Here is a 144,179-nt window from a genome sequence, read left to right on the forward strand (position 1 = left end):
ATGAAACATCACTCTTACAGGGCTGGAGAGAAGAAACCACTTTGGATCCTGATTTGAAGAGCTTGAAGCATTGGACAGGTGGCGGAGCATCCTGGGTGGCAGCCTGGAGCCCCCAGCTGGGAGCGCTGCCTGTGAAACTCCTCCACGGGAATGATTTATCATTGCAGTGCATTTCCCTCTGATTAAACAGCAGGCAACAATCATCTTCTGCTGCAGACACATTTGTAATGATGAATGTGTCATGAGGAATATACTGCCTTCTCGGAGCACTGAAAGAAAGCATAACTTTTTTCTAGGCTACTGCTGTAGTTATTCTGTTGGGTTTGAATGGCTCCCAATATATGTCATGGATAGGAATGGTCCTTCTGGGATGTGTTCAGATGCAGACCTTCAAAACGTCCATCTACTTCATCAATAAACTCAGAGCCACATAAAGAGCTGGGCACTGCAATGCCGGACATTTTGGTACGCTTTCCTTCAATGACAGGGCCCTGAAAACCTTCCTTTGTAAGGAGCTGGGTGCCTTGCAGAGGAAGGCCTGAAAGCTGGCTTGCTGGAAAGGAGATGATTTTTTTGGTTAACTGGAGGCAGTGAGGAAAAAAAGAGGGCTTAATAAATTTTAACACTTTCTTCTACTTTGTATTCCTAGATGCAACTTTTTCCCAGCTTGCTGCCTGTTTCTCAGACTTGAAGCAATACTTTCGTGGCCCAGGAATGCTTGCCTAGCTCTAGAAAACCTTGGTTCACATCCCTGTCTCTCATGTCCAAGAAGATTCAAGCATCCATCTTCCATTTGAATCTGTAAGAGCAACTGATGCAGCTAAAACTCTTCTGCTTATCAGGCTAAACAGAATAACCACCTAACCTTGTGGTTGGAGCACTGACAAAAAAAAGGCAAAACTCAGTGCTGGTAGTTGGCCCAGCTAATATCCAAGCATCCAGAGGTATCTGTTGCCTCAGTGGAGTATCCTAACACCAGGTGCCCAGTGGGTAAGGAGTCATTCTTTTGCTCCAGACTAATTTAAGTAGTTCTTGAAAAGTAGGAAAATTTCAGCCAGGAGGTATGAGGAGACACTGCTGACAGCCCGGTCTCACTGCTGGTGTGGAGCATGGCTGGGAGGCACGGCCCTGCATCACTCCAGGGGCATGGGGGACCAGGAATGCCTTGGGCAGTGCCCTTGGCCATGGGGGAGGACTGCTAAAGGTGGGTTGCGCTGCCCTGTTGGCAGTGTGGGCAGCAGAGCCCAGCTGGCAGGTTTGCTCCAAGAATGCGTATTGCCTCAGGCCAGGCAGGCAGAGGAATACTTGTTTATGAGTTTTTGAATCCCAGCAGAGCTTGGGGATGAGCCGAGAGCCTCCCTGGTCAGCACTCAGCAGGCAGAGGCAGCTCTAGCAATGCAGCTGCAAGTATTTAGGCACTAGGGATGTTTTTCCAGTCCTCTACTTAGTCCTCTACCTGCGGTCCTATTACTGCACAGGGTGCCTGTGCCCAATACTTGCATACTCAAAGTCCTTGCTCAGCTACCGTGTAAGCTCTTCTTAGCTCCTTTAAGTAGAATATTTTTCTTTGTCATCTTGTATGCGTGCTTCTCTGTCCTTATGGCAGAAAGTATGGGTATGTTGAGTATGTTTTGTTGTTCCTGTATTATAATTCTTGCTGAAAATTCTGGACTATTTGTTTCGTATGTTGGAAGTGTGAGCACAGGGGAAATGAGACCTATTTGGTATGTTTAACTTCTGCTGAAGATACTTCCTCAGTTTTTCCCCTTGCTGTGGACTAGTGACCTGAAGGCAATCACCTTTCTGTTCTGCTTTGCCCATTATGGTCTCAATATGAGAAATGTTACAAAGCCAGGATGGAAGTTGCTTTACACTACAGAATGTAGCTGGGACTACTTAAAATAACTTGTTTATTACTAAGAAAAACAACCAGGAAAAGAAACCTTATCTTGCTTTTTCCTGAACATAAATGTTATATCTATCTAGCTCTTTTTTGCACTGACCTTAAAATCAGGTGAATTTGCTCTCTGTTTTTGTACCCTTGCCTTTTTCATATACACCAACAGTAAGCTGTGAAATGAAGCAGTGAAAATGGGATATGGCATGTTTCCTCATACCTCCCTTGGAAGGTGCACAACGTTTTGGACCTTTTTGGCCAGCAAACAGGGTCCGCTCCTTACTGGAAGCCAGCTGTAGGTCACTTTTTTTTGTGCTTTGTTCTCCATGCTCCTTTCAGGCTGTTCTAGTTTTCTCTCTCGCTCTTGAAGACCACACAGTAGTCAATTGAGGTTGCTAAACAAGGAGGGACCTGGGGAGCCAATGGCTCCACACAGGACTGCTGCTCGGCACCAGACAGTGCCTGCGAGGGGCTCTGTGACACTGCTGAAGACTCCTGATTAAGACACAGCAGCAGCTGACATCTAATCGCTTTGCGTGGGAGTTTTCATTGAAACATCCTGAGAGTGTAATAGCTTTTGCAATTGATGGCACTTCTTATAGTCCTTCTTGTTATTTAATTGATTCCCGGCTGGTGCTAGCTAAGAAAAATGCTGTTTGTGAGTGCTTGAGCTGCTTATTATCCATTAATAATCACGTGGGTGGACAGTTGTATTGTGTTGATCAATACACAGAGCTGTGCCCCTGAAACAGGTCGGTGCGGGGATTTGGCACCCAGGCTGTGCAGAGAGGAGAGCTCCCTTCTTGGCTTACAAGGGTCCTTCCTGCCTTTGCTCAGCTGGCATAAACCCTTACAGGGGTCCATCACTGCCAGGTGTCTGGAGAGGCATGTCTGCACCAGGCATAAAGGATAGACTGTGTGTCAGTGCTGAGCCACCTCCTCCCAGTTGAGGAACAGAACAAAAATGGGACAGCAAACATCTGTGCTCTAGACTGGGAAAAAGTATTGCTTTTCAGTGTTTTCCTAAGGTTTAAAACAGCAGATTTCTTTTTTGGTCTGCTTAAACCATAGTCACTGCACAATTATGTTGAATACAAATTATAATATATCTCTTGAAATAAATATTTGTACTAAGGAGGTGGTACTTATTTATACTTCAGCTTCTGTGCCTGCTTTTGTATAATGTTGAGCATGTCAACATCCTGGTCTTCAGCTTTTTCAATGAGACTGAAAAATATATTCGGTTATACAAACATCTGTGTATATGCTTATGAAGACGACATGCAAATATTAGAGACATTGAAATATAGTTTTCCAATTCATGGAAAACTAGGAAATTATTATTGTGTTAAATGAAATTTTAATTTTCACTGAATTTTTCATTTCTAGTTTTGAATTGCTTTTCTGATGCTTGTGTCACTACATGTATGATACTGCAAAAAAAATCAGTTTCACTCTAATATAATTTCCTGACAAATATATGGGTGAGGTGTATTCATAAATTGTTACTGAGCTCATACTTGCTCTGAGTTGAAGTTTAGTTCTGAATTTCTCTCAGACGAGCTGCTGACCTGATGAAAACCAGCAGAAACTAAAGATAAAAATTATAGCCCTCCCTACCTAAGTTCTACATTTTCATCTAGGTTCTTCCTTTAAGTGCTTTGCTTTGGGGCAGCAGTAGCCACCACTATTAACATATTTCATCATCAACAGATTATGATCACTTTTAGCCACTGAGGAGCTACAGATGATTTCAAGGCAGTGACCTATAGATGGAGAGGTACTTTATCTCATTAGAAGATAATCAGCACTGTCTGGGCCCCTGAGGAATTACTTTCATGATTAGGCCCATAACCTGAGGGAAAATAAGCCCCTTGAAGGAGGTAACTTTGAACAGTAGGCAAAAAGTAATACAGCAGGAGATAGGCTGTGCAACTGAAATTACTTTAAAACAGAATCTCAGGGCTTCTTCTGGCAAATGAACAAAAAAGGGTGGATTTTTTATATTTATTCAGTATATTCATTCCTTATCCATCACAGTCACAACCTAAGTGTCCAGCAAAACAGGAAGAGCAGTGGCTTGTATAGAATTGAATCCAAATCTGTTATTTTTTTTGCCCCTTCTGCACAAAATGCAAAGTAGGAGAGGGAGTGGAGGCTGGAAATGGAAAAAGTGCATGGGAACTACTGCCTGTCCCTTCCTTGCCCTTTGGGGCTTTGTCACGTTAGGCCATTGCAGTCAGATTAGCAGTTTCCTTTGTAAGGCTCCTCTCATTTCAGGTTAGTATTCCTATTCAGTAATGTTATTGCAAAGGGACTTTCCTAGCACATTCGGTAAGATGCATGCTAATAGGGAGTGATGGAGAGGAGCTAACGTGATGGGGATGTCAGACAGTGTTAGCAGAGCCATGCTGCTCTGCCCTTTCCAGCTTGCATTGCACCAAGCCTGAGCACCAAGGACCGGAGCATATTTCTTTGTTCACTTCGCATGAAGAGCCTTTGTGGGGGATGAGGAGGGCAGCTCCATGCCAGCCGTGACCACTGCAATCAGAGCAGGGCAAGAAGAATGTTCTCCTACGCCCTTGAGAAACTTATGTCAAAGGTGGCTCTGCCGCGTTCAAGGTCATACAAAACTGGTCATCACAGCATCAGCAGTAGCTGTTATAAGAACCAAATGTTCTCCCAGAGGGATGTAGACTAAATACACTCCTGGATGCAGAGCAAAGGCATAAGAACCAATTAATTTTGTTTTCTTCCTCCATGCAATTTGCAACTTTGCATGATGGATTTCTCTCCTCCCATCTCTACCTTTTATCTCATCTCTTGCACAACCCATGTCAGAAGGAGTACATTTGAGATTGTGACTCTGACTGTGAGCACAAGCAACCAATTAATCATCAAGCAGTAATTTTTTTCCCAGCATAATACTGGTTACTATAATTATTGTCAGTACAGCTGCACGTATAAAACCTAACAAAGACTGAAACCCTGGGGCTGTGCGCACCGGGGCTAAGAAGAATTCATTTAACTGTAGCTGTTCAAAAGATCTGAGCTAGATCCCCCTGGCTCTCCCTATCATCAGTATAGGCAGAAACAACTGTATCCAAAGAGGCCTTCAACCCATTTGAATAAGATTCCTGTTCTAGAGAAAATTATGTTTCTAAATTACCCCTAGGAGGGTGCCCTACTTTTGACAGATGAAGCGTGACATGCCCCATCTTCATTTCTTGCTGTGCCTTCATAGTTCTTTGCAAACACCATTGACTTTCACTTTTCAACCCTTTCCACTCTGAACTGTATCTGCCCAGGGATTAAGACATATTTTAGCATTTATCTTTTAAAATATATATTCCTCCCTTTTATAAATAGTTCCCATTTGCAGGGTCCAAAGTATTAGAGTAGCACTTACCTAAGTGTTCATAAAAACATAATCATGCTGACTCTCTGCTTTGGAGTATGACACAAGCATGCCCAGAACGAAAAACATGGTCATTTCTGTCCTCTGTGAAGTGCTACAGAAATCTGCTTATGCTTGTTTTAGTATGGTGCATCTCTTTCTTTGATGTCCTCTGCTCAAGGCTGTGCATAGGTCCTACAGCCTCTCCCTGCAAATTTACAAGGAGGTGTTTGAGTAGCAGTGCTCAGCTGGCGTTGTCACCAGTATCTATTTGCAGCTCTGTTATATGCAGTTTCTCCAGGGGTTGCCTAAGCAGGACCAATTCCAGTGCACTGCCCTAACATGTAGCCCTCCCCGACACCCTGTGCTTGGCCACCCACAACATCCCATCACACAAGCTAGCAATGTGGGAAGACAAGGGAAGAGAGGACTTTAGATCAATGTGGAGACAGATCTGTTGCAAGCACATGCCTGAGAGGTACTTTCACTAGTAAATGGCTCCCAGACTGCTGTGTACAGGCACTGTTGTACGCCTAGTGATGGCAGATCAGGGCTCTTGTGTTCACTGCACAAGTGAAACTGGTCATGGGCAGTTGAATGAGAGATAATTTTTCCTGTCCCCTCCAAAATCTTGATGGACAGTCACTCTCTAAACTTTAGAGTTTTATGCCCTCTTTTCTTCCACCCAGGTAAGACTGGATAAACGAATGTACATTTTTTAAAAAGTCTTTTCATTTTTCATATTGATTTTTTGGTATTTAAGCTTTCTGAATGAAAGGTATTTGAACCAAAAAATGAACTTTTTAAAAAAAGTGTTACGATAGTCTCTTAAGACAAGTTTGATTTTTTCCTAGAACATTTCAAAACCAGGCAATCAAACCATTGAAATTGACTCCTCTCCACCAAAAAAAAAAAAAAAAAAGAATTTAACAAATCACCATTTTATAGTGGAAAAAAGTTTCACTTGAAAGTTCCCAACCAACTCCATTATTTTGTAATTGTCTAGCTCATGTCTTCTCAGCATAATGTGAAATCTACCAAACAGAAGACATTCCCCTTCCCTTCTATAAAATCATGGGTTTTTTGTCCATACATGCAATGGAAAATATACCAGTTAAGCCATTGAAAACTTTTGGTTTCTTTATTTTTCATTTTAGGAAGACAGCATAACAAAATCTGGGATTTGATGTCCATATTTGAAATCTCTTTTATATTTTCTATACAATGTCCACTATTTTAATACCTAAGGCTGTATACACTGAATTCTGCTCTCATCCTTATCTGTTGGCTCCTGGCAGGAAAGTTGAAGTCTAACTCTCCTGTTGTAACACAAGCAATCACTGGCAGTAGCTTAGCCCTTGTTACCCAAAATGACAGCCTGGCTAGACAACCCAGGAGTGTCTTAATTTGTGTCAAAGAATGTCACTTTTACAGAGGGAAGCTCTTGCTCCTTTGGGCTACTGGCACTTGTTAGTTTTCCTATCTGTAAGGTGAGCTGAATTATATCTTCTGTGCTGGAGGGGTTTAACTGCTTTAACTTTACTCCCTATTCTTTTTTAGGCTGGAGTTTAGCAGGAAGAATTTTACGATGCCACAGATCCATTGTGCCCATACTCCCAGAAAATGATTTGATGCAGCAGCCACCAGTAATGCTTCCATTTGGGAATATTGCTTCTGTGCCATATGGATCCGATCACCCCTGCTCAGCCCTGCTCCTGAGTGTTTTTCAACTGCAGGCAAAATCATAGTAGTGATTATGGTGGGAGTCAAGGAAAGCCTTTGGTCTCTAAACTTAAATGAATTAACTCAAGAGCTTTTAGAGGCGTTCCTCCTTGCCTCCTTCCTTCCTACATTGCTTCACATTTTTAAGCCAAAGGCATTGCTTTCATAGTGATTTATTCAACACCTTTAGCAAGCTGTTAATGAGAGAGTGAAACCTGGAGAGCTATGTTAGACACTTCAGAGACATGAGAGGCAGAAAGGGACAGGGGGAGTGAGGAAGGAGCAAGGGAGGGAAGGTGGGAGAGGGGGAAAGATGGAGCAATGGTTGAGGGCAGAAGGAAAGGGGTATTTTTGTCTCTCCATTTCTTTGATATCATTGTTTCTGGTTTTATTATTCTCCCTGGTTCTGTGTGTTGGTAGAAATGAAGTTGGCAAGCTCTGTTGAGAAGGCAGCGGCAAAATCAATTTCCTAGCACTGCCAAGTAGGTTCCCATGTCTAGACAGTGCATACAATGGTTGACAAAAGGCCAGAAATTGAGTTAATGGATTTACAAAACAGCAGCATTTCTCTGTATTGATTTTCTCAGGTGTTTCCAGAACTCAGGGAGAAGTAGATAGTTGCACTTTACAATTTTTTCTGCTAATAAAAGCCCTCAGAGGGAAGCACTTAATAAAGACACTTCTGGTCTGGGCAACACTGTCTAAAGATGTCTCTCCAGAGGGGAGAGGATGAGTATCATTAGATATTACATTAACTGTAAATATTACTGGCTGTACATGGAGGTTGAGGTGGCAATTTTTATTGTGCTTGAGTGTGATTCTACTCTTTTAAAGAAAAAGGTAGTCTTGTTCACAGCCCGGTGGCGAAACTATGAGTCCGAGTGAATGGCTTAGGCAGGGAGATGAGTAGTTTGGCACCAGCCATGTCCCTTTTCCCCTGTGTGTGATCAACTCTGGCAACAAAGTTTTCAAAATACATGTGGTCAGTGAAACGTGCCCAAACCTCTTCCGGGAAGACAAACAAAAGTTTAGCTTCAGTGCTCTGAATTTACTAGTACCCTTAGTTGTAGGCTTTCTGTAATGTTAAGCGAACTTAAATACACATACAAATAAAAATATGTGCATGCTGGAAAAAGGGTTTTTTTGGACTCTGCTTTCCAAAACACATAGAGCAGGGGATTAAGTCTTGGCCTGCTGTACTATGTTTCAAATAGCATTGGCAACACCACCCATTTGGAAGTTAACACTTGAAACCTCTTCCATCTGTTAAAACTCTCACCATTGGTATCTTGAGGCCCCCCTGAAGCCATATGTTGGCAATTATAGGGTGGTATAGTGTGTGTGTGAGAGAATTATTTGGACTGTAGCAGTATACCAACAATTTGAGTTATGCATATGGTCTGTGATGTGATGGTTAGCATAAGCGGGGTCTGAAACCGGTAATCTGTTCTTTGAAGGGAAGAGATGAATCAGAAATAAGTAGACTGTAGCTCGGGAAAACAGAGTTCAGGTACCTATTTGTGTCTCTATTGTGATCTTGACAAGTGTCTTTTGACCGTCAGGATCTTCCTGTAAAAGAGACATAGTAGTATTTTCCCATCTTACAGCTTATCAGCAGAGTATATGTTTTGCAGAGTGCAAGGGACTTAAATATAGGGCAAGAAAAGGAACATATTCAAATGCATAAATTAATCTCTTTGTTTTGAGAAAAACACAGGTGAAAAAGCGACTTTTCTGCTTTCACTGTGGAAAGCTTATGGACAGCAAGGTGGTGAAATGGCTGAAGGTGAGCTTGGACTGAAGAAACAACAGAGAAAATGGCAGTGGTGGGAAGTCTTAGACAGAGAGGACAAAGATAGGTGTAAAGTCCTGAAAAGGTGGAAACAGTAAAAATCCTCAAATATTAACAAAGGAAAAATTTAGAAAGAAGTCAATATAGAGCACCTTATTAAAATGACTTCTTTCTATTCTGGAGTGGCTGGGCTGAAGTATCCTGATCCTGACAGAGCTGATGCACCCACTATGCCCAAGAGACCCACTCTTCAATCACTTGTCAAATTGCTAGACTGACTGTGCACCAAAAAGCCGTATTTACCTGGGCCAGGGATGGTCCCCAGTCACTACCACTGGCTTCCTCTGCTGCACCTGAGCCCTGTCTGCTCCTGAAGTGGAGGTGAGACAGTATCCTGAGACCCTAAGGAGCTGAAGATATGCAACGTATGTTCTTTATTCCTACTGCCAGATGCTTTCTAGGTATGCCATGCAGCTTTGCATTCATAAGGCAAAGGCAGCTCAAAATACATTTGGTTGTTAGCGGTGCCATCTCCCCCCATAATTAACTAAAATTTTCTTTTGCTTTGATATAACAGGATGGCTACAAAAGAGTCTTACCTATTCCCTTTTAACACTTGGATGACAGAAATCTATGGAGGAATGTCTTACTGGAGGCCCTCATCAGATTGCTGAAGGGACCTTGCAGTTAAAGGCAAAATCTTCTGAAGGAAACAGAGTCACCAGAGGAGGTGAACTGGGGGAGGAACAGAGACATGGACAAGACAGGGACTCCAGAGCTCTCTTGAATGTCACACTTGCCAAGAAGGCTGGGGAAAAGAAAGTTCAAATTTTTCTCTTAACTACTACAGACAGTCTCACAGTCCCATGGCTACTGTAGGGAAACTATTTTTCTCCATTTATTAACCCAGTTTCATATTTCACAGGGTAGTTCACTCAGTAAAAAGAAAAAATAAACAGAGATACCACATACAAAAACATTTTTATTATTGTTATAATTTGCTGTTTAATGCAGTGCTTTAACTAGGAATACGACTCAGCAGAAGTACACACACATATATTGCATGTAAATTTAGTTGTGTCTTCAAGATATTGCAAACCCTCATCATCCCAGTCCTTCATGAATTACTCTTTTGAAGCACCTTCTTCCTTTGTCCTGCATAACATATTTGAATGTTGCTGAATAACACAGATGTTTTTCTTCCAAACGGAGCACAACATTACATCCAAATTCCCAGTTAATATGACTTTGTCAAACTTTGCTTTCACTGTATGAATGTTATGTATAATATGTATATATCTATACAGCATATATAAATATATATCTATAATGTGTATATAATCAAGTGGGTCAGCTTTACACAGCTAACCATAAACTTGTGCTTATCTTATTTATATGAGATCAAATGTATGGCATCAAGAATTTGACCAGTCCTCGACCTGAAAGATCCTCAATTCCCAGTCTTACTATATGATTTTAGATATCACATACATGTAATGCATTTCCTTCTTCCTTGCAGTAGTATTTTCTTTTGAAGAAAAGAATGCAGTTGTTTTTTTATATAAATGAATAACAGGTTTTCCATACCCTTAAGTTAAAAAAATTCTCAGGAAGAGATGAGGTTCTTCCTCGTACATAGAGCTTGAAGAGTAATTGGACATTCATTGTAGATATATTTACATTATAACCTTATCTGGATAATATTACACATAATGTATTATTTTTTTACACAGTCAAGATATGGTGTTGGTCATGTTGAAACACACTATCTAAAGGTATTTACAAACTGCTAGTCTCTAACTTACCAACTACCTCTGCAAAGTGGCACCAGAATTAAGGGGTAAGATAAAAGAAGGTTTGTTTATTAGCAACCATGGCACTCTCACCGGTGGTTTTATTACTATTATTACCACTACTACCATTATGTGCTTCAGAGAAGGGCTGTCTTTGTGGTAGAGATGTAGACACGGACCCCCAGTGGGGGCAGAAATCTCCCTCCCCCTTCCCACAGCCTACATGAGTTGGGGGAGCAGAAAAGCAATCCAGCCGCGACCTGTCTGTCCCTTCACAAGTTAGGGCATGCCAAGCTTGTCACCCTGTGCTTTCTTCAGTGCTGTTAGGTAAGACAGTCCAAACATTAAACACCCAGTGAAATCCTTCCTTTCAAATGCTGCTGTAACACAGACTGTGATCATACTGCCTCATGTACCACCCACAGCTGCTTCTCCTAGAGAGTCAGAGCACTTTGGGCATCTCAAAGAAAACAGTTTCTATGTGTTTCTTGGCAAGTATGGTCAAAAAAAAAAAAAAAAAAAAAAAAGAAAAAAGAAACTCACTATAAAAGATGAAAAAGAGTGGCTACCCAATGGCACTTTTCCCGTTATGCAGAGCTTTGGAAGATGAAAAGACACCAGAATTTGTTTCCGTTTATTTGGTTAATATCGGAATGACATATGTATAACAAATCTACCCAGTACCCTGAAATATCAGGCCTGGGAGGACCGATGAACTCCTGTAACCCACTAGTCTCACAATGTAACAAAAGAGGCCATAGCAAGGGGAGGGAAGTAAAAATATAGGAGAAATAATTGTATTGGTTGTGGTAAATGATTCATGTCAAACTCAGCCTTGCTATAATTACATTTTTAGGCTTGGTTTCTCAGTGACTACTCTGCTAGTAAACAAGGGAATAAAAGAGGATTCAAGGGAAGGGAAGGCTGCCTTACCATTGCACAGGGCATAAAATTAATCCATGCATGTTGCTGCGTGATATACCACTGCAAGAACATTCACTTTGTGTCATTATCCACTGTAGTTTCTAATACGCAGATGACAAAACTGGGGTCAAAGACAATTGATTTTGCTTTGTTTCATGTGAGGATTTTTTTTACTTCCAATTAAAACCCATGCAGAAAGGATTTATGGAACTTCTCACTCCACACAGTAGTTTGGGCTTCAGTGGAGCGGGATTTGCATGCTGGGGAAGGCAGTATTTTTGGTGGGGTTAAACAGTTTGAATGCCAGCATTCACAGTGTCTGAAAGGCAAGAGAAACTGCACCTCTGTAGCTAAAACACAGGTGACAGATACTTCTTAAAGTGAGGAAGGAGGAAAGCTTTTCGTCAAGACTGACAAAAGAGGAAAGACAGGCAGAGAAACGAGAAAAGAAGCCACAGCAAATTAAGGACCACCTGTCAGCTTCCTTCAGGAAAAGGTTTTCTATAAATTAAAAAAAAAAAAAAAAGGTTCCTTAGAAGTCTAGAGCTTTTCATGATGTACAGGAGCAATAAAAGCAATACTGTATAGAGATCATGTCTCTAGCAAGAGTTTCTAGACATGTTATATAAAACATCTGTAGACCCAGGGGTGAAAAAAAGCTTGCCTCTTTTTAGCTTCTCAACTTCTACCACTTGCACTGCTGTCAGCTGAGAGTACAGAGCCATCTAGGAGGAGATCTTTAAAAATATCATAGGCTATTAGACTCCAAACCCACTACCTGTCAGCAGGCACCCCCTACCCACAGGGCCAGAGTTTGTTTTCCTGCTGTTTCTTTCCTAAAAGTTTAGCTGCTCACGAGAAGCAACCTGGTTTGTCAAAAAATAAATATCTTTAGGAATTATTGTAAGGGGAGGGAGGGAAAACAAATATCAGCAGCACTCTTCCTGCCCCCTGCAGCTGCATCATGCAAGCTTTGCAGCATGAGGATGCTTTACCTATTTGGTCCTGCAAGGCTGGTACCAGGAACAGTTCTGGGTAACAGAAGTGGCAAGGAGAGGTGCTGACAGTCAAGGTGAAAAATTCAGTGTGCCACCTCAGCACCACAGGAGAAACCAGGAGCTGTATCCCCAGGCAGCACTGGGGCAGCCGTCGCATCCATAGGAATGAAGAACAGGGATCAAAATTAATCAAAACTGGGGAAGGGGCCAGTGAGTTTACTAGCAAGCCCCACTGCAAAGCAGACAAATGGACACATTTGAATCTGTCAGGAGATGAAACAAACAAAAAACCTGACCATCCCATCCTGCCCATGTCCCAGCTTGGATGGCCAGGAGCATGGCTGTTCTCACCACAGCCACACTTAGTAAAGACGCCTCCTCTTGTCAATATGCTTTCCTCCACCAGAAAAAATATAAACCAGAGGGGTGATAGATTTAGCACTTGCTTTTGTCCTCTTCATGCTTTGTGGATGCCAAACAACTGATCCCTGGGGTCCATTTCAACACTCCCATCCCCATGAGCATTTGTGAGGCAAAAAAGAAAGAAAGAAAGAAAGAAAGAAAATCTGACCTATATAGGTGTGTCTGTTGGCTCTGGACTATATTTCATGCGGCAATATTTAAACACTTTGCTATCTCTGAACGGATCCTCATGATTCCTACCTAGTAAATCAAATGAAAATCCCAGACAGAAGGCTGACAGAAATTTTTCTTAGTTTTTGTCCCCACTGGAAAACAGATTTCTCAACTTCATCTTTTTTTCTTTCTTTCATTCTTTCTTTTTTCTTTTTTTTTTTTTTTTTGCCTTTTTTTAACCACAGATGTCCTTAATGCTCAGAAAAGGTGCCAGTCGGATTGACATGTCTTCAGGCTGTTCTCTCCCTGGAGAGTGAAGGTAGGGCTGGCCTTTGACAGTACAAGTCACTCCCCACGGGCTGCCGACGTGACATATCCTGCTGTGGGAGGGCTACTGTCAAGGGCTGGTTGGGCCTTTTCAGTTTTAGCCTGTTTCTGGAAATAACTAAGAGGAAGAAAAAGAGAGAGAAAGAAGTGCTCACTGCAGTTTCTTGTTGTTGGGTGGTTTTTTTTCCCGTCCTGAGTCACCTGCACAGTTTGCTCAATTTCTATGTGAAATGAAAGTGGCCAGCACAGCACATGGTGTGGAGGTGCCGCTGGGATCCTCTGGCCAAGCCCAAGGTGAAGACGTGGTAGCACCAGCAGCAGGGCCACCTGGGGCCTTGGGGGCGACGGGGCGCAGGTGACAGGCGGGGAAGCCGGAGGAGGTACCCAGAGAGCGCTGCTCTTCAAGACCGACATCTACATCTCGAAGAACTATCACTCAGAAGGGAAGTGAAACCTGGTGAACGTGGTTTGGGACACAAAGGAAAGACATGAGAGCTCAAAAGATGTTCAAAAGAACAAATTATTTTGTGCCTCTGAAAGATTATCCCACTTTTTGTCTCACTGAGCCACAACCAGCTGAAGACCCGAGACGTTCCCAGTATCTCAGGGCAGGCTCTGCCTCTGGGAGGGGGTAGACAGTGTTACGAGTAAGTGTTGGCTCTGCACCTGCCACCAGCTGCCAGTGAGCACAACACAGACACAATCCCATGCAATATCTTGAATGTTAGATGATTGTTTTCCATGTATATAAATCGTGTTGGGGGGTGTGTTTGCATGCTTGTGTGTGCATGCATAGGTGCATTATGTCATCTATTTTTACATTGTTTAATTGGTTGTGAATGTGGATGTACCATGGAAATATTTTTTCATTGAACTGATACAAGGTGGAAACACACAGGATTGTGTGTCTTGCAAGCCTTTTAAATACACTATGACACAAACCAAAGCATCTTGTCCTTTAGTATCAAAAGGGGTGGTGATGCTGGGGAAAAGTGCTAGAAAGCTTCAAACTGAAGATTTTTCTTTTTTTTTTTTTTTTGTTTGTTTATGAAAGCTGGCCCCAAAATATTTTTTTCTGCATAGTATTTTGAGTTTCATCCCATCACTTGATGAAGAAGTATAATTGTAGTCTATAGCTTGCACTTCTTAACCTCTAGAAGTGTCCTTAGCTGTTAGAGGAATTCATAACTTACGAACAAGTGACAGCTTCAAAGGTCAGAATAAAGGATTTGCACACCTGCTGGAAAACTGGAGTTAAAAGATTAAATAAGAATATACAAACCATTATTTCCCAATTTGAGTACTTGTACTATTGATACCCACAGCACTTGCTGAAAGAAAGAAGCAGGTGTGTTTCTTTTATGAAACTTTTCTAAAGAAGTAGGATTTAGAAAATGAACAGATTTCATTTTATTTTTGGGATTTATCTGGATTTTTTAACACTGCAACAGAATGAATGATCTAGAACTGATCATGTAAGTATTTCCCTTGACCTGTCAAGATAAGCCTAGTGAATGTAGTTTTGAAAGACAAGCAGTACTCAGTTTTGCAAGCTTTATCATTGAGTAATTCTTCCTTACAAGTAGGAAGATGAAAATAGTGATAGTAAATATGACTCAAGGCAAGTGAGGGCTGCTAAATTAGATCCTTGGCTGCATGGAGACACTTAGATATATTAGGATGAAATCACTAGGGGTATAAAATCAATGAATGCATATTAAGACACATTAATCCTGAGTTTAATGTGACCTTAATTTACTGCAGTTTAATCCTCCTCATTTTCACTTTCTGCTAGGAACTTGTACTTTGAAACATCAAAATTGTCATATTGCCAAAGTGCTTTGACACTGTGTTCCAATAAGCTTGTCAAATGTAAAACTTTAGTCTGCAAGATTAATTTCCCTGTAATCTTGAAGGCTGCTATTTTGAAGTACATTTTGTAAGACTCTAATGGGGTAGCATAAAATAACAGAATGATTTGGTGTCCTATTTGGTAGGTGGCTTTCACTCCAGAAGACAGTCCCTCAGGACACTGTCTATGCAGCAAACTACTTTTTTGGGTAACGAAATATTTAGGTGTACCTTTACTAGTGCCTCAAAGTTAGAGTTACTAAGAAGGAGGTAACTAGAATATGCCTAACTCACAGTCAATTGCTGTTTTCAGTAATCTGATACACTTTGTCCTATCCACACAGTGCTCAGTTGTGCTACAATAAATATCATATATCATAGTAAATTCTTTGCTGGGCAGAAAGAATCTGAATTTGAGCTGGTGTGGAGTAGCAGATAATATTTGAACTTTATCCCTGCCAGCCCCCCATCCAGACTATTTCAGTATCTGGTTTTGTGTAATCACTGTTTTCTTCTCTGCCTTTTTATTGGTGTTATCCCTTGGCTTACAGTGAAAATATTGCTCCCAGTTGGTACAAAAGGCAATGTAGCCAATATCTTTTCCACAAAGTAAATGTCTTGTCCAGGATACACTTAAGAAGTACCCTGGTTTCACACTGAGGTCTTAGGCAGAGCTTGATCCATGTGGGCATCACAGTCCATCTTATTTTTTTCCTCAATAAATAAGTGTGAATCATCTTTTGACTGGTCAAGAGCATAGTCATCTAATAGTAACTATTCATTCTGTGGAGCCTCAGCATACCTCTTCATCCATACATCCAACTTTAAAAGGATGTAACCTCCATTTTCCTAGTAATAACCTTGTTTCTGTTCTTCAGCTGAGGTCCTTTGTTTGGCCACCATGGTGGCTGACTGGATGAGACCTTTGAATTTACAACTTCTTTAGACATTCAATCTTCATGCCTTGGACAAGTAAGGTACAAAAAGGAAGAAAAGGCTGATGGAGGTAAAAGACAAATCCATGGGTGGATGTTATATGACAAACAAAGTGAAGAAAATTGTCTCAAAAGCTTTGGTTTACATGGATGTTGAAATACTCTCGGGATGTAGCAATCTGGAAAAGACTGCCTTTTTTCACTTCTGTCTTGACGTGATGAAAGAATCATGAACAAAATCCCCTAGAAGGGGGCAAGTAGCAGAGTTTGAATGATACACAGGTTAGGCAATGGTTACATGTTAAGCATAAGTACACTTTCAGAACTGATGCAGTTTTGGAAATGGTAGTGTCATAAACAACATAAAATAACTTTCATCATGAGTTACCTAATATTAAGGTTCTTACATGACAGTGACAAAAAAACTTGAGACAACTCTGAGCTTTAGAAACCTTCTACCATGATTCATTTGGATTATGTAAGGATCTTCCAAACTCCTATGCCTCTTCCACACAGTTATTGTTAAAATTTAATTTTTTTTCCCTAGATGAAGACATATTAAACAGACACAGAAAAAAAAGAAAAAAGAACAAGAATTTTACACAGAATGACAAAAGATCATAGACTCTAAAGCCCTTCTGCAGAATAATCTCAGAAAGCAAGGAACTGTGCCTCCAGTCCACATACTTGAATAATTCCTCATACATCCCCATGTCCTCAAGATTTATTTTCAATAATTAAAAAAATGTTTTTAAGTGTAGTTCTGAGGGGTGGAGCTGATGCTCCATGTCAGTATTTCCACTAATATCCTGGATTGCACATTCCATAGAAGAGCATAAAGTGCTATGGCATTAGGGTTTTTTTAATTTAATTTGGAACTTCTTCACCCTTTCCATTATTATTTTTATTATTATTATTATTTTTACCTTGTAGCTCCTATATTCTTGTAATGACACATAAGAAGGTGCTTAAAGGTCTTCTTGAAAGTAGCATTGCAGAGCGCATAACAAGCAGGGTTGATGGTGCTGTTGATATAACAGAGCCAATAACCTATGGTCCATACAGTGCTGGGGATGCAGGATGTGCAGAAGCTGTTGATGAGCACCATCACGTTGTATGGTGTCCAGGTGATGATGAAGGCCAGGAGGATGGCTAAAATAGTCCTTGTCACTTTTTTCTCTCTAGAAGGAGGTGGTTTCTTTTTGGCTGGCTGCTTTGTCATCTTGACAATTTTCCGGGCTACACTATTCTGCTTCTCCTCCCTGTTGGTACCTACAATCTCCACAGTAGTGTTGGTGGGGGCACAGCAGTCACCCTTTTGGGACTTTGTGACTATCCTGATGCATGTCAGCTTGGAGTTCTCCACTTTGAGATGGTCTTGGGAGGCAGAAGCCTGACTGGCATCTTTGGCAGCTTCATCCTCTTTCATGTTGGAAGCGACTACGCTGACAGAAGTGGAGTCGTTGGAGCTCTCCTTCTCCTCCCCTTGAACACAGTTCTCCGTCACAGTCTCTCCAGTGGTTTTTCCATTCTGAATTCTGCTGTGCTCCAACCCATCCCCACTGGTTGGGATGTTGTTATTGTTTGGTTTCACTATTTTACCTTGGACAAGGCTGGGGGAAACTGTATCTTGGTTTTGGGCAGCTTCCTTTTTCCCTTTCTTTATCCGACTCTTACTGGCTCGAGAGATTTGCCAGTAAAGGACAGTCATGATGATAACAGGCAAATAGAAGGCTGCAATGGCAGTGCCAAAAGTGACGGCAGCATTGGAAAAAAACTGGATGTAGCAATCTCCATCTGGGACAGTCCTTCCTCCCACAATGAACTGCCAGAAGAGAATTGCAGGGGCCCACAGGATGAAGGACAGCACCCACGCCGCTGCGATCATCATGCCTGCCATCTTAGTGGTCCGCTTTACAGGATACGTCAGAGGCTTGGTGACACAAAAGTATCTGTCAAAGCTGATAATGAGGAGGTTCATTACAGAGGCATTGCTGACTACATAGTCAAGAGCCAGCCAGAGGTCGCACACCACAGGCCCTAAGGGCCAGTAGCCTATCACAGTGTAGAGGGTGTATAGGTTCATTGAAAAGATGCCGATGATCAAGTCAGCGCAGGCCAAGCTGAACAGGAAGTAGTTGTTGACAGTCTGTAGGTGCCTGTTGACTTTGATTGACACCATGACCAGGATGTTCCCAATTATGGTGACTAGACTGAGAGACCCTGCTACAAGGACAATGAAGACTACCTCAACAGTTTTATAGGGGCTTTCCAAAGCCATCACATTTTCAGTGGAAGAGTTTATGTACGTTGAGTTATTCATTTCTGTTCCGCTAACAAGATATCCAGTTATCACTTAAGCCTGCAGAGGAAAGAAAACAAAACAGACACCATCATGAAATGAGTCCCTTAGCCTTTAGGAAATGGATCCCAGAAAAACTACTTGGAAAGAATTTAAAGGTAGAAGATATGTGCAGAAGGACCAGTCAGCTTTGAATAATGAAAACACCTTACAACATATAATTTCCCCTTAGGAATAACGTACCAATAGGATATCTCTAAATGTGTGACAAAGACACAACAAGGAATCCAGATCTAGATTTTCAAGTTCTCAGATGCATTTTTCTCTCTGTCCTGTTATAAAAATAATATTGACTTGAAAATTTTGGAACTGGATCTGCATATTGATTCCTTTCTTACTGACAAAATAGTTCACTTTGCTCATTTCAAACCCTATTGCAAATAAAAGAATGCGGTCCTTAGAGTATGCCATTCTTATAACCTGAGGTGAAGATGTGGTTTACCAGGAGCCAGATCACACAAAGGTGACTTACGTTTCCATCTTTCCTTCATGTTCCACCTGGGTATGCTTCTGAGAGGTTTATGGAACAAGTTTTTGTGATGTGTCCCTCTAATTTTCTTACACTGCAGCTACTTTTTTTGTCAACACTTGCAAAGATTTTGGCAGATTTTGGCACTGAACCAAACTAAAGTTATTAGTTGGCCAATAAACAAAAAAAGGGTAGGTCTGTTGAAGTCAATAGAATTAGTAAACTCACCTCAGTTGAGCATCTGGCTATCTAGTTAGATGTGTACAATTTTTATTTTTATTTTTTCCACTTCAGTGAGATTAAAGGTATTTTTTACATCCTTTTCATTATTTGTACCTGGAAAAATGTTTGTTGTTTGGTTGTTTTTTTTAACATGATGAGGTTATCTCTTGATGCTTGCTTGCTTGTACTTTTCTCATTTCTTTCAAATCACAATATTTTTAATCTGTATCACATACAGCTACAGAGGTCTGAAATGGATAGCAGGGTAATAAAAAAAGAAACAGATAAAAATAAGTTCTGTTTATACACAGCAATTCTTTTTGTGCCCTGTGTAGCCTAGCAGCAGTACTCAATAAATAGTAATTAAACTACTAGCAATATACATTTGATAGAAGACCAAGAAAACAGCACATGCTTTTGCCTTCAGGTTATATACTATCCTTTTGTGCATCCCCTGGAATTCAATAGCATGCAGTGGAATTGTACAACCAGTCTCCGAGTGCTCATTATTTATGAGCTGTGCTCAAGAGATTATTGAGGCGTGAAGGCCAGATGTGACAAAGAAGTTAGGTTGTTTCTAATTGGAATAGTCTCCTTTTTTCCCCATGCATAAGGCATCACTTCTTTAAGACAGAGCTTCTAAAAGTCATGGCGCAATCAAAGGAAGACAGAAAATTCCATTATGTTTGGCTCCTCTATACGTAAGAGACTAAGGAATCCTCCTCTGGCCTCTGTGACTAACCTGCTGATGCACAGACATATACAATCCACGTCACTTAAATGGAGCAATGCACTTTCACTGTCATTTCAGCACTGCATATTTTCTTTCAGATGCAAAAGGAAGAAGATGATGCAAAATGTCAGCACAACAGCAAAACCCCTCTGACCTCTAAGAAAAATAAGCAAGTCTGTCTCTGTGGAAAAGTCAAAATGCTATACACCAGGGTAAAGCTTTTCTGTCTAAGGCAACTTTGTAATCTTGTAATTTATACATAAAGAAATACAACTGGCAGAAGGTGGGGCTCATGTATTTGCCTTTGCTTTTAAAAACAGCTAAGATTTTTTTGCCGATTCCATGTTGAAGAGAACACATGGTTAAATAGAGGAACATAAGGTTAGGCAGACATTTTTTTCCTAATATCTATTCACAGGTACATGCCTAAAATCCTTGGGATCTGGTTCAAGACAACAAAACTGTGAGGAGGAATGCTTTAATTAAGTATGTGCTTTGTACAGTAGGAATAGGCTGAGTGGAATATAACCGTATTTATACTCTGGGCAAAAAATAGACAGGAGAATAGCCCAGACATCTTTAATGTATAGGACTGTCATTTCAGCAATTCACTGTGTGCTTTTCACCCAAAGCCTCACAGCTGAGCAGCTGGCTATCCAGTTAGATGTGTAAGGTATCAGTTTTTTGGGACAAGCTAAGAACTTCTCCCAAGCAGAGTTGTTTATGAACATTTTTGACAGAATGCATTTTTGATGAAAAGACAAAGTAACTCACAGAGATCTATTGATTTCAAAAAAACTTCAGCTGAAAGGAGTTTGTGATCCAGGGCTCTGCAGCTACCTCTGGTGACAGAGAGTGAGAGGGGGAGCAAGAAAGGAAGAGAATGAGAGAGGATCAGCGCTGAAAAAAATGTGGTTTATGATAAGAAAACAAGTGTTTCTCTACAATTTAATGATGACAAAATGTTCAGAGGTTTTGTTTTCATTACACTGAAGAACTAGAATTCATTTAAAAGCCTTAAAACTTGTTGTGATTCAAAATGCCATCTCCCAGCTAACTTTGTTCCTAAGTCTTTTCCTAAGGTTTTTTTTTTATGCAATTCCAGTGGAAATATTGGTAATTGAGTATAGATTTCCTTGATTTTATTATCTCCAGTGCAAGGAGCTGGATGAGAGCTAAAAGCTGATTTTACTTGTTTGGAAGAGGATTTCACTGTGTTCTTTTGAATGGAAGAAAAGCAGAGGAGTCCCTTTCCCAGTGATCTGTCTTTGCACAAAACTTTCCTGCCAGGAGAAGGCTGGTAGTTCTGGACTGCAAATTGCATTGGCCGTTACGGCTTCCTTAAGTGTGGAGAAACATACCTGCTATCACTACTCAGGTAAAATCTTCCTTTGCTTGCATCAATCTGATTGTAAAGAGAACCAGGTTTTGCTGTATGTGTTTTCAAGAAGGTACAGGGCTGGAGAAACATTTGATTTCAAATGACATATATCATAGCTGCTGATAGTACTACCATTTTATCAGCAGAGACAGGGGTATGCATGCTTCCTAATCCAGGACTCCCTGAAATCTGCTGGACTCTTCCCTGTTGGCTCCAGCAGGGTTTAAATCAGTCCCGTAGTGAGGTTTCTGTTTCTTATTGTGGCCACTTGCTCCCTTGGCACAGGACTGCCTGTAGACTGCTTTTGTTTTTGTCATGCCACTGAGCCCATCTCTCCTCCTGGAGAGGTAGTCGTTACAGGAACAGATGTTTTTCATCAGGCAGACCTACGGGGCAGAGGCATTTTAAGGTAATATGACCTCCTGTTATGAGAAGTACCAGATCTTATTCTTGAACAAACAGATCTCTCCTCCGCAAGCCCATGGGTGTTTGTGTAAGTTGCACAATATGGCACTGACTCCCGTGGGCTACCATAATTTATCCTTGTATGCTAAGTGCATTCTTGCTAAACAGAGAATACCCAGAAAAGGCAAGAAATTTCTCTTGTGACCTGAAAACCAACCAAGTTAATTTTCTGGAATATATTTTAAAATATATGTGACTTTGTGGAATGTAAACACCATAATCACTGCATGGAGAATGTCCAAAGCTAAGAAATCCACATAAAAAATAATTCATTGCTGGATATTTGATATGTAGTCGGGAAACATTTTCAGTGCAGTAGTTTCTCCCCTCTAAAGAATTATTTCATAGTGCTGAAAATCATTCCCTTCCCTTCTTTTCACTAGACAAGGGTTTGGGGCACAACTGGGGGATTTGGTGGGCCACATGGTACTTGCACTTTTGGCCTGGTGTGATTCCAGGTCTTTCTGCAGTGAGTAGTAGACAGGCAGAAGCAGGGCACGGGTGGGTTGCCCTGGACCCCCATTGCCACTTGCAAGGAGAAACATTGTCCAGGCTGTCACAGGATGGAGTAAACCTTCACAGAGCATGCTGGCAGCCACAGTCTGCTTCGCTTTCCTTCATTTACCTCCCTGGCAGTCACTGGGAACAGCAAACCAGAGGTCTGGTGGGTGAATTCTGTAAGCTGGTTCATTGTAAAAAGGAACCACGGTGAGTGTGAGGAAGAAAATGATGCCATTGAGGCTATTCATCCTACTCCACTGCAGACCCTGAGGAGGAGGCCTGCAGAAGTGGGAGGGCAAGGAGAAGGGACAAGGACTGCATGTGACCCTTAGGATCATGATCCTCACGCAGGAGGTACTTAGGTATTACATCCTGCTGACTGTGCTTTCCACTTGCCCTGACAAGATCCCACCCCTTTGGTGCAGATGAATCTTGTAGCAATCATTGTAATTTTAAATTTAGAATATATCTCTAACATCTGTCACAAAACAGACTATGTAAATGTTGTGTGTATTTAAAAAAAATGGCTGATATGCCATGCCTGTCAAAGTTTGTTAGACAAATCCTTCCCCTGTATTGTGCATATTGCCAAGTTAAATATGAAAGGATTTAATGGCTTCTTTGAATCCTCTGAAACCATATAAGGGTCAAGACATGAAAAAGGAAATAAACGATCTGTACCTGAAAGTTATAATTGTGATTTAAATGGGATTACCCAGGAACCTGTGTGCATTGCTACTCTGAGCACTTTTCAGCATTCAACTCTCAAATAAAAATAAAATATTTTTTTAACTTCTCCTCTTTGATCCAGTTCCTCTCCAGTCCAAACCTATGTAAAATGGATTTGATTTTTGCTCTAGCAATTAATAATCTTTTTTTAACAGATTTTAATCCTGAACTGCACTGGTTTTGATTTGAAATTCCTTCCTAGCACCATTTAAAGCCACAGTGTGAAAAAAAAGAGAAAAACAAAACCCCTAAGCCCATGACAAATACACTAGGCACGTTAGTCAGAATTTATTGCAGACTTCAGAGAGATTATAGATCTAGTCTGGGCTTTTGGTAAAAAATACATTTCAGAAAATTCCCTAGTATCAGAAGACTAAAATCTTCACCACATGGGTTACCTTCTGCAATCCATTGAAACTAGAAACATCTTTGCAAAGTGTTACTGCCTCGGTGTGGTCCATTCTTCTCATTTTCATGCATGTTTGTTTTTCTAAATCAACACATGTCCTACAAAAAAAGTTATTCTGTGGGCCTGTCTGGATTTACTTTTCCCCATCTCATCAAGAAGGGTACCTAAGGGCAAAATAAACAATTTCTGCACATATCTTGAAAAAACAAGTAGATCAGAGTCATAGAGCATTAACAAAAGCAGACTAACTCTGCCACTAACAACAATTGAAATAAAGCAAAAATAAAAATACTCCCCCAAAAGCAGTAGGGAGCTGTACATGAGTAGGTGACACTGCTGGCATCAGCATTGCTGCTTCAGTGCTATTGTTAGGGTCTGAGGATTTCTACAGCTAGATGTTGCTCACTGCTGGTCTAATAGTCTAAAACTGTTAAATACAGTGCCATGAGCCCAACTGGTTTGTATTCAAAATCATAGAATCAGAATCGTTTAGGTTGGAAAAGACCTTTAAGATCATGGAGTCCAACTGTAAACCTAATGCTGCCAAGTCCATCACTAAACCATGTCCCTAAGTGCCACACCTACACGTCTTCTAAATACCTCCAGGGATGGTGACTCAACCACCTCCCTGGGCAGCCTGTTCCAACCTCTGACAACCCTTTCAGTGAAGAAATTTTTCCTAATATCCAATCTAAACCTCCCCTGGCGCAACTTGAGGCCATTTCCTCTCTTCTTATCACTTGTTAGTTGGGAGAAGAGACTGACACCCACCTCGCTACAACCTTCTTTCCAGTAGCTGCAGAGAGCAATAAGGCCTCCCCTCAGCCTCCTTTTCTCCAGGCTAAACAACCCCAGTTCCCTCAGCTGCTCCTCATAAGACTTGTGCTCCAGACCCCTCACCAGCTTCGTTGTTCTTCTCTGGACACGCTCCAGCACCTCAATGTCCTTCTTGTAGTGAGGGGCCCAAAACTGAACACAGTATTTGAGGTGTGGCCTCACCAGTGCCGAGTACAGGGGGATGATCACTTCCCTACTCCTGCTGGCCACACTATTTCTGATACAAAATCACACAAGGAAAAGTTTTGGGAAATAACCAAAAAGAAGCAGTTTTTCCTCAAAGGTCTGGATAATTATGTATTTCTACTATATTGATACTGTTATTACTGTTGCTGTTATGCTGATAGTTAACCACTGGTATTAGGACACTTAATCTATTCTCTTTCTGTAAGTATAGTTTTAGCTGCAGATAGGTCTTTGTTTTTCAGGACCTGTGTAATCAAGAGAGAATTTGCATTTCGTCTTTGGGCAACTGACATCATTCCAAGTTAAATTCTGCATTTTAATGCATTGGGCAAACCTGAAAAATATGCTTAATAGGCATGGTTTTATCTAACTGGTTTTGAGCTACAAAAAGGGTTTTTTACCTCCTGGACTAGAGGAGATAACTTCACTTGTGTGCCTCCTTATTCTTGCTAGGATTGTATATAAAGAACCCTTGGTCCCAAACCAGTGAGCAAATAGCCCAGCCTCTTGGTGAAGTTATGGCAAGGCTTTTCTCTGCACTCTGGTGGGACCATATGATATGGTTGCCCGTATTGTAAAAGTGACCAAATACAAAGGTCCATATGATTCCTTCTGAGTCCTACCTGCAATACTGTGCACCTCAGCTAGTCAGAGGTGCTTACACGTTGGAGGGCATTTGCAGAATGGCAATTGAAAAGGCAAACTGTTTCACCACTACCTTTCAGGCAAAGTAAATAGTTCAGGACACTTTCGCTGTGGAAAGCTGGGATAGAATAGCATTTTTTTTTCCTTTTTCAGGTAGGCTGTGAAGTGTGTGTGTGTGGGGTCTGGAAATCTAGTTACTAAGATCAAAAGAATTTTGTAATCCAGTAATCAGAGAACAAAGTAATATTTGGTCTATGGAGTATAAAGGCAGAATGGAGCTCTTACTGAAGCATCCCACAGTTCTCTCTAGAGGGTTGAGTTAAATGGATAGGATCTCCATCTAGAGGCACAAAAAGGTAGCTACCACATAAAGCAGTCATTTCCAGCAGTAGGATGGCTTCGATATATGCTGAAGATTTAGGTGCAACTTAAGTATCTCTCAGGTGGAGGATCCCCATATTTTATTAAAATTTACATTTTATTGTAATTAAGGAGCAGGTATATAATTTGATGAAATTCTGAAACCATTACAGTTAGATATTCTTGTAGCAAACAGTTTGAATACTCAGGTATAATTAGACTGGGGTAGCCACTGCACAGACACACACGCTCAGGCTTGAGTATACCCACTGCAATAGTATTACTTAGTTGTCGCTTTAGGCATGATCCAACCCAAAGTGTTGTTTCAGAGTAGGTCATAAATGGCTCAGAAGAGTGGCTGGTGTCATCAAAAGGGACTAGCTCATGCCACACACACATTTCATCAGTGGACCTATGCTGATTTCTGCTTGCAGAAGTTATAGGCTAGCTAGAAAAGGGAGATCAAAGTGACAGATGTCAGTTTTCCCTCCTTGTGCTGCACCACTGTTGCTGGAAGTTGACTGAAGCTCCTCACACCAGTCAACCCCAAAGTTTTATCTGACTTTAACTGTCTTCTTCAAGCACTTTAGATAAAATACTCATACCAGAAGTTAGCCTAAAATTATACTTGTCCTCAGCCCTGAGAAAGGTTCCCTCAGCAGAAGAGTTATTTAAGCTTCTGTTAAGATCGAATTGAAAATCATTAGATTCCAGGATATATTCTCTGAAGGAACAGTGCTGTGATAGGTAAGAACTCCCTCTGCAGCCCAGCATGAATTGGAGGCACAGTTACTTCATTATCCTTGTATCAGCTATCATGCCTGTGCTATTAAATAGAAAAACCTTATAAGAGCTACTCAAAGTCCCTGGGTGACAAGTGGCAAAGCTAGGGAAAGAGGATAGGGTTCAGAAGGCTGACTGAAACCAGCTCACAATTTGTTCTGAATACCTGGAGTTAATGCATAACAGAAATGCATTTCTTATTTAAAACATGTACAGGTAGATCTAAAAAAAACCCAAATCAAAACCCCCAAAAATCAAACAAACAAAACCCCAAACCCACACTCTTTCTGTTTTTTCCTGGTTTAAATTATTTTTTTCTGCCAAAGCCTGAAGCAATATTGGTGATGAAATAACAAAGAACTATGATACAGTACAGGGGGGGTCTCTCAAATAACCGTTGATTAACCCCCTCAACCTGCCAGTGAGTCCACCAAAGATGCTGTGATATTTCAGTGTATCTCTGCAAATCCCTCCAAGACATGGAGGTCCCTTTGGGACCCTGAATAAACCCATGGAGACTCTCACTGTTCCCCAGAGATTTTGCAGCCTTCAGTAGTGTCTCTGACAGAAATATTAACATACTAAGCACCCAAAGGGAGTCTTACTGAATTTAAAGAAAATCTTTCCTTTTCCCTTGGTTGGAAATGATGTTAGTACATTGCTTTTATCAGTGATTTTCTTATTTGCTCACTTATGAACTAGCAGACTCACTTGTGATACCTCTAGATGATCCTCAAACCTGCTTTGGAAAGTACCCCGTTTCTTCACTCAGCAAATGTTTTTAAAATTCTTGTAAGTCCATCATGGTCACTCTTACATGAAGCCCTCAAGAGCTTGAAAATCTAGTCCGTTCTGCTTCTGTGTCCATTCATCTTGGGGATTTTTACACACCTTCCATCTTACTTAACAACTTACCTAAGATGTAGATTAGAAGCACAGAGAAGAAAGCTGACTCAGATATAAAAGGGGTTAGCTTAAATTCTTTGCAAGAATTTAAGCATATATTGAATTCAAGTTCAAACTTGTTTCTGAGAGGGCAGCTAAATCTTTTTTTATGCTTGTATTTATGCAAACTGCATTTAAGGCAGTGATAGTGAAATAGTGAAAGAACCTAATTAGCTCTTAACCTTACCAGAAAGGAGTGGTACCTAAATTCCCAAATAAGAATCCATATTTCCAAGCCCATTCTGCAGTCTGAGAGAAGTCTGTTTATTAGAGATGGAAAGGTGCTAACAATACTTAACAAAATGTTTGTAAAATGTTTTAAATTCTCAAATGAAGTGTTTGTTACAGCTAATTATAAACATGTTGATCACAGCTATGAATATTTACTGTGAGCCTGCATGATCATCTGCCCTTTTGCGGACAGAGAACCTCAAAGATTACATATTCCTTGTCAAAGGAAGAAAATATTTATTTAGCAGTTTTTCTGCAGCACTTATATTCACAGTTACCACATTATTGTAGGCTCTTTAAGTCTCTGACTGTGTTATGTTTCACTAAATGACTGCTACCTACTTTAATTACATATACTGTAGTTGCAGACTGATTGCATTTTTACTCCAGTACAGGTTTAAGAAATCTGTGTCTAATTCTGGCTCTGATGCATGGCTTCAGATACAGGTCTCACCACACTGGAGTTACACTTAACAAGGCAAAATACCTTAGCTTTGCATATGAATAATTCACCATGGCATTAAGAGAAGCCCTTATCCTATGTTAAACAATAATGTTTAACAAGGTTAAGTTAATAACAGGAAACTGGTGGACTTATCTCTGACCTTCTGTTAAAAATATATTCAGCATCACTGTGCCAGGAAGACTAAAATGCATAAGCAAATATTCTCAAGCTCTCTGCCCATTTTGATTTTTAAAGAGACATTGCAAAGGTTGTTCACAAACTTTGACCTCTCTTGCATGTTTGCAAAAAGAAAATAATGGGAACATTTGAAATACAAGGTTTGAAAAGTGTTAAATGGGATTATTTGAAATCAAAACTATTAAAAGCCTGAGAGGCATTAACTAACACAGGACAGAGAAGAGCAGGCAATTATTGTATGCATAGATCTGCCCTGTGAGGCATGAAAAGGCTACACAGAATACTGTCCCTAGGTGCAATGCTTCAGCTGAGCTTCTCCCTCATGGGAGACAGTTTGCTATGATTACTAAACACAAAACCTTATGCCCCCGTCACAGGAACTGCTTGGACACAGCTGTGTAGAGAAAATACTGTTATCCCACATGGGATTTGGAAACTGATCTTGTCACTTTAGCAATGAAGTCTATGAGATACAGGGCTTCCACAGGGTGATGGTGATGAATATACCTGATGGCCCTTGCACGTTTCATTCTAATTCAAAGATGAGTTAAAAAAAAAGAAAAAAAAAAAGGAGAACGGCTTTTGAGACAAATAGGTTGATTTTCAAATTCAGACTTCTAGAGACTGTGCCATTATGGTTTACTGCATGGGAACCTCTTTCATGGCAGAAGCAGCACGTCAGCTTCACCTAGACTGTTGCTAGAATGACTTGACTTGCATGAAGTCAGTTGCTCTCCCATTTCTGGTATTAAGAATCTCAGATTGCCTTCATTAATGTCCTGAAATTCCATAATTATGTTGTGAATTACCCACTCCCTTGCTTTGGTAGGCTTAGCTGTTATTGTCTGCAGGTTTGCCATTTCTGCTTCCTCATCTCAGACCACCTTTCCACAGCAAACAGGTCCGAGGAGGAAAAGACTACTAAGATGTTTTGTTTCCTGAGCTTTTACTTTACCCTCATCTTCTGCAGTGTCACCTACATGGTCCAGTTCTCTCAATCTAATTCCATCTTTACTTAACAAATCTTTAAATTGGGACTTGATGGTAAAGTAAACTTATGGGAAGTGAAATACTATCTAGAAAGGAATAATATCTAGTAATGTACTTAGGAGTCAATCTCCTCCATCAAACTGCTGAGCCTCTGGGGTGTCATGTCTGAGATAAAATCCCTCCCACTGTGCCATGCAACAGCAGCAGAATCACTCAGCAGCGATTGCTGCACTGCAACGTGCCTCCACGCAGCACAAACCTATTTGATGGGCACCAGTACATACCTAAAGAAAGACATATCAGGAAGTGTGGGGCAAGAGAAAAGAGAAAATAAATGGGTTGAAAGCAAGAGGAAGAAAATGGGGACAAGACTGAGGTGTGAATGAAAAAGAAAGTAAGTTAATGAGGAGAAAGCAAGAAAGAGTGACTTCAAGAGAAACAAAGAGCATTTACCTGGGCTCTTTGAAAAATATGAATGAATTCTACAACAAACGGATGAAAAGAAAATTTATATGGTTTGCAGTTCTCCTGACATTTCCTATTTTTCAATGAAATATTTTTTTGTCTTTTCTGTTAGAATGGAATAACAACAAAATTAATATTTTTTAAAATTTGTTTAAGCACTGGTGCCCTTTTTTACGCTTCACCTCCCTTCTCCCCAGCAGAAAAGACACAAAATAAACAAACACACAAGCAAAACCTCCTAAATAAAACCCCTTCAATTCTATCTGTTGAACCAGGCCAATTTTCATTTTGTTTTGAACTGTTTCTTTGAAACAGTGGAACATTTGAAACAATAGGAAAATTATTTACAAATATTTTCATGCAGTTCAAAAAAGCTTTATCATTAATTGCCATCCCTTAGTGCCCGTTTTCAGTAGAAATTCCTCATTGAGCCTAGTTTGAGTACCTTTCTGTATTATCCCATGCCAGCCCATGGGCTAGCATTCCTTCACATCTTGTACACCGAGCAGTATTGTCGAAGCACTGAAGTGACTTGAAGATCTGAAATTGCACCTCCAATAATCATTCAAACATTTAATTTCCTAAATCCTGCTGCCATTCACTGAGACTTGGCCTCCATAACCTCTTCGGAGAAGAGACTAGAAATGTTTTTTTTTTTTAAAGTTTCCCTTCTTTCCCTAATTAGGAATTCCAGTGTATTCAATTTTCCTAAAGAGATATTTTTTTCCTCCTGTAGATTGCTTTTGCTGTTTCCTGTGCTATTATTTATGTTGTGGACATGAACTTATTTCCCTTTTGCCCTATCATCCTTTTCTTGCTCAGTTCTTCAGCAAAGCCACAACCTTGGGTCTAGGACCATTAGCAATCAATTCCATGATGGGTCTGCCTCCAAAAGGTATGAGATTCAGATATTCAAGCAGGATTTGGATGTTTATCTCCAGGTAATGCTGGCATTTCTCATAGGGTTTCTGTATTTCTGCCTGTGATCCCTGGGGAATGCAAATCGTGCAAAAATTCAATGGAAAGATATTACATAAAGTAAGCAATGAAGGGAAACTGTGACCAAACTCTGGAGACCCCTGGAACCTGGTGACCAGCACACCACATCCCTGCTGTCTCAACTAAACTGGCAGAGGCACAGCTCACCACCGTGGAACAGCCATGGCTATCCATGAAGTCATGTCCTGGGAATTTGAGTTGTCTTGGTATCTTTTTTTCTCCACTCCTGGTTGTATTACTAAGTGCTGCCTCTGCATCTTTGCAGTGGCTCTGCTTTAGGGAGAAACAGGATCTGATCTGTAACCTGTGGGTCTGGGAGAGACCCACACCACTCCTCTTGTTCATTCCCTTTTCATTTTTCCTTGTTCCCTAGTGCAGCACCTCATTAGCCTTCAGCCTCTCTGGTCTTTCTCATCTTGTTCTCCACCTCTCTGCTGTTCAGATCAGTCTTCTGGCTATCATTTTCCTTAGGTTACACTGTATTGTTTTTCTCATCTTCTGGTCTAACTGTTACCCCCATTTGCCAGCAGTGCTCAGCTCCCATTTCTCTGAGCACTTTGTACTGCAAAAAGGCAGAAAAGATTCATGCAGTCTCATACAAACCTCCTACCAGGGCTAGAAGGAAGCAATGCTGTAATGACACATTACGGTGCTGCCCTCACACTCGAGATGAATATTGGGTGAGGCTGCTCTACCAGACAACTTCCAGAAATACTCCTAACCTTCATCAGCATTTCTCTGAAGTTTGTAAGAAACTGATATGTCAGTACTGATTGTTCCAAAATCATGAGAGTCAGTTTTGCTCCCTGTTTGAGAATTATCAGTGGGGCAGAGTATCCTTTATATAATATCCTTTATGTAAGAGAAGTAATGAAAATTGTTTTGGATGAGAAATGCAGAAGACCTGTGAGTGGAGAATCAGGAGATGTAACCAGTCAGGACTGGGGTGTTCTGTAGATCTGTGTGTTTGATTATGAAGTGTAGCAGATCCATCTGAGCAGGAACTGGTTTTAGTGAAGAGTAGTGTATTGTGAGGGTAGTTTGAAGGGACAGCAGAGAAGTGGCAGTGTATTTTTAACAATGTGAAAGTATCTAGTACTAGCAGAGCAATAACAGGGCTGAGCGGAACAGAAAATGGTAACTATACCTAATGTATGCACATACAATAAATAATTATATTCTATATAGAATGTACATGTATCTTCAATTATTTCTTCATAAACCAATTACACCAACACAGTCACTGCACCCAGTAGCAGTGAGACCTCCCACGTGGGAAGGTAGAATCATGATGGGAGAAATTATTTTCCATTGCTGAAGCTTTTGGTTCTCTGCAGCTCCCAGAGTTTGAGGCTGAACAAAGCCTCAGTAATGCCATGCTGATTCGCAGATGTCATGTACCTCAGTCATATATGCCTTGTGATACTCTTTGAGAAGTCTATGGCTCAAAGGCACATTTCACAGCTCTTTGCTCTCAGTCACTCACATTATAAGCTTGTGACTTCAAAGAGACATCTGAAAGGAAAGGTTTGGAGGAAAAAAAAAAAAGAGAGAAAAATTGTCTCCTTGTCCCTTTTTTTTCTGCTCATGATATAACAGGCTTAACATACTTCAGTATAACTGCTTCTCAGTGGGTTATTTTTTCTTTCTTACTTTACAAAGACCACAGAAAGAAATCGGCAGTGAGAAAGAAAACAGCTGTGCAATGCCAATCCAGATGCTGTCATCTTAGATTGGGCTTGTCAAAGTGCAGGCAAGAGACTTTCCATCTCTAAGCAGGCTCCTTGGGTTGAGCTGGAATGATGTCCAGACAGCAACTCTCAGACTTTTTCATATCAGGACTTTCTGTAGTATCATACGCAAAAGTATAGATTGCTCCCTGCTGCATATCCAGTGATAAAGCAAGAAAAGCCTCTGAGGGTTGGTCGTGCCCTTCCAGGCTATAGGCAACATCACTGAAATGATGTTTTCTCTTGTTTCTGAGTGAAAATGAGGTTCAGTTTTGAACTCAGTCCATTTGAAGGCTATAAACATGTTCTCCGTAACATCAACGCCCTCTATACAAATGAACTTCTGAATGTCTTTCATAAAGTGTCGGAAGTGTATCTTTTTTTTAGGGGGGAGAGGGTATAAAACTATATGTAAAGTAGGATTAAATTCTTTTTCACATTTTAAATGAGTTAATTTGGAATCTTTTAGTCTGTGATATGCAATGCAATCACATTGAATGGCTGATGCACTGAATGACACTGAATGGTTAAAATGCATACACTCTTGTTTGTAGAAAGGCATAATGAAGCGATTTACAGTCAGGTTAATATTTAACCTCTTAACATTTTTAATGTTATGGTTGGAAAATGCCCTTTAAATTTAATTATCTGCTTCTTTACATTTACTACTTTGTAAATGAGTATTTAAAAATGTCAGTCATCTCTCTTTACAGAGATCTGTAATAATTTTGTATCCACTTATAATGACACTGGTCATCCTAAGCAAATGCTACTCAACCCACCATGCCACAGACAGCATCATTTATTCTCTTCTTAATTGTCTGAGGTTTGTGTATCTTGGACCATGTAATTCAAGGGATAGTGTGCTACCCCCTTTATCCCACCATATATTAAAAGCATTTAAAATCTTCTAAAAACATAAAAGCTTATGGTTTTGCATCTAAATGAAGAGCCTTTTAGTAACCCAGGTAGTAATAATCTCACTAACTAATTGGGGATGGGTGGCATTGTCCTGAGAAAAGAATTATTCCAGAAAGAGTTCTAAATTATTAATGTTCCGACAAATAGAAAATAAATCTCAGGAAGTAACTTGGTATGGAGTCTGCCTAAGATACAATCTATGTCAGTACATTATCTATACTTTCATATCAATTTCTCAAATGTTTGGAAGAGCACCTTTCATGACGGATATTGTGGAGGGTCTGCTGTTTTTGAAAACAGTTGCCATTCTGACTGTCAGGTGCAACAGAAAGTTGAAAATGGCATTGTTGTAACTATGTGATAAGGATGAGCCCTGTAGGAATAGATGGCAAGGAAATATTCATCAACACAACTTCCAACGGTATCCAACACCCTGACTCATAATATCAGCTAACATGATCCATGCTGACCACTCTTGTCAGCTAGGTAGTCAGTGGAGAATGACAACACAATTAGGTCAAAAAATAACTGCATATCTTCCCTCTTCTCATACTCCTGCATACAGGAATAAGAGGCTCCATGGGGGCCTGAGAACTCTCTGCTGAGACAGAAAGGAAAGTGAAGAGTGGTACCATCGCTGCTTCATTTCCATCAACAATCTTGCTTATGCCCCTAAGACCTGACACAAGGGATGCCTAAGTTATCCACACAGGCTGTAAACAGGCAAGGGACAAAGAAGTGTAAGGGATGTGGAAAAATACAGGACAATTCCTTACTTACGTCTTAACACAGAAGTGTATTCTTTCTTTCATTATCTCCAAGGTAGGTATTGCAAATGCATAATCCATTTAGATCAAAGACAGCACATTTGAATTGCATCACCTGTTCAAAGAAGATCAAGCATTCAGAAAAGGAATTCCCAAATAACACAATTATATCTGGTAATAAGACAAATGTCTTTTCTAGGTACTCCTGCTGGGTCTTGTGATTTACTTAATTCATACCCCATACTTCTGCACAATCTGTTTATAACCAAACATAGTAACACAGTCCATAGTTATTTTCAACTACAGATTTGGCAGAGAGATTAAGAGAACTGAACTCTTACACTTTTTCTGGGAGAATCTCTTCTTGCTGCCTTGTAGTCTTCACAGGTGAAGGGGGTTTTTTGCTTTACATCAATGGACTGGTTTAGTGCTCCGGACAGTGAGAAACTGATGCAATTTACCTTGAACTAAACAAAGCCAATATGCTTAAACTCCCATGCAAATACACATGGACTTCAAACACAAATAGAAATTTGAGTTTCAGGCATTCTAGCAAAGTTGTCATGAAACTGCTGCACAAAGCTTGCGATACCTTCTGTTCTTTCAATACTGGGAAACAGGGTGATGTTTGAGAACAAGTAAATAGTCATCCAGTCTATTCTGATGCAAAGAGTGTGCTAGTATTTGGCTGAGAATAAAGGCAATGCAGTAAAAAGAGGAAAAACTCATAGGTTTTGTAGTTTCTCTTTTGCAATCTTGTGATGCATGTTGTGCTTTTGTGGGCAGAAAATGGTTCAAGCTACCTGTGTTTGTTACGGTCAGTATAAAAATAAAACTTATGTAGTAAATTTGGGTGAGTGAGCCAAAAGTTTTGGTTTTCAAGGCTCTATAGAGGAAGTGACAAAAAGTGTTTGAGATTTTTTTCTTTCTGAAAAGAAAGTTCATAAAGTTGTTTTGAGACTTAGAAGCAAACTGACGAAGGTAGCAGTATTAATGATGGGAATGCCAAGAAGTTTAGTGCTTCACTTTAGTTAAATGACTGTTAAGATGTTCATATATGACTTTCTTAAGCCTATGAATTCAAGACTGCTCATAAGAATGTGGCATTTCTTGTTCCCAGACAGTCAAGACATACAGTTTGGGGCTTCCTCTCTTTCATCACCTTGGAGCCCAGGAAAGGGACCGTGGAAAGTCTCCTGGGAGACAAGCTAAATAAAAGTACTCTCCAGCCTCAAAAGAACATCTTGAATAAGAGCTTGCCATGAATAAGGTATGTCTGTCTCTCCCTACCGGGGTAGGTTAAAACCAGTGTTGAAGTTTAAGAAATGTTTTGAATTCTTGTGAGTTTTTTTTCTAAATGCTTTTGTCAGCTATGAGAGAATGAGCCCGCATGATTCTGCCTCGCCAGCCTGAGTGGTTAACAGTGTTCTGACTCTGATGGGACTGTTTTCTTCACAGTGAGAAACTGGTGACACAAGGCAACTACTTGCTAGTGAAATTTCCTTATTTACAGGAGTCCTTTCTGTTTCCTTGGCCAGGGTTGAGCACTAACAAAGTCTGTCCCTGGCAGGCACCCTGCAGGAGCCTCTGTGCCCCAGAAGCCCTCTCCTTCATTTCCACAAAAATCATGTTGAAGCTACATCCATCTCCTGCCCAGGCACAGCTCAGCCCTTGAGACTGCAGCTAGGGATGTGCCTCACATCATGTATTTTCCCCTTGCATACTCTGCAGCTGGGAGCCTTGGGGAAAGACCTCGTGAACCAAATAGGCTGCTGTGCCCAATCCATTGAGCTTAAAAGATTTTGTCTCATCGCTCTTGGCATTAACGTGGTTGTTGTTATCTTTGGGGACAATGGGCATCTGCTGGCTAATGGCTTCCTTTAGGATCTGTTAGCTCTTGATACCTTGATTTGAACTAAGCATAGTATGGTGAGCCACTGTACAGTTTCACTGAATTTATTTGTGAGTTTCAGCTGTAATTGTTTCTGGAGCAGCTGGGCAGTGCCCAGGGGAGCAGGGTCCTTACCCTGTCTGAAGCCTCATGCCATAACCAAGATATCGACTAGAAAATAATTGTGTTCATAACAGGCAAACCATAAAATCATAGCAAAGGTATATGGAGAGATCTTCTGGTCTCCAAAAGAGTTGCAAATGTACTTCTCTCAAAGTAAGTTTAATTACAGTTCTTAAATGCATCCATTACTTGCCTATCGAGTACTTTCAGCAGATTAGACTTTGTTATTTGTACAGTTTCACTTAGATTATTACTAATATTGGGCAACAGTTAATCTCCAAGATTTCCCTCACTTCCTATTTTCACAGTGGCAAACATACCAGCTGGAGAGAGGAGGCAATTTTAAACTGGTACCTGTGAGGAACTTTCAGTATAATCCAACCAGCACAGCTAGCTAAGCAGCACAGCCCATCTCCTGCTACTTTGAGAATATTCAGAAGATATCTCTGTGCCTTTTTTTCTCGTGGGACACATGTAGGAAGTCTGTGAACAAAAAGCAAGTGCATCGCGGTGTCAGGTATCTCTGGCATCTGCTCTTTCACACAGCAGGAAGGTTCTCTTGTGCATTGTATATCTGATCCTACTTAGCTCAGCTGACACCATCCTAATTCAGTGTTGAGTGTTTCCTTCTTTTTAAGGAATGGAGTTGAGTGTTTTCCTTCCTTCCTTCTTTCCTCTTCCGACTTGGACCCTGATGTTTTATTCCTATTGTGTTGTCTTGGTTATCTCCTCTTGTCCTCCTATTTTTATTCAAGGAGCTGTTATATCACCAATAGTGACAGCAGCTACTCCAGAAAATACAAAAGGTGGTTAGGGCTAATCACTATTCAAACAATTATTTTTCCTGCTTCCTTAGAAGGAACCTGTTCTGCAACAGAGAGATAGAAAATCAAAATCCCACAATGCCTGCAAAATAAAATCTCTTTCTCCATGTGTGTATGTATGGAAGACATATTTATATTGTATTGCAGTTTTGTTATTTCCTATCCTCTTTGTCCTCTTTACTGATATATTTCTTGATATAGTTGATCTGTATTGTATTTGTTCCTGTTTATCTGTCTTCTTGTCATGGTGTACACAAGGGTTTTGGACAGAACTGTGAATTTTAGACAAAGTACAGTAAATCCAATATAATACAAATTATACGAGCTAATCAACAATAACTGGTGCTTCTGTCAGAAAGCACACACCCCTTGAATGTGCAGTGTCGTCGATGTCTCTTCCTCTGTATTGTTTGGTTTTGAGATTCACAGAATTAATTTGAGCTCCCTCTGTAGCTAACAGAGCTATTTATTCATGACAAAAATGAACAGATAATATTTGCTTGTGTTAGATTCACTTCATCTGCTCTGCAAACATGCTACTTTTGTGCAGGTTTATACTCTTAAGAATGAATTAAATATCAAGGTGCTCATGAAAACAGCAGCGACTGGGAGGATATTACAGAATTTTCATGGAGTGAGTTGTGAATTTCCGCACATCAGCATTGGCAGTGGAAACCTGACTTGGATAGCGCTGAGAGCAGGGGTCTACCATATAGGCTACGTTACTCATCCAAACTCTAATTTCAGAGTCTGAAATCCCATGGTAAATTGCTCTGAAAAAAAATCAAAATGTCAAAAGGCCTGTGTATGCCAATGGCAAAACTTCTGTTGCTTTTGGTAGGTTTAGGACTTTTCTGAAAAATGGAAAAAAACAGGACTGGTGTCTGGGGACTAGTCCCAGTTCATTGTTTTATTAGATCCAGAGTCATATTCTTCTGTTCCCTGTTGTAAACTGTCCTGGGATCATGCTTGCTATTCATCACTTAGGAGAAAAGTCCGTCTCCAGTACCCCTTCGTAACATTCAGAATGTCCAGCCAAGCGTTTCCTCCTTCTAAAGGGCAACACTTCTCTTTTCTCCCCTTAGCACAGGGTTGTGAAGAACTACCTAAAGGCTGCGACTGTTACCAGGCAGTTGACATTCATAATTGATTGCAAAACAGATCTTCAAAGTATACCATTGGGTTGAGGGTTGGGGCCTAATAGGCTGCGGAGTATCCTAGAGCTGTAGATGCAGTCTGCTTTGCAGACTTTTTTCCTGGTGTGTTTACTGGGCAGTGCTTCCCCACTTTTAAGCACCTGCTGCAGTTCACCCAACACATTCTGTTTATGGCCGAATAGATCTCTGTGCATATAATCATTTCAAGTTCATAAAGTTACATAGAGCCCTTAACTGATAAAAGGACTTTGTAAATGACAGAGGCTAGCAAAAGCATTGTAACAAAGAGCATAGTAATAGTATTATGAACAGACATGATAAGCAGCAGAACAACTAAGGAATAAAATCTCATCTTTGTCATTCACCTATTCTGTGGAGGAGATGTGGATAGCAGACATTCCTTTATAAACTGGGAATTAAAACTGAGAAACAGCTGTAGGGAGAAGAGCTAGTGGGATGGGATGGGATGGGATGGGATGGGATGGGATGGGATGGGATGGGATGGAGGTCCTGGCAAAGACATGGTCATCATACTGCAAACAGAAGGAGGGGAAAGAAATGATGTAACTTCCATGGGCAAGTCTTTCTCTGAATAAAACAAAATAGATCTAAATCATCACTGTTTTTACTCAGCTTTTGTTATTAAGTGAATAGGACAAAAGAATAAATAAATATCAGCAAAACAAATTGAAATCCCCCACATTTGCCCTCCCACCCCCCAAAAAAAGAAAAACAGTAGAAACATTAGACTTTTCTTTAGCTCTTTTATGCCACTCCTGTGGTGTAAGGTAATGGAAAAGCTGCCAGGCAACTGAATATTTTTTTCCTGCTGGAAAATCTCTGGGTGGCTTAGACCCAACATTTAAAAACACTTAAAAATCTGAATAACTTCAGGATACCACAGGTGGCCACATCTAACAGTTAACACAAAAGGCATTAATTAAAGTCCTCTCTGTGTAAAAGGAAAGGCAAAAGGCAATGCTATATGTGTGTTTCCCTCTCCTAAAAAATCGGTGGAGACTACAGGAAATTTCTAAGAGAACTGCTGGGTGCAAGATTGGTTCTTTCAGTTCAGTTACTGAACCCATATGGAGTAGCAGAAGCGATGCAGTATTCCCAGGGACAACTGGGCTCTGCCTGCAAGACTGGGGGTAAGAATCACCACTGGGAGAAATGTGGCATTTCATCCTTCAACAAACATTGCTTTCTGCACTGATTCTCCTAAAAGTTACCACACATGGTAAATGGTGGTGCCTGTCATCCAGTGGGCAGTGGCTTTGAATACCTCCTCATTTCACATCAGCCGTGAGACAGAAGGTATGTCCAGGGAGGGCTGAAATGTCCAGCAGACTAGAAATATCTTTAATCTAGCAAAGTTTTCTAATAAAAAATGCTTTCATCTGGTGATTGATGCATCTTGGAAGGTAGTTTGAGAGCATATTTCTAAGATCAGCGATATTTGGTAGCCTGAAGTACATGGCCTGTGAAGGGAGGTTGAGGGAAATGGGCTTGTTTAGCCTGAAGGAGAGATGGCTTTGGGATTATCTGATAACAGCCTGCCGATACCTTCAGGAAGCTACTGAGAAGATGGAGCCAGTCTTTTTATAGTGGTGTGTGGTGGGAGGATGAAAGAAAACAGTCATAAGGCTTTGATGGGATTTAAGGAAGAATTCTTTCACCATGAGTACAGCAAAGCAGTGGACTAGGTTGACCAGAGACCTTGTACAGGCTCCATCCTTGGAATTTTTTAAGACACAGTGGGTAAAATCCTGAGCAAGCTGGTCTGAGCTCAACACTGACACTGCTTTGAACAGTAAATTGGAGTAGATACCTCCTGAGGCTTCTTCCACCCGAACTATTCTGTGCTTCTGTGGTTATGAGATTCTATCATACGCCATGAAATTTGCAGGACCAGGGAAGCAGGAACACACATCCCTTTGTTTAATATGGAGTCAGATATTATGAAAGCCACCCATGTCATTGTGCAGAAAGCAGTCAGTGTCTGGCAAATGCACACTAGAGAGATAAAGGAATCAGTGTAATGCAGATCCTTGGCTTCTTACTCAGAGGTGACACATACAAGTCAAGGCTTGCGCAGCATCTGATCTGCACTAGAATTCACTGCCCCAGGGTTGGCGCAGGGGGAGTCACCAGCCTGTAGCCTGCTATGTGGGATGTCTGCCGCTTCCCAGGAGCTGAAGCTAAGAGATTGCCTTAGAGAATCAGAAAAAGATCCCACCTGCCCTGATTTCCACACCTCTGACCTGTTGATGACCACCAGTTACCTTCTGCAACCAGTCTGAAAGAAAAGGACCACAAGGTTGGAGGAAGGGCCCGTGGAGAGTGATTTAAGGAGCAGAGATCAGGCTCTTACAGTTCTGCTCCACTTCCAGAGTTTTCCTGGTGTGAGACACAATGTGAGCAGGACATCTATGATGGAAACAAAGCTATATGCTGGGAAACTCAACCACAGGAGTGACTCCTCAGGTACATACCTCAGGTCATGTCAAAGTGCCTTTAAGCACAGGTGAATCAGGCCCCATGTTTGCCCTTAACCCTTATTTCTTTCCTTGCCCTACAATAAGTACATATGTGTTGTAATGAAGCAAATAAGAAGATCCCAAGCTCTGTACGGTCTTCCAAACAAGTGCTAGCTTATATATAAACTAGAGAAATAGCTGTTTTAGTAGGCCCTATTAGACCCACAGAATATTCGTGAACAGGATCACACAGAGGTAAGCCTTTCCATCTCTATTATGTGGTGTGTATCTTTTCCCTCCCCTCCAAATTGCTTTTACCAACAACAATGACAGCTGTCCATCTCTGGTCCCAAGCATGCAGGCCTTGAAAGACCAGCTGTTTCCCTCTGAGTATAATAGCCTCGACAGGAATGCAGTCTGCAATGATGATTCGGCTTAGATTCATTTTCCAATGTAAAGGCTCAGCACAGAAACATCAAGAAGATTAACCACACACAGTTCAACCACAAAGGCTTACAGGAAAGTAGCCAGGCTCATTGTATTGTCATTTCAGCTGTTAAGATGGTGGTCCTGATTTTCATCCATCATTGAAGAGGATGAGGGTATACAGATTCACTCCATTTGAAGACTAATCCAAAAATGATACTGATGTTCAGTGAATAGTTCCCTCCATAATTAGTCCAGCTCTGATTAAAACCCGGCCAGATCAGCATTCACATTTTTATCTGTCCTAATAGTATCAGAAATATACTTTGCAAAATAGTTGAGTATGAAAAAACTGGGAAGATGTGTCAGGACAGAACCATTACACTAGAAGTGATGACAGTATTACATAGGGTGACACATAGCTTTGAAGGAACAAGGGTTTTGCAGTAAAAGCAATGACTTAGACTGAGCTTGTCTGAAATCAGTGTCTGTCCCTGAAAATGTGAGCACAGCGCATCACCCCTGACATCAAAGGCACCTCAGGCACCCAAATACTATTGGTTATGGCAATCCTTTACTCCATTTCAGTCTTCTGTCTGTGTGCTTTATCTCTTTCTCCTGCTCCAAGTTTATCTTGCAACTCAGACCTGAAAGATCTACAAGGCATGGGTGATCTCTCACTCACATTTGAGCAATGTCAGGCGCAATAGGTTTTCAGGACACTAGAGCTAGTATATAACTACACAGCATGCCACAGTTCATGGTACAGGAAGGAGCTGGAGGTTTGTTCACCTTTTCACTTGCTTGTTTCTTTTCAGGCAGGACATCCAGTGAACTGGGCAAGGACTGAGTTTATTTTTAACTCTGTGCTTCTCTGTTGTTACACAGAGCCTGTGCTTGCTAGGAAGTGGTGGGATTTTGGGGCACATCAATGATGGCAGGCATTTCCATGTACACGCACAGAGCTTTTGCTAAGGGAGGGCTAGAACAATGCTCAAAGATAAAGAAGAAAGCAGGGTGTGACAATGGAGTATGGGAAGATAAGAGGATTCATTTAATGCAGTGGAGCTGAGCTAAAACCTGGATCAAAGCCTTGAAATGATACCATGAAGTTGGTGTGAGCCTGGCAGAACTGGCCCCAGTAAGACTGCTAAATAATAAGTGACTCATGCTTATCTTTCCCCTTCTCTCTCATCTGTACATGCTGAAGGTATATTGCTATGTTCAGTGAAACAGTAAATAAGCAAGTGTTGAGCTCCAGCTGTAATAACAAGAACTGGCAAGAGCCTGACAGGTTTGCAGTATTTTCCCCAAAAACAGTAAGAAAAAAAAAGAGCCTCACCACCCCCAACTGCCATCACCTTCTTTGTATATTAAACTACTCCAGAAACAGATAATCTCTTCAATCCTTATATATTATTGCCTCACTTGCCTTGAAATGGGAGCCATTGGCACTTTGATAAATGGACTGTAAAGTTGCTGATGTTAGCTGTAGATTCTTTAAGCACCCCTGTATCCTCAGCCAATATGCAGTTTTGTAACTCTGCAGCAATTTAATTCCCAGTGAATCACCACAAGCGGAATTCAGCCTCACAATACGAGGGACATTGTGGGGCAGTGTCTCTCCTCCCTTGTCAGGGCGAAATCAGGCCAGTGCAACAAAGTGTTTGATCAAATTCTCTGGAAGATGGAGCCCCAGCAAGTCCTAGTTTTAAAGATGAACTTCCATCATGTCCTGGAGCCAGATTCTAGAATCTCTTAGCTTTTCTGTGTGTTAGATGTTTGTCCTGCATTTTTGTAAGCCCCATTAAATGACGATACACAACTTTAGATACATGAATAACTCAATAATACCTGGTCCTTAGCCTGAAAATAATCCCAGTGCTGTCAATGGGTCTGCTTGTGAGCAGAGTCTCATTTCAGACTGCCCCACAGGATCTGTATAAAGAATAGTATCTGATAAAGCACAAGATAGGAGTATTCTGGGACATTTTCATCCAGTCAAAAAGTACTGGGAAATATCAGAAAGATTTTATGGGGAAATATAGACTGAAAAATATCCTACTTTCTCTAATGGGGTTGTAAGTGAGGACTTTTACCACATACCTGTATTGTTAGTTTCTTTTTAGTGTTTTAATTAATCTTTAAACTGTGGATCTAGCGCCCAATATTAGCATTCAACTTTTTCTGAATACTGTGAAGAGATTACTTCTGTGTATTTGCAGAAATATGCTATCAAGGTTTCATTTTGAGGAACCATTTGAATATTGTTGTAATGACAAAGGCTCGCAAACCCAGAGAAGATTTTTCTTCCTGATGACAGCACATCTCGGGCACTGTTTTAGGAGGTCAGCTCATGATTCATCCAGAGGACACTTTACTTCATTACTTTATGCAGGCCTTTCCAATACAGTTTTCATGAGTGCTCCATAAAATAGCTTTAATGAAAACACGGATTTAAATATTTTTTCTGTTATTGCATATTCATAGGTAATTCTGTATGGTATACAGGTGTTTTAAAACACAGTTTCTTCTTAAAGCCTTTCCATTGCACTTTCAGCCCCTGTCAAAATTGCTAACATGCTTTTAGCTTAATCGTGTATTTCACTAAAGAGTTTTGAAATTGCCTAAGATGTTAATACAGAGAGGAAAAAAGAAAAGTACTGAGGCGATGGGTGACTATTGTACAAATGTTGCCAATTTGAATGTTGCAGTTAACATTATAATGTTACATTACAGTTAAGACATTACAATGTGTCACTATTCCAGTCCTATTGAAAGGTAAAGATCCTTGTTTCTGGAAGACCTGCATCCTTCCAAAGGTGGAAAGCAACCCTGAAAGGTGGTCTCTGTCATCAGCCACAATGTGAGTGAGTCATGTCATACACTCCCCTGCATCAGAGGGGACTTACAGGCTTAACACCTCTAAAAATCACCCTTGCTATTTGCTACAGGGTCTTGGATTTACCAGATCTCATTTATTTTGAGAAAATTATTTCTCTCATAGGACAACTACTATGGAAAAAGTGACTCTCTACAGTTTGCATTGGTGACTTTCCTACAGCATCATGTGCTCATCTTACCTGTTTTGCCTCTGTACTTCTATCACTGAATTATTTGCTCATAAGTCATATTTGGTTGTGGTCTGGTATATACTGGAATCTATTTCTTACCCATATTTTGGCAAAGTATTCCTGCATTGCCTTCCTGACAAAATTAAGTCTTCTGCTGCTAGTGCATGTGTCAAACAGTTGGTGATCAAAGGGTTGTGTGAAGGATGCAGCCAGTAACATGATGGAAAAAATGTGAGGAATGATTGTGCCTCCATAAGGCAGGGACAACTTGGGATGATTCATTGCCACATGTGACACTGCAGGAAGGAGCTTGAACTGTTCAGAGAAGGAGAGCACAGGTATAGTAAAGAGTAGTAATCTTCGGCTGAAGATGAAAGAAATGCCAAGGGATATGCTAGATGGTAGAAGAACAAAAGTAGGACCATAGTAGAAGACAAAGAAATAAAAGAATGAAAAAACAGGAGGCCAAGGAAAGGTACATCAAACCAGAGCTGAAAGCTAGAAGGGAACTTTGTGATACACAGAGAGAAGGAAGTAGGAAAGAAAATTCAGAACCACAGCTATAAACTACATTTTTAAACCATGTCATTGGTTTGTAACTAGTTTGTACAGCAGACAGGGTATGCTGTTATTTCTGATTATAGAAAGAGTGGTAGACAATAGTTGCACAGATGAACAAATTCTTAATTCCTTCCCTTCAAAAAAAGAATAAAAAAAATCCCAAACCCTTACCCTGTGTGATGTGCGGTGTTCAACACATGCCTACAAACAGGAGTCATATTTTTTAGCAATGGAGTAATGCCTGTCTTCAGAAAAACCCAATTAGTGATAACCTGTGTTCACTATTACTGTCCATGGCACGCATTGGCTTATGAGACGTTTCCAGGATAAAACTGGAAACAGATTGGTAGTGGAATAATGTCTAGTAGCGGGGTTGACCTTTGAAGAGCAGCTGACAAGCATCTAAGACTTCTGAACTCTGGCCTGATCTGGTCAGCTCACCTAGTTCTGTTGACTTGCTTTTCTTGCTTGTCAGGACTGTATACAAAGCTTTACAAATTGCAATTAAAATCACAGGGCAGGATATTGCAAGTGGGATGTGTGATATATGTCAGCTTAGAGGACATTTCATCTCTGTTGGCAAGCAGGACTGAGCCTGCTACCTTCATGCTTTAAAGTCACTTCTGCATTGACTGTAATGGTGATGTTAACAACATTTACAGACATTTTCAGTCTCATGAAGGGTAAGAAATGAGCAGTTCCTTTTTCTGAAATTTCATGAGCCTACTCAGGATTCTTCACTCCAGTATTATGCAACTAAGTTGTAGGAAGTAAAGAAATAAAGACTGAGATAATGTGAAAGTCAAAAAGGGGATAAATTAGGAGAAAGTCCTTGTCCATGGATGGGAATAAAAGCCATGCAGGTGGAATGGTATCATGACAGAGGTGTAAGGGCCTTGCTGTGCCAGCATGCACTTCAATACCTGGCTGCTAGCGATGGTTACTGGTTTACTGGTTAATTACTGCAGAACAAAAGAAGGATGGAGGAGAGAGTTTTCATACCTATAGCAGTTGGTGTTTAATTGTGGTACCTAAATTAGCAGCCTCATCTTCAGCTCTGCAATGAATGAAGACAGAGAGGTTCCTTCACAGTGATTTGGCTCTTCAGAGCTCTGAATTAGCCTCCTGAAGTCTTTCTCTCTGCTCTTCTAGGCTTCTAACCCAAGCACCTCAGCTGGGTGCCCAGGGATGTGGAGCATGAATCTCCACCACACCAAAGAATGAACTATGCTGTTTAGTCCCTGTTATCCAGTTTAATCCCAGGGAGTGTTTCAATCTCTCATCTTTGCCTCATCTCCCTTCCATGACTTATTGTGCAACCTCACCTGCAGAAAAATGACAGTCAATCAAGTGTGTTATAAATACCTTGAAATGAGTGGAGTAAACAGCATGGCAATAAAGCTGACCAGCCAGCCTCCCTTGTGAGATGCTTTTTATTACATTCAGCTTCAAGTGTCATTTCTCTAATGCTGCCCATTCATCTTGTGCTGGGTTACAAGTCAAATCTGCATGCACTTGTGCTCTCTTGGGGGTGGAGAGATCCAGCAGTGGCCAGCTCATGGTGAATAAACTGTATCATAAAACTGTGAGGGTTCCCCCATAATTTATTCTCCTGACTTTTTGTTTTGTTGCCGTGGAGTAGATGACTGCAACTGGACTTTCCTCATTGCCTTGGCATGTCAGGCAGATATGCATCGTTTATTTGAGATGCCCGAGCAATAGCAGAGGGATTCTGGGTGAGGAATAAAAGCTATAGTATAACCTAAGCATTGTGCAGTGGTAACATAGTTGAGGGTAAATACAGCAAAATGGAGTTTACCTACTACTAAAGTAAGGAGTGTAAATTTGCCAGTACTCCACTAGTGACTTAACATTCACCTGGGAGTGAAAAGGATATATTTGTATGTTTTTTGAGGGGAGGGGGAACAAAGAAATCAGAAAAATTCAAGCACATTGCTGTAGAAAATAATAATGGAAATATCTGTGAAAGCAGTTGCTCAGTTTTCAACCCTGAGTCAAACTAAGGCAAAAGGCCAGTGAATGCAGTGATGGCAGCCGTGATGGCAGTTCAGTATCTATTTCAATCAGCAGCAAAGTGACTTTGCCCTCTTCAATCTTTCGACATGAAGAAAGAGTGCCTTGATTTTTAGCAGTTAATGAAACTAAACCATGCCCACCTCTAGAAAGGTCAATAAAACTTTCTGGTTAATGTATTTCAGAAACCCAAATCAAACCACCTAACTAATCTCAAATCCTAAAGCTTCTACAGCTCCACAATATTTACATCTTCAAACCCTGGCACTACAGCAGGCAGAGACGTTTTGCTCTTTGTTTTTCTGTTGAGTCATGAAAAATTCCCTTCTAGAAAAGATCCAAGCACAACTTATATTCTTCCTTTCATATCCTGGTTCAATTATGGTTTTCATTACCTCAAAGGTTAGCTTAAAAGCTCCCTGTGGTCCAACAAGTGACTAAATAAATAAATAAGCAATTTAACTACAAAGGAAAGAAAAGCTTCATTCCAATGTTTACCGTGAGGTACTCCAAGCAACTCTTTCCGATCTGTATAATGGCTACTCAGAGCTAAGATTCTTCTTTCTGAACATTTCAGATCAAAATGTCTTTCACCTCTTCTGCCTCTACCAAGGTTTATTTAGTTGACCTACTGAGAGATCAGAGACTGCCACTCTCTATCTTGGAGAAAAAAAGGAGGGAATGCAGTGATCCCATGAAAGGCACTCAGTGTCAGAGTTTAAACTGGACATGTATTTTGCCCGATCCCTCTCAAACAGGGGGACTTCAGAGAAATTTGAAACACTGCAGATACAAATCTGGTACAAGGAGATGGATTTTTCATGTTCTGCACATATAGGTGCAGAGCTCACTGCCACAAGAGGGGTTTGTGATCAAGGACTCATCAGCATTTAAAAAGGACTGAACATATGTGTTCATGACAAATATATGTAAAATGTTCATAATACAAGGTTGAATGGTGCAGGGGGAGGTAGCATGCTGGTCTTCTAACTCACCTGTGGCTGGATTTCAGGTTAGGACTATTTCTAAGCAGTCTGACTTACACTCATTTTTGGTTTTTTCTAGTAACAGCTATTCATCCTGGTATTTATTTAGGAGCTTCTGATATCTCTGATAAAATTATTTGAAGTGCTATCAGACACTAACAGAGGGAGGATTAAAAACTCACTGGGCAAGTCCTATGTTCCTACGGTCCAACACTGTTTGGCTAGCACAGGGCGTGCTGAGATCACCCCTGACAATGCACATCTTTCAGCCTTTGTTAGACCATTAGATTTCCCAAAGATGCCATTCTCTTGAAAAAATGTCCTCCCCTTCTGCACCCTTGTGTGCTGCAGGGTCCTTAGCTTAGTCCTACTCTGAGGATGAGGCAGGAAGGCTTGGAGGGGATAACATATTGGCTTTTGTAGCTGAAAGTACTTATACTGACATAATTGCAGTTATTAATAGTGGTGAAAGGATATGCCCAATCTGTAATTTGAGGCAATGTTTGGCAACTTGAGCAATATGAATCATGAATCATTCATTAAATGAGTAATGATTTAATTAGTTAGAATTAATTTTAAGATGTCCTCTGTTATTTTGTTGTGTAATTTAAGGTCACCAGCATTATTTTTTTGTATGTTATAATTACATCAAGGCTTATATGCAATTCCCACCAAATACAAATATATTATTTGCTTTAGTTCAAACTGTTTTTATACTTAGGGAAAAAACTTTGGGAATGGTGGAAATTCTTAAAGGCGAAGCCTGTGGTATGTCCCCAGTTGTAGATGAAGAGCTATTCCTGTGCTACCAGGTCTGAGACCCATGATGCTAAGACATCAGAGCATGTAAAGAGAAGTTAGTGATCTGTCTGCCTGCTTGATGTTTCAGATCCTCTTTGGCTGTAAATAGGCAGAGCTGCATTAAAGCTAGTAGAGTCCTACCAGTAAAAAAAAAAAAAAATTGATGATACTGATTTGAGCAGGGCTCCATTCCCCAGTCAGTACATTTCCAGGCTGCCTGCCACTCAGCAAGGCACCACTACATTCAAATGAATTACAATTACTTTGGTTGCTCCATCAAAAAATCTCAAAGATTATTTGACCCCGGGACATGGTCCCATTATGTTGTGTCAGCCCAGAATGGAGGTGCTCAGGCAGAGGAGCACATCTTTTCAGAGATCTGAGTAGGGCACCTTTTTCTGCACTGACTGAGGTTCCATTTTTCTTCCAGTGTATCTGAATAAATAAATGAGAAAATTCCCTTTCTTCTGCACAATCCCATAGCTTACGTTTTAGTTACACATGCGGTCTCTGTCTCTGGAGACAGTCATCCCTACACTCCATCACCAGAGGAATGAAGACAAAACTCCAGCTTCCTCAGAGAGCACTGAGACATTTTTAACTGCATAATAATTGATGTTTTTATGGAGTTCCAGATCATTTACTGATATTGAACACTTCAGTGGCTTAATCCTTCCTCACACAATGTCGAGACAAATAATAGCTTGATAGACTTCATCATTCATGAAAGGCAGACAGAGCAGGCAAGCCAGCATGAAAATATTTTAATTATACTTTGTCAGAAGTATATCACAGGAGATAAAAGCACTCTTCCTTCACCACTTTCATTTGGGGAATTTATCCAAGTCCAAATTTATTTACTATTAAAAATTGCACTTGGGTCCAAAGACTGGACTTCCAAAAGCTAAGAAGAAAGAGAAATAAGATAGAAACAATTATAAGAATGAAGAGTGGCAGAACACCACAGACCTTTAGGAGACCAATTCCTTGCTTGAGGCCAGGCTTGGAAAAGAAAAACTTTCTAGAAAACAGTAAGTATTATGGAAAAGAGGATAAGACAAATCTCATGTTTCATTAATTCTTTGCTTTATGCAAATTTAATATGGGACAGTACTACTCCATACCTCTGGACACATATCAATAGGGTTAACTCACTGCAGCAAAACTTTCTACTGGTAGACGTTCTCCAAACTAGTAAGTGTTCTCCAGGCATTTCTCCCTATCTTCCCCAAAGTATATTTATAAAGAATAAGTATCTAGAGCTGCAAATGAATGGCATGTGGGATTGATAAGGAACATAGAAAACTGGCTTTCTGATAGAAGGAAAAAGTTATGTCATAAATTAAATTTATTTCCGGAGCTGAATCCAAGCTTCCTAAATTCAGAGGGATTTTCTCCACTGTGTTTCAACAGTGTTGGGACTGCGGCCTTGTAAACCCGTGTAAGATAAAATAGGGCGTATTGCAAAATAGGGTTCTTGATCATTAGACTGCTGAACTTCTGCTTCTGTGGGAATTTTTATTTATTTTAAAAATATTTTTATATTTTTTATTATATTATGTTTATGTTATATAAACCAGCACTTTATAAGGGTTGTTAAAATTATTTTGTCTCCAGTGCAAAACTAGTATTGCTTTTATGTGTGAGTGCTGATATGTCACTGGTGGCTTATCTATCAGTATGTCATGGTAGGAGATGTGTCAGAAAATCACCAATAACAGACTGGGGTAAACCATATAAACAATTCTATTTTCTTTCTTGTCAGTTAGTATTATAGACTGCAGAGTCCTGCAGACTGCCGAGGTGGATTGTATTGAAGGAATAAAGATGAGAAGAAAAATATTTAGCTGACCTTTGGTGCATGCTGGAAAAGGTCAATAACTTGTCTGCCACCTTGGTTGCCATCGAATGTCTCAGAGTGAGAATTAAAGAAGGGATTTCCAAAAAGTGCCTAGAATTTGCTTTATTTTGCTACCATTTAAAGTCAATAACAACATACTCGTCACATTCATAGCAGTGAGGTCATAGCAGGACAGGAGCTTGAAATTCTTCCCATCCTGAAAGCTCTACACATACTTTACTGACAATGGGAACAAGCCCCAGGTTTCCAGCCATGTACCTCGTTCAGCAATAATATGCCCTCTGTAATCAACTGATTTCCAAAACATTGGAATGGATAACCCATGTAATTCATGCAAAACCAACCTTTTTCTAAACCTTGCCAAGCTTTTAGTGTCAGTAAAATTTTCCTTCAGTGAGAAGCTCCAGTTTAATTAAATGTTGCATGAAACTGTATTTTTTTTCCCTTGTTGTACATGTGCTGCTTATTAATGTATCCTGTATTATTAAACTCAAGGTAAACAAACATCTCTATTTGGCCTTCTCTATGCAATTAATTTATTTTATAACTCTATCATGATTGATATAACTCTTTTCAGAGTAAGGTCTCCTAGACTCTTCAATTCCTTCTTATACTGATGTGTTCTCTCAGTGCTTTTAGATTTTCCCATTTCTATCTTTTCTTTCTTAAAGACAAGACAACTGAAACCAAAGATGAGAGGGCTGAATCCACTGTGGATGAGACATTTCACATTCCATTTTATTCACTTTCTCCCTCTTCAGTGTTTTGTTTCTGATTAACTAGAGGTCCTTAATTCCCTAGAAAGGTTACTTTGATTTCAAAGCCTGTCAATATACACGTGCAGTCCCAGGTGTGTCCATACTTACCACCTTGGTATGTAATGTTATTCTTTAGGAGTACCTTGCAACCCCAGCTATTCTATCTTGGCTGACCTAACAACTGCTATAAGCTCATTTTGCCAACTCAACATTTCCCTTTAGCCTATTGACTTCTTTAGGTTGTTAATAATTGTAACTAATTAAAAGCAACTAATCCAGGTAGTAGTCCATTTACTTGCCTGACCTTATACTGAGGTTTGATGTGACATTATTTCTGTTGGCTTACTATCTCTCTGAGAAAGTTCTTTCCTTGAGAGCATGGGCTCTGAGGAGAGCTGAAGGATGATGGTGAAGAGTCTTGGCTTACACAGGACATAAACCAAGTCTTAATAGGACATGAGGGTATTTAAGAACATCAAAGCCTGTGTGCTATAAAACCACACATTGGTTTGAATAGCTTCTCAGTCAGAGAAATGTGGAAAATTAAGTTGCCTTTCTGTAGGAAATAGTAATAATTTTTTTTCAACCCACATTGATGAAATGTTGACATCTCAACTATTTTCACGTAAAAGAAAGTGGAAAACAATCTCAATTTGGAAATATTGGACTGCAAAATGTTTACTCTTTTGATCAAAGAGAAGATTATTAATCTCTAAAGGCTGATGTGTTTGATATTCAAAATATCTACAATACTTCTGACAACTGGAAATATCAGTGTTGTGGGGGTTTTTTTAGATTAAAAAGAAGTTCTGTTTGAAATGTTCTACTTGAAATATCCTATAACTGTTGTTACAGGAAAAACACCCTGTTTTGTTGGGGTTTTTTTGTTTGTTTCTTTGATATTCTACATTTTTAAGGAAAATATTTAGTCAACAGTTTTTAGATTTCTCTCTTCTCTCCTACTCTCTATTTATTTTCTAGCAGAAAAAAATTGAAAGAGAATCTTTGAGAGGACTCTCATGTGTTTCACTGAAGGTATAGAGCACATTCATGCAAGCACATCCATGCAAGCACTATTCCTACAGTATGCCAGGGAAGGGGCATTCTGAAAAGACGTGCATTTTTGAAAGACACCACATCTTTTTGCATGAACTCAGAAATTCACTTTATCTCATTTAATAATCTTGGGCCAAGGATTATTGCTGATACCCTGCTTAACACATTTTCTTAACTGTGTCTAGTTTTCATTTTCATTAAAATACTTTTGATAGATTACGATAGTGCTTTCTTTATTTGCTGTTGTTTTTAATTTAATACTGGGGGAAATAACAGAAGAGAAAATCTTGTTGCAATGTGGAGATGGAGCCTAATACCCTGGTAATAGGAACCAAAATCTTGGTTTTGAATGCAGGTAAACACCTGTGGAACTGGAACATCTTTTTTAACAACAACAACAAAAAGAGAAAGGTGATGAAATTAAATGTTCCAATGACCTTGGCTTATTTGAATTACCTTGGCTTACTTGGCTGAGAGAGTTCTGTGGTAAAATACATGCCACGTTCCAGATTTTAAAGGGGTTTTATCTCATCTCTGTCACTGCAGACAGGTAGCTTGTGGTGCACTAACCCTCACTGCAGGCTTGGCTACCTGGGGATGTGCAGCAACGCCATGCAACGCTACAGGCTTGGGGACGAGTGGCTGGAAAACTGCCCAGCAGAAAAGGACCTGGGGGTGTTGATTGACAGCTGGCTGAAGATGAGCCAGCAGTGTGCCCAGGTGGCCAAGAAGGCCAACGGCATCCTGGCCTGTATCAGAAATAGTGTGGCCAGCAGGAGTAGGGAGGTGATCGTGCCCCTGTACTCGGTGCTGGTGAGGCCGCACCTCGAATACTGTGTTCAGTTTTGGGCCCCTCACTACAAGAAGGACATTGAGGTGCTGGAGCGTGTCCAGAGAAGGGCGACGAAGCTGGTGAGGGGTCTGGAGCACAAGTCTTATGAGGAGCGGCTGAGGGAACTGGGGTTGTTCAGCCTGGAGAAGAGGAGGCTGAGGGGAGACCTCATCGCTCTCTACAATTACCTGAAAGGGGGTTGCAGAGAGGTGGGTGTTGGTCTCTTCACCCAAGTGACTAGCGACAGGACAAGAGGAAATGGCCTCAAGTTGCACCAGGGGAGGTTCAGGCTGGAGATTAGGAAAAAATTCTTTACTGAGAGAGTGGTGAGACACTGGAATAAGCTGCCCAGGGAGGTGGTGGAGTCACCATCACTGGAGGTGTTCAAGGAATGTGTGGACGAGGCATTGTGAGACATGGTTTAGTGGGCATGGTGGTGTTTGTTGATGGTTGGACTTGATCTTACAGGTCTTTTCCAACCTTAGTGATTCTGTGATTCTGTGTGAAAGGCAAAATGATTCAGTTAATGGTGTGAATTAAAGTGCATTAAAAATCCTGCGGGCGTTCTTTTTTGAGTGTTAAGAGCCTGTATGTCACTGCAGTTAATCTTTCTCTGAGGAGGGCTTGTCCTGAGTGAAGTGTTAGCGTAAGGTATAACTCCAGCATTGTTCCTGGCTGAACTCCTGCACACACAGAGCAGTCTCTAACTTGAATTAAGCAATAATTTAGATGCCTTTGCTGTGGTTTGCATCTGTGCTGGCGGATGAACTGAAGTGCCTGGTGTCTTGCTTATGTGGGTGTGGAGGCTTGCTAACAGCTGGAGCACAGTCTGCCATGCTGCAACAGAGTGATTTAGCTGGTTTATCGCAGGCCCAGGCTAAAGGTTGAGTAATGCTTATTTTCAAACTGGCAAGGGGGAATTCAGCCACTTGCTGCTAATCCCTGCACAGATTGTGTCACTAGCCAGTCTCTCTCCACAGCTTCAATGTTTGCAGTGTGACCATGTTTGCCCAAGGGAGGCCAGCTCCAGAGGAATCAAGCTGCCTCTAAGGGTACATGCACAGGACTGGAAGCAATTGAGTTACTGAGGCTTAACAAGTTACCTCTAATCAGTTGATGAGCTGTAACTCAATAAGACACAAAGTTTTTATTGCTTTTAATTGCATGCCTCCATCTTTGGTAACCTGAGTTAACCCTGAACTAACGATGTTCCCTGAGAAACTACAATAAAATCTGAGCAGAGAGACATGAATGGGGAGGAGGGGGATTAATCACTCCCACTTGCAGTCATGTGAATTAGCTGTCTTGTCTCTGTTGTCTTCTCTAGAGCCAGAGGAAAGAGGGGCCCCTGTGAGATGGCTTTGAACACATACATTAGGTGCTTCCTTGGAGTCTCTCTCTGGAGGAGCTCATCTCTCTGCATTGATCACAGAAGTCATTAGGAAGAATAGCCAGCTAATTTAGTCACAAATGCTTCATTTGGGTATTGTGCCTACATGAAATGGAAAGTGGGGTTTTGGAAAACATTGCCATATGTGTCTTGTCTGACATTAGCAACAGATGTTTCCCCCATAAGTTGGTGTCTGATGCCAGCAGAGGCTACATATGTATGTATTCACAGGTTTTGGTTTAATTACACTGACCTTTTGCATATGACAGAAATTTAATATTTTAATTGAACTTTTTTTACCTCCCCCAAAAGTTTTTTTTTCTCCCTAAGTTTGGCCTGTACAAAACTCTGAAGTGTTTCACGCTGGCTGGCAACCTCCCCCTCGTCCTGGAAGTGGCAGGTTTATGCTGATTGTTAATAGTGGGAATGAATGGCACCAGGTGAGGCACAAGGATACCCCACAGTACTGGCCTCCAGCAGAGCCATCTGAGACAGTGGAAAGAGATTTTTAATTTTTTAGTGATGAAATATGAGGATGTCAGATCAGGGAAACCAGATCAGATGTGACTGAAGAGTTTAGCCACAGAGTAAACATGGTATCATCAAGAAGCCATTTCATTTTCTAAATTAGCATTGTCCTTTCATTCACTTATCCATCCTCCTGGGTTACCCAACTCCATATTAGAAGTCTTCATCTGCCTTGCTTCTATCCCCCTTCATTGTTTGTGTAAGTGGAAAGAGTCAGTACAACTGTGCTTTTGTGGTTTGGTTTTAGTTGCTCTTACTGCCGACTGTGTAGAATATTGCTATATATTACAGTTTAGAAAATCACTTGTATACAAAAGCCTTTCACAATATAAATTCTGAAAGCTCTTCTGTAACTGCATGGGGTAGATGGGTTTAAATTCACACATTTTGCAGCCAAGTTAAGGGAACTGGTGAAGCTTATGGTAACCCAGGATGGGTTAGAGGAATTTTAACAACAGCAGTGTAAGCAGTTCTCTGCAAAGCTCTACCCACAAAACATGCCTCTGACTTTATGTTTCACAACATATTTAAAGCCTGATTCCTACTCATTGTCTCTCATACCCTGTTTTTGCAAATATGAAGTCTGTTTCAAACAAACTAGACTTTCCAGTGAAAATAGGGTGAAATATAAGATTCCATTTTGATTTTCTGGGATATTTAACTGTTAACATTCAAAATTAAAGTAGCAATAAATAGAAGGAGAGGTCTGCCATAGCTTACAAGTGATAAAACTCATATACTCTTACAGTTCAAGTCCTGGTGCCTCACTTCTTGCTGTCTCTATGTGAAAAACAAACATATCTCTGAATGCTTTGCCACTTGAAAAACGTCAGTTTTATCAGCATAGATAAAAGCTCCAGACACTTAAGAGGCAAGTAATGCCCCTCTCCCCCCAAATCAGAGTTGAATTCATAACACTTTTTTATTATGGTTCAAACTCAAGATGAATTCTCCTCTATGGGAATTTGCAAGTTGACCACCTATTGGATTAAACAAACACTTCATTCCCAGACCCCAACTTCCTCCATTGCTCCCCATTGCTTCCTGCTTGCCTACCTCCCTGTAGTTCCATGCAGCACATTTCAAAAGCTAAAAAAGCAACACTGAAACTTCTTTACCCCAGATACTCAATAGTATGCCCTGAGGAGACAGCTTCTCCTTTGGGGGCAAATCCCTGTAGTTCTAATTCCCATGCATGCTTGTTTTCCTTCTCTTCTCCCATACTGGGACTAGGTGCTAGTGTTCATCATTTCTCTCCATGGGTTATCCTTGCTCCGTTCTTAAAACCTCAAGTGCTCTTCAGCAGATGTGAGAGCCTCAGGCTCACTTGCCCACTGAGCCACAGAGAAATCCTGATTATACAGAACCAGATATTATGTGTCAACAGCAGGCGTTGTAGGATGGAGGTGTATTTTCAACAACGAGCTGCTAAACCTGTAAAGACTTCTAATTGAATTGCTAAAATCCTGCAAGGAAGGGCTGGTCAATGCAACATAGTTCCCTCCAAAGCTGTTTTTCCACTCCTAGTGTTTCTCTTTTTAAAACCTGTTTACATTTTCCTGGCAGCAATTCTATTCTCTAGCTCTATTACTGCAGTTTCTCTTCAGCAGTTATTTGGATTAAGAAGTCTGATTAACATTCTTTGCCATTAAGCTCCAGAGTTTTCGGCCGTGTAAATGGTAGAGGATGTTGAGAGAAGGGGAAACTCCTGTAGCCCCCAAAGAAGTGCTTCCTGCCTCAACTTGCTGATACAGAGAGCAATGCAGATCTCTTTTTCTGACCAACACACTTTGACACCTGAACTGTCTTTTGTAAGACACCATACTGGAATAAATGTCTGCTGCTCCCATGGTCTACAGCCTATGACTATAGTATCACAGCATTAAGTACAGTGACTCCTACCTCCTAGCACTAACTGCCGCTCTGCTACATGTTGTGAGTACCTGTCAGTGCCATGAGTGCTCTCATGGGAATCATGGTGGCGAATTCCTAGAGAAAACCTAAGGCCGATACAAAGATATTCAGACTCCAGAAGTGAACAATACTACCATTGTGGCCCTCCCCTATATCTGCAACAGACAGCATATAGATGCTTTCTATATTAATGCACTTTTATACTGGTATGCCTACATCAAAATAAATTATATTACAGCAGCATAACACTGAAATAAAGCAGTGGTGAGCCAGACTTCATACCTCATAACTTAGTTCACTCACACCTGCCGTACAAGTGTGTCTGTGTGTACATATATATACATCTATACATGTATATAGTGTGCGTGTTTGTGTATTTGACTCTGCACATAAATATTTATATGCTTTCCTAGTTTGAATACTTCATCAGGAAAAACTATACTGAAGTTAAAGTTAGGACAGTCTTACTACAGAATACAAATATTTGTGATTCTTCCATGTGTCCACTTGTTTGAGCTGGGCCCATTATCCTTTCCCTGCCTTTTCCTCTGGCTCAGGATGAGAAGCATTTTGTTCATACATGACAGTGTCAAGGAACTCTTGAAACAAGAACTTAGTAGGAGTAGTAGAGGCTGTCACTTATAATAAAATCCATAGACACTAACTCCAGAAAATATTTAACAGCACAGTTCAGGTAGGTGTCATCTAAATTATCCTATGGAAGGCTCTGTTTCTCTGCAAATGCATTGCAATGATGGGTTCTTGCATACTTGCTGCTAATGTTTTGAGTGCTGAAATCTTTCTGCTTATTTGTCTTTGTTTCAGTTAGCCAACGTCGACAACTCTCTAACAGTGGAAAGGTGCACAGTTGCAACTGTTACTATCATACAAGGGAATTCAAGCACTTTTGCATGGAAATGACACATGAATGAGTACACCCATCAATGCTTGCAGCGGCTATCTCTATGCTATCACTAGGAACAGGCATGAGAGTGGGGTAGGACACGCTATTCTAGTTGATACTTGTGAAGAAGAGCACTTAATATCCAAATTCTGTGCTCCATCTGCCCATATCACAACAGTGAAGATTGTTATATGGCACTTGTCAATGACACCCACTGCACCTTGTTTCATGTGTGCTTAGGCCTATCTAAGATATGTTTTGTCTGCTGAGATTTGGCTTTTGAGATATGTGGTAGAACACCCAGTTGACAAGGTTAGTCTGTAGCAGTATCTCCCCAACCACAATGCAGGCATGGCATATTTAGGCCTATAAGGAGGGATAACATGACTTCAAGTCTTTAGGCATTCATCACTGCTGTGCCTTGGACATTTCCTCAACTCTACCGGTCAATATAGCTGGACTCAAACTCTACAAACACACAGTGAGCCTAAATGAGTAGCTGGGTTTGGCACATGCTTGAAAGGCAATTTTGATGTGTAGCCAGTATGACAGATTTCTGGACACAGAAATCCTAGGGCTGTAGCCTAAAATGATTGAAACCTGTGAAAAGAAGAGGAGGTAGAAGTGTGTTTTGCTATTTGTTAAGATCCCTACCCCCCTGTCACCGAGGTTTTGGTCTCTGAAGTCCTTCTGAATTACCAATGACTGCCAAATACTACCAGAGGCTGGAGTACCAGCCCACATGCTCCTTGCATAGCTACAGCACCTGGAAAGGCTGTTGGGTGAAGGGTGGCACTAAAGCTGCTACTGTCCTTCATGGAGTTTCATTCAAAGAAGAGTTGTGACAAGCAGCTTCAGCAGCTCCAAGCCTGCTCTACAGTCCTGCTGTCCTGCAACCTCAACTTTGAATAGGTACCTCGACACTCCATAAGTGTTTTGACAATGAAAATTTGAGGCTTTGCACACAAAATTAGAAGCACAGAAATGCACATACCAGCTTAACCTTCAAAATCATGAGGCACATTAATGCATCATCAGTAAAGGTGCCAGATAGCTGGATTACAGTCTCTTTAATTTTCAGTGCTGATATCTGAATAAAAAACAGAAAATATTGTACTTTTTCTAAAGACCAGGGTGAGCTTAGGATACTAGCATTAAAAAAAATAACCATAGAATCACAGAATGGTTGAGGTTGGAAGGGACCTGTGGAGGTCATCTTGTCTACCCTCCCAGTCAAGTAGGGTCATGTAGAGCAGGTGACCTGTTTGAACATTTAATTGACTTTTTTTTTTAAGGTTTTGGGTTGAATTTGCAGTAGGTAACCCTCCGAGTGCTTAAGTGAATTTAGATAAGCATCTGAGAGGTCAGAATTCTGCCTGAAGAGAAATTGACTTTCTCTGAACCCTGGTAAACAAATCCTACTGAAAATCTCATGAAAATCACTTATTTTGTCACAATGAACCAAAATCCAATAGAAATCCATTTACTGAATAGCTCTCCGCTTTGTTTACCAGAATTTAAAATGTTGCTGGCTTCATTCCTTGAAATTTTGATCACTTCTTTCCTTGATATTTCTGAGAGTTCCTATTTCTTCTGTTCTTTGAACTAAATTGATGAGAACAGTCTTTATTTTGCTTTGTTGGTATTTTCATGCATGGATAAATAACGAAAGGACAAATGCACACATGAACCAAATCTTTTCATAATTGAAAATGGATTTAGTTGGAGCTTTAGGTTAATATTAAGGTCAATTCTCATTTTAGATAAACCGTTTATTTCCACTAATCAAACACCAATCTTTCTTAGCTTCGGCCAAAACCTAATCTGAATGTGAGCTTTTCCCTCATCAAGAATAACTTTTCTGGGAGCTTATGGATTGAGAAGGAGCTGCAGTTCATTAGCGTTCTCCTGTATTCACAACCACAACTTTCTCCAAGTTTCAATTACTTTCAGGTAACACAGTTCATGGCCAAACAATGATGCTAATAGAGAGATTAATCTAAGTCTCCTATGTATATAGACAGTACCCTTGCTCCGAAAGTAAAACAGGGTAGGAGAAAGGCATAGGAACTGACAATGTCTAGTAACTGCATGATTGTCTTGACAACGTTATTAACTTTTCAGAATCTAATGGAAAGCACCAAGGTGAAGAGGTGCAGGGTGACTGCAGAAGATGATATCAAACACATCAAAGGCCTGGAGAGTGTAGAGTTTTCAACATATTGCTTGACTGAACTGATGGCAGTACTTCTTAAATTTGTTTCAGGGCAGAACAGGTTTCTTCTTCACTTTGGGATCTAGCAGGAACAGAAAGTGTTCCTTTAAAATTGTCAAGGCAAAATCACCAGCTCAGATAAATCAGTACAACTCCATTGCAGCTTTAATTCAATTATACCAATGCCTGAGCATCTTGCCCTTGAATTTTTGAAGACGGAAACTTTTCCCTTTCAATGAGTTTATCAACTAGATAGATAGGATGAAAGAAAGGAAATATTACTGTCTGTAATAAAACTTACTTATTACAGGTAAGTAATTAAGGAATAAAATCATAGAGAGCTACATTTTCTTCTTCACCAAGAAATCTCTGCAGCAGAGTTGGGGAAGACAGGGACATGGTTGCAGCACACTAATTTACATGGTCAGTCACAGACAAGTAGTATCTTGGAATAGCTCTTATGCTTGGTGTCTCCTAAAAAGACTTCCATGGCTGGAAACCTGATATAAAAGAGATTTGTTGTCTGTGCCTTCCCCCTTGAAGTGGAGAAGGAAGGTGACAGATGCAAACTCCCGTTGCAGTTAATTTGCACTGAGGAATTCCCTTTGGGTATAAGCAGTAAGGACACCAATCTTTTTCATGGGTAGTGTGAATTAAAATAAAAATAAGAAAACTTTGCTCTGAACTTTTTTCCAAAGGAAAGCCTAGGAAGTCAATGACAGAGTACGGTTTGGAACCCAGTTTTAAGGATGTTTCTAAATCTCCTGTTCATGAAATTGCCCTTCCTCCTTATTTTATTTCTTATATCTTTGTTCGTGCTTATGGGAGTACCTTGTCATTTTCCAAAACATTTTTGTGCAAAAAAAAAAAAAAAATGCATGATGACATTTTGTCAATCAAATACAGATACAAAGGAATCAGAATAATTCCAAGACAAATTCCAAGACAAAACAAGAATAATTCCATGACACATTTAGAGATTTCTTAGCCACTACTGTATTTGTGTCCTGATATTCTTCAGTGTGACTTCCCTTCAGTTTAGATCACAGGAACATAGATTTTAATCTCCGCTACATACTCTTCCTATTAATCTTTTGGTTGGTTTATGACTGCTTATATTTAAAAGTCTTTGTTATATTTTGGCTATTCTACTTCTGTATGCACTTGATCCTGCCACAGTATCATGTGCTTAAACATATGGAAACCCACCCTAAAGGGCATGACACTTTCTGAATTTCAGTTCACTTACAACCATTTATTGTACACAGGATCTGTGTTTGGGGTGTTATTTCCCACTTGTCAGAAGGAAACCATTCTGTTTGAGGGCAGCTTTGATGGTTTTAATACTGGTTTTTATTCTGTGTTTGAAACAGAACTAGGACTCTTCAAACGTTCCAACAGAAGTGAAACTGTGCCAAAATAGCTATTATCAGACCAGGATGCCTTTGATTCAGGCAGCCTGCTAAGTATATTAATTATTTTCCCTTTATAATCATAGCTGCTGACATTATGGGGCTATTATGTGACTCTGTGGAGTCACAGATAAAACAAATAGTAAACCACAAGATAATACTCCTTTTCAAATGTGGAAACATATGAGAACTCTAACAATATTTCACCATCCTACCAGAACCCCTCACTGCAGTTTGCATAGCAAATGCTGGTAACAACATCCCTGTCAGCACTCCTTCTTGCCCAAGAAGACAGTTTCTTTTCTTGCTATAAACAGGAGGCAGTCTTTGCCTCTCAGCAGTTTTCAAAAGATTTTGGGTCTGCTTATTGCAAAAATGAGACAGCAATTAAGAGGTAACCTAGAATCAGGTGGTGGTGGTTTGAGTGTCACAGATGCATGAACACCCATGCTGTATGAGAAACCAACTTTTTAAATGACCACACCATTTAAAAGAGCAAAGGAGAGGAAGGAGAAGCAGCGAATCGAAAGGAAGGCCTCTTCCCCATAGAAAAATAAGACCACTTAAGCACAAGGGTAAAAGATACCATGACCCTGTCAGGGACCCACAGTTGCCAGGAGCTGGATCTGAGCTTAAATGGGGTGAGGTAAGTATAGTTTTGTGTTCTGCCTCATGGTGACTGTTCCCGTTACAGGAAGGGGAAAGAACGTGCTCATTAAAATGTGTGGATACCTCAAGTAAAAATTGAGGTTTGGAATTGTGACATTCTCTGCAACCTGTTGGCAGGGATTTGGAAATTGCAAAACGAAAGCCCAGTGGGGCAGCCATGGATGGCTGGTGGCCTCCATAGGCTGGAGCATCCCTCTGGTGCCTTCTGCCAGCTGTTGAGCAGTGTTGCTTCTGGGCTTTCTGGAGGCTGGATGGGTACACCAGAGGAACCACAGGATGGGGCACAAACCATGGACCTCTCTGTCCAACCTTCTGCTTCATATTTGCAGGGAAAGGACCAGTTCTACAAGTCTTCCCAGGTGGCCTAGGTTGGAAGATGAATTCTTCCTGAAAAGAACATGACACTAGACTGCAGTGGTTGCCATGAGAGAGAAACCCTGTAGTCAGTGAGATAACTCACAGCCTCATTTAACTACCTACATCACTGGAAATGTCTGTTAAACTGCCATTCCTTGGGGAGAAATAAATAACGAAGAAGGAAAATGGCCAAGCTCAAGAGCACAAATGATATAATTGCAGAGCGAGTTAAAGAGCTATTATTAAGTGAAGTGGGCTGAAATCTGCCCGGTGAAAATTTTACACTGAGAGATATTGGACCATGCCAAGGTTAATCATCTGCATGGTTTGTCCATAGCAAACACTCCCTGCATAGACATCTATCTGCTGTTTAAAAATAGAGAAACTGCAGAGTGTAACCGGGGAGGAAGAATGAAAAATCAGACTCTCTGCATCATATATTTAATAGAAAAAATAATATTTTAAATTGCCACATGGTTCTAAGGAAACTATGAAGCTAATAGATTGTAGGGAGAACAGCACATCATCTCCTACATGAAGTTTGCATTTTAAAGAACCCTAGGGCATATCTTTACATGTAAGAGACTTTGTAAAACCTAACTAAAAGATGTTTTATAAGTCAAAAGCATTTCTGTACTATTACACTTATCATTAAAGATGCAAAAGACTGAGCTACTCTTCCAGACTAATGGATTTCTTGAAGCCAATTTGACGTCACTATTTATGGCTGGTTTCATATTTGTCAGGGAAAATACAATCAATACTGGCAAAAGTTCCTTGAATTATAAAATTCAGTACAATGCCAGACACTGCATCTGGTCAAAAAGAGCAAATATATTATTTGGATTCTTGACAGTGTTAGAGAAACAGAAGTTTCACACAGCCCATTTCACGGAGGCATCCATGTTAATTCCACTGTTTGCAGCAATTGTCAAATTCAGTTCTGGTTTACAAAGGCTTAAGCATTTGGAATTAATTAAGTGTCTGTAACTAGTTAAGAAGTATTTTGCAGGTTATCTTGTCTTCAGAAAAATGAATTTTATTATTCACATTTCTGCATAATTGATATTCATATTAGAAGAACAGTTATCTTACAATAAATGGCTGCCTTCAAAATATTCATTGAACATGAGGAACCAAGGAACACAAGAATGTAAGAAGGGACAAAGACCTTGGATATTGCTATGACAGAATTATCTTAAACATTCAGGAAGTATTTTGTAGTAATTTTCAATTAGGAGTTATTGAAGGGTTCATTTTAACTGTTTAGGTGTATATAAGAATTTACAGAATTACAGTATAAATTCCCTGTTTGAAAGGGGAAAAAATGCATTTTTGTTTTAAAATATATTTGAAAAAAATATTTGACCATACAAAACAAAACTTTGGAGGAAAATCCCCCACTGAATTTGACGTAAATTGAAAATGCCTCTGTTTCTGTTACTTTTAAAATCTTCACCAAAGTGCAGAATTTAGGATTTTGATAATGCAAATGATGGTCTTTGTTTATCATGTTAGGCCTGAGTATTTGAAGTCCCCTTCCAGACAATATATGGGTAACAGAGAACTGTGAGAAAACACCATGTTCCCTGTGGAAAACAATGTTCCCTGTGGAGGCTGTTTTTCCAATAGAAATAATTCTCAGCTTTCATGTCTTAAACACACATGCGGTGGTTGACGAGGGAGAAGCTACATGCTAAAAGCAAGGAAGCACTTGGGCATGATTTGTTCTTTCAGCCTTTTGCTACAGAGGGTGATAAAGGATGGATGAATCTGGGTATGTTTAACAGGGATCCCTGACTATATAATATACAGATTGAGCCACATCTGAACCCCGTTTAATATACTCCTAGCAGTGGAGGGCTGGTCCTACACACTTTACTTTTGTGCAGTCCTCTCAGTTACGAGTTTGTCCCTAAAATCATGGTGGGTGACAGGGTTAGCATACTTCAAAGCAGGTTTCTGCTTGAAATTTGTAGCATAATTTTGACTCTCTCCTTCCAGCTGAATTATGCAGAGGGCTTCATCCAGAGTGTGAAACCTTCCTGCCTGCACACATGAGGCTGAAGGCCACCTCTGTCCCAAGCCTTGCACTCTAGGCCTCAGGTGAAACAACACTATTGGTACAATGGGGTCATACTTTATATAAAGCTAAGGAAATGTCTTTATAAAGATAAGGCTTCATTATAAGCAAACAGTTGATTCCTTTGTCCCTTTATGTATCCCCAAAAGACATCAAAGAAAATGTGGCTGCAACCAACACCAGCTCTAAGGAGAGCTTTTCTGTTCTCAATGAGCTCTAAGGAGAGAATTTCTGTTCTCAATGAGCGGTGACGCCTGGAAGAGGCAGCTCATAGCCATGGCCTGAGAGGGTGTGTGGTACTGCATGATAACTGAGCTTAATGGTTCTGGTCACAGACCCCTTTCTCAGGAAAACTGTGGGATTAAAGATCTAATTACATTGTTTTCCCTATACTTAGTCTGTGTGCCCTGACCTGACATTAGAAGCCTAATTTGTTTAAGCAAATGAAAGATGTCTGTCCTGGCTAATTTATATTTGGCAACACTGCTGTAGAAATTTTTCAGAGAAAACATTGCTTCTCTCTTCTTGCTGGTGGCAGGTAAATGTGATGTGAGTGACAACCTGCTTGCTGGTTCTGGCTCAAGAATGATGTGGATGAGGCTGAGACCCTGCTACGGAAGCACAGGGGACAAAATGTCTTAGCAGTAGCGAGCGTGTTGCAAACTCTCTGCACCACCAATGATAATGTTTCAAGGCTATATGAAATTCAAGGGAGAAGGTCACTAGGAAGAGTCGATAGTGGAATTTGAATGGCCCTTTTCTGAGAAATTTAATCTCATAAGAAAAGAAATTGAGGTTTCGATCTGAGAAATTGTGATTGAAATGAAATCAGATTTTATAGTTGGCTCTTTTTCCCCTCCCCTCTTCTCTAACAAAAATACAAGGAAATTCTGTTAAATTCCGTTATGATTTCTCTCTAGTTGTGGCAGACTGACTGTCTGCCAAATCTCTTGTTGGCAAAATTCCACTGTGCAACTGGAGAAATCCATTGGTTATATGAGCAGAAAGCTTGGCTCATAATCCCCAGTCATGAACAGATGTAATTGTAGTTTCTGAGGTGTGCTCAAGATAAGGGAGGTTATCAAAGTGCAGCACTAGAAGTAATGCCACTATTTTAGACAGGAGTTTTAATATCTTTTGTCTATTCAAACCTAGTAGGAGTGGATGAATAAGTAAATATTTGGAAGTGAGGAGAAAAAACAGGACAAGGACACCTTTCTGGAGAGAGAGAGGGAGGAAAATGTTAACTATTATTCATGGAATTGGGAATTACCCCTCTTAAGAACAGAAATGTGGCATATCTGAGAAAGAAGTCCTTCCAGAAGGTCCACACATGTTGAAGTAAAGAATTTGGTGTTAATTTAAGTTGAAATGCCTGCAATTATTTCTGCTCCACCACCAAGCAAATGTCTCATTTAGCTGTATGCCTTTTTTCAATATTAAAATTCAATAAAGAATACGTTGGGGATCTGTAAGGAGACAACTGAAGGCGAAATATGTTCCAGGTTCTTCTTCTCCTGTCCTTTGTTCTGTAATGTTGTCTGAAAGGAGGGTGATGGGAATAAGCATTGTATTTTAGCTATGCTTGCAAATGTGGACCCAAGTTTTTGTTGTAGGGGAATTTGGACTTGTTCTGTGCAACGGTACTTTGAAAGCTCTGGCAGCAGGACTACGATGAGCCCCTCCTAAATGGCATGGCATCTTCCATGAGCCTGGTGACTCCCAGTAAGAGAGTACCTAGAGTGACTATAATCTTTTCACCTCCAGTTAAAGACTAGGCGAATCCTATTAGCAATAAATAAAAGAGAAAAAAATGAAGCATGCCTAGCTGTTTCAGGAGGCTGGAAATTTAAAAGAGCAGTAGGGTATCTGCAATTTTCATTGAGGTCCAAAAAACATTTGGGTTCCTACATTTCTCCAGCACATATGGTATAGGGCTCATTTGGAAATGTTACTCGTGCTAGTGTATAGCTATATTCCTGCAGTTGTTTTATTTAAACCATTGTGTTAGTCTAAAAAGGTGTCTTTTCTCCTTTTTTCTTTTTACTGTCATTTAGTTTAAAGGTTTGACTGGTGTTAACAGCTTTATCATCATTCATCTTAACAGGTTAGTGTCCAGATATAAGTTTCAAAATTATACAGTATTAGGAAAGAAATAAAAACATCACAGAAGAATGAAAGGAAAATGATTCTGTAGGCCATCAGACTGATTTGTCCCTTTTATTTGCACTAGTAGTATGGTGTAGTAAAAAGTATGTAGATTTGGAAAGGAGTAGTGAGATACTAAAACCCAGAGACTGACCAGGGAGGGTAAATGAGAATTTAGGATTCCAGCATTGAAAAAGTCATTAATTGGGAGTGTAAGAAAGTTGCAAATGAGAAGGAAGAAGCAGAAGAAAGATGGGCATCTGTGTTTTGTGTAGTCTCTGTGTCACTGTTATCTGAACACTTCACAACCTCACCGTAAAATGAATTAGTTCATCCTACCATGCTCCTGAAAATTGAATGATGAAAACTTATCTGGACAGTGGAAATGAAAATGCTAGAAAAGAGAGCATAGTGAACTATTCACTGTCTGTTTTGGCTTTATGTATTTAAATGTTGACATTACAATGTATGCCCTGAATAAACAGTTGGATGAGGAGGAACTCTTTGGAGCGAATTTTGGTTTATTTACACTTTATATTTTCTATTGGGCTGTGTTCTACTGAATTCAGTCTTCTGTGGAAGAATCAATAAAGAATTTGCCTCCTGTGCTTTCTAGATTTTTTTCTAACTCTCTGCCACTTAATAGCACTCACATTTCACATTTGGTCTCATCATTTCTGAGGGCATGGCTGAAAAGCCTTTCATCTTGTGAAGGTAATGTGGAGGCGCCACTGCCTCTAATGAAAGCATGCAAGGACTGGATGCCCTGGCCTTTCCTCCTGAGACCCACACTGCAGACACCCTCTTCAAGCACCAGGCTCATGCCCAATCCTATGATATCTTGATTGCATGACATGCACAGCATCCAGGCAAGAGGCAAGAGGGTCCACTTCTAGTCAGATAATATGGGGAGAGAGCAAAGAGGAGGCTCCCAGAAATAATTTAGCTATCTCCCCCCTCACTCCATGCCCATTTCTGAAATCTATTAGGACTAAATTGCAGGCTGGGTTATCTGCTCTAATGGTCATGCACTGCCTAAGGGCTATATGGAGATCGTGGGATGAAGCACGTGCAGCACCATGGCAATGGTTCCTTGCATTAGCTGGAACAGAAGAACTGAAAGTCATATTATCCTTGACTTTGACGATTGTCCCTCAATGAGGGTTTGAACCCTGCTGGTTATGCAGTGCTGCTGAATATGCAAAATTTTGTTACACTGACAGTCCCTGTGCTATGAGGCAGAGGACTTTGTTTCTCAGAGTCATCAGTCTAATGGCTTTCAGCAGCACTGAACAACCTTGAAGGAGAAGTGTCGTTTGTTTATTTTTTTAAAAGAACTATTGTTACCTTAGGAATGTTAGAAGACAATCAGTGTCTGCCTATTGTAATCATCTTTTACAGGAGAAATGACATGTCCCAATCAGAGATCCTTTGGGCACATGACCTCTTTTATTAAAAAAGTTATTCGAGTGGACCAGTGGTCCTAGAGGCTACCTAATGAATACAAATCTCCTTGCAATGTAAAAACGTTCCTGCTGAAAGCCTTCTGCAGCCCCTGGCGGGTTTGAACCAGGTTTGCTCTCCTGCAATAAGTGGAACTTTATTTTTCAATTACGTCTCTGGAAGTTTCTGTGTATATTGATTAAGAAATCCTCACCGTAATTACCTGAGGTCACTGGTTGTACCTTGCTGGTCCCCACCAGGGATACAGATGCTGAAGTCACTGTGGGTCTCTGGGGTCTCAGAAACTGAATTGCAATGAGTAGCTCCCCAATCCTGGCTGAATACTGGCATCTGAGAGATTTTCCCTTACAGCATGCTGGATGTTTCTAAGCTGTTCGGAGTACCTTCTGTGAGAGCATCTGCTCCATCCCTATCACAGGACTGAAACCTTCACATAGAAGAGTGAAGTGTATGACAATAGAAGAGTGAAAAGAGGGAAAGAGGAAGGATGACCAGGGAAAAAGGGAGAAAAAAGGGGAGGATGAAAGGCATGAAAATGGGGAGAGAAAAAACGAAAACCGGGAAAAAAGGAAAATGAGATGTTCTGAAGCTTTTACAGACACAGCACAAGCACAGGTTTTCCCTGCAGGATTTGTCCAGTGTTTGTAGTTGGTGAATTACCCTATGTTTAAAGCTTCAGAAGTTTCAGTTTGTTTCTGGCCACAGAATAGCTGGAAGCAGCCTAAGATTAGTGAAGACCCCTGTTCTTTTCTTGTGTAGGATGAAAGGCTTAAGCCTGTTCACAGAGGAAGACTGGTGATCTTTTTCTTTTGCCTTTTTTCAAGCTAACAAGAACTAAAGGCAAAAATTGCTGTTGCAGGCATATCATTAAATAACAGAGCTCTGTCACCTATCTCTACTTTCATCACATCACCATGAATTCTACCTTAGGAAAGGTATATGGTAGATCTTGATAGAGGATATTGATGGAAGAATGAAATACCATTAAAAACTTGCTTTCTCACTGTGCTTCAGGATGCTCCTGCTCATCCTAATGCTTTTAAGTACAATTGAGTGTAGTACCATATTAATATCAGCTAGTAACTCTAAAAGGAGACTGCATCCTGCCCCCAGAGCACTTAGCGGTATTGTGCTTCATATCTGTAAGTGATATGAGCCAGTATATGACATGAGAACACTGCATTACACCATGCCACTGTGACACTGTGTTACACCACCACCACACTGAGATGCGGGCCCATGGTGTTATCATGTTGAGCTTAGTCCTGAAAATAAACTCCCTAAAGGTTACAATTATAAATAGGCCTGGTACACTGCCTTATCACCTCCATAGCCTGAGCGGAGGGGTAGCATCTGGTGCTCACAATAAAATGAGATTGACTGTACATTCCCAGCCTGCTAAAGCACATCACAGCAGTGCCACCAGGGCCCTGTGTTTTGCCAGCTGTATGAGAAGTTGGATGTTTCGTGTGCTGGAATCTGGGGTGAATCCTGTCTGTACTAGAGAGTGGTATTATTTCAACCAGCTCAGTAAAGGTCTAACAAGTGTTTGGTTGCAGTACTCTTAGGGACAGGTCTTGTGATGGCCAGAACCACCCACTGTGTGCAGTGTCAGATACCCAGAGCAGTAACACAGCCCAGGTCTTGCTCCCTGCTTTGCCAATGCCACAGCTCTGGAAATCCCCAGTTGCTGCTGCCGAGGGAAAGAGCAGAAGGCACCTAAAAGCAGATACTGCTGCAGTGATGGCTCCTGACAGAAGCAGTAGCTGCTGATTGTTTCCCCAAGGCTCTCACCTCTGGCTCCCTCTCCTAGTTATGCCTTTTTTCTCTACCTGGTTCTAGACCTTATGCTAGAGTTAGCAAGTTTTGGTCTTAAGTTTTGGTCTTAAGTTATAACCCAGCTCTGAATTATGACCATCAACACCATGTAGTTTCACTGAAAGATCACAGTGTGTTTAATGAGTACCAGAACCCTCCGTTCAATATCTATAGGTACTAAAAGATAAATGAGTAATAGATAGATTTTTTAATTTGCATTCATATCGTATCTCCTATCTGCATATTAATTTTGCACATAATGCTCTAGGAGACAGAATACCAAATAGTTTTCCAAAATGAAGGCATATTGCATTAAAGTATCTAATGTAGATTTCCATGAAATGTTGCTCTCCCCAGAAACCCCATGTGACTTAAATAGGAACACTACTGACTGCAAATAAAGATAACAGTTCTGTGATACGTCTGATCTGGGGAGTGATATCCTCTAATGTGGCTACTGGGAGAGCTGCTTGATTTAATTTTATTTAACATATTCATTAATACAAGAACATAAACAGCTTAGAAATGAAACAACGTGAATGTATTATTGGAAATAACAGAGCAGGAAAAATAATACAAATTGGCTTGAGCTCTGATTTGGGAAAACACTTAAGCAGCCATTTATTCAGGAAAATGCTTAAAATTATGTGTCAAATTTTAGGAATATATCTCTAGGGCTGGCAGTGGCCAGGATATTGGTGGAAGATATTGCACAATGACACCTCTTTTTGCCATATGTCCTCATGAGTGCACTTTACCACAGGAATGAGAGGAGGGGAGGAGTTATTTTCCCCCTAGCTGTGAAATCTGATGCTGTAATTTTGACTTAAAACTCAGGATTATCATTAAACGTCTTTTTAAATACTTTCTTCAAGGGGATATTTTCATGACGGGGGTTCTCAGGACATTTGGAACCAGGGCAGGAGAAAAGCTATATCAATTGTCATGTTTGAAGAAAAATAGTCAGAATAAAAATATGCAATGAAAATGAGAGAAAGAATATATTGAGAGGCCTGAGGAATAGGGAACATTAATGAGATAGTATATTGAACTGCAATATAGATACCAAGGAACACTGTGATTTAACATTTTCCTTAAAAAGGTCATTTACCAAGCAAAAAGCAGCAGTTGCCCTCACACACAACTGTGATGGAACCACAACATGGACTAGCGTATTTCTTTCAGCGGGCCAGGTGGAGACAAACTGCAGAGGGCTCCACAACGATGACAATCTCTCCCCCCAGAAACCCTGGGTATATTAATGAGAACTGATCACTCACAAACTTTGCCAATGTTAGTATGGGGGTAAGAATGATAAGCACCTAGCATAAGGATCAGAATTTCAAATGATCCAATACACTAGGGGGAAAAAAATCAATCACCTGCTGAGAGGTGGGTGTTGGTCTCTTCTCCCAAGTGACTAGCAACAAGAGGAAATGGCCTCAAGTTGCACCAGGGGTGGCTCAGGCTGGAGATTAGGAAAAAATTCTTTGCTGAGAGAGTGGTGAGACACTGGAATAAGCTGCCCAGGGAAGTGGTGGAGTCACCCTCACTGGAGGTGTTCAAGGAATGTGTGGACGAGGCATTGTGGGACATGGTTTAATGGGCATGGTGGTGTTAGTTGATGGTTGGACTTGATGACCTTACAGGTCTTTTCCAACCTTAGTGATTCTGTGATTCTGCGATTCTGTGAAAATGGAGAATAAAGTGCTTGTGGAAGAGATCTGGATATTAGTAAGAGCCAATACGCAATGTTACTATGAAAGGATAAATTTGATTATGGAATGTGTAAATCTGCACATTGAGGAAAATAATTATTCCAGTACCTTACAATAATGAACACTCAGCTGGAATACTACATTCTATTTAGCACATCACTTTCAGAAATGCGCAGATGTATTATCAGGGGTCCAGGACAGTAGAATTAAACTGATCAGAGGTTGAGAAATCATGCAATAGAGGGAAAGTTGGGAGAATTGGATTTTTTTATTCTAGAGAAGCTTGAATTTCAGAAGGCTGTTTCAAAGGTTGAGAAACTGTTCTCTACACTCATAAGCAATAACACAAGCAATAATTACTTTGACCTGCAGCAAAAGAGATTTTGGTTCCTAGTTAGGGAAAGGTTCTAAGTAAAAGGAGAGTTAAACACTGGATCAGTGTACCAAAAGAGTTTTGTAGCATCTCCATCCATGAAGGTCTTTAATATCAGGTTATACAAACATCTATCGAGGATAATCAAGATATTCTTGATACTGCTTCCAGGAAGGAAGAGTAAAAGCATTATGAGTCCCCTTCTAGCGTCTACTGGTACGATTTCTAAAAGGTCTAATCATGACACCATTAAAAAGCTTGCAGGAAAACCCTGAAAGAGAAGAGGCATACACCAATAGGTGGTTTAATAGATCTTTTCCATTTTTACTCACTGTGATTTTCAACTTTACCTTATTGAGCTTGTTTCGCATTCTTGAGGATGACTAGCAAATTCACATACAATTTTAGTACAGTGAATGTCAATGAGTGTGCAGAACAACAATACTATTCTATATCAGAGTGGGCTAAATTATATAGAAAATAGTAATTCTTCCATATGAAGAAGGGGGTTTTCTCATGTAACATGTGAACACATGGGAAGAAGCAAAGAGATCTATTTCACAATTTCATTGTAGCTATGTAAAACCATCTGCATGCACCTCTCTTCCTAGAAAACCCTGGAATGAGCTCAGGAAGGATAAATGGGAACAACCAGTGGTAGAAGACCTACAGATGTGGTGGTGGTGACTGCAAAAGTGAGGAGAACAGAACAAAAAAATGTTTCTGGTGTTACTTGCATGCATCTTCTAAAAGGTAACTTAAATTACTTGCAGTCATTGGAAGAAGAATTCCCTGCACAGGGCTCCCTGTAGTTTCTGAGCTGCCCGAAATATTATGGGATAGTTTCTTGGATACAGCAAATTGACCTTCTATTTACTGTAATGGAGCTGTGTCAGGTAACAGTTGCTGAGACTCTGACATTAGGACTGCCTAAAGATATAATGCATTTTGACTTAATGTGATTTCTACTTACAGTCATTTATCTTTACATACAATCTAAAATTACAAACATTTATCTACTTATGTTTTCTAAATCAAGTCACTTTGTACTTTTACTGGGCTCCCTTAATACTTTTGCCAAGATCAAATAAAGAATTAAATGTGTCAAGGAGTAAAAGGAAATAATGTAAAACTTCCTGCATAGATCTTTGGAATATGAAGCCAAATGCCAGTTCCAATACTTGTAAAATGCCACAGGGCATGGAAAAGAAAGTGAGTAACCTCAGAGTAAAGCAAAAACCCCAGTACTTTTGTTTTTTAAGATTCAGTTCTTGGCTGACAGAACATCTAAAAACATTCAGCTGGGTATTACATTCAAATATATGTCCATTTTGGAAAGGCTATCAGGAGAATTAGGAGTTCAAAGCAATCCTTCACAGTAGGAGAAAAACTGTAAACTCCAGAAATTGTCAGTATACATACATTAAGATAATGCACGGAAATAAACTACACTGTAAATTTAAATCTGTCTGGCTTAGTACCATGGAACTCACCTAACGTGGGGTATACAGAAGAAGGCATTTTGTAGGCTTTAGCAATTCTTCAATATTTTATATTACAGCAATTTCATTTTGTGATAACCTGAAACCACATAGAGAAAAGGCAGTCTGAAATCTTAACATTGAGAAAAGCTTTAGCTGATTCAAGAGAAGGGATAGATAAAAATGGAACTATGCAAACTACTGGCCCAATTCAATGGCATTTTTTGAAATCTGTGCATTTCAGCAGGGACAAAATGACTCACTCACTGTTTTTTTGCCTGGCATCAGAAAAAAAGTTAGAACTCCAAACTTCATTGCCTGAAATCTTGCTTGCATGGGTTTATTTTAAAATTAATATGTGACCAAAATAAAATCCTCATATAGCATTTAGTAATTTGAAATATGGTTTCTCTGCTGGGAAAAGAAATACTTTGACACGTCAGACAGTTTTATACATAGGTAAATATAATTGTAGTTGATAAACAGTGCAAATGCAACTGCAGCATGTCTTAGTTTTATAAAATAACATGAGTTATAAAAAAACCCAACAACATTTCTTCCCTCTCTGGAAGATCAGTTTTCGCATTAAACATCTCAGAGGCACAGACAACATTAAGTTAGAAAGGGGGACTAAGATCATTGACAGCAGTATCTCAGTGGGACATTAATGTGGAACTTTAATGTCCAGGGAATTAAGCTGTCTGGAGCTGAGCTGGAACTGACTGTTGGTTCAGCATCTAGTACAGGGGAAATCTTCTTGGAAACTTTGAATCCTCCTCTAATGGCACCATTAATTAAATAGGAATTAGGTATGACAATTTTGGGTATACCTTTATTTGTTAGGAAAAAAATTAATACACAGAAGTAGCTTGCTCTGTATCTTACAAATAAGACAGAGTATTAGCAAATATTGTGCTGGGGGTTAGTATATGATCCAGGCTCAGTCTCCCAGATCACAGACATTTTCTTTTTCAAAAGCAGAGGCTACTAAAATGCTTGCCACAGTGCAAATGCATAACAAGTTCTTCACAGACACACCTTGCCCTGATAGTGAAACTCCTGGTGAAATCAACGAATCAGCTCCCAATAACTTCCACAGAACAATGTGAAGTCTCAACAAACAAGGTGTCAAGGGAGAAGAACAAGCACAATCACTTACTTCAAGCACCAATGGAACGGTGCACATCCCATACGCCACCAGAACACCTCCGTCTCCTTGGCAATATCCTATGGGAGCATTCACAGAATCACAGAATCACAGAAGCATTAAGGTTGGAAAAGACCTGTAAGCTCATCAAGTCCAACCATCAACCCAACACCACCATGCCCACTAAACCATGTCCTGCAGTGCCATGTCCACACGTTCCTTGAACACCTCCAGTGAGGGTGACTCCATCACTTCCCTGGGCAGCCTGTTCCAATGCTTCACCACTCTCTCCATAAAGAAATTTTTCCTAATCTCCAGCCTGAACCTCCCCTGGTGCAACTTGAGGCCATTTCCTCTTCTATCACTTGTCACTTGGGAGAAGAGACCAACACCCACCTCTCTGCAACCTCCTTTTAGGTAACTGTAGAAAGCGATAAGGTCTCCCCTCAGCCTCCTCTCCTCCAGACTGAACAACCCCAGTTCCCTCAGCCGCTCCTCATAAGACTTGTGCTCCAGACCCCTCACCAGCTTTGTTGCCCTTCTCTGGACACGGCCCAGCACCTCAATGTCCTTCTTGTAGTGAGCGGCCCAAAACTGAACACAGTATTCGAGGTGCAGTCTCACCAGCGCCGAGTACAGGGGCACAATCACCTCCCTACTCCTGCTGACCACACTGTTTCTGATACAGTCAAACGTATCTGAAGTAGCTTCAGCTGACCATCCTCATTTTCTCCCTAGAAGCCAGTTCCTGCTCAGCATCTAAGCAGTTAAGAAGAACAAGCTTTCCTTAGGAACCATATTCACCACCTAAAAGGGTACCCCTTCATGTTAATATCCAGACAAACGTAACTTCTCAGAGCTGCTTATAATCCATATTTCAGTCCTAACAAAACTGTTTGCTATATCCCTTGAGTAGGCAAGCACAGAGATCTTTAAGGCAGAAGAGTTTGTTGGAGGTAGACAAATAATCTTCTCCAATCCAATCAAAATCCATTGCTTTCTGAAGTAAGGAGACCTTCAGATGCCAGCTGGGACAGTCCATTGGAAACAACAGCCTAACCAAGCTGCAGGGAAGCATGCCCTGTTATTTCCTCACTCTATGTAGCTCCAGGCAGTCATGCTATCTTCTGCACCCTGACCCGATCCAAGGCCTTTTGAGGGTGTACAGGACAAATGGGAGCATATGGATTGCAGTTCGGAGCTCAAGTCTCTTATCTCACCCTCAAAATTGCTGTGCAAAATACCATGATGGACATTCTGGTCTGTTGGCAGCTGAGCTGCCGTTATTACCCACTGTCTGTGAGACTACAACCATCAGTAGGTCTCTGTCACTACGATATTCTGCCCATCATTCCTTGCTCTTCATACTTCATCATGAGCCTTATATCAAGAGCTGTGGGAAGGTATCCCTTTCCAGCTGAAAAAAAGTTCATTGGGGTTTGGGGCTGGAAAGAGAAGACAACATTCAAAACAGACTTCAGAAGTGATTTTCCTTCTCCTTCAGTGGGATAATGTTTGCCTGATTTTAGTACTCTGAAAGTTATATATTTTATCAAAGCTACTTATCTAGGGTCCCTCTACAGTAAAGGACAACACAGAGATGCCCCTCTTCCTTAGCCCCACCATAGGATGGAATTAATTGCCACCAGACGATGTTTGTTTACTATAGAGAAACACTAGCCAGACCTTGCAGAGTAGAAGCCCAACTTGTAAGTAGACTTTGAAACCTAACTGGGAGAAATCCCACCTCCAGTACTAAACTGGAGTACCTCACTGGACTGAGTACATTGCACTTGTGGAGCTTCCCACTGCAAAGAGGACACACCATCACAACTGTGTTATGAAAGTCTTGGTGCTTGCTAAATAGTAAAACTATTATTTGTTTTCTTTGACATTAGCAAGGGCTTTTAAAGCACATCATATATTTCTTTGGCTATCGTTGGGTAAAATGTCAATCCTCTAGCCTGTGATTAGAAAACTTTCAGATTTATTTCCTTCTCTCCATTATGTGTGTGAGACAGAACTCACAGTTTGTGGAAATGAGATGGAAGGGAGTTCTGGAAAGAAAACAGTAATAATGTGATTTTTTTTACCCTCACTCTGGTAGTAACCACAAAAGCCACACCGTAAAGTATCAAGTAGGGTTCTAGTCCATGTTTGCTGGCTTATGTAGATTTCTATGCCATATTTGCTCAGTGCAGAAGTAAAACGACACTCTGAGTGTCTACAAGCCCTGCAAACCCAGCCTCATGTCTAAAACCTCCTATAATAAAAGTGCCGTGACTAAGACATAGCTGACAATTTTGCTGATGGCACATACATCAGAACAGAACACAGCTCATTCTTTCAGATTGTAATAGCTCTGCATTGCTAACAATAACAAATCTTGGTTTGGTCAGTAAATGAAGCAGAAATCTTCAAGGACACATAGATAATGTGGATCAAGAAGTGCCTTTTTCACACGTTAGACTGAGACTACATTAACTGTGCAGGCTTGTGCTCTGCTGTTCCTTCATGGCATTGGTAATGGTATTGCTCTACCACAGCTCATCAAAAACACCTGCTAATGAGTGCCTATAACGAAGATCTTTGATGCAGAGGAGAAAGAAAGCTCCTCCTGTACATCTTCAAAAAGGCAGCAAGCAGTATAAGCATGAGTGGCCTGATACTAGCTCAGACTGGGAATTTAGTGCAGGATGTCTCCTGTCACCTAGCCTTCAAAGAAGCAACCTGCATCACAGATGCTGTAACAAGGAGTAGGAAGGAACATGTGTGATGGTCACCGTTTCTACTCTCTGAGTAGAAAACACAGAAATGAGATGGCTACATCCTTCATGCAACTATAGAAAGAAAGGGAGAGCAATAATCCAACTTGTGAATAGGTTCTGTTCCCATTTAAAACTGGCTTTCATCTTACTGAAGTCCTTCAAAAGTGTTAATTTCCTTATCCAATAAAGTAATATTGAACAACAAACAGAATTTTAATCTCAGCAGCTCCAGCTGGGGGAAGAAACCATTACTGAGAACTCATCTTTATTTATGGTTTTGGCTGTTTGGTGGTTTTTTTTTTTTCTGAAAATAAGAATAATAATCCAATAGGAAAAAAACCCTCTATAAATCAGATGCAAAATCTAGTACTGCCAGATCCTGTAATTTTAACATGAGTCATGTGTTTGTTCTTTTTGGTTTTTTCTCCCTTAAAATCCCAGTTCTGTGAATCAGGTAATGATAGCATCTAATATTTTGAAAGAAAGTAAGTTTCCAGTCCTCATTCTGCTCTATCAAAACATTCCAACATCTGGAAGGAATTGAGAACAACCAAAATGTTTTATTTTAAAAAACGCTCAGTGAAGGACAATCTTCAACAAGACTGATCTGGGGAGATTCCCGGCGCTGAGGCGAGGCTGAGTCCATATCTGATATTTGTAGAAACGAATCACAAAGGAGCCATCTAATGCTAGATGAAACCTTACCGCTGTGTAAAGGTTTCTGTGCTGATGTCTAGTGTCCTATATATGAGGTGGTTTGTGCTTCTAGTGAGGGAAGACAGCAACCCTTCTTGAGGTGGTGGTGGCATAACTTAAAAGCTATACTCTATGAGCTTACATGGTAGAAGGTGAGATTTCCTTCACTTGTCTCTACTCCTTTTTCTTTCCATGTGTATATGATGAAAGGAGGGAAGGGAAAAAGCGAATTCTAACCTGTATTAAGGTGCACTATGCTGAATAGATTCAGAAGCATCCCCCTTCCCCCTTGCCATATTAAGCTGGATTAGTCTGATGGATTGGTTTTGCAGTTTGTTGTAAACATTTTTATATGGAACAGTTTCAAACAGTTGCTGCATTGTTTATCCAACCATACCAGAATGGAAAGGATAGATTTATAACCCTTATAAAATGAGCAGGTTGAAAAGGGCAACTTGATTAGCCAGTTCGCAGTACGCCTTACACTTTGTAAATTAAACACACCAGCTGGAACTACTTAGCCTGCTAACAAATATCCATATGCCATGAAATTTCATAAAGAATGAAAATGGTCATTTTTTTCCCTTTGGTTCAAGATATAAGCTACTTTTTAAGTATGTTTGCTTTTTTAAGAGACTGTTGCAATGAGACAGAGAGGAACTGGAGTTAAAGCTACAACTATAACATGTGAATAACCAGCTGTCATGGTTGTATTGTAATTCAGCACCAATCACAATCTAAAAATAAAAGCCATAAATAGAAGGGGAAAAAGCCCTAAAGCCACAAAAGTTAGTGCAGAGTTTCTTAAAGGAACCTGAGGGAGTAGGAATATATTTTCTTCTTCAGAAGGCAAGGATAAAACAGAGACAATGATTACACCCTACTATCTCTGGACATGTCTAAACAGATCTGAGCCCCTCTGCCTCAGCAAGGTCCCACTCCACTCCAGGAGTTGTTTGAGAACAATGAAAGATATGTTACTGGGTGAACATTATTTTCAAAAACATCAGGGATCTGCTTGAGCACAATCCACTCACACAGCCAGAAATTAACACACTACACCACAAAGCTCTTTTGAATAAGGTGAGCATTCATTTGTTCCTGATTAAAACTCTTTTGCTTAGTAACAATGATCTGGTAACTCCTGGCCACTTCGGAATCCAAAAAGTTTCTTTTATGACATCAGATCACCAGCAAAAAAATGACACGCCATGCACCTTCTTGCTCTCCGTCTGCTGCTGGCAAGTGGCACTACTGCAGATTGCTTTGGAGAGGACTGTTATCCCCGTTCAGCTCAGCAGTATGCTAATAGGGCACTTCGAAGTGAGTAATATGCTGTGTCCACTCTCCCTGGTTATCAGCTCCCCTCTCTTCCCCATCATCACTAATGTCTTTAAGGACTCGGGTGGAAGAATAAAACAAATGGCCACTCAGCTGTGGGTCCCATATCAATTCATAACACATGGAATGGCCCTAGCAAAACTGAGAGCAAGAGAGCTTGTAATTCCTTGTATCTCACAGCCACGTCACAATCAATACTGTATAATACAGATGCACTGTTCATCTCCGAAAGTAATTTTATCCCCCAAAGAATTCTTTCTCTCTTTTCTTTTTTTTTTCCTAAAGAAAAGAGAAAAGTCTTACAGAAAGCAAGAGAGATCTGTGAAAATTCCATCACTTTTAAATTGCTCATCAGTGGTAGCCCAGATATATTTAAATTACAGTTCAGTGCAGCATGCATAAGGATACATCCTGCTTTATAGAGTTCTTGCTCATGTCTATTCTCTTCCAACCTCCTACTCAACCCTCAAATAGAAATCCTTTATAGTAAATACAAAATGTAAATAGGTCCAGTAAGCAACGGCCTAAGCTTTACCACTGACAATTCCTGAGAGCAAAACTGATTTGCAATGGTTCATTGTCAACCTCCTTGAAGAGCCTTAGTGCTCTCAGGTGCAACAAGTGAGTGACCCAACAGCACCAAGGTCTTCGACCTGAGCAGCTATCTTCTGCTCCGAGGTAATTCCCCTCTTCCAGTATGCCAAGACTTGCCTTTACCCAAGTGAACAACAAAGGACTCAATACTGAATTATACCAATGCGTATAAATACTTACTATCATGCAGAAGACATGATCCTCTATAGGTATGCTAACAATTCCAGGTGAAAAGAGGGCTCAAAAGTGGATGTAAGGATGCCATTCCCCATGACCTCAAAGCTTTCCATCCACACTGGTATTTATAGCTCAAATGTCAACACTATATATGGAAAGAGCTGTAGTTCACATATCTGCTGATGCTGTGGGAGCATAACATGCTCTGCCCCACCACAGGCTGGTCTGTCTATATCACTTAAACAAGAGTTTGGGTTCACGCGGAGTCTGGGAATGGGCTTGGGCTCTCCTCTCAGAAAAATCATAGAATAACCTTAACACCCCTGCAGGTAATCACTGTGGATGGAAGGCAAGTATGGGTTTGAGAATGGGCTCATATCATAAATTTTTGATAGTGTAGGCATACCCTTTCAGAACATGCCTGATTTCTTTGCTTTAGATAGCTATCCACTTAGCATTTTAACTGCTTCACAGAGGACATCACTTGCCTATTCAGCCTCTCCCTTTGACAATGAATGAAAATTTACAGCATTCATAGAAAGGTGTAAGAAAATCCACTGCAGAAGTAACTACACACACATGCACACACTTGGTAACAACCTGGAAATCTCCTTCACTGTGTATCAATATTGATTGTGCTTTAGTCCCCAACAAAGAGTTGGTTTGCTCCTTCTCATCAGTTGTGGAAGGGTTTTGGTTTTCTCCATGGGTAATTTCTTCCAAAGTGAGCACAATGTAGTCAGAAGAGCTCCAGAGGCAAAGAGGGAAAATAACTTGGTAGCTGAGAAGAGTTTATTGGCTTCCGCTGCTTATGAACAGCTCAACAGCATGGAGTCCTCCAGGTTGGTGTATCTCTATAATCTTGACCCACCTGGAGATCCATGGTGTCGAACCATGAACTTATGAAGACAGCACTGCCTCCAGTGAGTGAGGGAGCTCCTCTTCATCCTCGGTGCATCAAACAGTCCAGGAATTGCTGAATCCTTTACCATTTCTTCTATGACAGGCAAGTTCCTTTGTTTCTTTTACTACCCCTTTTCCACCATTGTGCAGTTTAATACACACGGACGAGAGGTGACACATGCCCTTCATTTCAGCATTTGATAAGTGGCAGTCACTCTACACCTTCCATACTCAGTAGCTTCTGTATCAGTTAGAGTATCAAGGTGGAGACCCCCAGCAGGAATTACAAAATCTCTGGTTCCTTTCACGTCCTAACCATCTCTGAATAAGTTGCTTGGGTGACTGCTCTGTTTTGCAGGGATGGTGAAGGAAGTGAGAAATTATTATGAAAGGTATTTTTGTTTGGCCAAGAAAGTTTTGTAAAAGAAGGAGGTTTCTCAGTATTTCTCAAAGCTTGTCAGATTATGGATTGTCTTTTTACCTGCTAAACAAGAGTCTTTCCAACCCCAAATTACATGCTTATATCCAAGGACAGTCAGATGCTATGGCAGAGTGATGATGATTTTCCAGTATAATTTCCTACAACTGCCAAATACACAAGTCCAATGTCATAAACCGTTCTTTGGTTCCACTGACTCTGTACTTCACTTTTGTGTCCATAACGAGACCTCTCTTACAACCTACGACTATTATTTTCAAGCTTTCTGGCTTGCCCATTTCTCTCCTATGGTTTCGTTTTGATGTATAAATAATAAATGGTCAGCATGATGACTACAGGACCTTTACAAAAAAGTAGTAAGAAATCTTCTTCCTGTGAAGGTTTAGGTAAATTAATTTCACTTACAGAGCAAATTTCAGCTGACTGCTTGACATTAATTAGCTTAGCTTTACAAAACCCCTGCAAGGTATTATATGAATTTTACAACACACTATGCATTTTACAGATGGGTATGCTGAGGTCCACAGAAAGACTAAATGTCACATTACTATTTTACACAAACAGCTGACCAATGTGTTGATTAAATTGTGTGGTGATACACTCTTGCCAAGAGTCTTTAGCTTGCTCCACTGGGGAGTGATAGCAGGACATTTTGAACAAATAGGCATCTATTTTGGAACTCATCTCCCCTACTGATTTGCAGCCTAGTTTTCTTAATTTTTCAGTGCCTGTGCAAAGGCAATCTGTTTAAGCCTTGCTTGTCTTTTTTTTCTTTTTTTTTTTCATGAGTGAAAAATGATGGGAAAAAAGGGAAAAAAAATCACCCCAAGGGATAATTGCTGGAGACTTCATGCCTCACAAATGTCTTCTGAGGTTATGGATACATGAGTGGAGAGGCAAACCTTGAGAGACAGACTTAGGATAAATTGTGCAGCTGTACACAAACAAGTCAACTACACATAGAAAAGCAGGGACTAGAAAGCCCTGATACCTGTAAGTTGGCAGGTAGGTTGGCCATTCATTTTTCTGTGACCCAAATCATCTTTTTTTTCTTTTGGGGGGGGAAGAAGACAGTAATTATTCACTACTCATATATAACGACAACACATGACAGCATTTCCTCGTGGGTAGAGAAGACGTAGAGACAAGGCTCCTCATGCATGCCCCACCACCTGTCACAGGGAAGAAGCACACACAGCCAGCTCACTCTGTAACAGCCTGGATAACTCAGGAAAAGCTTAAGATGAAACCTTGCACCCATTTAGACTCCTGTTCAACAGCATAGTAAAAGTTACTGTCTAATCCTGTCTTTTTCTAGAACTGTAGAAAAGGATGTTACATTATGATTACAAGAAAGTAAGATCTAACATTTAGTATTGATATATGATACATATTTCTAAAAATATATAAAGAGATGCCAGTGACAATTCAGGTTTGAAAACTACACTGTATCAAGAAAGTACGACTTAAGGCAAAGAAATTATTGCTACATCTTGCAGTGCATCCCTGGTTTCTACAATGAATGTGTTGGTGTTTTTTTTCTTCTGCAATGTATTGCAATGAATATTTGCCCAGAGATAAAATACATGAGCTAAAGCTGAGGGGTTTTTAGGGATGTGTATCTGTTCTTGCTGCTTAGTTTTCATTTGAAACTACAAGGGTCTTTGTGCCATTAACTTTAGTTGCAGCAGAGATGCTTATGATGTCATGGCAGGGGATAATAATGAATATAAGCAGAAAGAACAAATGAACTCTTATTCCTTGCTTTCATGCACTTGCCAATATGCACAGTAATTCAAATTATGTTGATGACATATACTCGGTTTATATAGTGAATAGTATATTACTTCCTGAGTTGCTGTACGGAAATGTATGGGATTCCTGCTTACTAAGACGTTATTCTTAAAGTAGACCTATGGGAATATATGCACTGCTGCTGAGTAAACCCACAGAAGCATGTGAGTCTGATGGGAAGAACAGCTCTTCTCAGAATGAAAAAATGCGGCAGAATCTAACTGCAAGGAAAAAATAAATTAAAGACACAGTATGTGATAGAACAACTAAATTACAAGACTGTGTGTTTCTGGAAATTTCCTACAAGGCATCAGCAGCCCTTTGATCACTTTAATATTTAATGGAACTGTAGATTTTTTCTTCTCTGTTTCATTTCCAACAAGCATGAATCTGAACAAAGTTTTACTAAAGCAATTGGCATGAGAAAATCTTTAAAGAATGGGGATAGGGAGCTGCCATAAGGTACTAGCAAGGTGAAAGACATATTAAGATTAAATTTGTAGTCCCACCTTCTAATACTCGCTTCATTTTCGTTTACATGTCCTGCCTCCTTCACTGCTCTTGTACGGCTGTAAACCTATACTTCAAATATGCTGCAGTGATGATTGACAGCAAGATATCATAGTACTGTGGAAAGGTAATTGATGTTGCATTCAGTTACTCTCCCTTACTATATTATCACTATAGCAGTAAATTCCAGTGCACCACCAGAAAAAGTTTCTTGAGAACTTCCTGACTGTTAGCAACAGAGCAGACTGATAAATCACAGAATCCCAGAATCACTAAGGTTGGAAAAGACCTGTAAGATCATGAAGTCCAACCATTAACAAACAAACAAACAAAAACAAAAAAACCCACACCACACACCACCATGCCCATCAAGCCACGTCCCACAATGCCACGTCCACACGTTCCTTGAATACCTCCAGGGAGGGTGACTCCACCACCTCCCTGGGCAGTCTAATCCAGTGTGTTACCACTCTCTCAGTAAAGAAATTTTTCCTAATATCCAGTCTGAATGTGCCAATAAAAAGCTTGAAATACTCTTTCTTGGGAACAGGATACAGAAAATGTTTAGATTTTGTTTCTGCTTGTGTCAAACATCCTGGCTGGGGATCTGCTCCAAGATTTCTTTAACATGCTTAATTCTACATAGTAACTGCTGGCTGACTGATCACTGTCCATCTCCAATATTAAGCAAAATTTGCTGCTATGGAGAAGGGGACAAAGCTGTTTAGCAGATCTCAAATGATAACCTAGTCTCTGTAATTTCCCCTCTCCTCAGAAGGCAAAGAAGTGTTTTAAGAGAGTCTATTCCTTCCAAAACCCATGAATTCTGCCAGTGGTTTTTTGGTTTGGATTAGAGAGTTCAGATTTACTGTCATACGCTGCAAAATATTATTGTCTGCAAAATACTAGGCCTCAGCTGTATGTTATTGCAAAGTCTTTCAGTGATTGATTTGAAGTTATGTGAAAGACATTCCTCAAAGTAGGTTTTCATTTATTCCTCAATTGTTCCCTTAAACGGTTCTGGTTTTGGGTCTTTCTCTTTTAACATTACAAGGGCTGGGTAAAACCGCCACCAGAGACCACTGGTATCACCAGCAGTTAATAACCAGCAATTGTGCTTGACTCAGAAGGCTCTTCTTTCAAATGATAATGAGCTGGATTAAAGGAGATAGAGAACTGCTACCCTAATACAACTCGCAAAATTAAATTCCAATATTTAAAATTCTACCTGGCATTGCAATGGGATACCGTACTCTATTTCCTATCCTTTGGTAACATGTAATTCTGCTAAATACTTTGAACTAGCTGGCATGTTTCAGCCCAGTAGTGTACTGAATACAATGCAGTGGCGAGTTTTCAGTGTACTGAAGTCCAGTCAATTGGTAACATATTTTATTACTCCCTTAAGGTGATAACATGAAAATGTAAACCATCTCCAGTAGCATCCAACATAACGGAGAATCTAACATGATTTGTGGAAGTGTCGAGCTCTAACAGCTCCAACGGAAGGCTATGAAAACAAGAGATTCCCAAAGTCTCAGAAAATCAGCCTCATGGGCTTCCCTAAAATGCTGCTGAAGACTTCCCTGCAATTATTGCTAGTCACATGAGGGAATGCAGCACAGACAAGATGAAAGCTCTGGTTAGATGATAGTAATTTTTATAATCATTGCAGAAGTCAAAGTTTCTGGGTGGAAGTTATGCATGTAAGATGAAAGTCCTGCCAAGTCAAGGCTTTTCCTGGCTATGTAAAGTTACTAGTCAAAGGGACGTCAGAGAGATTCATTAGTATTTGTTCAAAATTTTTACCAGGGTGGAATCTTGGCTGAGTGAACTCGAGTGAAAATTTTCCACTAATTTCTGTGGAGAACTTGATCAAGACAGATACTTGTTTTATAAAGATACAGTCTTCTCACAAGATTAAAAAAATTCTTTATCTCTTAGGAGCTCTGAGGGTGTGTCTCTGCTGGTTCATTTTAATTTGGAGTAAGATGTTGTCTGATACTATCTGTCCACAAAGGCATAAGATAAAGTTTTGTGATGACCAGAAGCGAAAGGAGATCTACTTTGACCTCTGTGGAAACAAGATTTCACCTATGACAGCTACTTCTGACCTGAGATTTCTACCTGATGGGCAAAGCCAGGCAGAATTTATTTGATGTGAACTATATACTGTGTACTATTGAACTAATGAATAGTTGCTGATGGATATTAAATCTAGAAGGCATTTCACTCTGCTGAGTCATATAGTTTTTGCAGTATGTCAAAAATGAAATGATTCATCTAAGGGCCAGCATTTTTCTGAAGACAAATAAAGACCAACATGCAGCTAAAATCTTTTTAAGGGACAGCACAATCCATCATTTCAGACATGACTTTGACATTATCCGATATCTTAGCAACTGACCATGTAAACTGCCTGTCCCCAAATACTGCTGCATGCCCTCTTCCATCAAACAGTTATAACCAATACTGAAATGATTAATGGTTTACCACAATTGCTTTAATTGTCTTATAAAACCAAGCAGCTATCTGGCAACACTGTGGCAGAAACAAGAGACAAAAGAGAGGTCTGAAATAATTTAATCCATGCTGGCATGTGTAATTAAAGACATCATCATTGTGAAACAATTGCTCATCGGATGTATCCGTAAAAGGAGAGGAGAACTTGGATCCTGAAGAGTTTTACATAGGGCAGTATTCTAAAATATTACCAGTCTGATAGTTATCCACATGAAAATCAGAGGCTTCAGCCACTAGAGGAATTTTTTTGCAAAATAAGAAACTATCTGTTTGCATCTAAGAGACAATCCTACCCCAGCCCATGGATGTTCATTTCCTTTAGGGACTTAAATCAGACAACTCTTTGAAAAAAATTCCTACCAGTTGTATCATTACATATTGCAAACAAATAGCCTGCTGGGGGTCAGCTACAAAAACTTGCCTCTTTGATGAGTTTAGCTTCTGCTGTGAGAAACATGAGATGTTTAATCTTGATCAAGTAGGACAAGGAACACCCTGGTGCTCCTGGCAATTTCAAGAGGGATTATCTTTCACATTAAGATTTTTAACTCCTTGCCAGCTCAGTCCTCAATGTGCTAGTCATTCGCTTAATGCCAGAGAATGAGACATATATGTACGGAAAAATCGCAAGCACAGCACAAGTAATTTTGTGCACTAAAAGGCTGAACTTCAGATTCGAGATAGCCACATGGTATTTTAACAAACTGCGTTCTATGCATTACACCGTCAAAAACTTTGGCCTGGCAGAAGTAGTCCTTTTTCATAATGCTTTTATAGAAATAGTGTGTTTCATAAGTGTGTTTTAGGTAGGACATCAAACCCCACATGTAGAGGAGAATTTTTCACAGGAAAATAACAGTGGTCTCAGAATAACCAGGGCTTTCACAAGGGTCCTGACCTATTAAGAATTCAACACTACCTTTTATAGAAAGACACGATCTTGCCTGAAACGCAAGTGGCTTTAACAGATTTTGATTAATGGCTTTGGAGTTGTGTTTCTCATGCTACTTTCGGTGTTTGTTTGTTTGCTTGTTTTTTTAACTGGGCAAACAGTCATGATGCCAGGAAGAAATTGGTTACAGTGAGAGGAAAGTAAGAAAGCGCATATCACTCTCTTGTGTCACAGCCTTGTGATTCTGCTGTAATGCCAAGATCAGGAAATTAGGTTAATTTTTAGGGAGGCGTGCTGCTTTGCCAGTGCCTGAAAGCTCTTAATTTCTGTAAGTCTGCTACGTATCACACATGACAGGTGGCAAAGAGAAAGCACACTTATTAAAGCAGGAAGAACAATCCAAGGGGCAGCAGTCCTAGCCAGTAAAAATCATAAGCTGCTTACTACAGAATACATTAAATTAAAAATGGATATGTAGAGTACGATGATCTCTTTTCTCGTTAATGATACTGACCAAACTAAACAGAAAATTAGACATTTATCTAAAGGGAAAGTTGTTTTTTCAAAACAGAAATATCTCCAGAAGGATGTTCACACTTAGAGATGGTCCTGTTCGGAAACTTAATTGGAAATCCAACTTTGGTTTGGTATGTTTTTCTTTTGGTTTTCCTAGTTTCTAATAATTTTGTCTAAAAGCTAAAAGGAAAAGACAGGCAGGCACAGAAATGTCATAGTTAAAAGATAAACTGATTAAAATGGAGAAAACAAAATTACATTAAAGGGCTGTGATGTGTTGCAGGACAAAAAGAAAAAAAAACAACAACAACAGAACAAAACCCTGGAAGATGAGCCGTTTATTACTTTTTGCTTTCAGAAAATGATGATTGTTCTTCCTATCAGCTGAAACATTGTTTTAGAAGAACTGCTCTTTCCCATTTAAATGGATGGAAACCTCATTTCCTCTCTGACTGCTGAAGCTCCCAAGAAATATGGCATTTTTGGAACAGGCTACTGTGCATAGTAGAGGTAACTGGGTATAACAGCCTGGTAGAGTACAGGATATCACCAAAAAATTCAGAATGCAACTCCACTCAATGTGCACCAATATAAAAAATGGTGCAGATGTTTATTGCTCCTGCCACTGTCATGTTAATTCCTAGAACTGCACTGTACAGTTAAGCAGTACCATGAAATATTTTGCATCTTGTCAGAAAGCAGGTAAGGGACAGCAAGCAACCTTATGGTAATATCCTGGAACAAGAGACTCTTTAAAGGTATTTTGATTATCCTTGCTTTTGTGGGGCTTTTTGCTATCCCAGGCTTTAAATTGTTTTCTGGACTTTTTGCTTTAATAAACACCAGGATAACGTGTCACACAGAAGCACCATTCACCAGCTGTCAGGTAATTTCCCGACATACCACAAAGCTATTCTCCTCAGTAGAGGGCTCTCTAAATCTATGTAGGTGTTTATATTGCCAATGGACTCCTGTTGTCTTGTGAACTATTTTCTTTCTCCAATCAAAAGATCAAACTACTTCAGAAATAGTTTCTGGGTAAACCGGAAGATTTGTTCCCACTGTTCTTGGATAAAAGGATGCTAGCTGCAAGCAGTCATGGATAACAAAAAGATTTTTATTCAAACATTAGCATTAACAAGGAAAATTCTCCTTCTGAAGAACACCACTAAGTGAACAGCAAGCAGGGCTTTAAGATTAATCTTTTTACTTCTCCTAAGCCTTCCAGGTTCTCCTTCAGTAAAACTTGAAATTCCATACACATATGCAGAATAAAAATGAGGAGAGAAAAGGAGGAAGAGAGAATAAGGAGCTAGGGTTTCATTGTGCAGTTTTTTGTTTTGTTTTGTTTTAAAATCTGCTTATAAATACACAGAAAAACTATCTTTTGCTGTAGATAACGTGAAGATTACAATAGATAAAAACATAAAGAATAGAACTCTGTTCTCCTTTATTTCCAGAGCAGCCTGGGCTTTGAGAAGAATTTCTCTCCCATCCCTACAGCTGAAAGATGCTTCTGTTCACCCCAGGCAACCGTGACTGGGGAGAAATCACTCTCTTCCAGCTCTGCTCAGAATGTGCCACAGCAGATCTAAGGTCAGGTCATTGATCTAAGTAGGCTAAAATAGAGACACTCACAGAGGCAGCGTCAGGTGGGTATGATACGTATGGGCAGTCCAGAAAGCCTGGAAATACCCTGAACTCAAAACCTCTGCTAAGGTAATATGGCATGGGTGGAGCAGACACATGTATGCTCCCACTTCTGTTCCAGGCAATGGTGTTCTTCAGGGCTCATTATGAAGTGCTTAATGTAGAAGACATTTGAAGTCCCTCTGGCCTGCAATTGCCAGTATGTCTAATCTAGTGTTTGTTATATTATTGCAATAGTGGCCGCTGCTGGTAGGTTGTTCTCTGCAGGTGTAAGGGTGGTGAGAGCAGGCAGAAAAAGATTGTTTGTCTGGCATCTGATGCCCCTGAAATAATTGCTGTTGCTGTAGGCTGGCAGTGTGAAGGCGACAGGTTGCTTTTACCCTCTTCTTGTATCCAGATATTTCTAAAAAAAATACAAATGCAAGTGCTCTGACAGAAACTGCCACAGTAGCATGACTTCTGCTGTACAAATGCCAGGGTGAGCCTACTCCAAGCGCTGTGGAGGTTAGTAATGTCAATGGGTTTGAGGCTGGACTCTGTCAGTATCTACCTGTGGGTATGATGGAAGGGCATGGTATAATGTACAAAGCTGATGTAAGATGTAAATAATCCTGGGATAGGTCTGTTTCAGTAACCCTGTGTGACAGGAGCTGGAATACTGAAACCCTTGATGCTGGTGGAAAAAAGGAAAGCCAGAAAATTAAAATGAAGTTTGTACTTCTTGTACTTTGAAGAGTACACATTAAAAGTAAAATAAAAACCAAGTCCCAGATTTGTGAGCCAAATCCTAGCTACTTCAGTTGGTTTTACCATTCCCTCTGTGACACTTACAGCTTGCAAAGTATTGGAGGACAGAATTGTGCCATCTCATTCACTCCGCAAAATCACTACAGATGAATGTACATCCATAGGGAATAATATATCAGATAGGAAAGTGGAGAAGAGAAAGCAGAATCAGGAAAAAGGTGGAAAAATCCCTCTGTGAGTGTAAAAAAAAGCTCATGAAAAATGAAAAAGAAGGATAGAAAAGAAACATAAAACAGAAATGTAACAGAAGAAAGAAATGAAAAAGAAAGAAAAAAAAAAAAGGCGACAAACTCTAGTAAATTAGGTAACATATACAACCTCCTTGTGAACCCCAGCCAAAAATGTAGGCTAATTTAAAAGAAAATGGGGTAGGGAGGAAGACAGCTGAAGAAGGAACGACTGACAGGTCAACAGAGTTTAAGAGGCAAATCAGAGTTTGGCCCAAAACACTCGGTTGGTTCCATCCTTAACCTATTTATCTAAGAAAATGAGTATAGTTTGCTAATATCATTCATTTCCCACTCAACTGGTTTGACTGTTTTTTGTTGGAGGGATACAGTGGTTATCTCAAACTGTGTCTTCTTAACCCATTCCTTCATCTTAAAATCACATTCTCTATGGCCAGATATCGGGAAGCATTTTGATTTTTTTATCTATTTTCCTGTACATTTTTGCATAAGATAAAAATAAGAAAGGTGTCAGTTACTCATTCTAGCTCAGAATGGAGAGGTATAATTAATTGGTTTGGAATCATGTTTAAAAAATAGTGTAAACTAGATAACTTTTGGGGAGGCATTTTTTTTTAATATATATGTATGGGTGACCTCCTCCAGATCCAAACAGAAAATAGATTTCAAGACTGTTATTTCCTGAAGAAGCAGAGTTGATTGTTTCAGGCTCTCTCCCTTCTGCCTTGCTCCCACCTGCTATTCCAGAGACAATGAGATAGTAGAAACCATAAAACAGCAACGCCATTAATAGGATTTTATCCTCCTCCACCCCATGGGGTGGCTTTGGCTTTTGTCTAGCCAAAAAAGTGCTGTTTCAGCATTATTCTCTCCAGCTCTATGGTCTGTCCTCTCTGCCTTTTGCAATGGCATGTGCTCCTGCTGGTATTGGTGTAAGCCCGTGGTTCCTTTTATTTTCTTCCATTTCTCCATGACTATTGGTCAAAATGCCACTTTCCAGCACTGTCAGATCCCTCCACACCTTGAGTGCTCCTCCTACCTTCATGCCTGCCCCAAGGCAGGTATGTCCCGCCCTCTGCCAAACGCCTGCCCACCCATGTGTTCCTGCCAGCTTTGGTGCAAGTGATGGTTTATCAAACTGCTCTCTTTTCTCCTGTATTTACTAGCCTCTCTGTCCAAAATACATCACCCACAGAAACGCCATTGAGCATGTTGTTTAAATTTAGTAGTATACAAGCAAGTGTCTATACATGTTAGTGCTCATGTGGAAAGGGAAGACTTATTGGAAGAAAATAGCAACCGCAAAACATTGCCCCCTCCTCCAAGTTTCCATCCAGTGAAAGAAACTGAACCAGGTGACAACTGGAAGAAAATTAACCTGCAATTTAATTGCCTGGTAGTCAAAGCCCTGATATAGTTAGGCAATCACAAACAACTGTGACGATACTTCATCCTACATAAGGACTTATGTTTTATGGTGATATTGATAGAAAGGCAATCACCCTGCAGGACTTTCAACAGGAAAAGATGGAACAAGGTTTACTTACAAGCTTGTACATACCCACTTTGCCCAAACACATGGACAGTCCCACAGAAGGCACAAAAAAGTATTTCTGTTCAAAGTTAGACATGCAAAAGTGTTTTTAGGTTCAGAAAGTGTATTTGTAGCAAATTGATGCAGTCTGTTTTAAGAATAGTAGCCTATTCACAAAAAAATAGATAAAATTACCTATTGTATAGGAAATTGCAAGGCATTCCAAATGTAAATGGATCCAGTCAAATAAAATACGTGCAATATTTTACTCAAGAAAAACACAAAGCTTTTAGGTCACAATTTTATAATTTAATGGGCTATATCACAGTACTAACAAATATATTTTTATAAAATTACCATTATTTCCTAAAGCATAGATGTTCTTATTTTCTTCTTCTTTGCCTCCACTAATTTGCTCTGGCATTCTATTTCGTTTCTCCACGTATACCTAGCACACTGCTGAGATGGCACTGTCTTCTCTCAAAAAAATGTTAAGCAAAAAAGGTCAGCAATGTTTTTAAAATTTTGTTTAAAATGAAAGAAATTAAAAGCAAACAAAATTAAAAGCTGGCAAAAAACTGAGAAAATGCATTGTTTTGAATTTCAAATGAAGAAATTAGTCTTTCTTTTTTTTTTAATTCAGGCAGATATTTTCTACTAGAATTTTTAGCTAATAGAAAATCAAATACTTTACTAAGAAGTCTTTAATAAGAATATTAAAGTAATAACTTTTTTGTGTTTCTATATTTTTTGGCATTAATTGTTTTTTAGTAGAAATAAATGGCAGTTATTGGCAGTTTGAGCTGGTTTTTTTTAATCTTCCTCTGCTATTAGGTGTTTTCTAGTGCTTATACATAGGAAATCACTACATCTGAAAAGAAATAAAGCCCCTCTGCTCTAAAATACTTTCTTTCAGTAGAGACAGCAGTAATTGTGTAATACATATACTAATAAGGTAGTTTAATGCGTAAAGAAACATTACAATGACTGGAAATGAAAGAGGCAGACTGTTTAAAAAAAGATCGAGTCTGAAATGGGAAGCTCCTTGAAACTGTGGTGTTAGCTCAGAGTCTTAAAAATTAATTAGGGAGTATAAAGAGAAAGGGACAAAAAATTAAATAACATGGTAATACTTAGTCCTAAATCTGGACGTTCAATAGAGGTAAGCATAGCTGAAATCTTACTCTTCAATTCCATGTAGAGACTGAAAACACATCTTAGGCGAGAAACGAGTACATGAAAAGAACCTGATGAATTTTTTTGACTCCCATTGTTGCCATGAACTTTCAACTTAGACAGGTCCATTCAGGACAATTACCCAGTCAATGACATGTTAACCTAAAGCAACACTGTCACACTTCATTAAAGTACCAAAATAAGATCATTTTGGTCTCAAAAAACACAGAGCGAACATTTTGGTTTTCCAAGACTAGCTATGTACTAAAATCGTTATGATTAATGGGACCAGGGGACAAAACTTCAGCAGTGGTGAAGTGACACCAATGCATAATTAACCTAACCAGGCTGTTCATCACCAGCTTTCACAGTGAGACGATACTGAGTACTAGCAGATTTTCTCATGCTTGTACATGTATGCTTACATTCTGCATTTTCTAAAAAAAATAATTCCTGTGTCATTAGCAGCCCTCCTCCACAGAGTTACAACACACAGGTGGGAAATCAAAGCTGGATCACCCCCTCACTGTTTGGAGACAGTCACTGTTCATGCAAAGAGCACACCTCATTCCCTGTTAAGGAGTCCAATTCTGCAGTCCTCACTTAAACAAACCACCGTTACTCATGCAAATCTCCTACCTACATCTGAGGGACCGCTTGTGAGAATGACAGTTTCAAAACTCTGTCAGCAGGAGAAAAACACCCACTCTACCTCAGGCTAAGGACACTGAGGCTGCTTTAAAGACTGCAGCTACTCAAAAAGTATAACCTGAAGCACTTTACTATTTACAGCGCATAGGGAGAATAAGCCTTCACACTAATTCATGAGCTATACTGCAAATGTTGCTACAGTTACCATCAAATGCAACTTCTAAATAGCATGCACAGGTATACTGTGCTGGCTGTGTAAGTAGCAGGTCTAACAATTATAGCTGTTGCTAATATAAAGATCAGATATTGTTTTACACATAGGCTTTTAGATTAAAAAATCTTTATCCTAAAGAGATTTTCTTTTTTTGCCTAAAGCAAAAAGCAGTATGAAAATTTGCTCTCAATGAAGGTTCTTAGCAGAGAAAGAGACGGCATTCAGGCAGTGACCCTCCTTATTTTACCTCTTTCTGCTCCAGGTATTTTTTTACTGGTCTCTTGAAATCTAAAACTCCCAAAGACATGCTGTTGAAACCCTTCTGTTATCAAAAACTTCATATTATGAAATTGGTGGGAAGAAGTTTTGGTTTTTTTTTTTTTAACTGCTAAGTAAATTAATGAAAAATATCTTTAAAAATTCAGCACTGGAGTATTTTGACCACTCATATGATTTGTTGTTAGTGTCTGAACCTGGCACAGATTAAGGAAACAGTTTACACAGAGAGTGTGCTGCATGGAAGTCTCATCATGGTTTATCTTGCCCTTTGACATGGCTGAGTTCATTCCCTCTCAGTCCCACCTCAGCATGGACCCGTAAGAGCTCCTATGTAGCCCTCAACCTCTCTCATGCTGCTTTACAGTAAAGATACCACAAGTATAAAATTATATTTTACTTGAAAAATGTGAACACACATAAACATTAAATGTGAGCACAGCAAGGAGATTTATAAAGCGAGTGGCATTTATTTCAGATCAAGCTCTGCATCAGTCAGGAGCTGGAAAATAAAAACAGCTTGTGACAGGCAATAACCTGTTCCGATGGTACAACGGCCCTTGTAATGAAGCTGCAATCGCTCTTCTGATCTCCCATGGTCTTGTTTCTTTCTTTTCCTTCTTGAAGAACTGGCACTTCCAATCTGTTCTAATTTTCCTGATTCTAGGCTTTGATTTATACTGCTCTGGCTATTGTACAGAGGAAGGAGGAGTTAAGGATCGGAGCTGGAAAAGAGGCAGCACTGACATGAGGGTGAGTAAGAACAGGGAATAATACCAGAGATTATATGATTCTGATGGGTGACGTTTTAGCCTGTCTAGCTCTGGAATTATACATAATATTTTTCAGTCCTGGCTGACGTGAACAAATACCCAAAAAAACCCCCCAAAATCCTCCATGTAAAATGATGGTCCAATAATAAGAACACGGTGCTGAATTCAGAGTCGTGACATCTGGATTCTAGTCCCCTTGACATCAACATGAGACTAGACAGAGCCGTTTATTCTTCCTTCTGCCTTTGTTTACTCTGATGCAGAGAAATTGATTTTTATAAGCTCTGCTTTGCTAACAAAGTGCACCAAATGAAGAACAGACTTTTCAGAAGTGACGTCTCAAACAGAATTTCTCTAACCGTGCTAGCTGAGACACTTCTCTGTCTATTCAGAGGTCCCTGGTGTCCTGTGCATATCCCATGCTCTTTTTCGTTGTTCTTTTATGAGTTTGAAACATTTTTGAAACATGAGAATCTCCATGTAGGCAGAGAGCCCTGATGTCCCTACCCAAGAGTACAGTAATTATACATGCTGACATATAATAATTATTTACATTTCACGCTTCTAGGGAAAATCATGCACTTTGCTTATCCATCAGTAGTCTTTTCTTAAGTGGAAGGATACCTCTTTGAGCTCTGACTTGGTAAAAAATGTAAAACCAGGCACATAAGAACTGATACCAGTAGTAATTTTAATCATAGAAGGCATAACAATTAGTATACCTGGAGGTGATGCTTATTTCCATGTGACTGACTAATGCTTCTTAAAAATGCCTTACATTGCTTAGTTCAGTAACTGCCCATAGTCTGCCACCTAACAGCATAAAAGACACTGAGTAATATATCCCTTGCAAACATTTTCAAATGTGTTGCTCCATATTTTCAGCATGTGTGAACAGGTGGGACATGTGGGAGAAGAGATGCTAAGACATGTGGGTGAGAGACATCACGAAAGATTTTGCAGTCTTTGCTCAGACTGGATACCATTTCATTCTGTCCTTGTTTTGTGCCAGACCTGGGGACCTTCACTCACAGTATGTGAAGCACATGAGGCAAACATTTCTGGGGCGTTTCATCGACAGTGATATACTACTCAAAGTGGGTAAAAGAGCAGCAGCATCTGGCCTATAGTGAGCAGAAGACACAGCAGGTGGTATAAAAAAAGGCAGTGCTAAAACACTATAAATGTCGTAAGACTGGAATCCCTTTGCTTGCATTGCAGGTCCAAAGCATTCAAGAAAGGGGATGATGGAGCAGCCAGATGCTGAAGTGAAGGAAACCACAAGACAGAAATTAACTGCCCAGGGAAGCCAGACCTGTCTTGGGATCACACACTTTCCCCTGGGACACACACAGTCAAACAGATTTGTACTTTTGGAGTGGACTGAACTCTGTGCCGCTGCCAGGGTGGAGGAGATGCAGCACAGTTTCTATCCTGTGTGGTGGCAGTCCTGGTGTAAGCAATGAAAATATCGCCAAAGGTAGTTTCTAGTACTGCCCACCACTGGCCCGAAGAAACCCACAGCGTGGACCTGCACTTGACCTCTTCTAGAGGTCTAGACTAGACCACTTCTCTAGCCTTAAACTGTAACATATCAACATTATGTTCAGAGGTGTTGAAACAAAAGATCCTGCTGCAAGCCATCATCCAGAACAAGCTGAGATATGGAGTCAGCCACCAGAGATTTGCAATAATTATCTGCTGTGGGGAAAGGGACAATAAATACAGTCCTGCTGAACAGCCCACGCCTCTGGTTTTGTCTTTTCTCCAAGATCTTTCTTCTTAGAGCAAAAGGGAACAGTTGTTGGCCAGCTTATCTGCCTGTCCCACCATCTAGAGCACCTTCAGCTTCTGCTTATAATTATCAGGTCATTAAATTAGAGGTGGGAGGCTATGTCACATGAGTTAAGTGAACAGTCACATGCAAAAAATACCAAATTCTCAATGCCGAACATGAAGAACTTAGAAAAATCTCTTGGCCTTGACATGATCATTGAAACTATTAATCAGACTGCTAAGCTTAGCCAGCACACTTGCAGATAAACAATTCAAAATATAGGGGGAAAAAATCCAGTGGACAAATTAATGACAATTAACAGATTGTTCAGCATAGGTCATTTTATTTTCAGTGACCTGAAAGCAAAAGAGAGCATCAGCCGTCTGATGAGACCAATGACCAGTCATTCAGGACTGAAAGAATGTCTGTTCTCAGAAAAGCCTATCTTCACACAACTGTTTTTGAGGCTATTGGAAGCCAAAAATTTTCTCACGTCTTCAAGTTAATGGTAATCAATCATTTACAGACACTTTCCTGTATAGAAGCCTACTAATTATGTCCCCATAATAACCATTTGTGTTGGCATCACGCTCCAGCACATCAGCCTGATCAGATGACTTGCTTGCAAACAAATTTCTTCACCATTACCCCAGGAGATGGCACAAGCTTATAATGACCACATGAGCAAGGCTGAGTGGGAAGGGTGGCAGTCTGGAATGTAAGAATTGTGTGGTTTTGTCCCACATCTATTCTTTACCTACAGCTTGACAACTTTTTGTGTCCTGCCCTCTCTTCCTTAGACTGAGAGGTCAGAGATAACAACCAGACAACCCCAACAGAAGAGACAGATTGCAAACTCTTCAGAACAGCGGTACTCTCCTACAATGAATGTGCTATACAAAGCAAAACAGTAACTGTACATGTGACTGGGGCTTTTTAGCTGATCATGTAACCAAAGACTTCAACAGCAGATGATGTCATTTGATGACTGTCTGGGTTGTCTCTTTCCAAAGAGTGATGAGAAGTGCATGGTGGAAGGGAGAGTTGTATGGAAGAGAGAGCAGTAAGAAAGAAACTGAATGGGAGAGTCCTCTGTTTTCAGTCTCCTGGATGTAGACTGAAGAGAGAAACTTACCTCTCTCCTTTCCCCATCCTTTGCTCATGTCTCCCATCAGCTCTGGTTACCAGAGTGCTGCTTGCCACAAAATAATAAATCTTTTACTTGTTTTCAGAAAAATATTGTTCCCTTCAGTTAGATGTTTAATTACAGAACTGAGATTAACTTAAAAAAAAGAAAAAAGTAAATATGGAGCAACATTGGCAAAATCTATTCTTTGAAGAATCATCAAGAAAAGAATGATTTTATTTTCAAATTATTTCTCCAATTAAGCCTTTCATTCCTCACTGTGTGGCAGATAGCATAATCATCTGTGTTTAAATAACAGTGAGAGTAGCTGCATGACATGATCTGCTCTGTTGTGGAGAATGTGGAGGTTTTTTTACAGATTTTTTTTCTTTTCCCCTTGAAGGGCTGCAGGTAGCAATTTCAGTAAGCAACAAAAGAAAAAAATGCATTAAATATAGGTATTGTAGCAAATCCCAGCTATTCATGAGCTGAGCTAGCAACAAAGGGTCTGGTCCTGCAACCTTCAGCATGCAGAACTGCAGAACTGAACCCAAAGCTGGGATGGTGTGTACATAATTTCCCATAGGAGTGCAAACAGCTGTGTCATTATTTTGTAAATTTGCTTGGAGAATGCTTATCTAAGCAAAGACCAGCTCTCATTTTCCTCACTGTGCAATTCACATCAGAGTTCAAGGAACAGTGGGAGAGAAGACAACATGCAGCCCTTCTCCCTTCTCTCCACAGGTACATAGCCACCACTTTAAAGCAAAGGCAGTGATGTTCTCACTTTCTAGTTAAGTAATTCTCCCCGAAAAAAGGACCAACAGCCAGGTTAAGATCCTAGCAGCAGCGGCACTGAGAGGTAACTGGAAAGACACCTTGGCTCCCGCTGGAGCAAATAAGTGCATCTGGGTTCTCTGTGAGATGCCACCTTGTTTTAGCACCTCTGCCCCTCCTTTCATGCATCTCTCCTAAACACCCATCAAGCCCCAGCTTGCCAAACCCTGGTATCAGAGGAAACGTGCTGCCAGCTGACAAGGACTGGATTAGGCTCCATCTGAGTCTGCACTTTAAGCACCTGGAGGGGTTCACTATAGAGCAGCAAGAGGTCTGGCACTCAGGATAAATATTAATCCTCTCAGATCATGGCAGGGAAGCTCAGGCTGAGCAAGAGATAACAGTCTTTAAAATCCCTGTGCATGTACCCATTAGGCGAGACCTTGCGCTCTTTTAGTGTCCAGGATGCAGTGAAATCAGAATGGGATGCGCACAACCTGAATGCTCCCCCCCCACCTGTGGCTGATTGTTGCAGCAGAGTGGGTTAAATCAGGATAGAGGAGAGAGTTGGCATGACGACTGCAGAAGTCTTCTACGTGTGCAATAACTTATCATTACACAGTAAAGGGTAATAATTACCTCTTAATGCTGTAGTGCAGGAACTGACTTCATGGCAGAGTACAGTAGGCTGAAGAGATGGGGTGCTTGTTAGTGCAACCAAAATTAATGAATTGGTGTGATCCTTATCAAAGAGGTCTTAAAAGACCTTCAAAATAAGTAAATGATTCCTCTTTATTTAGCTATTATCTCTTCTCTGTCTATGTACTCAGCTGCAAAAAATTTCTTCCTTTCTGGCTGTTGTGCTTTTAGTTTTCTTCCTTGGTTTATGAAGCAATAAGGTGCAACAAATGAAATCTTGATACAGAGCTTTTCTTCTGAAATAAATAAATAATTTTTTAAAAACCAAACCAAACCAAAAAACAACAAACCACCAAACCCTCCAGAAACAAATAGGAGAGCACTCCTGGGTTTTTCTCCTTCTTCTTGTTGTTGTGTTGCACTAACACCACTGCCAAAGGGTTAGGAAACAGGCTCAACCACAGCCTCCTCATGCCTTGAAGTAAAGGGGTGAAGACCTTCTTCTTTGTTCCATCTAACCTATCTGGAATAAAAGTTAAATTGAGAGTTTTTTACCTGCTAAGACATGCAATCAGGAGTCTCTGCTCCCCCCAGTTGAGTTAAACAGAACATAGCATCTAAAGTGTATCAGAAAATGAAATGCAGAGGATGCATTTCCCCTTTGCTGTTGTGCTGTAGGTATTTATTACACTATCATCCTCAGCACAGAATCAACATGTCTGCAGCTGGTCTTTTCTGCTGACCTGCAGTGGGGAAACTTGATGGTTCAACTGGTACTTAAACAATGAGGAGAAAAAAGGGCATGAGGGGGAAGGGGCTGGTTCTCATTCAAGTCGCCAGCAGGAAGATCCCCTCTGAGAGAGGAAGTGGCCAGCCAGGCTGTGCCCCAGGTAGCACAGGGAATGGTGATTCAGACAGCTTCCAGCGGGAGTGAGTCTTCAGAAACTGCACCTTTTGTCTAAAACAGCCAGAGACAATGCCTCTCCCTGAACAGAGGCACATTTGACTTCTAGAGTGCCACTATGTCACCTTGTCACATCTCATACTAGGAAAATACTGCTGTTGCTGGTTTGTGTGGCTAAGAGCCGTCTCTCTGTAACTTTGCAGCCTGCCTTTCCCTCACAGCTCTGTATCCTACCATCCAGGCTTCTGGGGCAAAGTTTTCAGAGCCCCTGGGGCAGTGTTTTACCCTCACTGTTCCTGCACTGTTAATCTCATGCTGCTATCCTTACAGCCTTTTACCCGCACACCCTGATAGTCTTGCTGTGGTGGGTTCTCATGGGCAGTGGTTGCCACCAGCAAGAGAATCAGCCTTTCCCCCCCCCCCCCACTTCCGCTATCTTTCAGTTATAGCTTTTGATTTATGCAAGGGACAAAATAAAGTTCACGTGCATTCAAGCAACTGGCCATGCAGCCCCTGCCCTGATCAATGCATGCTCCAGTCAACACTAATGGCAAGCAGTGACAACCAGCTGAGGGTGTGAGCATGTCCTGGTGGAAACTATATAGTTACAGTGGGAAGAGTATTATGGCGGGGAACCAGCTGCTGCACAGCAGGGGATGGAGAGGTCTGGAAACCCTGGTTGCTTCTCTTCCCAGCTGAATGCAACAAGGAGATTTTTCCCTTTCTCTTCTGTCTCTCCTCTTTGCTTTATTTGTCTTTGGTTTATTTTTTCCCCAGTTTTTCACAGTTAGAGACAATGTAGGCCATCAGCTATGGACTCCACTAATAGATCTTCATGCATGTAAACCTGTTTCACTTGTGCAAACCAGTCATAGTGGGAGGGAATGTCTATTACACTAACATATCATGGTTTACATTGTTTATTTGGTTTACATATGTATCACCAAATATGTTGAGGAAATCACCAAGTGACTGAAATGGGTTGGGAAAAGTAAAAAACTCAGATCTGGTGACAGATTATGGGAACTGATAACTTACAGGTGAAAGGCAATGCTAAAGAAATGGCTGGGAACAGTGTCTTCCCTAGTCAACCCTGGCAAAGCAAGGATATGTGTCCCCAAACTTAGCTTCTTTTGCTTGCCTTCTTTTTAGAATAACTTGGAGAATGCCATTGAAATATTTGTCAAGAGAAAAACTCCAATTCACTGGGGCCTGCCATAATGTTATATTACCTACCTGCAAAGTTGACGATTGGTTTCTAAAACCCACAAATGCTGCCTCCAGAAAAAAAATGCATTGCTAATTTGTCTGGTATGGGCATAGCTCTCCTTCGCCTTCAGTATTTAGCAGTCATCTGTATGTATATAAAATAGCTTTGAAGTGTAGCCCAAGCAAGGCTGCGGCTTTTTACAGCCTTGTGGGTAGCAAGGAAAGAAATTAGCTTCCAGATAGAATGGCACCAAGCCCATGTTTTCCTTGAGATTTATTTTGCTTTGCTTGTTAAAGATTTTAGCTTAGAGTCAAAAATATTGTACCTAAACTTGGATTTCTAAAGCCATAGTCAAGAACACACACTAACAGTTTGATAGGTTGATTTTTAAGCAAGCAAAGCACCCAGAAATCATTTTTACAGTTACTCAGTAGAAAATGTGGGGGCCTCAGCTATTATGAGCTTGGAAATGTAATTTTAACACTGCTGTTTTATGGGTTTCTTAATAAACAGAAAGCTTGGCTTCTGCTCATTTCAAAGCTTTTCAACTTACCTTTAAGCTCATGCCTTTAAATTGGCTTGTAGTTGCAGTACAGAGCAATCTTGCATAGGTGAAAGAATGATGTGATTCCCACAGGACCATGGTCACAATGGGAAAAATCTGACCTAGAGAGCTTTCCAATGAACCAATGTCTCACCACTCACAGACATAAAAGACATCAGCAAAGCAGAGATCATCTTCAGGAAGCACGTCCTTCATCATAAATTCAGATTTAGTTTTCTATTCTCTAAAGTTCATTTTTTTTCCAAGGATTCACTAGTTAAAAGGCTATTGTCTAAATCCTGATACAGCACACGAAATGATACATAGCTTTGAGAAGGCTGTGGTTTTGGAGCTTTCAAATGAAAAACAAGAAGAAGGAATCCTCTCTTTTTTGGCATTTGGGAGGGGCAGGTCTGCTCTAATGAGGTAAGAAATTGTATACATGCAACTGCCAAGGGAGGCTTTCTGCTGTCACCTTTACAGGGATGCAAAGGTCTCTCAATTCCTGTCACGTCATTCCTCATTTTTGGCATGTATAGGTTGTTTGTTCCAGTTTACTTGTTGGAATCAGAAGACGGAATGAGAAGAGAGACTAAAGGCAGAGCTGTGACCGCATTTTCCCTTTCTCAACTCACTGTTCCCCTGTAAAGGAACACCTGTAAAGGGAACACAAAAGCATTAAACTGAAAGAGAAGTGTGTCTGCAAGGAGGTTATCTTAGGCTGTTATACCAGAGTTACAGACAGTGGGGCAGGAAAGCACACTCTGTGGCTGGCATGGAGATCTGCCTGGAAACCATGTGTATATTAAAATTCTCCAACTGTTACAGTGAACAAATAAACCAAAAAATCTTTGAATTTATGTGGAGGAGGTTTTTCTGGGGAGCCAGGGGTTAATTAAACAACTTCCCATAGTGTCCTTGTGGTTGTTTTGATAAGCATCTAGCCAAGAAGGACAAGTTTCTGGTGAGCGGCAAAAGTAAAACAGGTTGAGCATTATCCAAAGAAAGTGGCTACCCTGATGACTCCAAGTGAGGCTCTGAGTGCAAGAGCACCTCTCCCTAAGCCAGCTCACCCACTGCCCTTTCTCAAAAGCGGCTGGTAGCAAAGAGCAAGCAAAGGGAACCAGCATACAGTGACACCACCCCAGCCTACATTTCTTAGGTTGAAGGGGGGCTCCCTGACCCTGTGACTTTATTTGAATCACAAAGCTTTCGGTAGTGTTTTTCTTGCAGTAATCTGTCTAGTTTGGACATTTTTTACTCATTTCTACCTTTGGAATCAGCAAAATATCATGGGGCAGTAAATGCCACAGCTCAACAACGCAGTGATTTTTTAAATTTATGCCTGTTAATATCTACCTGAGAGCTCTGGGTCTGATCTGAAAAAATTTAAATAACCCCCTGTTCGCCTTCTCCCTCTCTTCAAGGTTGCTTAGACCTACATGTATTCCTCATAAGTCATATCATTCCTGGGATCATGAGTCCTAGTCTATTGAACATCTCCTCTCTGGAAGACAGGTAATACTTATCATCTTTGTCACCTTCCTGTGTACCTTTCCCAGTTCCTCTGTACCCTTGCAGCATTAGCATGAGCAGAACTACTCTCAAGGTTTAAGGAGATCTGTCACAGACCTGCTCCAGAGAGAGGCTGCTGAGAGGTATCCCATGTTTATCTGCCTGCACCAGCAACACCCGGGGTGAATGGAAAGGTTCTTACCCTCTAAAGAAGAGGCTTATAAGCTAATTTTCATATGGAATAAAAAGCAACTGAATATTTGAAAGGTACTGTATCATTCATTTTTTTCTATGGATGCCCAAATTTAGGTTAGTTCCTCTGCACAGACTGTTACAGAAGTTCTACCAAACACTTCAAAATCTAAAGACGAAGGGCAGGCAAAGCGTGTGAGAATGCAAATGCTATTTCATACAATTTCCATGTTAGAAGCTGAGGTACAGGATGTTGCTGAGTTTGTCTGAAATCACATCAGCAATCTGTGGTGAAACCAGGAATTCAGCCTTTGTCACCATTGTCCAAAAAAAGTAACAAAAAAATTGCTCATCTTTTTAGTTAGTGTCATTTCCACACTCCACTTTGATTTTTAAGAGACATTAAAGATGATAATGTGGAATATTAATTGTCAAATTTGTCATTTGAAAGAATGGCAATACTTGAGTTATCTGGGGCTTTTGAAGACAGATATTTTGCATTCCCCTGCGCTTCAAAGTAGGAGATATACAGTCTCACCCTTTGTTAAAGAAAGGGAGACAGTTATGTGCTTTCTACAAATAAAACAGACCAAATGGTTTTCTTCACTTTCTTTTTTTTCCTTCCTTGTGTCTTTCCAGTTGTATACTTTTGGGGTTTTTTCCCTTTACTGAATCACATTGCAAAATGAATAATAACAGTAGGATATTCCTCACAGGGAACTGCTTCTGATGTCAAAACCTTTCAGTAAACATCCCTACATTTACTCCCAGTGGATGAGATTGTGAAAATGACTTACAGACATCAAACAGACATTTTTAATGAGAATTTAACAGTGAGCTCTTCATGTATTCTTTCCTTCTAGTGGCAGCTAAGTGTGCTAGCTATCACAAATGTCAAAAGCAGAAGGGTAACTTGTATTACCTTCCTTCCCTGCTTTTCCTTATATTTAAGAGCCTTCCATGCTTGGCTAAAGGAAGAAACTTTACAACCAAGATGCTCTGTTTCTATCCTCACTGCTAGGGCTCAAGGTCAGACCTGAGAAGGCATGACATTGCCAGGTTAAATATAGCACTTTGTTTGGTGATGGCCTCTCCTTTTATGTCACTCCTGTTCTGACAGCTTTCATCAGCTGAGAATACACTGCTAGAAAAGTTAAATTAGTGTGGGTGAAAGATGCCAGTAATGGATCAGATCAGTCTGCAGCTTAGCCTAAGCATGGAGAAGCAACAGCAGAGAAGATATCTCCCTGGCTAGTCCCCTTATCCTAAAAGCCTCTCTTCCCCCAACATCCATGTTGAGCAACAGTTCTAAAGTTCAGTGAGGAACAGATTGTCCATATGCTTTTTCCATGACAAGACCCTCCCCAGGGTTGCCACCACCAGCCCTCATCTACCTTCATTTTCCACCCATATATTAATTTGCTGTTATGCAATATTATGTATAAAATGGAGTAAACTGGATTTCCCACCATGGCAGAATGCTGCTGGACACATAGGAAAGTAAATCTCAAGGGCAACCATTTTTAATGTATCATCTGGCCTTGGTATCAAATGAAGTGTGAAGCACTACGCTTAACCTACCATAGTAAAGATAACGCAAATCCTCAAGAACCCTAGGTACTGGTGAAGGAGAAAATTGTACCCTTTCTGTCCACACGTGGACATTGCTCCACACATGTGCCCTGCTCTCAGAGTCAACTAATTCTGTTTTACATCAGAAATGAATGCTGGGCCAGGGGGGGAGCAGGAGAACCAGTAAGTCCTTATAATACTTGTGAATAACTGATGCAGTGTATGATCTGAGTTAGGTCATGGCATTGTAAACCCTACTTTGGCAATTTTACCCCTACTGAACACTGACTAAGCTGAAAACACACAGAACTGAGTAAAGCCCAGACCTAGATCTACTCCTTAAACATTGCCTTCAATTTATTTCTCTCTTCCTTCATTTTTTTTCAAATAAGACCAGATTATGACATCTACTTTCTTCCACATAAAACTGGCCGTGTTAGCCATTTTATCCTTTTACTCATCACCAAGATCTGGAGCAGTTAGAAGCTTCAGGACCTTCTTGTTGGAGGGATGCTGAACATTTTAGCTTATCCTCTGTTCTGAACAAAAACTTTCCTGATAATTGACTCCAAAAGGCTCAACTTTCCAACACCTCAGTGCCAAAAAAGCGCCTGTGGATGGAGTCTGTCTGCTCCTGTTTTCATGTGGCTGCACCACAGCTGAAGCTTAATACCTGACGAACTGCAGTGAGTGAATCCTTATGACACTGTCATGAGACCAGGAAGAATTACTCTCCCCACATCAGGAAGCCGTGTGAAAGCCTATGCAAAGGTAACAAGAGTTTGTCTCTGACCTCAGCAGGGTTTGTGTAAGGCCATAGGAACTTGTCAAAGGTCAGGCAGGAAGCTGGTAGCATGGTCAGGAGCTTATCCGTGATCTCGTTGGTCTCAGTACAGTGTTCTATGCATAAAAATATCCTTCTTTAATTAAATCCTGATGCTTGCACAAAGCATTAGCACACTTACTCCAGGAAATGTCTGGGATATTCAATGGGTTATATGGAGAGAGATCAAAGAGGCAACTAAGTCTAACAAAATAGCAGTCATGGGTGACTTCACCCACCTGCACATTGGTAGCTCAACTGGTACAAATGGATTAAAACGCCCCAATTTCTAAGTGATTTGTAGAATAACTGGAGAACATAACAGTATGTGTTCTTAACTTAGTCTTAAGTAGCCGAACAAATGATGCAGTCATTAATGATGAATATTAATGAATTTATTACTACGTTAAGAGCGTGAGGTTAAAACCCATAATAATTAGTGAACTGCTTAAAAAGTACTGGGGGTAGAAAAAAGAATAGAAGAAAAAAACCAAAGAATGGAAGAAAAAGAATGTAAAATCCATAGATTCAAAACAACAGGTATATTAACAGACAGTTTCTGATTCAGTGAAGTCATGCAGAAAGGAAACTGAAAGGCAAGATGGGGAAAAAAATGGTATTGTGAAATGTTAAGGTCCAAGAGGTTGTCTGAGCCAAGCAACCAGCTTTCAGGAAATGACACTTCAGCTTTGGTGAAGCCCCTGCCTAAGGGAGAGAAATTATAATAAAACACAAACAAAATGTCAGCTATAAATGAAGAGGGCCAAGGATGCGTTAACTGACAAGAGCTTGGGGCAGGGGGCAGAGGGGGGAACTGCAGGACATTTATGAAAGGTCTTAAATTCACCCAGTTTAGGAGGGATCCTGTGGGATCAGCTGCACATCCAGGGGGTAATGGGAATAATTAATGAGCAAAAGGACTTTGCACAGGTTCTGAATGATTCATTTGGATAAATCTTCCTCTCAAATGATGCTGTGCCAATGTCCACACTAGACCTATTTTTTTCAAGACAAGAAAGGACATGAGCTGTCAGAATGTGAAATGTTGAAAGGGGAAACACTGGAACAAACTGATAAACTCAATAGCAGCATGTCACAAGGACCTCATGGTTATATATGCAAGGGTTTGGAAAGCATTTGAAAATGAAGTGGTTGCGCTGATAGCAAAAATACGCAAGCTGTCACTGAAGTCAGACACGCTACAGAAGGACTGGAGGGTAGCAGCTAGCATACCTATCTTTAGGACAGGCACTGGATTGATCTTAGGTATTATATACTGAAAAGTCTAATTTTAATTCCAGGTAAATTGACTGCAAGAGGAGAGCAAAAAAAAAAAAAAAAAAGGCAGTTTCTTTCAAAGAAATGTTGTCTTTTCTATATATTCTTTGAAGCATCAAGCTATTAGACCAAGAAAAACAACCTGGTAAGTGGATGTATATAGGTATTTATATATCTTCTTAAATTCTTTGACAAATTTTCTTTGAATAATTTAAGTCATCGTATAATAAGTAGCTTATTATTACAAGTTGGAAACTGTTTAAGAGAGAGAAAGCAGGAACTACACACGATCATTTTTCACTGTAAAAGATTAACAGTTGGGTTGTCCAAGATTCTATACCACGTATAACTTCTTTACTGAAATTATTGCTTTTAGAAAAAGGGAATAAGGACTGAAGTATTTCAGAGTACGCTAATTAAGTTGGGCATACCTAGCATTCAGATCACAAATGGAAATAAGTGTTGGCTGATGCAGAGCAATCACAGGTGGATTGAAATACTTAGAAACCTTCCTGGATTCGAAGCCAGCTGTGACCACTCAAGGAAGGCTATCAGCTTCACTGTGGACAACCCAGTTGCAAATTCTGCTCAATTACAGCAGCGGTCAAAAAAAACCCCAAACCCAACAAACAAGATGAAATTTCCATTAGTGCATAGAAGGAGTAAAAGGTGTTAAAATGAAAACAGTTTTATTGCATAAGCCAGTAGTCCTCACCTGGAAAACAGTGTCCACATTGGTCAATCCATCACCAAAAAAAAAAAAAAAAATAGAAGAATTAGTAGTTTTTAAGACATGCAAAGTGACTGGGAACCCTGGGACTGTCTGAGAGAAAAAAAGAACAAGAGGGTTCATGGTTGAGTAAATGAATGGCACCTATACAATGAACTTGGTGCTCCTGTTGGCCTTTTCATGTCACATAAGAGAGAGGTAGCAATAACATTGAAAGACAACTCATTTAAATAGATCAAAGGTTGCTTGGAGTGTGATTTTCCCAAGAAAATGTGTAATTAACCTACTGAACTCACTGCTACATGCTATCACTAAGGTAGTGAATTTACTGGGAGGCAAAACCGGATTAGCTGCTTATCTGGCCAGATCTCCAGTTTGTCTAGAATCACTAGAGGTTTCCATTTGGTGAGGAAGGTGGGTATCTGTTTTCATTTGGAAATGGTCTCCAGGCAGCAAGCAAACACAAGCTGGTGGGTATTAAAACATTTTACTTGAGGGCAGTGCATTTATCTAGGGCAGTATTCCCTGCACCTGCCTCTGAAGCATGTGGTAAGGGATATTGATAGAGACACTGTACTGGACAAGACAAAATACCTGCCTGATCCAATGTTGCAATCATTATGTTCTAATGTTCTTTAACTGGATGACCGATGACTTTTTGAATAGGAAAATAATGAGTAATGGTAACAAATAACACAATTTCCGTTAATTATTCATTCTAACGTTCATGAAACTTTTGAGATGTATGAATATTTTCATGAATAAATCATTGGTCACTAGCTTGCACTAAATGACCTCAGAAATCATAGTGGAATGAGCTGGTTGCCATTATTCATGAACAAATTTGTGAATAATTTTCAATATATGACCACTCTGCTTTCTAATTGACTAAATATGAGATAGATGAGTATAAAAGAGACATCAGTAATTCATTGCAAAGCCAAGAGAAAATTTCTCAGGAATCTGTGAAAATGCTATGGGCTGTACCAGAAATTCATTGTTTCCCATGGACAGATTTTGCTAATTTTTATTTCTCACATGCTGGAATGGATTATAAAAATGAAGGGTCTGATCCTCAGAGTTTGCAGATCATCCTATCTCCACAGAAATCAAGAGAGCTTTACATATTCAGACTGCCTGAAAATCCTGACCCAGAGAAATTACCAAGCAAGAGAATTCTTTTAAATGACTAGGTTTATTTTATCTCCTTGGTTTCCAACACTAATTTTCACAATGATTCAGAAGAAAGATCTACAAAGATATTTTTTGTCTTGTTCCACCTCTTTCTCAAAAAAAAAAAAAGAAAAAAAAAAAGAACAAAAACCTAAAAAAACCCACACCTGCCCACAGTTTACTCAGAGCTTTTCTGCAATTGAGGAAAACCCTGGGAGATGCTGGTTTACAGAATTTCTCACGTATTTGTGTTGCGGCCTCTCGTAGAGATCTTTATTGTCATCACTGTCAGAGGTACCCCGTACTATTCCCAAAGCCCATTATCACATTGCATTTCCCTTTCAGCAGAGGCTGACGAAACAGAGCTGTTCCATGAACAGTTGTCAAAACACTGGCATATTCTAATTACAACACTTACTATGTTTCTGTGAAAGTCAAATTCTGAGCTCAATTGCACTAGAATAAACCAGAAGCAATTAAAGTCACCCCTGATTTGAAAGAATGTAATTAAGATCAGAATCTAGCCCCTGGAGTCAAAAGACATACTGGAAAGACAGGAATCAAAGGATCATCTAGTCAAAAAGAAAACATGCAGAAGGCTATCAGCAAAGCAGCTGGCCCTAAATGATGTTCTGTTTCATTTTATCCTTATCATATTCTTAAAAATGAATACATGGAGTACATGGACTACTGAAATCCCATTGCGTATCTTAGTCTCATTGGCAAGCATTCTTTAGGAAGTGCTTGATGGAAATGAGATTAAATTTACTTCACCCTGTCCCGTCTTCTTGGGACTTAAAATCATGTTATATGAGAGATGTCGCTTTGGAACACCTGCTGATATGCATCTCTACAGGGAATAGATATAGGTGTTAGATATAGGTAATGATAGAGCTTTAAAGGTAGGACAGGCAGTCCAAAATGACAGGCAGTTCCACAGCCTAAAGCATTTTTACACAGAAACAAGCTCAGGGCCCATGGGAAAGGGACACAGCCTTTTAATACAACTCCAGGGGTGGCCTCATCTTTTAATTCTGCCCACTTATATCAGGGAGGTGTAAGAAGGCAGTGGGATAAGTCACTAAGCAATCCCCGCTCAGCTTGGTATGGAGGGCTAGGAAATGCAATCTGCTAGGCACAGGCAGTTGGCATTCAGCTGGTGGGACGAGGACAAGCCAAGGAGATAACTCTGTATCTTTTGGGCAGCTCCAACCCAGGAAATGCCATGGAGACCCTGGCAAAACTGAAAGCTATCTTTGCCAAAATACAGGAACTGGAAAAGGTGGATAGGGTGGTGTGTGGGGAGTGTGCTAATTGTCTCATTTAGTTACAGCAGTTCTCAGTGCTTGGTCCTTTGTGCAGCCTGGTTCTTAGAGACAGGAATCCAGGCTCAGATTTAACAGGGCTTGAAATGCTAGCATACAATTTAAGCTTTTTAAGATTTAAGGCTACAAGCATTTGTGGAAAAGTTATCCCTGTCATTCATATGAGCTGGATCTAAGCCCCTTCAGCTTTCCTGAGCCTGATTACTGTCGTCCACCCATCCACCCACCCAAAGAGCCCGTAGAAGGTCAGGGCAGCATTTTCACAAGTGAGTAATCGTCCTCCTTGTCTTCAAATCTCTGAGAATTAGCTGCAAGTTGCTGCAAGCTGTGAAGCTCAAAGCCAGAAAGATCCAAAATTTGTGAATTTTGTCTAGAAACTGACTGGGCTTCCCAGCTTTAGTTTCTTGCTACCTGGTCCTCTGTGATTTAACCCACCCCACAGGACCGTTAGCCTCTGGGCGACCGAACCAGGATCAGCTGAACCCCACCTGCCTTTTTTTGCAGCTTGGGATTTAGAAGAGGCAAGAGCTGGCTGGAAACAAAGGCTGGGAGGAATGTCCTTATCTCATACCACTTGTTTCTCTCCCTTCCCTGTAATTCGCTATCAAGCCTCGCATCCCCTGTGCCCGGGGATGCTCTCCCACGCCTGCCTCTGGCACTAGAGGGCGCGGAGATCGGGGCTTTGGGCTGGAAATATAACTCTCCATGGATCCCTGCTTTCCCTTAAATTGAACTCAACTTTCAAAGACGTCTTGATTTCACAAAAAGGGAATCTGCTTCATTATTACAGGTTTGTCTGCATTCCCCATGTTGCATTGCTATGGAAACGGGACCAGAAAATAAGTCTTTTGCATGTAGGTCATGATATTAGTGGAGAAGAGAAAGTCTGGGTGAACAGGTGAATGGGTTACAGGAGTGAAGTGGGGCAGAGTAACTGCCTGGGACTGTATCAACAACAGTGGGGGATTTCATAGTAGATGTCCTCAAAGGCTATTGAATTAGACACCCAACGGGCTGAAAGATCCTAGCATGTAGAGCAATTCAGAGACACGAAACACACACAAGGAGTCAGCCCAGAGGTGAAAACCAAAATGACAGTGGGGCATGGGACTGAACATGCAGGCAAAAAATTATGCTTTCATTCACAGATGCTGTTTTTCACTGGTGGCCTTGTTTTCCCCCTTTCTGTGTCTTGGTTTCCCTCCTGGGTGATGGCACAGCACGGCGCGGCTACTCCCCCTTCCACCTCCTCAGGACGCTCCCAATCATGAATGGTCCAGATCTCTCCAAGCTCTGCCCAGATGCAGAGTTGCAAACTTTTGGGTCGAGGATATTACTTAAAATCTTCATTTTGGATGTGATAAGAGCATGACCTCTCCTTTCTACTATTTTGCCGTCCATCCAAAGCAACCTGGGGACACCCTAGCCCCCCCTCCCCATGTACTGAGCCCCTTTCCCAAGCAACTGCAATGCAGAAATCATGGAGCACTGCAGGCAGGGGCAGAGAGGACAGCTCAGTGGGGCACATGCTCGCCAAGTCAGCGAGCCCACTGCACTTCTTGCTCTCCTAATGCAAAAGCAAATAGGGCTGATTTTGTAGTCCAAGGGTCCTGCAAAGGGGAAGTTCAATCAAAGTTATAATAAAAAAAGCTTTAAGTAGAGAGGGAGAGTACTTTGTAGCTTAACGCGGTTTACAGACAAGTCACCAAGAGCGGCTGGTGTCATAAACCATACGATCAGGGCTGGTGTGTATTTAGACAGAGGCTGTGATTGCAGGGGATGCAATACCATAAAAGCAGACAGCGTGCATACTTCTAATCTCCCGTATTAACCTTCCTCATTGTCAGTCTTTTTTTTTTTGTTTTGGAGGGGGGGGTGTCCCTGCAAGAGCAGGCTGTCAAGTAGAGGTTAGCCCCTCCCTTTTTTCCCTCTTGCCTTTTTCCCTTCTGCAAAGGGAAGATCCTCCTTAAGGGATAGGGACAAGCCAATGTGTGCAAACACGCTGGTTGACACATAAAAATGGGGGGAGATGTTATTCCGGCTAGATTTGCAACAAGAATTACCCTCCTCCCTGGTGTCCTCTTCCAGCTGAAAAAAGCGCTACCTCTCCTTTCCCTAAAGGAACTTTAGCACATCAAAATAGTAGGGAAAACCTACCTTATGGGGGCGGGAGGGAGAGTCCCTTGTCCTTTCCCCAGCGAAGGGCTAAGAACACACCCCCAGGCCCGTGGGAAGGAGTTACAAGCCCTGGCAGCCTCCCTTCGGAGCTGGCAGCGGGCCGCGCGGTGGAGGCAAAGCCGCCCTCCGGGAGCTCCTCGGCGGGTGGGGCAGGGCCCTCCGGCCCGGCTGCCTTGCGGGGAGACGAGTGGAGGGGAGAGGCCGTCCTTGCTGCTTCCCGCCTGCCTGCTCCCCAGCGGGGCGTCACCCCGGCACTTGGGCAGCCGCGGGAAGCCGGCGAGCACGGCGAGGGGGCAGAGCGGTGGCGAGACGCGAAACGAAGAGTGGCCCGAGATGGGGGGGCTCTGGTTTTGCCCGAGAAGAAGCAGCCCGGAAAGCACTTTGCCCCTCCAGAGCCTCCGAAATGGCTGGACTCTGGGGGGGTACCAGGACCTCGGGTACCCAGAGCTTGTTTCCGGGAGGCAGTTTTTCTCCCACAGCCGGATCTGAGCTGCCTCTCAAGGCATCGCTTGTTCCTTCTGAACACAAGCACCCCGTGGCGGCGGCACGGGCGAAAGGAAAAGGAGCCCAGAGGCATGGCCGGGACCGGCTCAGCCCTGCCAGGGTTTCATTCGGCCCGGGGGAGCGGGGCGGGCCGGACCCGGCCCTGGAGCATCCTCCCCGCCGCACCCGGCTCCCTGGCCGCATCGGGGACCGGACCCCAGGGGCACCGAGCCAGGGAAGCGAGGTCGGAAATGAGCCGGGGAAACTCCATACCTTCCCCGCCTCCGGCGGCGCCCCGCGCCCGCGCTCCCGCTCCCCGCGGCAGGACCTGAGACCTGAGGCAGTGCAGACGGGCGCTGACCCCGGGCAGGCGCTCTCTGCCCAGGAGGGATGCTGAGGGGCGAGGGACCGCACTGACACAGTGGAAGCCTCCTCCCCTTATACTCCGCATCCCTGCGTGGTCCCCGGCAGGGCAGGGATACCCGCCGCTTCGCCTCTACTATCCCGCCTGCCAGCCAGTGCGCTCCACAGGCAGGCTCCGCTCCCCGGGGACGGCTTCGCTCCCGGCTCCCGGTGACATTTTGCAGGAGTCGTCAACAAACATGTCACAGCGGGATTTGGGAAGGGTAGTCCGGGAGACGTCCCTGTGTCGGAATGCAGCATTTATATAAAAAACCTGTGGACAGCGCTTGGAAAATGTGAGGATTTCTCCAAATCAGGCTACTGCGTCTCTTCTTCCCCGCTATAGCATGCTAGACTCGATTCTGGGATTAATATCACAACTGTAACTCAACAGAGAAAGGCTCTATGCTGGGGGCAATCGCTTTGCTTTCCCTCCTCTCTCTGCCTTTTCCCGGTGACCCGCACCACTATAGACCCTTTCAGCAAAAGTTTCCTTATGTTTTTTTTCTGCTCCTTCTGCCAAGAAGCAAAACGTAAGCTTTTTTCTTGGTCATTATTTTCTTGGCGGGAGCTTTCCTATGACAGCAGCGGATGAAATCCTAGGTGCATTGAAGAAGGGGCGGAGGGTAGAGAACGAGAAAGAAAAGGGGGAAAAAAAGAAGACAAAAAAATAGAAGGAAAGAAAAAGAAAATGAAAAAAAAACAAGAAAGAGGAAAAGTCAGTAAAAACCAAAGCGTTCCTACCTGTGATCCAATTACCAGAAGTTGCATCCCATCCCGCTGCAAGGGGCTCGTTGCGAGCGGCGGCTGCGGAGTCGCGCCGGCTCTGGCGGCGGAGGCATGCGGGCTGCGCGCAGTCAGAGCCCAGAGGCAGCGCTTTATCTTTCTCTTCCGTATCTTCCAAGAGGAGGGAGGGGGGTTGGGGTGGGGGAAAGACAGATTACTTGGTACCGTGATAATGGGGGGAAAGAATAACAGTTTGGAAGCTTTAAACAAGAGGTGGCATTGTCCGGGCTGATGGAGTTTTTGTCTCTCCCTCGCTCGCTCTCTCCCTCCCACACGCACAGGCACACACATATACACACACACCCTCCGTGGCTCTGGCGCTTAGGAGTCTCTGCTTCAGTTCAACCAAGTTAGGCTTTAAAAAAAAAAAAAATGTAGAGCAATAGTGCTATCAAACCTGGCTTAACGGTTTAGGCAGAACTGGAGAAATTAAAAACAGCAGAAGCTGGGGCTCGTGAGTGCGCTGGTAATAATTCATACTTCCCCCAGCGCTTCTGAGGAAATGAGGGCAAGCTGCCACCTTCGTGGGGGTAGTGGCGAGGGAGGGAAACGGGGCGCCTAGGTGAGCATCTCGGGTGAATGTCCTTGCCGGGGTGCTGCGGCTGTGGGTCCGCTTGCTGCCCGCCTGCGGGGGAGCGGGGGGGTGTGGGGGGGGTGTGGGTGTGTGAGCGCGCGAAGTGGGCTCGATTAGCTGCAATGGGCAGGCAATTTCTGCAGAGAACAGTTACAATTTTCTTTCAATATGACAGGATTAGTCGCTGTTGAAGGCGCTCCTCCAATAAGATCAGCACTGCTCTCTGATTTGGTGGCTTTGCTGAATAGAAATTACTGGTTCTTGTTATCTCTCAACACACTCTCCCCTTATTCCTCATCAGACACACCCCTCTTCCTCATCAGAAGTCTTTATCTACAATTTGCACATCAGAAGCTAGTTGTTGTGTTTTTTTTTTTTTTTTTTTTTTTTTCAATTACCTCTTCCCTATCTTTCCCCGCAACACTCTCTTCTTTATTTCTGGATACTTTTTTTCGCAGTTCCATGATAGCTGTAAGTCTCATGCGACATACAGGAGGAGAAAGAGAGAAAGAGATCTTGATTTTAGATTATTGCAGTCATCGGAGTCTCCACTCACTGTGGAAAAATGCTGTTACACTAAACCCAGTTTAGTTTTTTTAAACTGACTGTTGTGCTGAAATATTCATGGAAAGCTGTTTCTCCGGCACAATGACTAATGAATTAGGGGAAACAGATACATTTTGCGAACAAGAGTTAATTCTCCTTGGTTATAAAGCATTCCCCTTTAATTAATAGTCACTAGGCTGAAAAGTATTTACTTTACTTGAGGGAACTTGCCAGTTCGATGAAAATAATCTAGACATTAAAATCTTTAGGTTTGCTTTGTCTTTGTTTGCCTCTTTCCTGGACCAGAATTGATTTGTGATCTGGGGTGATGTTTTTTGCTTTGGGGTTGGGGCTGTCAGGGTGGGAAGCAGGAGAGGGAATCCCATCTCATCTAATGTCCGAAGAATAATAGGGGGAAAGTTATAAGCGCGGAGGAGAAAGAGGTGCACCTTATGAAGGTGACCCCAGCTTCTGGCTGCTGCCTGCCCTACCTTCCCTGCCCCATCTCTCTTCTTGAAGGGCCATCAGAGCCACTGCCCGACCACTCCCCTCCTCTCCACTCCAAAAAAAACCCCTCACTTTGCAGAAAGTACTTCTTGGCCTGGGCTTGCCACAGGCAGAGGAGCTGCCTGGACTGCTTGTATACATTTAGCTGTTGGTCCTGGAGGGGTCTCAGGGGTGGATTTACTCCAAGAGGGTGACGTGCCTTCAGGGTAGCAGGACTCTGGAAATACTCTGCTCAGCTCTGGGGTGGGTATTTCCCCTACCTTGGGTGGCAGGGCTAATTTGGAGGCGGGGAGCTCTGAATTTTGGAGGTACTCATGCTTCAGTGTGTGCGTTTCCCTACCTGAAAGCACTTTCACAGGGTTTAAGGGTTGGATCACTTGTATCAAGGGAGTATCAAGGCATCTGGGAGCTGACGTCTGCCCCTTGGTTTCTTAGCTTTCACAGAAAATTTTGCCTGGACTTCACAGCAGAGTCAGGAGACATCTGTCCGGGTAACTCAGATGAGATTTGGCACCGGGGGGTTTGAAGCAAGCCATGAGCAGGCTGTGGCCCTGAGGGGCTCTTCCGCCGCAGGCGCACCCACGCCGGGGCAGGGGACGGCCACCCACACAGCCCGGGCGCCCTGTCCTTTGCGAGACGGAGCCCCAGCCTCAGCCCCGGCCACCCCCTGCACCTCCCACGGGCCGCCTCCGAGACCTTGGCGCTTAACTTATTTTAACACTCACTAATCAAGATCAGCAGCAGCCTCAGAAGGCACAATGCCAGCCACCTTTTCCCCTTATTATTATTATTATTATTGTTATTTTTTTCCCTCCCAGCGACGTCGCGAGTGTTTGATTGTGCCCGTTGATTTCCGGAGATTCGATCACCCTTCAATCACCGCGAGCACGAGTCAGCCCTTCCCAAAGCGAGGAGCGGGGCGGGGTGGCGGCCCTGCCCCGGGACGACCCTGGCAGCACACGGCCCTGTTCGGGACTGTCCCTCCCCCCGTCGCAGGAGAGGGGCAGAGGTCTCGGGGCAGGGCCCGCTTCCAGCAGCTCGCTGCTTCCCACGGCTGGAGTGAAGGCAGGAGGTACCTCCGGGCTGGGTCTGCGGCTCGGCACGGCTCTACCCAGCTGCAGGGGGCCCCCCAATGCCACGCTGCTCAGCGCCGTGTGGACTCAAGGCTGCAGAGCTCGGACCGCTGGAGGGGCATCCTCCGCCCTGCAAACCTCACCCAAGCCGGGGAGCATCTCCCCGCCTGGCACGCATCCCCCCTGTGATCTCTCATGGGAATAAAAGGCCGGTGCTGAAAACCCTGCCGTGTGACCCCCACCTCCACCTTGCCTTGTCTGCAGCCTGCTGGGGGAGGGAGATTTTCCTCCCACCGAAACGCGTGTGCGCAGCGCTGCCTTCCTGAGCCCGCGGAGCCGTGCTCTTAATCAATCTCAGCAGATACATCTTGATGGCACCCGGTGTCTCCGTGGTAAGCAGCGCCTTTTAAGTTTGACAGAGCATCTGTTATTACCGGCTCCTCTCTTTAGAGCACTGCGTGCTAGACACACCTCCCGAGGGAAAAAAAAATACTGCTCCTGAGCTTAAAACATTTAAAATGCATCCCCTCCGCCACCCGCTCATGCAAAAGGAGGGAGGGCGGCGGAGCCGACTCATTTACAGTGGGCTAAACAGCTGTAGAGATAAATCCATCGTAAAACCGCGGAACAAAGCGCTCAGTCCTTCGCTCGCAGAAAAAAAGGAAAGCGCATGAGGAAGCGAGTTTTTGCTAATGATGATCTTCCCCTCCCGCGGAGGAACCGAGACACGCTCCCGGGGAGGGGAGGCAAAGATAGCAACTTTCAGCGAGGAGGTTTCCAAAAGAAATCGCGTCCGTATCCGGTGATGCCGAGTAATCTCTAGTGAGACTTTGCTGCGGGCAATGTCCCTGCCTTTAACCTCTACCAAATGGCTCCTTCCCCCGGGCGTGGAACTGCCTCATTGGGGTGCGCTCCGGCAGGACAAGCGCCCTGTCTCGAGGGTTTTATAGCTTGTGTGGGCCAGGGGTGGAAAGGGAGGAGGGGTGTCCCCAGGGACCACTGCCAAGGTGACCTTTTCTGTTATACCCAGGAGGGTGCGGTCCCTCTCCGATTTAGCCCTCACCCGCACCCGGGGGCCACAGAGACATCTGCAGACTCTCAAGGTCCCCTCAGGGGTGAGGGAAGCTATAGAGGGGCCGGCGACAAAATGCCCTGGGGTGGTCGTCTCTGCATTTCCACGCACCTGCTTCCCCCTTCACAGCCCCTCTCCATGCCTAGTTCACCCCCTTGCAATAGGGTTGGGATTAGGGGGGGTATGAGAAAAGGGCAGACCGCAGATGGAACTGCTGGCTTCCCTCTTACTCCCAGAAGCACTCTTGTCCACCTGGAGCCAGGGCAGATGAGAGCTTCCCCCTCCTGTTAGCCTCTTTTTATCCACAGATGGATAAGGATGCCCAAGGAAAGCAGCCTGGCTCCCCTTGCTTGTTGTTTCCAACCTGCCACATTTCCTAGGAGGAGGGAGAGAGGGACGGTGCACCCTTAGATGTGCAGGTGCCTGGTGGAGGGGGTCCAGATGGCTCAGCTACTCTGCAACCCATTTGCCATGGCTTAGGACACTGGCTTCCCAGCCAGCAGACAGCTTCCTCGTTGGTCTGAGAGAGCAAGCCCAGGAGACAGACAACTCTGTAGACTGAAACACTTGATTTCCCTTTGGAGGTCTGGTCCTCTCCCTGATCCCTGTTGGAGGTGGACACTTCGCCTCCCAGGGGAAAGAAGTAGCTCTGAGAGCCACATTTATTCAGAGCACTTCTTCCCTTGGAATTTTTGACATTGGTTTTAGGCCACCGGGACTGGGAAGAGCAGGGAGAAGCCCTAACCTCTCTGTGGAGGAAGAGACGCCTGAAAACAGGCACTTGACCCAAGCAGCACAGGGCTGTTAAACAAGATGCAAAATGAGAGGGGGAGGCAGCTGCACCTGGACACCTCACTCCCAGCAGGGACCAGTGTAGGCCCCAGGGCTGCTGCTCCCAGCCCCCAGCTGCAGGCGGCTGAGGGCTGTGCTCACCACCACCCGTCATGCTGCTCTGCTGCTATTTAGCCCTCTCTGGAGTTTCCACACTCATTTACCTCCAGCATTGCAACAGACAGCTGATTTTAATGGTTTTGCACACGGGGGAGGCAGGCGTTTGACAGATGATGGGAAAACGCTGGTGAGAATGGGACAACAGAACAGCAAATCATCCTGACAGTGAGGACCACAGAGAGCAAGAAGAAAGGAAGGAACAAATCCAAACTGAGGCAACAGCGAGCCAGACTCCATGCAAATAAATCACTAATAGACACTTACCAGCAGAAATTAAATGAGTTAAATAAACTAATGGTCAAACCTTTAACAGAAAAGGGCATGTAATCACTTAGCTGTGTCCAGAGCAGTGAGTCCATAGGAGCATTATAAAGCACATTTAGATCTGCCACGGGAAGTCGCTGAAACATTGACACATCGCAGCATGGACCTCACTAGTGCAAGGGAGCTAAGAGCATCTCGGTTTCTTCTTCTCAGTCAAAACCTTTAAGTCCTCCAGCACAGCTAGCAAGGAGTTGTGTTGCTTTCACTCACTAGCAACATTAAGTACTGCTTTACTAATAGAAAACCACCAAGAGTTTCTTTCACTTTTCCTCTGCACGACAACAGCATTTTCATGTCCCCTTTGAGTCTCAAAGCTCGACGTACTAGGAATTAATTGAAAACAGACTGCACTGATGAAATGTAAATTCCCAGCAGGTTTAGAAAGGGCTAATAGTCTAATTTTGAAAGACGAACTGATCCCCTCTCGTGTGGAGCAGCTAGGTGGCGAACTGGAAAATCAAATCTAGTGTTTTATTAAGGATGAACACAGTATCTGGAAGAGCATACCGCTAGGCACAGCAAAGCTGAGGAGGCACTTTTTAATGTAAACATGCAAGTAGTTTGCCTATTAAATTGCAGATCTGCACTTTTTTGTGTAGGAATAGTTGCTCTTTGCAAACGTTGCAGTGTCCCAGGTGATTGAGTAAGTATATAGGTGGGCAGATCTGAAAACAGTTTCAGAACAATCTGCAAGATATATTTGCTGAGAACTGGTGTCACCTTTGTCCAGGCTTGGAATGACAGCTACTGAAAATGACAGTACAGCACATGTTCTAGTCTGTCAGACGCACTTCTGAGTACAGACAGAAAAGTGACTTTCAGGAGAAAGAAAACAAGAAGAAAGTATACGGCCTCAATTTGTGTGATATGGGAGCTAAAAGACATTAACAAGGGGGCAACCAGTCATACGATTGAGTTTATAACAAGATATGTTTTATAGCTGTGGCACAAGGCTCTTAAAAGGCCAAGAGTCATATAAAATCCTCTCTAAATTGTGTGCCTATGTGTGGAGTTGGTTATCTATGGCATAAAAGTTTTACTTGACGTTAGCCATAGGAGCACAGACCCTCCTTGACCTGAAACTCAGGGGTTTATAGCCTGAAATGTCTCTCATCGGGAGAAAATAGGAAAATCCTGCGATGGGCAGAGCCGCGGGAACCGCCGGAGGAGCGCGGAGCCGCCGCCTCCAGCACCCTGGAGAGCGGCCGGCCCGCCGCCGGGCGTGTGTCGGGGTGTTTGCGTGTCCGTGTGTCGGGGTGTCTGTGTGTCCGTGTGTGTCTGTGGGACTGTGTGTCCGTGTGTCTGAGCGCGCACAGACACACACCTTTGTGCATACGGCCGTTGATCGCATGTATGTTTGCAGCTGTTTAGGCAAATGCAGACCAGTAATCAGCGGCACATCTGGTGTGATGTTCTTTGTGGTCACATCTGTTGTTTTTAATGCTGCATTCCTTGGAAGATGACGTCCTGCAGCAAGCTGGAGAGGGCTGCCTCTGTGCATTGTATGTACCCATTAGCTGGAGTCAGTGGCTAGAAATGAGGAAGATTTCACTGTGTCCTTTAATAGTGTCAGAGAAGCTCTAACATACACTGAAGAACACAGTAATCTGAAGTTCAGGACTATGCATAGCTCCTTCCGGTACAGCCTCTAAGTAAATAGTTGTGTTATTGCAAAAGTGTCCACGGAACTTTTCTGCAGAGAGCCTCAGTCACTGGAAACCTATCCACTTCTCTCATATTATACACAGAGATGTTGTATGGACATAGGAAGGCAGGTGTCAGGCAGGCCATGCACTTCTTTTTATTTTAATTAGCTGGGGAAAGACCAAGAGGTATTTCAAATGCAATTTTTTTCTCAGGGCATCTAGACTCTTGGCAGCTTTATGTGCAAAGCTCCAGCGACTCCAGAGGAGTGCCAAGGACTGATGGTTTGGTGGAGAGATTTAAAGAGGGTCACAGTTCTATGGGAAATATTTTCCCCAAAATACTTCTTTATGCACAGACTCGAGAATTCATCTTCACCCAGCATGAAGTCAAGGGCTCTGGCTGCTCTTTAAGCACTTCAAGCCCAGGAATCAAGCTCTCCTGCACCATAATTCTGTAGGCACTTCCTCTTTGTACTTCTGATTCTGCCACAGGGCTTGCACAAAGTCTCTCTAGTACTAATACTACTCACCCAAACACACATACAGAGTGAATGGTTGTTTGAAGCCCATCCAAAGCCCATAAATCCAGAAACAGAGTTGTTACAATAGGAGTTCCTGAACACTTTTTTAGTCAACTACTTCTGCAGGCAGCTCAGATCCATCCTAATAGAAAATACAAACAGGAAATGAATGCAGTTTTGGGGGGAGAGAAGGGATTGAAATCCACACCTCCTAGGTTCCCAGTGAGCATTTTCCTATGGGATACTTGTTTTCTCTGTCTTTCTCCTCCTGAAAGTGTTGTGTTTTATGCCTATTTTCACTTACTGCAGCAGTGACGCTTGCAGAAGAACATTGCCTATTTAAATGTCTTAACTTCATGGTGGTAACACACACAGCTGGGATGAGAATTCAAACAATCGTAACAATAACAACAACAACAACAAGTTCACTTAAAACCAGACATTAACAATAACCTTCCATTAACTGTGCTGGATAGCACCTTCTCCTTAGTGCCTAGTGAGCTGTTGATTTGCATCACAGTGAAAGTTGTTCCATTTGTCATATGCACAGGGGCAGACATCACTCATCATGGTCAGGAAAGATATCCTTTTTTTTTTTTTTATCCTTTTCCTTTCACCCACTGGTAGTGACACAAGTGACACACTCACTGAGGCTTTGCACTGCACAGTGCCAGGAGTCCTGAGCCATCAGAGACAGAGGTGCTTCTGCATTTAGGCACAATATTCTCTATTTAACTCTTCTATGGATCAGGACTTACTGGCTCAAATGAAGCTCCACATTGTGGTAACTGCTTGGTTTTCAGTACCTGAAATGGTATCTCCCAAGTCATTGTAGTGTGCCAGCTATCTAAGGGCTGGCTTGGTAGTTTCTGCATTACACTCCACTATCCTCTGTAAATATGGCCTTAGAAATACATCTTTTATTGTTTTCCCTTGCTCTTTAAACTGAGTTTCTTGTTCATTGTCTCTACATTTTTCACTTCCTCTCCTTCACAGCTGGAATTACTTTTGAAGTTTTTTGTGTGTCTCAGATTCACAGCACAAGGAAAGTAAAGAATTCCCAATCTGTAGACTGGCAAATTTAGCAGCCTTTCTCCAACAATGGCCAGAATCAGGTATTTCTATAGAAAGAAAAAAAGCAGTTTCTCCCCTAGACATGAGATAATCTGTGTCCTCCAAGAAGTCTCCTTCTAATCACAGAGAATTACATAAATTCTGCTGCACAGTTTTTGTTGTCTCTTCTGCTGTTTGTCTTAGCATTTGCTACTCTAACTTAGGATATTGCTGGCATGTCTAGAAATCCAAGGGGAAATGGTTAATGACCTGTTACACCACTTAGACACACACAAGTCTATGGGACTGGACTGGATCCACCCAAGGGTACTGAGGGAGCCGGTGGAAGTGCTCACCAAGCCACTTTCAATCATCTACCAGCAGTCCTGGATAACTGGGGAGGTCCCAGTGGACTGGAGGTTAGCAAATGTGACGCCCATCTACAAGAAGGGCCAGAAGGAGGATCTGGGGAACTACAGGCCTGTCAGCCTGACCTCAGTGCCGGGGAATATTATGGAGCAGATTATCTTGAGTGCCATCACGTGGCACGTACAGGACAACCAGGTGATCAGACCCAGTCAGCATGGGTTTGTGAAAGGCAGGTCCTGCCTGACTAACCTGATCTCCTTCTGTGACAAGGTGACCCGCTTAGTGGGTGAGGGAAAGGCTCTGGATATAGTCTACCTAGACTTTAGTAAAGCCTTTGACACCATTTCCCACAGCATTCTCCTGGAGAAAATGACTGCTCATGGCTTGGACAGGCGCACTCTTCGCTAGGTAAAAAAGCTGGCTGGATGGCTGGGCCCAAAGGGTTGTGGTGAATGGAGTTGAATCCAGTTGGTGGCCGGACACGAGTGATGTTTCCCAGGGCTCAGTATTGGGGCCAGTTTTGTTTAATATCTTTATAAATGATCTGGATGAGGGGATTGAGTGCTCCCTCAGCAAGTTTGCAGACGACACCAAGTTGGGTGGGAGTGTTGATTTGCTCGAGGGTAGGAAGGCTCTGCAGAGGGATCTGGACAGGCTGGATTGATGGGCTGAGGCCAATTGTATGAGGTTCAACAAGGCCAAGCACCGGGTCCTGCACTTGGATCACAACAACCTCATGCAACGCTACAGGCTTGGGGACGAGTGGCTGCAAAACTGCTTGGCGGAAAAGGACCTGGGGGTGTTGATTGACAGCCGGCTGAATATGAGCCAGCAGTGTGCCCAGGTGGCCAAGAAGGCCAATAGCATCCTGGCCTGTATCAGAAATAGTGTGGCCAGCAGGAGTAGGGAAGTGATTGTCCTCTTGTACTTGGCACTGGTGAGGCCGCACCTCGAATCCTGTGTTCAGTTTTGGGCCCCTCACTACAAGAAGGACATTGAGGTGCTGGAGCATGTACAGAGAAGGGCAATGAAGCTGGTGAGGGGTCTGGAGCACAAGTCTCGTGAGGAGCCGTTGACAGAACTGAGGCTGTTTAGCCTGGAGAAGAGGAAGCTCAGGGGAGACCTTATCACTCTCTACAGCTACCTGAAAGGAGGTTGTAACGAGGTGGGTGTTGGTCTCTTCTCCCAAGTGACAAGTGATAGGACAAGAGGAAATGGCCTCAAATTGCACCAGGGGAGGTTTAGATTGGATATTAGGAAAAACTTCTTCACGGAGAGGGTTGTCAGATGTTGGAACAGGCTGCCCAGGGAGGTGGTTGAGTCACCATCCCTGGAGGTATTTAAAAGAGTGTGGATGAGGTGCGTAGGGACATCGTTCTGTTGTGGACTTAGCAGTGTTAGGTTTACAGTTGGACTTGATGACCTGAAAGGTCTCTTCCAACGTAAATGACTCTATGATTCTATGAAATGCCCTGTTCTTCTTTGAACCTTATGAAGTTTTCAGGCTCAGGGTTATCCTTGATTTTGAGAACTACAGTGTAATTATGTGTTTTATAGTTCAAGTAAGTTTGTGAAAAATGTATTTTCTTTTATGAGTTTTGCAGTTGATAGCTTTTGCCTCAACTGATGGCCTCCACCACGTTGGTTTTTTTCCTGACATGACAAGAACAGCAATTTCCCATGTTGGAATAGCAAATTCCCATATCGGAATTATTCACTGGATCTTTACTTTTTCCATAGTCTTTCCTATGCCGTACTCTCTAAGGGTAAAGATTCCATAATTTTTTCTTCACCCTCTGTTCAGCCGAGAGTTTCCATTTTTTTCATGCTTCATGACAATTCTTTTTCCCTTTCTGGTCCCCCAATACAGTACCTTTCTTCAGACAAGAAAGCATCTACTGCTGGAGAAGAATTTATCAACATTGATCTTCATTCACTCTGCTGTTGTCAGCCACCAAACTTGTTAATGTATTCACCTTTCTTCATTTTTTCTATTGCTTCCAGTCCAGCACAAAAGTCCTTCTCAGTTCACTGCACTCTTCCGAACTGCTGCTGGAGTCCATTTGCCAGAACTAATTTGTAAACACTTCTATTACTAATGGTTGAGTGCTAAATTGTAACTTTCACTTTCTTTACTCTAGTATATCTTTCCTTTCTTATCTGCTTATTCTTTGAAAGAAAAAAAAATTCACCAAATGGAGTTGCTCAGAATTCCTCTCCTTCCTATTTCTAGCAGCTGCAATGAAGTTGTACTGAGTTACACCAGCTGTATACCTACAGTATTTCAATCTTCATTTTGAGAATCAAGGTAAGATTAGTAAGAGTTACTGTCACATATTGCATAACTCACTTCTTTACTCTTAAATAATATTTTTTTTCCTGTGCAGTTTTGAACTGTATTCAATAATATCTTTCCATAAAAGTTAAAAATCCTGCCATGTTTTTTTCCTTCCTCATCTTCATTGTCATCACAGAAAAAAAATAAGTATATTCCTAAGGACCCTGGGGAATTTACTTGCGTCCTTTGTTGAAAACTGCACATTATTCCCATCTAGAAAGGGTGATATACACCTATGAAACATGACAATAAGAAGCCATTCGTTGCTTCCTTCTATTATTTTAGGTAATTTCTTGTCAATAGGATATGTTTAAGAATGGTAATATTAATAAAAAACAACAACAACAACAATTTCTGAAGCAGTTTGACTCAACAGACAGAAGATATGGACCCTCTGGCAGTATTTACATACTGTACATCTTAAAATTACTTGTTTTTACATTCCTGTGCAGTAGCCCATTGGCTGAATTTCTTTGTACGGAAAGGAACAAACTCTCTTGAGGAGACGTGACAATACTTTTGTAGCTCAAGCTGATATTAAATCAAGTATAAGCAGCCTTTCTAATACGCCTTTAAATTAGAAAGAGAAAGGTCTCAGATGAAGTTCTACATTGCTGCAATGATTATTAAGAGCAATGAATCATGCATGGTCAGGCTCAGCCAGCAAACTGCATGAGCTCTGGAACACTTGAGAAATGTGTCTTGCAGACACACTTTTAATATTGTTTGATGATCCGGCAAGACTATAGATCATAACATGTGGTAATCTTACACAGAAATGGAGACCTGGATCTGTTAGTGTCTGATTCCTGTATGAACCTTTAGAATGAGAAATAGCTAAAATCTACTTCTTTTCATATGTTCTTTCACCTTCCAGGTTATCAGTGTGGACTTCTGCTAGGTCAAAACAGTGTCTTTTCATTAAACCATCTTTTCTACCACCAATACCAAATTACCATAATTTGTACTCTTCTTCACTGTACCACACACATTTCAACAACTGAATAGCCTTTGTTAAGAGCAATTCCTTCTTGCATCACTTGTAGAGCCAACAGATGATGCAGTGGAACTTTGTATAAGACCTCTAGAAAGAAGAAAGTATGTTTTTTCCTTCAGAGTAGATAGATAGCCCCTTTTTGGCATTAAAGACAAACATGTTGAAGTAAATCTAGTTGCATTTAATTATGAACCACTTGGAATATTCACATGTCAATGTTTTTAGCACTTTTAGAAAAAGGTCACTCGCTGGTGCAAACTTAATAAAATACTGAGACGGCTAATATTCTGCTCCTGGTTTGTCTCTTTAGGGAAAAACCATACCTGACTACCGGAACTGCCTAGCCCAGTATGTTATTTTAATTGATTGTATCCATTTAATTTTGCATGACTGCTTTTGAAATATTATAGGTACCATTAAAGGTGAATTTGTGTACAGCAACTGACCCAAGTAAAAAGGCTACTTTCATAAACTATGAGAGAGAGGTTTTTTCATTCCTGTTTCCATATGAAAGACAAACCTAGGGTTTGTAACACCTGAGGATGTTCTATGATTATTCCCAATGGTGTAATGAGAATATCAGTTCATGAAGACAGCTGAGTGACTGCTCAATGTTCACCACAAAATTGTTGGTTTAAAGGTTAACAGATCTTTGGTTGCTTTCCTGAATAGGGATGTTATGTTCTGAACTGGACCTCAGGGACTAAAGAACAAGCTTGGGAGTCAGGATTATTGCTTTATGAATCACTTAAGTGCCAGTTTTTAAAATGGTTCCTTCAAGTATAGGTATACAGCACTTGTGCCCCAAGCACAAGGCTGCTCTGGCTGAACTGCTGAATGTGTAATGTGTGTGTGGCTCTTGTGCAGACGAGCTATCACTGAGAAACAGGGCTTTGGTATTTCAAGTTAGTTGTTAAAAAAACTGAAACACAGCACTTAGCAAAAATATAGAATCATTTAGGCTGGAAAAGACCCTTAAGAACATCAAGTCCAATCGTTAACCTAACACTGCTAAGTCCACCACTAAACCGTGTCCCTAAGCATCACATCTACATGTCTTTTAAATGCGTCCAGGGATGGTGACTCAACCACTTCCCAAGGCAGCCTGTTCCAATGCTTGACAACCCTATTGGTGAAGAAATTTTTCCTAATATCCAATCTAAACCTCCCCTGTATAGGCTACAACCTGTCTTGCCTTCCTTTTCTAATCTGCAAAATCACTACAGTGATTATCTCCATCAAAGGAGTGTTATGAGACATTACTTATTAAAGTCTTTCAAGTAACATGTGGAAAGGTACATGTGGAAAAGCTGTTATAGCACAAATTATTAAGTGAGCAGCAAGCAGGCACGTATCTATTTCATTTAATGGTTGGGTTATCTGTTCCTCCTACTCATGCCTCTGATTCAACAAAGTTAAAATTTATGTGCCTAAATACTCACAAAATAGGGTTAGATTCAAGCACATCATTAATATTGCATCTCTGTACTGGTGTTTCATTGAAATAGGGCCCACCCACTGTGCCAGTGACCGAAAACATGGATAATGTGGTTTGGATTGTTCTTTAAAATCAAAGAAAAATGCATCAGAAAATTTCCATACTTTTTTATCTGTGAACTACAGTGATTTGGTTTTTTGTTTGTTTATTTTTTCCCCCCATGATTGTTTCTGGTGTTTTTGTGCTTTTTTTGGTTTGGTTCCCCCCCCCCCGGAGTCTTCCCTGTGCTAATGTATTGGTGAACATCAGCACATTTTACAGACTTCATGTTATTCTCTAATCGTCCTTTCTGACAGAGATTTCCACTTCCCATCTACATTGAGCATGATTTTATGAAAAGAAAACAGCAATACCTACAAAAGTGTTCCTTATATCAATCCCAATTTTTTGTATAAGCTGTTAACATGAATTGAGCTTAAACAAAACGTGCTGGAGAACAAAGACCAAAATCTCTTCACTTCCAGGCAGTAATAATAAACAGGGAAACATACAGAACAGAAACCCTCTTTTGCTCATCCCAAGCCATCCTCTGGGCCTCTAAAGGATAAGAAGCTAGGTCTAGTCCTGCAAAATTAACTAGTTTGTACTACATTAACTTGCAGACTCCACAGCCCTGAGCCAGGTACTTGGGTCTTCCTGTGGAGGTTTAAGACCTAAGATTCATAGAATCAGTTCGGTCAGCTGGCAACTGTGTGACTTCACTTATAAGAACTCAGATGAAGAATGACCCTTTGTGCTCAATCTTTCTGGCTATTTATATACTACTAGATGAAGTTTCAGCCTCTGTGTGTGTCTATGGGCAAGGAGATTTTGGGATTTTTGCTGATCAGTTTCTGTGCACGTTGTTGGTAGCTAGCTGTATTGGTTTTGGCTGGGATAGAGTTAATTTTCTTCATAGTAGCTTGTATGGTGCTGTTTTGGATTTGTAATGACAACAGTGTTGATAACATACCAATACTTTAGCTATTGCTGAGCAGTGCTTTACACAGTGTTAAGGCCTTTTCTACTTTTTAATCTGCCTCGACAGCAAGTAGACTGAGGGTGGGCAAGAAGTTGTGAGAGGATACAGCTAGGGCAGTTGACCCCAACTGATCAAAGGGATATTTCATATCATGTGATGTTGTGCTCAGTAGTAAATACAGCGTAGGGGAAGTTTGCCAGGGCTGCCATTGCTTGGGAACTGGCTGGGCATCAGTTGGCTGTTGTTGGGCAATTGGGGGTTTTTGCATCACTTGTTTTTCTTTTTTTTTTTTTTTGTTGGTTTGTTTTTTTTTACTTATTAAATTGTCCTTATCTCAACCGATGAGTTTTCTCAGTTTCATCCTTCTGATTGTCTCTCCCATCCCACTGGTGGGGGGAGTGAGTGAGTGGCTGTGTGGTGCTTAGCTGCCTACTGGGATTAAACCACAACACTAACCCAGCCATAGTGCCTACACTGTGATGAGGAACTTCTGAGCTCTAGATGTCTGTTGGTGTACTTTAGACCCCTGGGCTCAAGTCATCCAGACTGTGGGTAGAACACCTGAGTTTTTCCAGTAGAAGTGACCATCAGCAGGACGGTAGATGGATTCACTAATTCCTGCTTGTTTACTGTTGTTTTTAATAGAATTTCTTTGTTAATATTTTAAAATGCATCAAAACTAAAGTTATTATTACATTGTGCTGTTTGTCCAGGATTTCAGATCGGAAAAATAATCTAGACTACAGGATATCTTTTTTGTGGACAACATTTTTGAAGGTAAATAGCACTGAAGCCATTTGAGGACACACTAACAATGTGTGGCAGCTCTTGGAATAATGGCTACATAGAGAGTCACAGACGAATTCACAAAGGACTAAGTAACAATCATGTGTGAGCCTACTGGGGAAATTAGAGGTGGCTGCAGAATGCCAGTTTCATTTGGTGACACCCATCAGTGTTTCACAATGTGTTTTTGTTCTGCACTGTAAAGATGAGAACACTGAAAAAAAGTTTTGATCCTGAGAGAGCTGTGTCAAAACATCAGTTTGTGAATCTGAGAAGTCAGCCTTTCAGGAGGAGGACAGAGGAAAGGTCTTTCTCCTTAACCAATAGTGATCGGAAAGATTTATGTCTGCAAAACCATCTGTCTTGAAAACACACACAAATGAATATGTGCTTCAGTAAAAATAGAAATACATGTTCTGCATACAATACTTCCATTGGATCTAAATGGTAGACTTTGGCCATTAAGAGTAAGGAGACTAAAAGTAAGGGATGAAGAACTGAAGAGATGTAATAGTTCTTATCATTATCTGTCCTCAGACAGATATTAAAAAAAAAAAAAAAATGCGTAAATGTGTTAGTACTCCAGACTTTGACAAGTAAGAAAGTACAGCTCAGACCTCGCAACCCGTGAAATGGTAGATCGAGAAGCAGATCCTAGATCTGATTTGTGTAATGAGCATATGATCTGCTTAGCCACAACACCTCTATGGAAGATAAATATTTGTCTTCACTAAATCATATAAATACTGCCCATGGCATGGTCCCCTGCATGGTGTCATCAGAGTCATTACCACAAAATGAAAATATATTATGTTTGTTCATGACTCCTGAGTATAGGTAATTAATATTAAAAAAAAAAAAAAAAGTCAAGAACAGTTGCTATTTTGATATAATTTGTTTCCAGGAGAAAGAAAATACCCATTAGCTTAAGCTAAGTGCGAAGTGTGTTTGCCCTCTTTATTTTTACAGTGATCAGCTAACTGGCATCTTTTGAGCTACCTTAGTTCTGAAGTCACAGAGCAGGTTCAGTTCTTCTTATACTGTATGATGAACATGAATGTGGGATGTTTTGTACCTGACCTATTTTTTTGTGGCCTGAACACTTACTCACATTTTGTCTGTTACAAGATTTATTCCACCTCTTCCCTCAATGCAGTAAATTTGGAAGATCTCTTTGCCAATAGTATTTTTATCTGTGCATCCTTTATTTGAGCACCCATCATCCATGATCCAAGGCCCTCTCTGACTAACCAGGTTAGCTGAGAGAAGTCGCTGATGGCACCAATAGAGTCTAGAACGCCTCATGCTTCTCTAGATATATGAAGGACCAGGCTCCTTTTGCTTCTGGGATAAAGATGCTCAAGAGTAAGCAGGTTCAAACATGGTTTCTAAGACCTGTGTTAATATGAACTAATTTATTCTGCCTGAGTTCAGTAATGGGCAGTTAGTACTGGCATCTCCACTGTACAGGGCAGGGAAACCAAGTAAGTGATATTTGCTCCTTATTTTAAGCCTTTAGGCCACACAACGTCTCAAAATCGCAAAGCAAAATAGCAAAGCACAGAATTACGTTTGCTCTGGGGACCATGGTCAACAAGTAAATTGCTGCCAGTGCTAACGACTGTATTATTTCCCTGCCCTTGCTAGTGCAGGTGTGCTGCCTTTTATTAAAGTTCACCATTGCTAGGCAGGCCATGCAACCTTTAGGCAGCAGCTGCAAGGCAATTCAACATCAAAACATCCGACTATTGGTGTACCGAGCAAGGATATGGTTCCTACAGACATTGCCTACAGAAAGTGGTAATTCTGGGATTAAAAGCACAGCACAGGGCAGCGACCACTTGCAGTGACAAAGCACTCTGTGCTTCCATGTAAGTATTTGGGGGGCAGAAGCAGAACTCGCCACTGCTTTCCAACAGAGGCGACCTATTTGTGAACATGTTCAAATCTACCCAGTCTGTTCTTCCTGTTGTGTAATTACTGTTTACCTCACTGAGTTACATCCTCTTTAATAGGCAGTATCATTACAATGTCTCTCTCTCATCTAGAGTGAAAGACAGCAAGAAACAATCACACGTTGTTTTTATTGGGATCAGCCCAGGTCTGAGAGAGCAGCAGCAGAGTTATTGTTATGTTCTCTGCCAGATCTATTTATACACTGGCATATGGAACATTTTCCCCACGTTGATATTTTTCTGCTTAAGTATTATGGTTCGCTTTTTAGGTTATTAATAACAACAATAACAATAATAATAATGCCATCCGTGTCAAAATCTGCAATTTCAGTAAAAACCCCACCCTTATGGATGAGGAAAAGAACACCCTCCGCCCTTAAACTCTTAGGAATTTCTGTGTTTGTTCTTATATCTTAGGGAGCAGGGAAATCTACTAATTAAGTGGGTAAATGGTACTGATTCAAGCACACATTTTTTTTAAAAAAAGAGTGAAACCCCGCCTAAAATCAACAGTCTACTTTGTCACAGCACATTCTAACCTCATTAGAAATTCATTGTTTTAAAAAGGACACAGAATAAGCTATGTGTATTTTTTCATGAGATAAAACACAACCTCTTTGACAGGATCACTGAGATGTCCATTTCTAATGTGAGTAATTATTGGATCTTACTCCCTCCAGTTGCGTCCTTTTTTCCCCAGTTCCCTTTTTACTTTTCCTTCTTCCATGTACTGCCAAGTGCCTAATGTCTAGACTGTAAGATCCTACAGTAGAAGTTTTCAAACTTTTGTGTTTTATATATCCTAAAAAATTTCCCAATGGAGCTGCAAATATGAGACTAAGTGAGAACAGATTTGTTTTTCTTAGCTATACTTCCTGCCTTCCCTAGAAATAGCCAAAGTATCTCCAGGGGGCTGTGGATGAGCAACTGGAAAACAGAGGCATAAAAGATGAGTTTTCTGTACCTTGAGGCTAGAGTCAAGCAAAATTTTGGGTATTATCTGAGCGGTAGAGCTTTTGGGTTTGAGAAGGCTCCTCTGGCAACATGTATGTAAGGCTGTGGTAGCAAGACATATCTTGTGGAAGAGAGTTGATGCAGTCTGACATGTAGCAAAAAGAGAGAGAAACAGTATTTTTATACTAAGGAGTATACCAGGGCTTTTTCAAGCTGGCACGAGCAAATCTCAATGTCTCAAGGTAGACAATGTACAATAACATAATATACAAAATTCTTCTTTATTGGAAGAGCGAGGGGCGCCTTTTGGGACTCAGCTCTTTAAGCAGAAGTACACTGTCCATTATGACTCTTCCTTCAGAAAAATGCAGTGCAAGTTGCACATAGGTGTGTATGGTGTTTTAACTGGTTGCGAGACCAGCACTTGTTGATTAATGTAGCATATAATAAATTTTTCATTTAACTATTTCAGATTTACATTTCTCAATAGGGTATCAGTGACAATAGCAGCTGAGAAATAATTCAGTGATTATGTCACCCTCAGAAGATGGCTCTTTGCCATGGTGAATCAGATTTATGAAAAAGACAGTGTTTTTTGTTCCTATTTCAGCATATGTCTGAATATAAAAAAAATCACTTGCATTTGTTTTTCAGAAAGAGTTCACACTTCAAGATTAAATATGACTACAACTCAGTAGAAATTAAAAATTAGATTTACAGAGTCAATTATTGCTTATATTTGAAATAAAATTTAGATAAATAATTCCAGACTTATTTATTAATGGCTTCAGAGGGGCAAATGCATGCATTGAGGGATCCTTGGATAAAATCATTGTGGGATCTCTCTCTATATACGTACACATGCATGTATAACTTCTGGTGTCTGCATGAGGAAGGATAGGTTCTTTTTTCTTCTAATACTAAATGTATTTTATGGCCTAAGCTCTTCTATATTTTTCCTAGTTCTGAATTGCTCCTGACTTTTCAGTAGATATTTCTGAGGTTGGACCATGTCTGAAGTTCCCTTGTGAATTTCCTAAGAAATGAAAAATGTCCATGGGAAAGCAGTGCAGCCAGTATGAACTTTCTCCTCAAGGTGAAAGGAAGAAGTAGTGAAGATGCAGTGACTGGACTGTTGTTGCAGCTGTAGCAGGACACTCACACTCTGATTCTTATGAACCGGTTGCTCTCCTGGTTTGTAAATGCCACTAGGTATGCTAGATTTTTCTAGATTAATTTTCTTTATGCTATATTCACTCCTCCTAAAAACCTGCTTTACACTTCAAATATTGTAGCAGCTCAGGTGACTGAAGGAGAGAGGTTAAAATCTGTTCTTAACAACAATGCTTCTTCATCTGCCAGCAAGGTCCTCCCTACTGATCTTATTAGTCAGCTCCGAAAGCCCTAAGGAAGCCCATGCTTCTCTAGTAGAATGATCCCTCTCATTGGAACGGCTATGGATTTGGATTGCTTTAGATTACCTATTGCTCATCTCTCATGGACTGCACAGAAGTAAAAGACATGACATGAACACACACGGCTGTGACTAGGATGCACCAGAACAAACCGTTCTATAGATTTACAGGGGTTTCCTGTGAATTCCAGAAAATACATCAATACCTGTACAAAACGCAAAGTGTCAGTGACCTCTAGGCAACTCTCTGTTGAGTAAACTTATACAAGGACTGTAAAGGACAATAAAGCCGTTCACTTAAAAGAAGTTTCAATTCCTTCTAAGACCTTGGATACTTACCTCCCAAGGGATTAATTTGCTTGAGGCAGATACTGAATGTTCCCAAGGCCTCATAGAGAATTCTCCCCTGAAAGAGGGTAAAGCTTCTGAAGCTTGTACCAAAGTGGAGATATTTTAAGAAGCTTGTAGCTGTGTGTCTGAGGAAACATGTTGGGTCATTTTCTTCTAGCTTTGGAAACAGAATCAGAAATTAAAGAAGATCAAGCAATTTTATTATCAAGGAATGAACATAAATCTATGGAGCTTGATTTCTCTGCGCATTACACTGGTTTTACACTAGGGCAGCTCCATGCATTTTAAGGTAATTATTCTCAGTTAGTGCTGATATAAGTGAAAGGAGAATCATGGCCTTTGGTCTAAGAAGAGAAGATTGTAATAAGCGCTGGATACTTGCCATTCAAAATATTTCATGTAAGTTCAAACAAATTCCTAAGATGCAATTGGTTCCATTTTAGATTCTTCTTAATTCTATCGACTGTTATTTCAATTTGCAGGAACATTTTTGCCAAATCCAAACATCTTACGAACGCTCATGAAAATAACTAACACGCAGGCTTGTACAATGAGACTTTACATTTACCCTTTTGAAAATTCTTTCACTTTGCATCTTCATAAAAGTTCAATTTCTTCAAACACACGGGACAAACATCACCTTATATTTGAAGTGACCACAAATCATAAGTAAAGAACAACAGATACTGAAAGATTTAATACAAAATGAAATCGATGTACTGCTGAAAGATTAGCACATTCTGATAACATCTTCAAATGATATCAAGCAGGGATAGTTCTGTGTGTTGGCACCAGGGAACAAAAGACAAACTCTTTCTTGCACTTGCTACCATGTCATTACTTTCTATATGGAAAGGGAAACAGGGTCCACAGTGCAGAAAGTAATTTGCAAGAGAGGTGATTCCTGCCCACATTCAAAACATACCCAAAAATAAAACTGAAGGAAGGGGGTATTCTGTTCAGAGAAAGAGAGAGAGAAAAAAAAGTTGATTTGCTAATAAATAATTAAAAATAATAGGATTTTTTTTCCTTCCTGCTCTGCACCCCCCCCCCCCCCTTTTTTTTTTTTGTTTTGCAGGTAAGCAGAAAATTTACCATACAGCAATAATATGACAAACCTGTAACAACCTTTCATCACTTTGTGGTCAGAGGGTCAAATCCTGGTTCTGTTAATGTGAATTACAAGAGTGTCATTGATTTATATAGGATCAGGTTCTCATCCATACTCATGGAAAAGACACTTGTTTTTTTAGTTTTACAGCAAAGGATTACTTTTAGTTCTGTTTCCAAACACAGGAAATAAATAGTTTGTTTTCAAACCATGATGAGTTCACTCACATTCTTATTCCTTTGTTTTGCATAGATATAGATTGGAACATAACAAAAACAAACTCTTTATTTACAGTCCCACAGAGTGCTGTTCATACCAGGAAGACTTAAAGTTTATACAACCTTTTCAGCAAGTATCACCATATTTAGTCTTCTTTGTTCCAAATATTGTTCCAAACTTTTTCATGGAATTTGACTCACATTTTTAGACCAATAAAGCCACCAAGAAAACTAGTTGAATACATTATTTTAGCAACAAGTCAAATTTTTTTGATTTTTTTTTTTTTACTTTAAGTCCTACTTGAGATTTCTAAAGGAACTTGCCATAGATAATATTATTGTAAACCCAGGTATACTATAAGAAAAGCTGGCCAAAAATATTCATTCTACAGATGTTACCCATGGGTCTGTCTGGGAAGAAAACTGCAAATGCCTGTTAGCCACAGCTGTCATCAAGTAGTTTCTAACAGTAAATTTCAGCATATGGCAGCTCCACACATAGTTGGCTTTATTTATGTATCGCTTGTTGCTCACAGGGGATGAATAGTTAAGTCACATGTCAAGGTTTCTGCTCCCTGATTGAATTAGTGAACATTTTACAACTGGCAAATAATGTGCAATAAATAGGAAATGGGAGTGTGAACACTTTTGCTTGCACAGAAAAATCCTAGTTTTGATGTTTGGATGGGTATTTAAGTGATGCACAGCTAGCATCCACATGAAATGCATGAAAGACAAAAGAAGCAAACACGGGTGAACTCAGAAGCCTGTAATAAATAGATTAAATAATTTGGATGCTCTTTACACAGCCTGCAACCAGTTCCAATACAGAGCTGCATAGACTAACAAAACAGAGTTGAGAGCCCTAGAAAGACCCTCCCTTCTTGTACCTGCTGAAACATATCTGGGGTCACTGAAGTGTGTCTTTTTCACAAATGTCAGAGCTTTCCCTGGGAAAGTGGGGTTGTTGCCACTGTTGATGGTGAACAGAAACACATGGTTACTTTAACGAAGCACAGCATAAAAGGCAAGCTTTTGAGAAAGACTTCTGAGAGACCAGGTGAATGCTGTGGAAAAGCATAACGTTGAATAATGCCCATATTGCTGAAGTGATGGGAGAGTCCCTGTGGGTGTTGGGTTGGAGAAGGCACATACGAGAAGGAGTATCTCAGTGCTGCTAGAATCATGTGCTATTGCATAGCTGATGACGGGCACTAAGACCATGGGATTGCTATCCTTTACTAATTTTAAATCTCAGTTAAGAGATAAGAAGGAATAATATTTCAAGTAGGAGTCTGAGTCAAAACCCCAGATCTACACATCCGCCAGCCTGAGGTAAATTTGGTTCTAGAGCCAAATGTTGCTGCCTGGGCTCAGTGCCAGTGAGTTAGCGTAGTGACTCATTAGTAGTATGTCCAGGGTAAATGAAGGCTCTCTAGAGGTGTGAGCATATTGATTGAAAGCTCGGTAGTGCCAGTGGAAAGACTCCCTCCCAAGAGTTTTAAATCAGGCTCTTAAAAGTGGATTCCTGGGGATATTATTAAAACTCCATTATACATCTTGGGCCCCTGCAGAAATGTAGCCATCTGTCTACTTGATGAAGCACAGAGACTTCTGATAGAAATATCTAATCTGATACTGACCCTGCCAATTTCTATCTAGTTTAAGTTCCTGTAGCCAGTTAGAAACCAATATGGTATAAACTGAACTATGTTCTTGCAGGTATCTCATACACTTCAGTGATGCCGTAATGCTTTTTGCTCACACTTTGCATTCCTTTATTTAAAAACACATTAAAACCTGCCTCTGTTATTAAAGAGGTTGAAGCAAGTATCCATAGCATCAGGAAGGCAGGAAGTATTTGCAGAAAGAGCATCAACTTTGCTATTGCTATTTGGTATGCAAAAGACACATCCATAATACCATCATCTTCTAACAAGTAAATAACTCAACAGAAAAAGTGTTTAAGAGAAAAGTGTTAACAATTAATTGCATGCTTCAGAGACCTCAAGTTCCAGATGTAGGCACAATGGCATTGAAAGTTGAATTTATAGAAGTAAATAATTAAATATGCAAATAATTATTTTTAAAATTGAAAAATGAAAGTTCCAACATCAGCAAAACATGGAAAAAACAGTAGTTGCTTCCGCTTTGCAGTCTATATATCTTTATTGGAATGGGTGCAAATAAATTAATACAGAATACTTTGAAGGACCCATTTATTGCTGGAGTGATGCTAGGTCATTTGATGAAGTTTGTAGATCAAAGGAATCATCTGTAAAAATGCAACAGAATGTTGAAGTATGCAAAAACTATAGGAATGTAGGATATGAAGATGAGAGGAGTGAAGAAGGACACAAGTCTATCAGTTCTTTCTGACTTGTTTGCATATTTAGTCTGATTGAAAGGATTACATTTATGTAAGCCTAAGGAATATCCCTGAGCCCATGTTTCCAGGGAAAGCGAAGTATGAAGGAATGGAGAGAATTTTTAGTCAAATGTTGTACTTGCATCATGTAATGGCTACTGCTTTTTGTCCAGATTTCCTTCCTTAAGAACCGCTCACTTTGCACATCTGTTCTTCAGCAAACGCTGACTATATTAACAGTAGCTTGTTACTAGACGCAGAATTTGGCCATTTTCTAAGTTTGGTTTTTCTTGGAGAACGTGAGAAATGCGGAAGGGTAGGTTTTGATGCTTTCTTGGTTCTGATAAACGTCCCAATTTGGAAGGGAAAAAAATATCCATAAGTTTCAAAGGTGTAGAAGTATCTCATAAAAAACTGAATGTTGGGAAGAGATTAAAATCACTTCTAATTTCAAAATTTTAAGTTAACTACTATTTTTAAAAAAGGCACCAGGGTGAAAAACATTGCTAAAAATGTATCTTACTAGAGTTAAGGTTTTTCTTTTTTTTTATATGGCTCTTGCTCATTTTCAAATTAGCACTGTTTTTTCAAGGTTGAGATAGAGGCCAATTTGAAATAAAATCTTTATAAAGATGGGATACTTGTTTCCTCTGTGATCGAAACCAAATCTCTATTGTATCTATTAATATACTTAATCTGAAATTTAATCCAAAGCATTAACTAAAAAAAGTTAAGTGTGAAATATTATCATCTTTTTAAACAAAGAATCATATTTAGGCTCAGGCCCTGATACTTGTATAAAAACATGTATGTTGCTTTCTAAAACATTTTAAAGGCTACTGATAAAGACTGACATAGCAATAACTATTTTTAATAAAATACCTTGGAAGCACACTACTGAAATGTGAGGTATCCATTAGCAATGATAACAAGCAAGTCATTGACTTGTAAGATTTTGTAACAATTTATTATCCTTTAATAAATTTGTTAATAGTTTATTAACAACACTGTAACAGAATGGGACCTTAATGGAAAAATACAACCTGTGAAATATTCAGACTACAAATTAAACGAGAGTACAAAATAAGGCAAATCCTCAGATGGTATGAATTAGTCGGAGTCCATTTAAGTCAGGAGAGGTGGACCAGTTAATGTCAGCTGATTATGTAGCTCTACAAACTTAAGTCCGTTGTCCTCTCAATAACCATGAAACAGCTAGTGATCTTAATGCACTGAACTGTACAAAGCCTTTGCACAGTCAAAAACACATTATTCTTCTGGTATCACAAAAAGAATTTGGAGGTGCGAAGAGGTTAAGTGATTTGCAAAAGTTGTAGAACAGATAAGTGGCAGAGCCAGGAATAGATTTGGTATGTCATGTCTCCTGTGCAGTAACCACAGAACCATCTGGCTTGTCAGAATAAATTCACATTTAATTATGTGATGTTCTAAGGGCAAACAAAAATGTCAGCATAGGTTAAATGTCTTCTAATAGTTTGTCCTCACAGCAGTTCATCTGCAACAAGCCATTGTGTAGTCCTGTTTTTTATTTGTTGCATCACAACTTCTGTTACATGATTGTTAAAAATAGAATGCAAATTCAGAAGATATAGTGCTGACTAGGCATTGCTTTGTCTGGAGGTATAAACAGGGACTTTTTCTTGATTTATTCCAAGCAACATTGCATGCAAATATCAGATCATTTGCCCTTACTGTTCTTTCATTCATTCAATGTATTACCCAACCGGGAAAGAAAACCCACCTGATTTTATTGAAGGCAGTGCTTCTAAACTGAAATTCAGTTGGGTCCCTCCTGTAGCTGTAGTCCAGCACTGACTGGAGTGACAAGACCTGCCAGCTGTAGCAAACAGGGCAGCTCAGCCAGATGTGGATCCAGTACTGGCGAAGACACTGGGATGTCTCTCACCTATCTTTGCTGAGTTTGTATTTGACCTACAAGTCCTAAGCTCCTTAATACCAGACTTCCTTTCCCCTCTGTTTCCCTACCTGCTGCCCCCTCTCATGCTGCTCTCTAGCAGCCACCAGGTACAGATAGTAGTGTTGCTTTCTCCACCGCTTGGCTAAGGACACAATTTTCATAGTGGGATAACTCTTAACCTTCTTTACATTAAGACAATAAATCTCAGAGCATGTTTTGCTCAGATATTCTCTTTGGCTGCAGTTTGGCCTTTTTACCCTTTAGTCCTACACTATCCTCTTTATAAATGCTACCTTGATGAGAGACCCGAGCATCTCAGACCACCTCATTTACCTGCAGAACATGAAAGTGTCCATAAAACATTCTGCAATATTAACAGTGCAGGAAAGGCAGTGCATAAAAATAAGGGAGCAGAGCTTCAGACATTGTAACTTACTTACAGTAACCCAAAGTTACAGACTTGCCCCAGCTGAGGACCTGACTTACAACCTATGATAACAATTGGCCTGTAGACTAAGGTGACCTTACTCCCTTTTCATTGTGAAGCTTTGAGGAAAGCTGTATGTCATTTCTAGGGGAAGGGAAAGAACTGCTGACTCTTTTGTTGAGACTAGCCATCATTACCTATGCCAATCACATCCTGCTCCAGCGATAATTACCAGAGAGTATGAGAATGCACCTGTAATCATAAAGTGAATTAAACATATAAATAAGTTTCATGCAGGTAATTGCAAGCAAAATTAAAAAAAAAAAAAAAAAAGAGAGAGGTCACAAGAGAGAAACAGAAGGGCAAAATAAAAATGGAGACTTAAAAAGAGAATTTGATGAAAGACTTTGAAGATCTTCTTCTACCCTAATTAATGACTTATATTCATATTTATGCAATTCATGAAGAAAGAATAGGAAAGGAAATGAAAAGAATAAATTTAAGATATATTTTTAAATTATTCTGCCTGACTGCCTTTGCTGTTGCTTTGTCATTATCCAGCTGGGTTGTTCAGTTGACCAGAAGGACAAGATTCATTCCCAAGTTTCATTCCCACCTGGCACCTTCTCCCTTTCTGTAAGACCCTTTGCCAACTTATTAAAGGCCTGGCACTGCTGTGGGCAACAATGTGACTGTAAAGTTTTTGGTCAATACTCTGGATGTGAAATCTGCCAGGTAACTATTGTGCTCTGGAGACCCCAGCACCTCCATCACGGTCCCCAAACTTGACCTTCAGGAAGGAGGAAGAGAACTTACACTCCTCATCTTTCCTTAGTGCTTATTTGTGCAGCCCAATCTGCTAGCTCATTCACATTAGGTCTGTGATGCTGGTATATCTGCAAGTTAACAAATCTTCCTGTCATAGCCTCCCACTGCTTTCTTCTTTCTCTGTGCCCAGGAGTGTGACTATGCACTTTGATTCTCCAAGGCCATAAAACCCTGAGAATTACACTAAATTATTTTTCCCATTTTCTTTTGGTGACCTCTGTTTCATAGTTTCATCCTTTCTTTGAGGTGGCCTGGACAGGATTGCTTTCTGACCATACCAGTCAGACATATTTTAACTATGTGAAGTCTTCACTGTTCAGATAATAGGAGGTGCTTACTCTGGGCTCTGATAAAACGCATTTTTGCGGCATGTGATGGGCTCTAGCAGTCCAAAGGGTAGAAGAGCAATAGGGCAGTAAGAACCAACTAAGTTTTCTTGACTAGAATCATAGAATAATTTGGGTTGGAAGGGACCTTTAAAGGTGATCTAGTCCAACCCTCCTGCAATGAGCAGGGACATCTTCAACTAGATTATGTTGCTCAGAGCCCCATCCAACCTGACCTTGAATGTTTCCAGTGATGGGGCATCTACCACCTCTCTGGGCAATCTGTTCCAGTGTTTCACCATCCTTGTAAACAATTTCTTCCTTATGTCCAATCTAAATCTACCCTCTTTTAGTTTAAAACCATTACGCCTTGTCCTATTGCAACAGCCGCTACTAAAAAGTCTGTCCCCATCTTTCTTATAAGCCCCCTTCAAATATTGAAAGGCTGCAGTAAGGTCTCCCCAGAGCCTTCTCTTCTCCAGGCTAAACAACCCTAAGTCAGCCTTTCCTCATAGGAGTTATCCCTCTGATAATTTTTGTGGCCCTCCTCTGGACCCGCTGGTCTCACCAGAGCAGAGTACAGGGGCAGAATCACCTCCATCAACCTCCTGGCCATGCTTCTTTTTATGCAGCCCAGGATACGGTTAGCTTTCTGGGCTGTGAGCACACATTGTCGGCTCATGTCCAGTTTTTCATCCACCAGCACCCCCAAGTCATTCTCCCAAGGGCTGCTGTCAATCCCTTCATCCCCCAGCCTGTATTGATACCAGGGGTTGCCCTTACCCAGGTGCAGCACCTTGCACTTTGCTTTGTTGAACCTCATGAGGTTCACATGGGCACACTTCTTGAGCTCATCCAGGTCCCTCTGGATGGCATCCCATCCCTCAGGCATGTCAACTGCTCCACACAGCTTGGTGTTGTCTGCAAACTTGCTGAAGGTGCGCTCAATCCTGCTGTCTATGTAATTGATGAAGATATTAAACAATACCAGTCCCAACATGAACCTCTGACGGACACCACTTGTCGCTCATCTCTATCTGGACTTTGAGCCGTTGACCACTACCCTCTGGATGCGACCATCCAACCAATTCCTCATCCACCGAACAGTCCACCCATCAAATCCGTATCTCCCCAATCTAGAGAGGAGGATGATGGGGGGGACTGTGTCAAAGGACTTACAGAAGTCCAGATAGATGACATCCATAGCTCTTCGCTTGCCCACTGAGGTAGTCATTCCATCATAGAAGGCCACTAGGTTGATCAGGCAAGACTTGCCCTTGGTGAAGCCATGCTGGCTGTGTCGAATCACCTCCCTGTCCTCCATGTGCCTTAGCTTCTAGGAAGATCTGTTCCATGATCTTCCGAGGCACAGAGGTGAGGCTGACAGGTCGGTAGTTCCCAGGGTCCTCCTTTCTACCCTTTTTAAAAATAGGTGCAATGTTTCCCTTTTTCCAGTCACCAGGGACTTCACCTGACTGCCATGACTTTTCAAATATCATGGAGAGTGGCTTGGCAACTACATCAGCCAATTCCCTCAGGACTCTGGGATGCATCTCATCAGGTCCATACATAGACTTATGTATGTTCAGGTTCCTCAGGTGGTCATGAACCTGATCTTCTCTTACAGTGGGAGGGACTTTGTTCCCCCAGTCCCTGTCCTGCAGTCTATCCACTTTAGAGGTGTGGAAAGAGAGGTTGCCAGTGAAGACTGAAGCAAAAATGTTGTTGAGTATCTCAGCCTTCTCCTCCTCTGTTGTCACCAGTTTGCCAGTCATGTTCATCAGCAGGAGCACACTTTCTTTGACGTTCCTCTTCTGGCTGACACACCTACAGAAACCCTCATTATTCTTTGCGTCCCTTGCCAAGTTCAGCTCCAGCCATGCCTTGGCCTCCCTGACCCCATCCCTGCACAACTGGGCAGCATCCCTACAGTCTTCCCAGGATACCTGTCGCTGCTTCCTAGAAATGGAGTAATTGAAATTTGCATTCTTCACGATTGAGTTGAAATCAGAAAGTGTATGAGTGTGTGGGTGTCTGTATATTTGTCTATATTTTGAGAAGTGATTTCTTCTAGGGGGATAGTAAAGGGAAGAAAAAAAGAAAAGAAAAAAAAAGAAAAGAAAAGAGATGGCTATAGAACAAGCTCGGCTTAACAGTCTATCAATAATGCAATGCAACTTCATTTTTCATAGCTCCTTTCATGTGAACTGTATTCCTAAAATGCTTTACAAGTTTAAATAATACAAGACCATGGGTATTATATTGTATAAATTACAGAGAAACAGTGACAGAAGGATGCTGCCTATAGAATAAATTAGAGAGAGATAAAGGCCAATAGCAGAGAGAAGAGAGTGAAAGAAATCACGAGGTGCAGGCAGGGGAATGAAGAGAAGTTTGCAGATGATATCTGAAAAGAGATGGAGACTTGATGAGGCAGAGAGATACTGGAAGGTTGTTCCAGATGGCAAGAGATTATGTGGAGGGACAGAGAGGAAGCTGGTGTTAAATAAGTGGAGGGAGGAGGCAAGGGAGACAAACACAAGGTCTGGAAGTGTGCTAACAAGGCAGGCATTTCGCAGCCAGTGCCTGAGACAAATAGGAGGCTCAGGGATTTCTCTGGAAACAGAGGGGATATGAACTGGTGTGTTCGGTACGACAAGTACAAGACAGTGGACAGCATTTTACTTGCTGCCAACAAGCAGAAAAGCCCAGGGGAGGCTCTATAGTTAAATCAAGGAAACTTGGA

The 144,179-nt window shown here is 41.1% G+C and overlaps 1 protein-coding gene across 1 annotated transcript; it reads right to left on the reverse strand.

Moving 5' to 3' along the window:
- Positions 1 to 13,501: 13,501 nt before the first annotated feature.
- Positions 13,502 to 114,377, reverse strand: CHRM2 (cholinergic receptor muscarinic 2). Its single transcript, XM_059815945.1, has 3 exons — positions 114,285 to 114,377; positions 33,999 to 34,100; positions 13,502 to 18,574 (listed from the first exon to the last, which is right to left on the reverse strand). The coding sequence occupies exon 3, from the start codon at positions 18,533 to 18,535 to the stop codon at positions 17,135 to 17,137; it is 1,401 nt and encodes a 466-aa protein (XP_059671928.1). The 5' UTR covers positions 18,536 to 18,574; positions 33,999 to 34,100; positions 114,285 to 114,377; the 3' UTR covers positions 13,502 to 17,134.
- Positions 114,378 to 144,179: the final 29,802 nt, after the last annotated feature.

The sequence above is a fragment of the Gavia stellata genome, chromosome 4 (assembly GCF_030936135.1).
Source record: "Gavia stellata isolate bGavSte3 chromosome 4, bGavSte3.hap2, whole genome shotgun sequence".
Taxonomy (NCBI): domain Eukaryota; kingdom Metazoa; phylum Chordata; class Aves; order Gaviiformes; family Gaviidae; genus Gavia; species Gavia stellata.

Excerpts from the sequence above, each read along its gene's own strand:
- CHRM2 (XM_059815945.1), bottom strand. The coding sequence starts at position 18,535 with ATGAATAACTCAACGTACATAAACTCTTCCACTGAAAATGTGATGGCT.